This window comes from Ixodes scapularis, unplaced genomic scaffold (assembly GCF_016920785.2).
Source record: "Ixodes scapularis isolate PalLabHiFi unplaced genomic scaffold, ASM1692078v2 PGA_scaffold5__190_contigs__length_132052651, whole genome shotgun sequence".
Lineage (NCBI taxonomy): Eukaryota > Metazoa > Arthropoda > Arachnida > Ixodida > Ixodidae > Ixodes > Ixodes scapularis.
The window spans coordinates 7,557,804-7,701,982 of record NW_024609880.1 but is presented as its reverse complement, the minus strand read 5'-3'; the positions used below and the strand labels follow the sequence as shown (position 1 = coordinate 7,701,982).

The 144,179-nt window shown below is 46.2% G+C and overlaps 1 protein-coding gene across 1 annotated transcript; it reads right to left on the bottom strand.

The window, feature by feature from the left end:
* Positions 1-56,723: 56,723 nt before the first annotated feature.
* LOC115333126 (retinol dehydrogenase 11) lies at positions 56,724-130,018 on the bottom strand. Its single transcript, XM_040217355.1, has 7 exons — positions 129,814-130,018; positions 114,287-114,523; positions 92,614-92,706; positions 89,390-89,572; positions 65,291-65,400; positions 60,230-60,300; positions 56,724-56,859 (listed from the first exon to the last, which is right to left on the bottom strand). Exons 1-7 carry the CDS (start codon positions 130,016-130,018, stop codon positions 56,724-56,726), a joined length of 1,035 nt encoding a protein of 344 aa, XP_040073289.1.
* Between the last annotated feature and the right edge of the window lie 14,161 nt (positions 130,019-144,179).

Sequence of the window (144,179 nt, the reverse complement as noted above, 5' to 3'; positions counted from 1 at the left end):
GTTCAACGCTATTTCAGAGACTGGCAGAGCACAATACCTTGAAGCTTTATGTGGGCTGGAAATGCGCCCGCGAGTCTCTCCAGCAAATGGCAGCGTTTCATCTTCGAGAACACAAACACCCGCCTCCATTTTGCGCACATGTCACTTGGTGGATTGAATAGGATTGGATAGGATTGAAGAATGGATTCTACCAACCCCGGCGGACACTTCGAGCGTTTTCCAGTTAGCTTTTTCAGCGCCATCTCTTATCCGTTGGTATTCTATTAAGTCTTTTCGGTTTACGCCGGGAAGTTTATTTAATAGGATGAGATACATATTATTGTTGCTACTTACAAATTTCAAAAATTATCCTGGTAAGATGAAACAAATATCTTGGTTAGCTAACGGTTGTTTTTTGTATTTTGACTGCTGAGAACAGTTGCGCGTCGGCTGCCGCGCTCGCGGATGCGAGAGTCAGTGACAAATGCGCCTCGTGCGCGTACAACTTTGACTCTTTTTCCTATCCACAATTTCATTTTCAACGCTTACTACTACTAATAATAATAATAATAATAATTTTTATTTGCACGAGAAAGTTTGCCCACTCAGCGGCGTGCAAGGCTAGACAGAAAGGTTTGTACCGCATGTGCGCCTGCTAGCCCGCCGCTGAGTAGGTGTAAACATAAACAGTAGTCGTAAATACAAGATAACCTATATACATGTATAAAAACAACGAATAATCATAACCCAGAGGGGAAGATATGAAACCTCGCTGTGCCCCACCCCACCCCCACGCAGACCACGGCAGACCACTACTACTCGCGGATGCGTCGGCTGCTCGGCGGCGCCTGTGCCAGCTGTGCTGGTTTTCGTTTGCAGCAGCGGGCAGTGGCGTTGACCTATTGGTTATCGGTCTATTTCTGCTACCAGTACACAGAGCAAACGAAACCTTGTTCATTGCTCGACTCAGTGGTGCTCTAATTCCAGTGGCAACAGCTCTGCCAAGTTCTTTGGGTTCCCGATCGAGTGACGATAGGTAAAGACGGGCTGCTATACTTTTGGTTATACAGTTTCGGATTGCCGAAAACTTGCTGGTGCATGTTTCTTTATGGAAGAGTTATTGTAAAAGGTCACAAGGGACAGCGCATGTATCTTTAAATGAGCGGTGTGGGCGGTATCGGTGTTAGAGCACCGCAGCTCGGTAGCTCGTGCGTGGAGCAGCTCGCTGCAGAAGGAACCTGCGAGAAACCCCGGCGATCGAATCACTGTCGCTAACTACCGCAAAGTTAAATGTGTGATTGCAGGTCTGTGAATACTTGAATAGTAGTTTCGTGTAGATTTTGTTACTTTGTTGTGCTGTGCAGTGAACTTTTTTTTTTTTTTTTTTTTTTTCTTTGTATAACGAGCGTGCCTAATAAAAAGAGAACTTGCAAAAGATGTTTGGACTTGTGCTCAGACTGGCGATGTGCGCCCATCTTAAGCCGCTGAACAGCAGCGGCTGGGCGTGCTTTGCATTCATTCATTGACGATTTTATGAGAACTGGCTGTCACTGAACATGCACTGTTGCTAAGCCGATCTCAATCGAGCGAAGCAAAGTTAAGTGCAATTGTTTCGGAAGCTTCGGACATTCGCAAAAAAAGGTAAACACACTTTTTTTGTTCTAAAAAAGATTACATTGTATTGTAGAAGAACGAGACGGCGGCAAAGGGAGCAGTTCCCTCTTCTCTCAACAACAGCGACAATAAGATGCAAATTCGTTCGGAGTTCGGAGGCTGCTCCGAACTCCGAACGAACTCGCATCTTTTTTAATAGGTGGGAACAGCGCAGGAAAAACCGACGAAGGACGAGTAGAAGAAGTGCACAGACACAGCGCTGACTAACAACTGAATGTTTATTTTCAAGCGAACCAGAAAGTAAACACTGGGTGTGGAGAGGAAAAAAATACAGAAGCCAAAAAAAGGAGGGAACCCGATAAAACAAGACACTACCACGCCATATCATTATCACACACGTCTGCCACAGTTCTTGATAAAAAACACTTCGTCAGCCCCCAAGTTAACCGACGGAGCACTGACGCATTCTTCCTCCCCCCTTGATAAAATATAAAAGGCCTCATCAATCTCCCGGGCAGTCTTGTTTTTGTTGCGCGCCAAGATCGTCAACTCATTGAACAGGCCGGGACGCAGCCGCACCTACTACAATGTACCGCAAGGTGGCCAGAGGGTGAAGAACGGAGAGCAAGGGAATGCTCCCTCGCCCTCACGTTCACACACCTCCCTGTCTGTCCAATGTAAACCCGACCACACGTGAAGGGGATCTGGTATACAGCCCCTACTGCGCATGAGACAAACGGATCGCGGTGGTTAACATCACAGTGGTTATCCCTGTTCAACCCTCGGTTAACGGCGGAGCATAGTCGAGATAACTTCCGGGGCGCCGAAAACACCACAGGCACCTTATACTTGTTGGCCACGCGCTTGACTTGATGTGAGAGGGCGTGAATGTAGGGCACCACCACTGGTCTGGTTGTCGGTTTTTGCCTCGCCTTAGGACTGGTTCTACCTCCGAACACCTTAATAAGGGACTCAGCCACTCCCACAATCATCGCCACCGGGTATCCCGCAGAGGTCAGCCTAGACACCTGTGAAAGCAGGCTGTCCTCACACCTATGGTGGCATGAGTTGAGCAAAGGGGCGCGCATATAAGAAGAGGCTTTTGCCATACGGCTCCGCGCACTCAAAGCTTGTGAAGCGTGCGATCACTACGTCGGGTATGCGCGCCCCTTTGCTCAAGTCATGCCACCATAGGTGTGAGGACAGCCTGCTTTCACAGGTGTCTAGGCTGACCTCTGCGGGATACCCGGTGGCGATGATTGTGGGAGTGGCTAAGTTCCTTATTAAGGTGTTCGGAGGTAGAACCAGTCCTAAGGCGAGGCAAAAACCGACAACCAGACCAGTGGTGGTGCCCTACATTCACGCCCTCTCACATCAAGTCAAGCGCGTGGCCAACAAGTATAAGGTTAACCATTTTGTTCTTAGCCCGAGACTGAGGCAGGAAAAGAGGAAAGTTTCGAAGTAGAAGAAAAATGAACAGTCGAGGACACGTCTCTAACACAGCTAAAGACAAGTTTATTTGGTCACCTTCTTATATACACTCCACAAACTTCACCACAGCACCTTCCCGATCTCGAAAGCCAAAAGATAACAAAGGTCTCACATCTTTCCACCACAATTGTCAAACGACCTTGACGTTTTCCACAAAGCAATGAACAATAGCTCCCCTCATCCGGAAGACACTTGTGAATCCTTCGCGTACACAGTACACTCTCTCCCTCTACTCTCCGACCCATAATCACAAAGCATCCCGGTAACAGAAGATATCAATCCACGTGACTGTGTACGTGAATCCTTCGCGTACACAGTGTACTGTGTACGCGAAGGATTCACAAGTGTCTTCCGGATGAGGGGAGCTATTGTTCATTGCTTTGTGGAAAACGTCAAGGTCGTTTGACAATTGTGGTGGAAAGATGTGAGACCTTTGTTATCTTTTGGCTTTCGAGATCGGGAAGGTGCTGTGGTGAAGTTTGTGGAGTGTATATAAGAAGGTGACCAAATAAACTTGTCTTTAGCTGTGTTAGAGACGTGTCCTCGACTGTTCATTTTTCTTCTACTTCGAAACTTTCCTCTTTTCCTGCCTCAGTCTCGGGCTAAGAACAAAATGGTTAACATCCACCAGCTCGCCTGCGCAATCACTACATTATCAAGTATAAGGTGCCTGTGGTGTTTTCGGCGCCCCGGAAGTTGGAGTCCCAAGAGTCCGCCGGTTGATTCTACACCTTTTCGACGAACGGTGGTGCGCCGGTCGTTTTCGACAGACGGCGACAGCAGCGACAGTCGGCGTCGTGACGAGACGCCGGATATTCGTACGCGGCGCGGCGCCGGATTTTCCTCGTCGATGGCAGCGGCGACCAACATATTCGCGACTCCAACTAACTATAGGTGGCGCCACTCATTTTCCAAGATGGCGGGTTTAGTGAGGGTCAGAGATGCGTGCCGCTGTTGAGCCTGTCTAGTGTGCTGGCTTCACTGAGCGACATAAATTATTTCTGGTAATACGAGGAAGCTAATGTTTTATGAGCGCAGGTCACCTCTTTAACCTGAAAACAAGAACGGTGTTTAGCGTATTAATTACGGAAGGATGCGTGTTTTAATTCTGGAGCGAAACCGAAACTTACCTCTATTTTGGATTTAATTTCTCGACAGAGGTCTTAATTTCGGATTCTTTCATGACTCAAGATGTGTCTCACATCGTAATTATTTACTTAGAAAAGTTGTTCGCGGAAACTTCATTTTGTGACATACTGTTCGATCCAGGCTGATATTCGTCGTTGTTGAAAAAATCATTGCTGACATCTGTGCGTTCTTGCTGCCTTTTTCTCGCTCAGATAATTGTCATGGGAAATAATGACAATTATTCCAGTACAAGAATAAGAGAATAATTCCAATTTTTACAGTATGTCCACGAAACGCATAAACTAATAAACGATGCTTTCACTGCAACAACCCAAGACGGAATCCGAGTCAGACAGCTGAAGTGTTTGTGTGTGTGTTTTATAGCACCGGCGTGACGCGTAGGACTTCATATTACATCCAGTGTTTAACTGTTTGTCTATCTTGATAACAATGTCAGAGTTTTTTATATGCTAAAAAGAAAACAGAATTATACTTTTCTGGAAAGACTATTATGGTTAAATAGAGTATTCTCGTGATCTTGGCGTTAATTAGAGGCCTACATTGCCGCGATTTGTATTAATAATAATAATATTAAAATTCACAAATTTGAATAAGTTATTCTTCAAGCTCTAATATAATTTGTTGCTTATGATCTAATTTTAAAGGCGCGTAGAAATATGACAACGAAAACTGTGCTAATTATCATCACTGGTTCAAATTGCTGCATTTTAATTACAAATAAAATAAACATAGTCTAAAATCAATTAAAACATTCTAGCTAATGTGAGAAATCTATGTAAAATTACATTAATTGTGGGTAAAGTATATTGTGCTATCAAAGTCGGGACTTTTGACAATTGCCGAAACGTCCAAAGTCGCCGCCAATATACTTCCAGACCAAATGCCCAAAAGTTAAAATAAAAAAGCTTTTTTTTAATTACTACTTTTTTCATAACATTTATTCACTTTTGTATTTGCTCGCCGTCGTTTTGCCAATCTCAGCCTTTCCAGTTCGAAGGAACTCCGACTTGCTTGCACGTCTGCTCACTGCAGCACGTTTCATTCGCGTTGGAAGCCGGTGAAACAGTAGTGAGTTTTAATATTGCATATACGAGCGAACTCAAGCCCTGTGTGTTTGCGTTAGCTTTGCGCGTTCCACACTGCGCGTGCGCGGAGCCCGAAATGGCGGTCTTGGATGGCGCATGGCGATGAGGCGCACGCACAACGTGGGGCACGCAACTCTAACGCAAACGCACACAGCTTGCGTTTGCTTCTATGCGCAATACTAAAACTCTCCAGTAAGGTACAATTCCATACGTGCTGCAGCACTACGTTGGGACAGTGAAGAGTGTTGTTTGCATTCGGAAACGACATTTCGCGAGCCATGATCGCGAGCAGTTCCGCTATGCCCGCTGAGCAGGAGAATCGGGGGACCCTCACTAGAGCGCTTCCCGTTTCCGCCGCGGGAGGGCGAGCGTCGAGCTGGAGACGCGATATATACACCAACTCATGTTTACAAACAAACCGGAGCGCCCCTAGCGGACGCCACCGGCGCCGCGCATGAGCGGTGGACGGTGGGCAAGAAGCCCGCCGTCGCCCATAAACAAACCATTGAACTGCGTTGTTTTCGGCGTCGGTGGGAGTCCCCGTGATCTTTTTCGCGTTGGAATTGTTGATTTTTTGTCCTCCTGACAATGTCTGACTACTTGAGCGGCTTCAGCAAAATTAACGAGGCCAAACTTTGCGTGAATAATGTGACTTGCGGCGATTCATTTCACGTGGATGCCGCAGAATGGGCGCTAAAGCCTGACTCCCACGATGAGATTCTGCTCGCTATTTTCAGTCGCGACGTCGCTCCGGCTGCAAAAGCGTGGACCCTAGCTGAGATGGTGGACGTCGATACTGAAAACCGCAAGTAGAATCGGGCATTACAAATCGGTGATGGCCACTGGTAACAATGATCGACATCCTGTATCTACTGTTTACACTTAGCCTACTTACCCCAACCAACCTTCAACAAAAGTGTTTTGAGGCCTGCACTTAGTTCTTATCGCAATTACCGGGTCAGCGTTTGGTTTACGGGCCGCTGTTGTTTGAACGCGCTGACGACAAAAAGCAGACAAGTTTGAAAGAGCAGACGACAGTTCGAACGAGTGCGAAATGGAGTGCGGGCAAGAAGCACCGCGTTCCGCGTCCACAAACCTTTGGAATGTCACGTTGCCGGCGTCTGTGTCAGTCTGCATACTCTTTTTCGCGTTGGAATTGTCAAATATACGTCCCCATAGCAATGTCTTACCACTTTAATCGCCTGAGCGAAACTATCAAGGCTCGTTACACCGCTAAACGTTCCGTGAATAATTTGATGTGCGGCGATTCATTCGCGTAAACGCCATAGAATGGACGCCAAAACCACGATGAGAATCTTCTAGATATTTTCGGTCGCGACGTCGCTCGTGCTGCAAAAGTGTAGAAGGTAGCGGCGATGATCGACGTCGATACTGAAATGCGGAAGCGGGAACAGAACAAGCGTAACAAGTCGGTGTTGCCCACCGGTACCAATGATCAACATCTTGCATGTACTGCTTACACCGAGCCTACTTAAGTCGTTTGAGGCCTGCAATTATTCCTTATTGCAATCACCGGGTCAAAGTTTGGTCTACGGGCCGCTTTTGTTTGAACGAGCAGACGACAAAAAGCAGACAAGTTCGAAAGAGCAGACGAAAGTTCGAACGATCAGGCGGCCGTGTGAATTTGAAGACGCACTGAACCCGCGGGAGGCCCGGACAACTTGGCGGTTTTCTCTCGTTCATGTTGGAACAAAACAAATACATTTGGCGACCACAAAGTGTTGCCCGCACAAGCAATCGTAGTTCGACAGCGTCTGGTTTACCCTTTTCATGGCTACTATCCACGTACTCGGACGAACGGAGCGGGCAGAAACACATGAAAACTGATCTCAAACCTTTCCAGACTCTTTGGCACAGCCCACGTCGCAGCATTTTGACGAGAACGCAGGTATTTTGTCTGGTTTCTCCGAAAAGAACACAAGAATGCATTTCTCGCACGGCGACTTTTGCCCACCGCCCCAGACCGGAAGTGCGTCCGACGCGCCACCACCGCGGCGTGACGTAGGAGAGTTGAGTTGGTGTATACACTCCGTGCGACGCGACTGGCGCGCCGCCGCGCGGCCGGTGCCGAAGGTAGGCAGTGAGAACCCCAGAGAAAACGAAACCGAAACCACGCCGCGTACGTTGGTACGCGTTGAAGTCGGATCGGTGTGGTTGCGCTGGGTTCACAGCATGAAGTGCTGCCTGTGCTGCGTCATTAAGTGCTTCAATAGTTATGCGTCGTATCTCGTGGAGACAAAGTTTCACAGTTTTTCAGCTTGCCGATGTTTTGTGGGACAGCGACAACGATGGAGCCGTGCCGTACGACGCGAGAAATTTGGTCTCTCGATCATGCCTGCCACTGTGTCGGCACGGCTGACATATTCTACACTGCCGCTTGGCGCTCTGCGTTTGTTTTCGTAGCAGTAGCGCCTACATGCGTCAGCGCCGATGGGACGAACTGAAATGCCATCCCACACTCGCGGGTATGCAGTGCCAATTTCGTTGGAGGAATGCCCTCCAAAAAAGTTTCGTCCCCATCGTACGTGTCGATGATATTTCCGGACAAGTATGGCACGCAATCTGTACTTCATGAAGAAAGATTCGAACGGTAAAAAAGTGACAAATATAAGTCTAAAGAAAACAACAATAAAACTCGAAATCACTGGAGAATCGACGTTTGAGTATGGAAGTTTATGTGGTGTGCTTTCTTTCTTGATCAGCCTCCTTTTGGATGATGAAACGCTGACAGCCCGAGTTCTGTAGGCAACAATTTTTTTTTCTCGGCTTTAGAGCCAACTATCGCAAAGTGGTTCGAACTGGGAGTACCGTCCACTGGTACCTTCCTACCTGTAAAGTGTGCACCTCCCACGATGAGTGATATTATCTGACAGCCTTTGACGGTCAAAGCCAGTTCCCATTTAGTTACGCCGCCACAGGTTTCGCTATGCCAACTCTTTTTGTTATAATAAGTGTTGTGCAAAGTTACGGTCATGTCCAAGTACCTGTGCGCCGAAAATCAGCACCTCGCACTACAGGTTATTACACAACAGCTGACCGCAAAAGCCCTTGGCGGCCAAACAGTCTGTTGGCCGACAACTTTGTTTTCTCCGCTTTGGAACCACCTTTCGTAAAGTTGCTTTAATTGGGAGTACAGTGCACTAGTCCCTTCCTACCGGTAAAGTCTCCACCTCCCACGACGAGTGGTATTCTCTTGACAGCCCTTTCATGGTCAAAACCGGTTGCCATTGAGTTACGCCGCCCAAACCAAATTTCCTCCTGGGTTCCCTCTGCCACCTCTTTTTGGTATAATAAGTGCTGTATCATGTTACTGTCAAGTCCAAGCACCTGTGTGCCCAAATCTGCACTTCGCAGAGCCCGGTTATAACACAACATTTTGGGTCCAATATTGGATATCCCGTACAGCTTTATTTCTTTATTTGTTAGAAACATAACTTTCACACTTGCTGTTTTAATGAAACTTGGCACACTTCTTGCACAAACTTAGTAAACATCTCACTCGCCTCCAATATTATTGTTCCAACAGTCCTACGTTTACAGCGACGAGCGAAATAAATTTCTCACTCAGAGCAATTATGGTGGCGCCGTCTTGCTTTTCGAGAAATTGCTCCAACTCCTTTTTCGGCCGCAACTTGAGAAATTACCCCTAATAACGACTCAAACTCAATATATAAGAAGTGGAGAACAGCTAAATGCCCTTCTGCTTCAGCACTCATGCAACGTCACCCTCAACCTATCGACTCAAAAAGCAAAAGTTTCGTCCGTGTGCGCTTCCGCCGCCACAGCTAGGCATGCGAAAAGGCGCTGCCGGCGCTGCAGGCTGTTGAACGCGCCTCACTGTCGAACGCCAGCTCCTCCGCTAGCGGCGCTGCGCGCGTTTTTCAAAGCGCCCCCTATAGTTCCCGCACGGAGTGTATACGACGGTGTGCGGTCGGAGCGGGCTTTTCAACGAGTGGATGGAATATTGAGACTGTCAGATTTCCTGTGTCGGGGTACCCGCAAAAGCTGTGAAATGAGCGACTACTCAGTCCAAGCTCCCAGACAGAACTCGTATTTATCACCTCGTTCCTTTTCACGCGTGCCCATCAGTGGTGCCCACGCGTCTCGCGGGAACCGCACATTTCGGTACCGGACGATTTGGTGCGGACGTTTCGGTACGCGGTCATTTAGGTACACGGTTCTTTCTGTACGTGGTGATTTCAGTACCGGTCATTTCAGTACAGGTCTAGTCGAGGGCACCGCTGACCCTGACCAACACCACCTAGAGGTGGTGTTGGCAAAGCCCGCCCGCTCCTTGGGAGATTCATAGTAAAAATAGCGCAAAAGAGACGGGACAAAAAGACGAAGAAGCACACAGGACAAACGATTTCCCTTTCTCGCACTCCTTGGGAGTGCGAGAAAGGGAAATCGTGGGGGAAGGAGAGGAGGTGGAGGAAGTTGCCAAACGAGGAAGGGAGAGGAGGAAAGGGGGCTCGAAGACTGGAGGACTGGATGTGCGGGATAACGGAATGAAAGGAGAGGCCGCTTCGCGACTCCAGCAAAACGGACGCCACCAAGCGGGAAAACCGGGAACCAGCCGGTCCAGGCCGCTCCGCGCCCCTCCGCGTCTCTTGTGGCTTTCGCGGACACGTGTTGTCGGCGCGGTGGCGAACAACGTAATTTGACGAAGGTCCGAAAATTTCTCAAGTTTTCCTAAGTGTTCATTAGTGCGGTGAAGCCTCAGTACATTGTTTTCTTCCATCACGTGTTTGAGAGCCCGTTCATTCCACAACACACGGTCGCGTGCTTTCGATTTCTTGGATGGGGAGGAATCGCGGAAAAACGTTTTGATTTCTTGTCTGTCTCGAATCACACCTTTGTAAGGATGTAGAACAGTGGGAGGACTACAGACGAGGCCTTTCACTGGAGGGAACACCAATGTTGCAGTCAAGTGAATGGGAAGGTTCGAGAGCCGCTTTTCTTGAGTTTGGTTGTGTTCGATTAGCTTCAAGTTTGAGCCACCCACGCCGGTCGGTGCGTTGGCTATTCATCTTGACTGCTTTTCGTCGAAAAAGCCTCTGGACCACTCTGAAGGAGTTGGGCGCTTATTTCGTCATTACTTGATTCAGGAAAACCTGCTCGCTGCAAATGATGAATGACGGAAATTTTCTGTTTTCAAAAGGTGGGTTCAACGTTAGAAGCTGTTACGGCATTTTGATCTATCAATCCTCCAATATAAATATTATACCCCCGTCGAAGCCAACAGCAATATATGTCTACATTGCTCAGGTTGACCGGCCACAAAAAATACTTATTTTCTCCGTTCAGGATCCGAAGCAAAGTTCAATGCGGAGAGGTTCTGCGTGAACTCCAGTGAAGACTCTCTTCATTTTGTCTCCGTGCTGTCGGTTAGAACTATTTGACTAAGTTTAAGTAGTATCTCTCTGTCTGTCAAATATACTTTTATTCAGCAGTTCACCTAATAGCTAGTCAACTAAGCTCATAATTCAACCCGAAGAATATACTAATACCGCTTCAGTGGTACCCCCATAGTACGTAATATAATACATACCCGCTCGTCAAAATGACTTCTCGATTGCTACAAAACCTGGATTGAAATACGAGTATCAGCGGCTTAGTGGGGTGCCGACGGGTTAACATGATCCTTGGCTCAAGAAGCGCTTGCTTAATTTTCGTAATTTTCGTGCAGCCCGAGTTGTTGACCGAGCAGACGACTGGGAGCTGTTTCTTAAACGCGGATACGCACAAAAGCTCGATTTCGCGGACAGATTAGTCGGATGGTCGAGGCATGTGAATTGGCTGAAAATTACTGTCGGCGGAAGAATTCTGCGGCCATTGCCGCTTTTCTTAGAAGATCAAAACTGACTAGTATATTACCAACTCTCCAGAGCCATATAGTTTCGGTTTTGAACGAAATCTCCGAGCGGCAGTTTGGCATGAAAAGAACAAAAAACACCGGGGAAACAAAACTATGCTCTGCGAGTTTATGTGCACCGGCTACACATAACCGTCTCAGTTCAAATAGCTATAAAATTGGGCATTAAACAAAAGAAAATCTGCCACCTGTTCAGGCGGCCCGGCCGAGCCGACGCGACCTGGACTCAGCCGCCATGTTTGTTCGGTGGTGGCGCCCCCTATAGGTCGCTGGAGTCGCGAAAAAAACAACGATCGGCTTCCATTGTGGGCTTAAGAAAGATAATCTCCTTTCTTGAGAGCGAAATGGAAGGGGTGCTTATGGTATTCGGGCTTGTCGCCATCCTATAGGCTCCTTGCATTGACGTCAGATCGTATACTTTTGAACACCAAGTAAAAGGAGGAGAGGGAAGCTGCTTTTGTAAGAATTTTGAGTGACAGGTTAATCTTCTATTATCTTCTGGGGGGAGAATAGCGACGCCTGTACAAATCCGGGAGGTACAAAGGAGGATCCTGATAAGAGGGGAACTCCTTCTTCCCCTTTTCTCTGGAGGGCATCGGAAATGACGTCATGTGCAAGGGGCCTATATACCTTTTTCGCAAGGGCGCCGCCATCTTGAATTGTCACTTCCAGTATGGGCGAAAACATTGCTTTGCCGTCGCCACGCCAATAGAAGACATTTAGGACATAAACGTAACCGTCACACATTCTCGTTTTGCCTCCCCTCTATTTTTTTTACTATTAGCAGGTTGAAACGTTTTGATATTTTTTCGTCGCCCATACCGGATATGCCTACTTGGTGGTCGGGGGCGAGAGTAAGCGGAAAAGGTCTATACACCGTTCCAAGCTGGGCTTCCTAGCCGGCGCCATTTTAATGAATGTAGCGCCGCCTACCCTCATCCGCGCATTTGGGAGAATCTGAACCCGCCCGAATGACCGACCGCCATTACTGGACTGTTACCCTGCTCACCGAGTCATACCGATCGCAGCTGCTTTTGCCGGCACGGCTGCCGTATTCGGCGTCCTCGGCTCATCGTCTTCGTCCATGGAGGAAAGCACTATCCTAATTTGTATGTCAGGCATGAGGAAAAGTGCATCCTGCTTTCCTGGCATCTTTTTGTGGGTAATATTTAGCGCGGTTATGGGGCAGTCGTCGCTCCCAAACCGAACTCGGCGTTTTGATCGCTAGCGAAATCGGGGATCGCTAGCGAAATTGAGGATCGCTAGTGAAATTGAGGATTGAACGAAGCCAGGATGGCACAAAAACGGCATGTGAATTTGAGCTAAACTCGCGTTGTCGCAGCTTGGGGGTGCCGGGAACATTTGAACTAACTGCGCGGTTAGCAGCTCACACCAGCGCTGCCACGTCTGCTTTATTTAAAATAGTAGAAGCCTCAAATTTAAATATGAATCGATATATAAATACCGAGTACAGATAGCAAGTGCGACGGTCCGTTTTTTTCTGATTTGGAATCCACTGTCACAATTTTGGCACATTATGTGCCTCTTTGTAATCGCCTCGCGTGAGGATTATTTGTGCACAAACTGTGTCGCGACGTGTACTATTAAATCAGTAGACCAGTAGTCACGCAACTGTTTTCTTTTTTTAATGTCTAAGCCGCCCTACACTTACCTTTTGGTCGTAGCCCAGGCGAAGGAACGGCACGGGGTTCTCTGCAGTTCGCCGGCCGCCCAAGAAATGGTCGGAGCACACGCGTTTATTTTACCGTTTGTTTTGGTTATTTGTACAACCAATTACAGCACAGTGCTGCCCGGTGTATTCTTTTCTTGCATAGGCCATGTCACGCGCGAAAACACGCTTTAATATCAAAGCGGCGCCTAACATTGTCGAAACAACTTGCCTCCGTACACCGCGCACGTGCTTTCTAGCAGTCCACTCCGTGGAGCAGACGAGCTTTCGAGGGAAAGGGTAAGCGGAGCGTTGGCGCATCGCTCTGGTTCGAGAGTGTTTTTCCCTTTCTGCATCGACCTACTTGGAACGGTGTTTCTCTCCCGACTCGCTCGCTGTGGCCTCCCATGGCTGTCGTGCCGGCGAAATTAGGAGCGCAGCCGGGACATTTTCTCCCGTGAATGCCAATCGGGTGCTTATGGTGTATTCGCACGACGGAGTTTCTTCCCGAGGAGAAAGATAAACGTCATCGAGTTTTGAGGTCACGTGCTCCGCGTCACGAATGTTCGCTAATCCCCCGAGCTCGCGGCGTGCTCGCGGGGTCCCGAGGAGAATCTGTGACAGGCCTACAGAATCTCCGCCGCTCCGTCGGTATACACCAACTCATGTTTACAAACAAACCGGAGCGCCCCTAGCGGACGTCACCGGCGCCGCGCATGCGCCGTGGATGGTGGGCAAGAAGCCCGCCGTCGCCCGTAAACAGACCATTGAATTGCGTTGTTGTCGGCGTTGGTGGGAGTCCCCGTGCTCTTTTTCGCGTTGGAATTGTTGATTCTACGTCCTCCTAACAATGTCTGACTACTTGAGCGGCTTCAGCAAAACTATCGAGGCAAAACTTTGCGTGAATAATGTGACGTGCGGCGATTCATTTCACGTGGACGCCGCAGAATGGGCGCTAAAGCCTGACTTCCACGTCGAGATTCTGCTCGCTATTTTCAGTCGCGACGTCGCTCGGACTGCAAAAGCGTGGACCGTAGCTGAGATGGTGGACATCGATACTGAAAACCTCAAGTAGAATCGGGCAATACAAGTCGGTGATGGCCACTGGTAACAATGATCAACAACTTCTTGTATCTGTTTACGCTTAGCCGACTTACCCCAACCAACCTTCAAAACTGTTTTGAGGCCTGCACTTAGTTCTTATCGCAATTACCGGGTCAACGTTTGGTTTACGAGCCGCTGTCGTTTGAACGAACTAACGACAAAAAGCAGCCAAGTTTGAAAGAGCAGACGACAGTTCGAACGCACGCGCAATGGAGTACGGGCAAGAAGCACCGCGTCCCGCGTCAACAAACCATTCGAATGTCACGTTGTCGGCGTCTGTGTGAGTCCGCATACTCTTTTTCGCGTTGGAGTTGTCGATTCTACGTCCTCATCGCAATGTCTTACCACTTCAATCGCCAGAGCGAAATTATCGAGGCTCGTCACGCCGCTAAACTTTCCGTAAATAATTGACGTGCGGCGATTCATTCGCATGAACGCTGCAGAATGGACGCCAAAACCATGATGAGATTCTTGTACCTATTTTCGGTCGCGACGTCGCTCGTACTGCAAAAGTGTAAAAGGTAGCGGCGATGATCGACATCGATACTGAAAATCGGAAGCGGGAACAGACAAAGCGTAACAAGTAGGTGATGGCCACCGGTGCCAATAATTAACATCTTGTATCTACTGTTTACACCGAGCCTACTTAAGTCTTTTGAGGCCTGCAATTACTTCTTATTGCAATCACCGGGTCAAACTTTGGTCAACGGGCCGCTTTTGTTTGAACGAGCAGACGAAAAAAAGCAGACAACTTTGAAAGAGCAGACGAAAGTTCGAACGATCAGGCGGCCGTGTGAATTTGAAGACGCACTGAATCCGTGGGTGGTCCGGACAACTTGGGGGTTTTCTCTCGGTCATGTTGGAACAAAGCAAATACATCTGGCGACTACAAATTGTGGCCCGCACACGCAATCGTAGTTCGACAGCGTCAGGTTTGCCCTTTTCTACGGCTGCTATCCACGTTCTCGGGCGAACGGAGGGTGCAAAAACACATGAAAACTGATCTTCAAACCTTCCCAGACTCTCTTGGTAAAGCCCCCATCACAGCATTTTGACGAGAAGGCAGGTTTTTTGTCTTGTTTCTTCCAAAGGAACACAGGAATCCATGTCTGGCACGGCCACTTCTGCCCACCGCCCGAGACCGGAAGTGCGTCCGGCGCGCCACCACCGCGGCGTGACGTAGGAGAGTTGAGTTTTGTCCCCCTGCTTTTGGGGAGGGGTAATGACGAACAGCTTTGAAGTGGGGTGCCTTTTCTTTATTATTTTTTTGCCTGCCTTTTTGTTTGATGAGCCCCCGAAAGTCGCCAGCAGGCTTGAAGTGTGGGGTGTCTTTTGTTTATTATTCTTTCCCTGCTTTTTGTTCAATGAGCCCCCGAAAATCGCCAACAGGTTTGCGAAAAGAAAGACTCCTGCGACCCAACTATATGCGACTAGGGATGCCGCGAACTTTTTTCGAATCGAAGTTTCGATGATCGAATCAAGCGGTTCGAAAGGTTCGAAAGATTTCGATTTTTCGAATTGTCTATATCGTAAAATTCGACGGAGGTCCAATTTTCGAACTTGTTAAGCTAAGAAGTTCGACGCTTTTCGAACCGTCGAACTTATTACGCTGAAAGTTCGATCTTTTTCGAACTTTCGAACTTATTGCGCTGCAAGGTTCGATGCTTGTCGAACTTTCAAACTTGACTGACCAAAAAATTCGATAAATTTCGAACTTTCGAACTTATTTATCAAGAAAATTCGAAAAGTTTCGAACTTTCGAATTCTGAAAAGTCAGAAGTTCGACGAACTTCGACCTTATAGGGTAAAAGTTCGACGTTCGTCGAACTTCGAAAGACCGGCGGACGGTTTCATTTGATTTCAAGTAGTGGGGTACATTCGTAATTTTTTTTCTCGAACTTTTACACGCGGTGCTGCGTTCCTTACGAAAGACAATGTCATTTATTTCAATGTTCTGGCATGCTTAGGTTTAAAGAAATAAATCCCCGAAGGGGCGAGGACGGACGACGGGTTTTTGGCGATTATCGTTTGTGCCAGATTTGAAGCAAGCTGCAGCCGGAGCTATTTATGGTAGATATGTTATACTTTTTTTTTAAGAATGATCTATGTATAGCGTAGGTAAGTGCCGTCTTAAGATGTGATTATTGTTATTCAACGTGAGTTTCGAAGAAATGTCCAAACATGTATCTGCATGCAATTATGACCTAAACTTGATATTTATTTTCGTGTAAGTTGTTTGAGGTATCGCATTTAAATTAACACCACAGACAGTACATATCATTGCCATCTGCAGAATACAAAATAATATATTTATTGTTTTTTCACGTTAAGGAATAAATTAACTCATGGCAGAAGATTTCTAGTAGTGTTCAAGTTCAGCACGTCATTAAAAGAAAACTTTTTTTTTTTTCGCTTCACGTTCCTGGGACGTGTTTCTTTTAGCATGTACACATTTTGGTAAAAGAAACTTGTTTCGAAGTTCTGAACCTCTGAATATGCAAGAATAGAACACTTCCGACGAATTCTTGATAGTTTTTTTTTCTCCTGCTTTTTATTCCCGCATTTATTCTTTTTTTTTTCTTTTGTTACTATCGGCACAGGTGTTTAGGTCGAAAAGACAGCTTTGAACTTCCGAACCACTAAGCATGTGACGAGCAGTGCCTTCTGACAACGAGTTTCTAACAATGACCATCTACGCAACCTTTTATGCAGTGAAGAGCGACAGTAGCTATACATATGCATAAATAATTTCAGATTAAAATAAGCTCGACCACGCCCTCTTTCCCCGTATTGTTTTCTTTAACAGTCCGAAATACCTGCAAGGGGGAGAAAAAGGCTGAAGCCCCCCCCCCCCCCCCCCCCCCCCCCCCCCGCTACCCTCTTTCCCCCCGTTTTTCCTCTTCCGACGCCACTTGAGTGGTAGAACGCTCCTCCACTTCGAGTTCTGTCGGCTTTTGTGCTTTTTGCGACGCGATTCCTCCGTCCCAGAAAATAAACCTCCAGTACAATTATAAACTTCACCGGATCGGACGACTACCAGCGTGCAAGGGGTGGCGAGCTAGTTTGCCAGGTCGCTTCAAGGTTTCTCTGAGCCTCAACCTCCTGCTCGCCCCTGGCCGTTTCGAACTGGATGAGTCTCGTAAAACAGTGTGTTCGTGCAATCACTACTGCGTAATAAAGACCCCCCCCCCCCCCCCCCCCCCCCCCCCACCGGGGGCTGGCGGTCACAATTCTGAACTGGCAAATATTCTAGCACGTCCGGGACACTCGTCGTCTCATTTAATTGCCTTACCAACTTCGCAGAATCTAGATATCACACCCTAACTTTTCTAAACTTGATTTTGTGAAAACAAGTGAGTCGTGAAAACGTTATTTGAAACTGAAACTGCAGAAAAACTTGAAAATCGGACTTCAAACTTTGAAAACTTGGATTAAAAAAAATTCAAAATATTCAAAGTTTTTTTTTTTGAATTTAGCGTTAAAAGAGAATCGAAACTTTCGAACTTTTCGAACTTTATGCCGAAAGAAATTCGAAATCTTCGAATTGTTCGAACTTCATGTCTATAAAAATTCGAAGCGTTCGAAGTTTTCGAATTTTTTTTACAAAGAATTTCGAAATCTTCGAATTTATCGAACCTGAAGTAAAAAAATATTCGAAATATTCGAATTCGAAATTTTAGAAACCGTGAAAGCGTCGAAATTTTCGAATTCGAAACTCCGCTGTGGACAAAAGTTGCGAATTTTTCGAAATCGAACCTCGGTCGGTACGAAAATATCGAAATTTTTCGAAATCGAACCTCAGTTCGCTTCGCAAATATCGAAACCTTTCGAAATCGAACCTAGGGTGGTTCGCGACATCCCTATATGCGACTCCGTCGTGCGAATGCTCGCTTGGATTTTCTCCACTTCCTCCTCCTCCTTGTGCCGTTTCCTTCTCTCAGCTCTATGACGTACTCGGCTTTCTCCGGGGATAAAGACCTGTCGTGCGAATACACCATTAGAATCCGAGGCAGCTCTCTCGGCGTCTATTTGATGTTCTCGGAGTCGGTAGTTGAGGCATCGCCCCGTCTGCCCGATGTACATGGCCCCGCAGGACAGGGGGATCGCGTACACTTTCTCTGTCATGCAGGCGGTGAATTTGCTTGCGTGCTTTTTGGTGCAGCTGGGTTGTGGGGGTCCCTCTCTGTTGGCGGCCCTACACATGTCGCCGAGTCTTGATTTGCACGTGAAGAGCACTTTTGTGTCGTATTTTGAGGCGATAGCTTTTAGGCGGTGAGATGTTGTGTGGATGTAGGGAATGCAGGCTGGTCTTCTGGTGACGGGTGTGGTCTCGGCGGTTGGCTTGGTCCGGGGGTTTGTGGTCAATTTTTGGGAGGTAGCCGAAATCAAATCTGCAGGGTAGCCTGCCCTCCGAAGTCGTGCGCACTGTTGGCTTAGGCTGGCCTCCCGTTGGTGAGCGCAGGACTTTGTGCACGCCGCGAAAAGCAGACACCTGACTATGCCGGATTTCATTCACGTTTTTTGAGTGTGCGCTTGAGAATGGAAGCACCGGCTTGCTTGTACGCTGTTGGAAAGACCAGCACACTCCTTTTTCGGAAGGTTGGAGGCGAACCTCCAGGAACTGCAGTTCTGCTTCTGTAGGGTCTTCCCTCTTGAATGTTAAGTTTCCAGGCGAAGCGCTGAATGCCTCGAGGATAGCCTCCAGCGTTGCGTGGTTATGGTGAATGATTAGATAATCATCGACATACCTGAACACTTCGCAGCCCAGGGATTTGGTTTGCAGATGTCGCTGGATGCCTCGGTCCACCACGGAGAGATAGATCTCGCTGAGACTCGGGGCCTGACACGATCCGATGCAGACTCCAGCTTTTTGGATGAACACGTCCCCGTTGTGCTCGACCAGTGTTGATCGGAGGTAAAGCTGGAGAAGTTCCAGGAACGCCTGCGATGATTGATACACCACAGTTGTTTTGGAAGGCGGGAAGCCCGTGCACCTCGATGGCGTCGGCAACACACTGCACAAGGAATGGGACGTTCAGACTATAATACATGTCCTCCACGTCCATGGAGAACATCGAGATAGCCTGCGTCGTCTCGGGGAGGCGGCTGATCGCGGAGACCAGCGCCTGTGAGTTTTGAATCCTGAATGGCTGAGGAGGTGTGAGGATCGAGAGGTAATTCTGGAGGTACCTGGCGAGATGCTTCTGCCAGCACCCATTTTCCGAAACTATGGATCTTAGGGGGATTTCCGGCTTGTGGGTTTTTGCTAAGAAGAATACTGAAAGGTACTGTTTGGAAGGGGAGCCCACGGATCTCTTTAGCTTCTGCAGGTTATGTTTCTCACAAAGTTCTTTCACCTTGGCTCGGAGCCCACCTGATGGTCGTCTTCCCAGTTTGACGAAATTCTTGTTTAGGGCAGTGGAGACTTTTTCCTGGAACAACAATCCCGGATCCGGCGCCACTCGGTCCGCCGTGAAGGAATTGAGAGAAAAGAACCTCACTCTACTGCAGGCAGACAAGACAGGGGAGTTTGTTGTTCTCGAACAGGGAACCTTCAAGGAAAAAGTCTCCATGCCCTAAACAAGAATGGGAGAATAGTACCCTTACAAATTTTCCGCCCCCCCCCCCCCCCCCAGAAAAAAAAAAGGAGTTCTGGATCCGGCCCTGGTTTTAAGGCGTCAAATGTGGGGATGCAGCCGTTGTACACCTGGGACTTCACAAACTCCCAAACGAAAAAAGTCGCATATAGTGAAATCTGGCGATGTTCGGCGATTCCCGGCCGATCCAGCGTCCTGGGAAGGTGTTGTCCAGCCAATGCCTTACACTCGTCGACCAGTGTGGTGGCGCACCATCCTGCATAAAAATGGGTACGTTCCGTTGCATGTGCAGCGCATCCATCTCGGGAAGGAATTCATCCTGCATCATCAACTGGTAGGTGCTTCCAGTTACGTTGTCGTTGATGAAAAGGTGGCCAACGACGCCCTCTCTCCAGATTCCGCACCAGACTCTTACCTTCGGTAACTGCAAAGCTTTCTCGAGCGTCCAGTGCGGATTTGTCGAACTCCAATAGCGGCAGTTCTTTATGTTAACCTGCCCGTCCAGGTGAAATGTCGCCTCTTCACTAAACAACAGAAACTGCACATGTGATATGAATCTTGCGCAATCCTGAGGAACTCGTCTCGGCAAAAGTCGAGCCGCTTCTCGCAGACTCGCCGTCTCCGGGCACGAACTGCATGAATCAGGCCAAGCTTGTACGGGCGCATCTCGCCGATAGCTTTGCGCACGGTGTGATTGGATACTCCGAACAAACGCCCGGCTCTTCGAAGATACAAGTGGGGATCTGCCCCGAAAGTCCCGACGATGGCGAAGCGGAGCTCGTCCTTTTGAGGAGGAACGTGGAAGACGCGCGTTTTGTTCTTGACGCTACATCTTCTGCGACGCGCCGGGTCCACATCCAGATCCCCGACTTCAAAGGTGGGCCGTACTCCGAAAAACACTTGAGCTTTGCTGTTGTGTCCTGTTCGTTCCGTTGATGGAGAGCAGGGCAATGAACTTTATGCGAGCAGGTTTCCAGTAGTGATTTAATGTTGCAGCCGCGCAAAAGGCGGCAGCAGGAAAAGCTTCAGTAGCAACAAACAAACAACATGGCGCGCATCCTGCTCTCGAACAGCTAGGGGGTCGCTCCGAGAGCGGCACTCCCTGGTGGGTACACAACATTTACCTTTTAAAGCTCGTCAGTTCGGTTTGCCAAAGTACGACCTCACTTGGTTGCTTGCGCGTTAACTGCCGCATAAGGAACATACTTGGGTAGTAAATCAAGTACAGAATTAGATTATCGTGATTTAATTACTTTTGGATAAAATGAATTGTAATTGTAATTTAATTACTTTATAGCGTCAGTAATTGCGAAATTTCAGGCACAATTGCCTTTACTTCTGCAAGACGTCACGGCGCCAACAAAAACTCTCAGTTTTTTTGTTTTTTTTACATTGCGAATTGAGACAATTTTTTTTTAGCCTAACTCAACGGCGCCGTGTAGCGCAGTCTGCGACGCGAGCAGAAAACAATGACGTAAGCATGCCAAAGTATTGAGAGAAAACAATTGAGCTCCATCTTTCAGCGGAGGTTGGGAACTTTAATTGTCTATGAAGTTATTTTTCTTTTATTTTTTTTACAGTTTTTTACGTCCCTCTATTGGTACTGTCTCATATTTGTATCTTTATATTATTAGTAAGTTTATTTCCCATTGGTTTTATTTGGAATATTATTTGCATTGGCATTTTGGAGACTGACCTCGCACCTGTGAATATTGTTACCGTTGATTCGGCAGCCCCAATTCGGTTTTTATATTGTTCCGAGCAATTATAATGTCAACTCAATGTAAATAACTTACAATAACATGATGTTTGTATGCAAATGTGGTCGTATTTGCGCGTGCAGATTTTAGTTTCATATTAACACTCATAAAATATTAATAGATATGACTAATTGTCGAAATTTTATTTGCCTGGCTAACAAAAATCTGTCAACCCAATTTTCTCTTTAGCGACGTCTTCCAGCATATGAACTAATTCATTATTATTTATTAAAAATATAAGAACGTAGCACTTCATTGTCCCAAACTGTCAAGTTCTATCATGAATTTAACCAATTCATAAAAGGAAAGTACAGTACGCGACACTTATGAGCGATGTGTAAGCTTCCTCAAACAATGGACCTTTTCCACATACCGACGGCACCAGGCGGTGGCTGCACGAACTAAAAATCGAGGAAGTGACCTCCTGCGCTACCAATCGATAATGAAAGCTACGGTACCAGTTTCTTTGCTCTCTGAGCGGCAGCGCGTGCCGAACGCGACTTTAAAGAGGGGCATCCGTGGCGTCCAGCCAAACGCCGTGTTTTTTCTTTCCGTCCACTTTCTTTTCTTGTGTAACACAATTATATATATGCTGCAATTACGTGTTCTACTCGCTGATCCACAGCTTCCTTCTGAATTTCCTCGATTTCTCGTGCCGACTTCCGCCGCTTGGCATCGGGCGCTCGCGCGTGCGCGGAACGCTTCTCGGAAAAGGTCCATTGGGTTAAGGAATGAACAAATGTAATTGTCAAATAATTGCATTGCTTTTTAAAAGTAATTTGTAATTGTAATTATAATGCAAATAAATGCAAAGGTGCAAGCGAGCTAGACAAGAATGACGAAAATAATCTTGGAGAGGTCCCGGGTTCGATACCCGGACCAGGCGGATTTTTTCGGTCGCGCACCTGTCACCTAGCTGTGTTTGGAAATTTGTGTTTGTCCTTGGTCCCTCTTGTTCCCCTTCTCCGGGGATTATTTTCGTCATTTTAATTGTGATTAATTACTTTCACGCAGTAATTGTACTGAAACTACTTTTGAAGCAAAGTTTTGGGCTTCAAAATATAATTGTAGTTAAATTACATTTTGGAAGTAATTTGCCCATATATAATAAGGAATACCAGTTGGTAATAAAATAAAACTATATATGAACAATCAATGCAGGAGCGCGTAGATGACTGTCGGCAATCGTGAAGGCAGAAGCAGCTAGAAGACGTCTGCTTCGCTATTTATCGGGACTTTTCATAAAAAAACCACAGAGTTACTACAATTTCAGATGTTTTATTTAGTTTTGTTTCCTTCCGTTAATAACCGACAAGATTGGGGGCAAGGAAACAATAATTTTGACAGGTATTTTATCTTTCCCGCCAGTCATTCGGATTAGACAAAGGAGGGAGCGCGGGAAGCCTCGAAAAGAGGTGGCGCCGTCTGTGAGATGCGGTAACAAACAGAGGCATTTTGTCCGCTACTTCTCACGAACGGCGCCCTCTCATAGGCGGAAACAGTTTCTTTACCTTTTAGAGCGCAGCTCTTAGGGGCCCGTTTCCGGCTTGAGCGGCGTCGCCGTCGGCGTCGGCGTCGGCGTCGCCGTCGCCGTCGCCGTCGGCGTCGGCGTAACCGCGCGGTGCATCATGGGAAATGCCCCATAATGCACCGCGCGAGCCCCCCACCAAGGTCACGTGACCTCGTGGGGGGTCACGTGACCCCCCGAAGTCACGTGGCCCCCTCCTCGAGGTCACGTGACCCCCGCCGATGTCGCGTGACCCCCGATGACGTCATCGTCACTGATGACGTCACCGGCATCCACATCGTCATCGTCATCATCACTGATGACGTCACCGGCATCCACATCGTCATCGTCATCATCACTGATGACGTCACCGGCATCCACATCGTCATCGTCATCACTGATGACGTCACCGGCATCCGCATCGTCATCGTCATCATCACTGATGACGTCACCGGCATCCACATCGTCATCGTCATCATCACTGATGACGTCACCGGCATCCACATCGTCATCGTCATCATCACTGATGACGTCACCGGCATCCGCATCGTCATCGTCATCATCACTGATGACGTCATCAGTGACGTCACTGATGTCGTCACCGGCATCCGCATCGTCATCGTCATCATCACTGATGACGTCATCAGCGACGTCACTGATGACGTCACCGACATTCGCATCGTCATCGTCATCATCACTGGTGAAGTCATCAGTGACGTCACTAATGACGTCATCGGTACCCGCATCGTCATCGTCACTGATGACGTCATCAGTGACGTCAGTGATGACATCATCGGCATTGGGGGTCACGTGACCCCCAAGGTAACGGACCCCCCCCCCTGGTTAGTTTAACCCCCCCCCCCCAGTGCCCTTCCCTCCTCCTCCTCAAGAGCTGCGCTCTAATTCGGCGTTGCAGGGAGTTGTAAGCGGCTTTCATTTTTTTTAATTCCGGCAATGGTAAGAGTTGACATTTTTGGCAACTTGCTGGAACGACAGGGGCTACGTTTTGACGGAGTTGGAGCTCCCCGCAATGTCTAATTTATTTTTGCACTGCGAAAAGCCGGGTTCTTTCACAAACCCGGCGTCCTGTTTTGGGCGTCATCTTCTGGCACAAAAGCAGGTTTTCATATGAATGTTCTGTTGATACTTTCGTAGTAAAGAGTGAACTTTCCTTTTAGAGCGCAGCTCTTAGGGGCCCGTTCCCGGCTTGAGCAGCGTCGGCGTCGCCGTCGGCGTAACCAAGGTCATCCCAAGGTCACTTGACTCCCAAGGTCATCCCAAGGTCACCCCAAGGTCACGTGACCCCTTCCCACGGGTCACGTGACCCCAAGGTCACGTGACACCCAAGGTCACGTGACTCCTCCCCCAGGGTCACGTGACCCCCAAAGTCACGTGGCTCCCCAAGTCACGTGACTCCCGGGGTCACGTGACCCCCGATGACGTCATCAGTGACGCCACTGATGACGTCACCGGCATCCGCATCGTCAGCGTCATCATCAATGATGACGTCATCAGTGACGTCACTGATGACGTCACCGGCATCCGCATCGTCATCGTCATCATCACTGATGACGTCACCGGCATCCATATCGTCATTGTCATCATCACTGATGACGTCATCAGTGACGTCACTGATGACGTCACCGGCATCCGCATCGTCATCGTCATCATCACCATCCGCATCGTCATCGTCATCATCGCTGAGGACGTCATCAGTGACGTCACTGATGACGTCACCGGCATCCGCATCGTCAGCGTCATTATCACTGATGACGTCACCGGCATCCGCATCGTCATTGTCATCATCACTGATGACGTCATCAGTGACGTTACTGATGACGTCACCGGCATCCGCATCGTCATCGTCATCATCGCTGATGACGTCGCCGGCATCGTCATTGTCATCATCACTGATGACGTCATCAGTGACGTCACTGATGACGTCATCGGTATCCGCATCGTCATTGTTACTGATGACGTCATCGGCATCGTCATCGTCACGTGACCCCCCTAGGTCACGTGACCCCCACCCAAGGTCACTTGACCCCCCCCCCCCAGTACCCTTCCCTCCTCCTCCTCAAGAGCTGCGCTCTAATTCGGCATTACAGGGAGTTGTAAACGGCTTTCACTTTTTTTTTTTGGTTTTGGCTTATTTTTACTTCTTCGTAAGGAGGAAACCTCCTCGCCTTTCCAGAGTTTTGTCTGCTACCTGCTCCCTAGCCTTCCTTTCCCTCGAGAACTTTTCTTAACCTATAACTGACTATACATGACTGCAGTTCACTATAGGTGGCGCCGCTCGTTTTGCAAAATGGCGGTTGTAGTGAGGGTCGGAAATGCGGACCGGTATTAGCGTCGAGATGTTTTAGCGCCCTCGTAATGTTCCCTCTCGTGACGCCATTACCTTGCAAACAACAAGTTCGATTGTGTTTGTGATTACCATGGTGAAAACTTGAAATCATTGCGCTTGCAAAATAACTCTGCCAGCACCGTCAAAATTCAAGTTATTACATTATTCTTATTCAGGGATGAGCAGTATTTGAAATACAAGTATTTGAAATACGTATTTCAAATACCTTGTGTATTTTGCATTTGTATTTAATTACGAATTGGGTAATGTATTTGACGTGTGTATTTAAATACTAAAACGTGGGTATTTCAAATACAATTGTAATTAAATACAATTTTGTGGGCGAAAATACATCCTGAAATTTATTGTCACTCTCCAGAGCAGAAAGAAAACTGCGTTCTGCACCGAATGCAGTGTCTCTCAATCAAGCACAAGCGTTTAGTGACTTTGTGATTACGGTGCTAGTCCAGGGCAAGAATAGTGACGAAATCGACGTTAACAGGCAGACTGGCTAAATAAGTGCCTGCGACAACTTGTGATGCTTTCCAGCCTGATTTCCATCCATATTTTTGCATGGAACATTCTAAATGCGTGGGTCGTCCAAATTTTTGTAACTGGTGTGAGTTGCAACAATAAAAACAAATTTCTATCTTGTGCTGCGCGTCTTGGTCGTCTCGCTTCTTTTTTGGTCTATACCAAAATGTAATCCACAAAAAAGCTGCTTGATGCTCTGTGCTTTTTCACCTATTACGTCCAAGCTGAAAAAAATGTTTTGTGATTATATTTTTATTACGTTACGAGGGCCTCGCACACTAACTGCCGAGTGTGCGATGCAAAATTAAAATGAGATAGCCAGAAACCCGTTGCAGGCGCCCTGAAGTCGCTGACGCAAATTTTGAGGAATGTATTTGGAAAGGTATTTGGAGAAGGTTAAATACATTTGGTTGTATTTGTATCTTGTACTTAAATACTGTTTTGGAAATGTAATTAGATTTGTAATTAAATACATTTTTGACGAAGTATTTTGTATTTGTATTTCGATACATATTTGCATGTATTTTGCCCATTCCTGTTCTTATTTATGTCGATGAGAAATTCTTTGCTGACGTCCCCCATAGGCAGCATTCGGCCCATAAGGGCAGGCCGACCACAGCGACGATTTCAATCGCACACGCCGCCAATACAAGATGTTGAGCCTATGTGCTGGCTTCACTGAGCGACACAAAGTATTCCTGCAATAATACTTAAAAAACAAGCGAGCTGGTGATGATTCAGGGTAATAAAACCCGAGACTCAGGAACACAGAAGGGGAGGAACACAACACAACGTCTCAATGTCAACACTTACCATTGCCGGAACTAAAAAAAGGAAAAGAAACTGTTTTCGCCTATGAGAGGGCGCCGTTCGTGAGAAGTAGCGGACGAAATGCCTCTGTTTGTTACCGCATCTGAGACGTGTTGTGTTCGTCCCCTTCTGTGTTCCTGAGTCTCGGTTTTATTACCATGAAGTATTCCTGCTTATACACCTTTCTAAAAAACGCTCCTAGGCCGCCGCCAAGTTGCTGATGTTGATGCGGCTGGTTCGACTCTCGCGCCCTCTATCAGCCAGAAAGTTTCTCCCATCATCTTGGACCGTGAAAACCCGCTCAGCGCGTTGCTCTACCTACGTTTTTGCGGCTCTCCATTCGACGTTTTCTGGCCCCCTTGAAAGTTTCCAGTTACTTTTTCTGATGCATGCTGCGTACCCTTTCTGTGTTATCTTCCACTGCGAGAAAGAGGGCTGGTAAGTGCCTGCTATTCAAGCTTTTTTCCTCGATATTCACGGGAAACAAAAGAGGGAAAGGACGTCGAACGGCTTTCGACGCTATTTTGCGAACAATGACAGTCCCTCCCCCCAGGGATAATCCACGTAGAATCCTCAGCCGTCTCCAAAAATAGTTGTCCGGGTTGGTGGGGGAAACGGGTCAGTCGCGTTCGTTCCTTTGCCTTGGTGCTGTTGTGAAAAGAGGAAGCGCTCCCCAAAACGAGTCAACTTGGATTTCGTCCGTTCGTCAAGATGTGACTGTCGTCGACTCTGATTGTGTTATTGGAGATCTTTCTCAAATAAATTCTTTTCGGATAACGCTGCATCGTGTGGTACGTACCATATATTGTTCGAATGCTAACACTCGCTAAATTGTATGTCCGTGTCCTGTCCATCGGTAAACACGTCATTTGTGAGCGTGAAAAATGCACGCCTTTCGACTACCTTTTGTCGTAAATTATTTTCGACAGCTGAGCGCTTTGTCGTTTGACACGCGGCTAATCGGGGGGCGCCGCCAGAACTTATTGCAAAAAAAACGACAACTAACGTTTTAGTCGCATTCGCTCTGTCGCACGCGTACCCAACAAAAATAGTTTCCAGTTTTTTTTTTTTTGCTTTATTTTGTTTTTTCAAACGTAATACGTTTTCTCAATGTCCTCGGGAAAACACATGCGCCATGAAACACAAAATACAGCGGGAAAAGACGAGAATTTAGCCGCCAGCAGTGTTTGAAACTGCGCCTACGCAAGCTGCGTCTATCGAAATCACACACAGTCCACTCGGTTAGGGTGAGCAGGGACGCCGGTGAGAGTCTAGCCTCAAACCCATTGGGCGCGTTCAGTAGCGGCTCCAGGAGTCAAGGAGTCAGCGCTCCTTCCACTAAACGGCAACAACCGATTCCCGTTGCACGTTACTCCGAGTTTTCGGAGTCAGGCTCTCGTGCACCATGTCCGGAGACGGTGGGTGAGGAGTAAAAAGAGCGCAGCATGACGTCATTCCGGATCGCTGACGAAAGGGACCTTTTGTAGAAACATCGGTTCGAGAGTAAATGGTTCTATACTTCGTTTCAGCTTCCGTCCGAGCGCAGCCAAAGGCTGAGGGACGGTTCGCAACTTCGAGAAGAGCATTCCTACGCACCACAAAGTAGTTCACAAAAGTAATTTCTTTTAAAATAACTGCTTTGTGCGTAAAAACTGCACAATGTTCCAGATGTGTACTGCTGAGAATGATTTGCAACTAAAGGAATCAAATCTTTGAAGTTTATATTTCTATTAATATACGTAAATGCATGTGGTTTGGTGAAAACATGTATATCCGCTGGCAATACGGCTGCAGCGCTCGGTTTTTCTGTGTGATTTCGTTCCCGTAATAGCCGAATCATGTGCTTCGCTGCTTTCCTCACCGAGTCGCTTCAAAACGTCCTTTCGCAAAGGCACCTTTGGGCGTCAGGCGCGAGAAGTCGTGATGAATGTCTACTTTCAAATTCGGCAGGAGACTCCGGCCGCGTCGGTACGACGCGTTGTAAACAAGCAAAACGTCAGGGCCATTGCAATTCGGATACGCGGCGAAATCAGGGAACCCCTTTACCTGCCGATCACATTGAACGCCGAGAAGCTGGTGGAAAGGACTGCGCCTCGAGCCCTGGTATATCCAAACAATACAAGGAAACATCAACGGCCGGGTCATCGGGGATCTTGCAACGTGTACTTACAACTCGAAACTACGCCGAACAGGTGGAAAGCTCGGACACAGATGCCAGCGGCCAGCCTACGTACTGACATCCCCTGTGACTAAGTTTCAGAACGTGAAAAGGCACTTTTTAGTCCTGTAGCAGACGATATCGTTGATACACCCGTAGCAGACGAAATACTCGGCGAGCGCGGGCGGCGCGGCCGACCGGCGGCGCAGCGGAGTGATACAAAAGTGCAGGCGAGATCGCGTGACCTATTGCCGGCATGTGATTGGCTCCGGCCGCACGTAGCTTTGGCTGCGCTCGGACGGAAGCTGAAACGCCCCGAGAGCGAACACAAGCGTCGCTGCGGTCGCCGCGCCCTGATTGGGTGAGGTGTACCGTGACGTCAGGGAGATGACTCCGCTACGCGATCACGCATCAGCTCGCTTCCCAGCACCGGTTTCCTGGCTTGGCGTTGTGTGCCGCAAGCTCTTCGAGGAGCTGTACTTCGTTTAGCTGGTGTACAAGACGTCGAGTTAGGCCGATGTTGACGTGCTTCCGTACATTTTATAAGCCTGCTTGTCCCTTTTACCTTTAAAACTGGGTTACAAATCCCGAAAGCAATCGGCGGAGGCAATTCCGCCGATGAACCTCCCCGTCCGTCCACACGACACAGGGCGATCTTGTGAGGGGTCGGTGAAGCGGCGGCGTAAGTGTTTCAGACGCTGGAATTATGTTCCCTGCATGTTCATGATTCAGGAGAATATTGCATCCCGCTTTCTAGGCATTTGTAGTGGCATTTATATCATGGGTCTTTGGGTGGTCGGCAAATTAGCTCGCGACCCCGACTTTGCAGTAGAGTCGATTGTTGGGCTAGTTGGTTTTGGAATTTGGAATACATTTTCCATTTATGAGGGGGAGTACACCCCCTCATACTAACCCAGGAACTACCAGTAGAGGGTGTGCTGCAGTTCCTTGATATCAGACTAACCTTTTCTGAAAGACATGTGTGTTGGATGTACCACCCTAGAGCCCAGAAACCCCTGTTGCCGTACAATTCAGTTCATTCAAAACTGGTAAAAAGGAGTATTGCCAATATGTGCGTATTGAACGCCCTCAAAAAATCATGCCACCATGCGATGTCAGAGGGCCTGGTTGTTGGCAGCTGGCTTCCCGAAAAATGTAGTGGTCTCACTAGCAGAGATCGTATTAAAAAGATTGCGTAGTGAAGATCGCCCTTGCCCAATGGTTCTCAGAGATAAACAAAAGGTCGCGGTGATACCGTACATTCACAAAACGGCGCATGGCTTGAAAAAGGTGGCCAATAGATCAAACGTGAAAGTAGTGTTTTCCGCACCAATCAAACTTAGTAGATTATGTAGGATGACAGATCCTTTTTGTAAGGCCCCTTCTGGCTGCGCGGTAAAACACAGGGATCCCTTCGTTGAATGTGCGGAGGGAGTAGTATATCAGATCCCCTTATCATGCGGAAACAAGTATATAGGTCAGACAGGTAGGTGTGTTAATGATACGCTGAGGGAGCACAAACTTAAAGTAGGAAATTATCGGGACGGTCATCTGTCTGATCATTGTGAAAGGTGCATGTGTATGCCGTTGTTTTCCGAGAGCAAGATTCTGGCACGGCACAAGGAAAAAACTGTGAGGGAGATAATCGAGGCAGATGAGATTAGGAAGGGTGGTGCAGCATGTGTCAGCGTGGCCTCAGTTGATTTACTGGACAAGGAGCGTGCGATCGTCAATGACGCGGCCTGGCACCGGGTTGGCTAGTGGTGGAGCAAAATCAGAAACTCGGATGGTATAAAAGTGTCGTTTCACGTAATAAAATCAGTTGTTAGTAGCGCACTGTGCTGTCTGTTTCTCGCCTCTTCGTCCCTGTATTTTGAGCGCTAAAATGTATACCCGACTTTGCGCTGCCACTCTGCATGCGCTGGTTCGCGGATGTTTTAAAGGCCCTGTGTCTGATTATCTTTGAAGTGCTAGTGGAACAGGGTTGTTTAACATAAATGTAGCTTCTTCGTGAATTAATTATATAGTTTATACACTTATGCAGGCATATTTCTTAGTAGATGCACAATTACTAGAAATTAGTTTGTATGGTAGCACCAGGAACGTCCGAATTGCCCCCAGTTGCCTGTATGATATGAATTGAAGTGCCCAAAATATGCGCAGCAATAGTGCCGTAATTTGGAATGTATATCCTTTTCCTGGCATTTTTATTCCAGCCGTGGGTATTCGGAAAATACACCGTTTAGTCCGAAATGTCATTTCCAATTAAAAGAGATACTCCTGCAAGTCTCCAAAAGCTTCCTCAGCCTCCAAACTCCCTACAGCTGGACTCTCTGAAAACAGAGGAAAACAGGAGCAAAAAAAAAAAAAAAAACATTCGAACGTCTATCCAGTGGTAGATGCAGCACTAGTAACAGAAAATGTGGAACCTGTGAAGGGCGACAGTCTGCGTGAGAAAAGCTTCTGGTATTTTAGCTTCAGGACACTTCAATTGAAGTAAAATCTCAATTTTAGGGCTTAAGTGACTAATAACGGGCTAGACACCTTTGCTTACGTTTGTTATGCATTGCTTGAGGGTTGATATAAACAAGTCCACAGATACCACCCGTGTAGTCCATTGAAATGCTATCCGAATCCAGCAAAGGTCAAATGTGAGCAATGTATATAATAAATGTTCCTTGTTTTTTTGTTTTTTTTTTTACTTTGTTTCTGCACTTGGGTTTTCTTGTGATTCTCTCCTCATGGCCCAGACTGTATTTAGCATGTTGCTCGAGCAGCCTGCAGCTTTTCTGCTTCGGCAATCTTGTTTAAAAACAGATAAAAAAAATAACATACATAACCTGCCAATTCATTCAAACCATCAGCATCATTTATTGTGCGAGATGTAAATCTAAAGTGATGCTCCTGCAATTGTGGCCATATTTCTTTATTTTCATATACCAGCTGCGATTCACGCGTTGTCTGCCCTGTCAACCATGCTTAAAATGTTGGTTGAAGTTTCACCTGTAGCTACAGGCCATACCCCAATAGTGCCACATATAAAAAGTTACACTTCCGACGAAAAACACGCCAAAAAAAATTAAATAGAAACGAGCGTGGCGACAGCTGGCGTCGTCCCAGCCTCCACAGGGCGAGCGGAGCGAGTCGGAAAAATTCTCTCCTCGCCGTGACGTCACCCCGGTTTGCCGTAAGGGGGCGCCACGCGAACTTCTCGGGGCTATATTAGCCCCGAGAGCGAACACAAGCGACGCTACGGTCGCCGCGCCCTGATTGGGTGAGGTGTACCGTGACGTCAGGGGGAAGACTCCGCTCTGCGATCTCGCATCGGCCCGCTTCCCAGCACCGGTTTCCTGGTTTGGCGTTGTGTGTGGCAAGCTCTTCGAGGAGCTGGACTTCGTTTACGCGGTGTGCATTCGTTGAGTTAGGCCGATATTGACGTGCTTCCGTACATTTTATAAGCCTGCTGGTCCGTTTTACCTTTAAAATTGGGTTATAAATCCCGAAAGCTATCGGCGGAGGCAGTTCTGTCGATAACGTTCGGGACTTTTTTCCTCGGGCAGAAAAGAAGACAGAGAAGTTAACCTGGGTTACTTAAGAACATACTAAAGTAATCTCGGGCTTTAGTTTGCGCCGTCTCGTTCCACCATAAAATAAGATAGGAAAAAAAAAAACTGCTTCCGAATTTGAGATATTTCCGCCAAATATCTAATGTTTGGCCTTTTGCAACAAAGGAAATTGGCATTTTATTTAAAAATGCTCTCAATCCGACGAACCGAAGATCGCAGCTAATTCAACGCTGAAACAACTTGCAATCCGCGTCTTTAAAGGGGTACGGAAAGGAAATTTCAGCGCCGATCTTTTTGCATAAATATGGGCTAGGGACAGGCACCACCTCGGAAATATAAATATCGCGCTGTAAAACACAGGAGAACTAATGTTAAACTTAATTAAACGATTTCAAATTCGAATCTGGTGGATGGTGGGAAGTTCTCGTAACATCACTTGTGGCATAGCAGCAGCGCCGTTCTGCGGCAATACGGCGTTCCGGCAGAATTAGCCTAGGCCTGAACGCTTTTGCAAAGCCTTGGCGGAGAAAGCCAAAGCGTAGTTGGCCACAGTGAGCTCGTTCTCGTTGCGGCTCTTTGCACGACATGACCCGAGCGTGCTTCTGGCACGGCCGGTATTAGTTGCTGCGAGTTGCGAGACAACGTTAAAAAATATATGTTTGAACTACGAGAGTGTCAGCAAGAGCCACGCAAATACCTGTCCGCACTCGGAGCGGACACGCGAGTTTGATCGAAGTGCTGGATTCGCTCTGCTAGACCGCGTTTCGGTAAGCGCTTCTGGACCGATCTTTTACGATTGCAACTCGATACTGACGTAACACTCGGCAAAGAAAGGTTGGACCGACAATCGCGTAGCTCCCACGAACTGCTATAGCTCGACAGTGACGTAGGGTCGTGTCATAATAATAATGGCATACTTACTAATAACAAAGTGTACGTACCGTGTTGCGAAGGTAATCAGGATGGCGTTTATTTGAGCTCTACATCACATAAAACAAGGAGATAGAATCAATGAGAGTCCCTTTTCGACGACAGCGTTCGTCACCGCTGTCTTGGAAATCAAGGAGATCCAGATGCAAAAATGTTCCAAAAGCCGGGATTCATGACTAAAAACAAATACCTCCGACTTGCATAACAATACCAACATTTATCAGACGTTTCGTCTCCTATACGGGAGACATCATCAGTGCGGCCTGGGAACACCCGACTAGCTACCAGAAATCCAACGCTTCTTCTTCCTTCTCTTCATCCGTAGCGCTGGTTCTGCCTACACTCTAAGAAAAAATGGAGGAAAAAAGTAGCAACGGCGCGCCTTCCTCCCTTCTACCGACGCGCCCCCAAGCGGACACGAGAAAAGGGGAGGAACGAAATGTTTTTCTCCTTCTCCAGGCAGACGGGAGAAAGCTTTCGCCCTCCCGACTCATCTTCTTTCGGTTTCGTTTTTCGAGCACATCGCACACGTTGTTTAATAAATTGATGTCGAGTTGATTGAGCTTCAGCAGCAGCGAAGGCCGCCTGTAATTTCGTCTTCCAGTTTAAACGTCCAGAACATTTCGGTTGCATTGACATTTTTATCACTAATTTTATCAAACGAGCAAACGAAGCCGCTAGAAACAGCGAAGTTCCGGAGCAGTGCCAGCAGCGCCACGTACACTGGGGTATGGCCGTCTCCGGATTGCGTGACTCGCGCGGCACGGAACTACAGTCACTGCAGGCTGCAGCACTACAGACTACAGTAGCGAAAGCACGCGGAACTGTGTCGACGTTTTCGACGTTATGGAAACCGCAGGAACTGCGTCCAAGACAGGCAGGTTTTGCTGCCGGCTGCCTGGGTGCCTTCCCCCCTGAGTTCGGTTCTGTTTTCCGATGCCGAGTGCAACCGGCGTTCAACGTGGTTTTGTGTTTGTGCCTGTCAGCAACATAGCTGCAACATCGTGATGACAGTGTTGGGTTGTGAACAGAAGACTGGAATTATCGCCGATGTGACCCTGTGTTCGCGTATCAGTGGTGTAACAAGAAGATGAGATCGTAAACGGTTGGGCATTGATGCCGCTGGTCGGGCTGTGATCGGAGGGTGCGGGGTGTCGCAGGCTGACATTCCGCTTTACATTAAAAAGTTTAATACCACTTGAGGGATTACGTGCAATCGATCAACGTGCGGATAGTCATGTTGGAACGCTGGTCTGAACAGTAGAAGCTTCTATCGTACAGTGGCCAATGTGACTGTCGGAATGGTCTCGTCCCCGACAGCGATTGCGCTCTGGGGCAAGGACTGAACAGTACGAAATCGTGACGTAAAGTACGTATATTTACAGTATGGAATTTCGGCATTAAAAACAATAGTAGGTAAAATCGAAAAAAAAAGCTGCCCTTTATTTTGCTGTTTAATTATACTACGGTTGCTGGAGAAACTGCCCTCCGTGGCGCGCTGGGATGAGCGCTAGAAGTTTTCGGGCTCGCCACGGCGTAGTTCCGTACACTTAAACCTGCCGCAAGTCGCGGCTTTGACTATATTCAAGTTGATCGAAAAGCAATTTCTCAGTCCGTGAAGCATCACTTCCAGCTGACTGAATATCCGCTCTGCAGAGATTAATTCAAACGGCAATTGCAGCTTTGCGCGAACAGCACAAATAGAAAAACAAATAGAAATACAAGCTACGACGTGCCGTGTGGGGAAACAAACTCATGGCTTCGAACCGCATTGGAGCGGCTTGATTTATTGGCTTTCAAATAATTACGGCATGATTGAGCGTTTACTTTTTAATAAGAGATTCAACCCCTGAGCCATTCAAAATACTTTCAGAGGTATGACACTGCAGGGAAAAAATCAACATGCTGGGAATATTTTTTATTGCTTAGGGAGTCACCGAAAAGTTCCGCACGTTCAAAACGACCAGTATAAAAGACGGAAACGCAGAGCACGGATGTAGTGTTCGGGTTAGTGTGGTGTTCCGTTGTATTGATATTTGTGTGTGCAGTGCATGTGCTTAATGTATGTTCACCTGATGCTTGTAATAAGTGTATGGGTGTCAAGTGTATATAGTAGAGGGTCCTCAAGCGCAGTAGTGGACTAAGAAAAGCAAATAATTTTTGTAGAACATGAATTGGGCGGTACCTAGCGCCACCTAGCCTAGCTACTTGCAATTACTCTGCTTGACCCCGCCATCTGGTGGCTAGCGATTTAACCTTCTTTCACGCTACGCGATAAACAGCGGCTTCGAGTTCGTTCTTCCGAGAGCGGCTTTTGGTTTCGCGGATTGAGTTTGCCCTTCCTTGTGATGTGTGGTTGACGAAGGAATTGTGACTCGAGGAACACCAAAGGTAAGACGCGAAGTGCGCGAAGTAACTGGGTATCGGTTGTCTCCGTTTAACATCGCAGTGCTGTCGACGAGCAGACTGAGTAACTGCTTTCGAAACGCAAGTTTCTGTACCTGTGGTGGGAATCTGGCTTCGGAAATAAACACAGTTTGCGGAAAACTCGTGTAACGCTTTTATTTGCTGCTGCTCTCGTCCCGTACAAGAGACGTAGCGTCCTCGCTAAGCCTTAGTGGGCTCGATTTGCTCGATTCGGGGCCGCCATATTGAGATGCAAGCGACGGAGGAGCTTTGCTCCCCTGCTTCAGGGACGAAGGTTTCTCCCTTTCTAAAGGAACATAGGTTACAAGACCGTTCCTCCCGTAAGGGAGGACTATACGTACCCTTTTTTCTAAGAGTGTAGAGTCACTTTAGTTCTGCCGACTTCTTCGTCGATGGCATACGGGAGACATTATCATCGTCTGCACTCGCTTCAACTTCTTTTTACGTCTGTCCTGGATGGGAAGTCAAATGACAAGTTATTTCAGGATGTCGGTGTATACGTCGGGGATTGGGCCGCGGTTAGAATTGCAGGCAGATGGGTCACTGCGAATACACCATGATTCCAGAAATCTTCTGGGGCCCCACCGTTGTTCGCGTGCCAGGGTCACAGCGTTCGCAAGGTCAATAGTGTGACCAGTCGTCCAACAATGGTCCACCAGTTCAGTTTTTGATCTTGTGGCATGTGTTGCCTTCTCCACGTCTCTTTTGTGCTCTTTGAGGCAGGTACTCCGTTTGCGGCCAGTTTCTCCGATGTAACACTTGTCACAGTCCTGACAGCTCACTTTGTATACAATACCACTTTGAGATTCAGGAGGGGTTGGATCTTTTGGCTTCGAAATGAGGTCACGTAATTTTATATGGGGTTTGAAAGTTGTTCGTATACCTAGTGGCAGGAGGGACCGGCGAATAGATTCTGAGACGCCTTTTACATAAGGGATAGTCACCACGCCTGCTTTGTAATTATTAGTCACTTTTGTTCTTCCCTGCTGCATCTGTTTACGTGTGTTTTCAATAAAACCTTGTGAATACCCGCGCGTCAAAAGGGATCCGATAACAGTCTGAACTTCTGATGCTCGTAAATCTGAATTTGAAGGCAAATGTTCTGAACGGCTAATTAAAGTTTTTACAACAGCTCGCTTATGTTCCACAGGGTGGTGAGTTGGCCACAGCCATCTCAAAGATCCACCCCGTCGAATCTAAATAAGCACTAACAAGCGGCACTACGGGACCTTAAATCCGACCAATCAATCCTTGTCCTTTCTGCAGATAAAGGAAAGGGCACTGTTGTCATTGACAAAGAGGTTTATTTTCAAAAAATGGATGCCATCCTCCAGGACACTGCGCATTTTGTGAAGTTAGCACAGGATCCGAGTAAAAAATCTGAAAGGGCTCTGGTTGACCACCAACGTGATCTAAAAAAGAAGAATCGCTTAAATGACACAATTTACCGCCGCCTTTTTTCTTCCGATGGTTGTACTCCAAAACTTTACGGCCTCCCCAAAATTCACAAACCCGATTGTCCTCTACGACCGATTGTGTCGTTTGTTGGTTCCCCCACGTACAACCTATCAAAGTATCTAGTAGAGCTGCTTTCTCCCATAACAGGTGATAACAACTTTACAGTTATAAACTCTCTAGAATTTGTTGACCTATTTCGAGTTCATGTTCTGGACAAGGGAGATATAATGGTCTCGTTTGATGTCATATCTTTGTTCACTAATGTTCCTACCACTCTTGCAGTGGAAGTTGCCGAAACACGCCTATGTAATGACTCCACACTTTCGTCACGGACATCTCTTACAGTTGAGGATATTATTATTCTTTTGCGTTTTTGTCTAAATCAGTCGCATTTCACCTTCCGTGGACAATTCTATCGTCAGATTGAGGGTTGCCCAATAGGTAGTCCGGTATCTGTGACCTTGGCTAATCTGGTAATGGAACACATAGAGCAAACCGCGTTTATTTATTTATTTATTGAAAGTACACTCAGGGCCCGAAGGCATTACAGAGGGGGAGAGCACATACATGAAACAAAGATAGTAATATAGTAACAAGTCAACAATATTAAATATACAACAAACAAAGAATAATAATATAATAGGTCATGGGTCACTGCTAAAATGGCTAATGATGGAATTTCTAAACAAGTTAGTATCAGTTATAGTAGCAATCAAACCGGGGAGGGGGTTCCATTCTTCGGCTGTGCGGGGTAAAAAAGAAGATTGAAATGTTGTGGTAAACGAACTTGGAACTCCAACTTTATGCTCATGGTCAAGACGGGATGAAATGTAAAAGGGGGGAGTAATCATCCGATTGCGTAGGAGAGGGTTATGAAAATACATTTTATGAAATAGACATAGGCGTGAAATTTTACGTCGCAAGAAGAGAAGTGGTAAACATAAACTATTTTTCATTGATGTGACACTAGCAGTACGATGGTAGTTGGAACGAATGAAACGGGCTGACCTATTCTGAATGGATTCCAATGCAGTGATTAGAGTATCGTGACCGGGATCCCTGATGGAGGCTGCATATTCTAATTTAGGCCTGATTAATGTTTTGTAGAGGATCAATTTTAGTGAAATAGGTGCCAATGAAAAGTTGTGTTTTAAGTAGCCCAACATGCAGTTAGCACGGGTAGTAACATACTGAATGTGGGGTTTCCATGAAAGGTTATTTGTTAAGTGAACACCAAGGTACTTGTACGTTGCCACTTGCTCCAAAAGGTTGCCATCTAGATGGTAACAGGGACTGTTGTTAGGCTTGCGGGACACTCTCATCTGTTTACATTTACTAGTGTTTAGTTTCATTAGCCATAATTCACACCAACGAGAGACAAAGTTAATATCAGACTGAAGTGTAGACAGGTCAAAATCGTGACAGATTTCACGGTAAATTACACAGTCATCGGCAAAGAGACCAACGGATGAAGACACATTAATGGGAAGATCGTTAATATAGATTAAAAATAGTAGTGGGCCTAAAACCGACCCTTGAGGAACTCCAGAATTCACAGACACAGGAGGAGAATATTCGTTGTTAATTGTTACAAATTGTGAACGGTTATTTAGAAAAGACCGAATCCATGCGAGAACGTTAGGGTCAATGTTAAGTTTGGAAAGTTTTAACAGTAATAGCTCGTGACACATCTTATCTAATGCCTTGGCGAAATCTAAGAAAATGCAGTCCACCTGGGAGCCTCGGTCAAGAATAGAATGAATGTCATGAGTGAAGGATAGGAGCTGAGTATCACAAGATAATGATTTACGAAATCCGTGCTGTGCTTCGGTGAAAAAATTATTCGACTCTAGGAAATGTACGAGTTGGGAAAAGACAACGTGTTCCAGAAGTTTACATGGTATGCTGGTTAATGAAATGGGACGATAATTGTTAGGGGAATACTTATCGCCACCTTTCGGAATTGGAACCACCTTCCCCACTCGCCAATCACAAGGTAAAATACAATCTTGCAGCGACTGTTCAAACAATTTTGAGAGAATTAGAGATGAGTATAGTTTAGTGTTTTTTAAAAACTTGGAATTAATTCCGTCCACTCCTGATAAGGATGATAACTTCAGTTTATCTATAATTTTTGCAATACCAGCAGGATCAACAAAGATAGAATCCATTGGCAGATAACAGGAACAGCTCATCGAAGGGTAAGTTATGTTGCGAATATCGGAGAAAGATTCCATAAATATACTATTTAAGACATTAGCACATTCGTCACTGGGCACGCTGTCACCACTAGAAGTTGTAAGAGAAATTGAAAAACGGTCCTTTTTGTTAACAGACATGTTAACCAACATGTCTGGAAGACTATGTGTGAAAAAGTGAGATTTAGCGCCTTCAATCTTTTTTTTGTACACTTCTACAGAATTGCGATATGCGGCCCAGCGACGCTCACACTGGGAAAACTTGGCTGCACGGTACAAGCGCTTTTTTTTTTTATTTGACAGTCTCTTCAGGGCTTTCGTGAACCAAGGTGACTGATTATTTTCAAGTATATTTCGGAGCGGCACGTATTTGTTGATAAGGGAGATTACCTTATCTTTATACAAATTCCAGTTTTCGTCAACAGAGCGCCCCGAAAAGTCTGTCAAATACTGGTCAAAGAAAACCGCAAGATCATTGTTGATCTGATCAAAATTCGCTCTACTGTAATCGCGTATTTTCTTTCGTTGGTCAGTCGGCCTAGATACCGACGTTTTGAAATGAAAATGTAACAGAGTGATCACTGATCCCTGGAAGATAAGTTATGTCACTTGCATGTTCAGGGTGAGTAGAGAATATTAGATCTAAAACACTTGGTGTCGTCGGAGACACTGTGGTGGGATGAAGAACTAATTGCGACAGGTTAAAATCGAGACACAAGTTAATGAACGAATTACACTCTGTAGTGTGTACATTCATACAATGAACGTCATCTGACCATGATATAGCGGGAAAATTGAAGTCACCCAGAAGGAAGATGGGTGCGCTGGGATACCGCATCACTATTTTGTTAATGGCGTTATGCAAAGTCTCAACAAATGACGACGAAGATGAGGGTGGCCGATAACACACTCCCATGATCCACTTCTTATGGTTCAAAACAAGGCCGACCCAGGTTAGTTCTATATCGCACGCAATGTTTAATGAAAAAGATTTAATATGGTCAGCAATTGCAATCAGGACGCCACCGCCACACCTGTCCTGTCTATCGTTCCGATACACATTGAACTTTGTTGAACCATCAAACAGGTCACTGTTCCGTATCCTCCCAGAAAGCCATGTTTCGGTTAGAACAGCAACATCAGCATCGGTAGTATCAATGATGGAACACAATTCATCACGTTTTTTTATTACACTCCTTATGTTAGTAAACAAAACAGAGACGTCGGAAAACTGTGACAGCCCAGCTCTACCCCTCGACAAAATACGTTGACGAGCGCGCCTCAGCGGAATCTTGAGTAATAGATGACTGTGTCTGGGGAATTGTCGGCTGTGCGGGAGAGACAATAGGCAAACTAGAAGGACCTAGCTCGTAGACTTCGCCATTTGTCGAGTTGAAAGCGGAACACTGGTTGTTAATGTGCAGCTTGTTGTGCCTAAGCTTAAACGTTCCTCCGTTAGATTTACCAAATTCTAACAGTCTTTTTCTCGCATTACGCGTAGCAAGCGAAAAGTCTTCGCTAACCGTAATACGGTGCGTTTTTAATGCTTGTCTTGCCATCAGGATCTGGTCCCGCAGTTTAAATGACGAAAAGTTTATAATTATAGGTCGGCATTTATCGTGATAGAATCTTCCGAGACGATGAGCCCGAACAATATAGTCGCCCGTAACTGGCATGCCAAGGGACGTTCGAAAAACGCTCAACAGTCTTTCTTCCGTCTGGGCCCAAGTTTCTGATATGGTGTCAGTAACCCCAAAAAATATCAGATTGTCTCGACGGGACTGATCTTCCGCCTCGTCAAGACGTGCTCGCAACGCAATATTTTCGCCTTGTAAACCATCAGCAACATTGCTGGCGTCGATTACTGCTGTTTGAAGTTCTGCTACAACAGAGGCGCTGGATTCGACTGCAAGGAGCCTCGAGTTGATGTCTGAGATGTTGGCCCTCATTGTTTCTTGGTTCTGTTTAATCTCGTTAATAGATGTTAGGATTTCTCATTGTGACGATTGAATCTTTATTGATCACGCGTTAACGTCAACAAGCATTTGATGCATTTCATTAAACTGTTTCAACTGCTCGGTGTTCATCTGAGCAGGATTGGTTTCCACATCGCCTGAGGTGAGAGGCAGGAGGCTAAAGACGTCAACACATTCGCACATGGTTTCAGATGGCACTTGTGAGCACGGGAACACAAATAAGAAGACATTGCTAGTTCTTTTAGCGTATAATGAGGGGGATGAACCAACCTGTACGAACAAGAATAGGGCTGCGTAAGTCGACTGCATGTTACAGGTGCTCCCGTGCTCACTCAAGGCGGCGAGGCGTCGGCTGGCGTTTATATCGGCTCTGGATGGTGGTGGCGATGTCGATGTGACTGTTGACGTTGTCGATACGGTGAAACTGTCGTCGAGGATCATGTGGCGACGTGGCCACAGATGCGCAGCACTTTCTTGAAGCGGAAATCCACTGTCACGGTGATCCACGCAGTTTGGCACGCGCTCTCGAAGAATGAACTCCCTTGAATCCTGGACCGTCATCGGCCCGAAAGCCGGCAACGGGAAGCAGACCATGACCTGTACGAACAAGAAGATGGCTGCGTAAGTCGACTGCATGTTACAGGTGCTCCCGTGCTCACTCCTTAGAAGTAAAAGCATGCCCTGTCAAATTCTATTGACGTTACGTAGATGACACTTTCGTTATTTTAAATGAGGATCACGTCGATAACTTCCATGCAACCCTAAACAGCATTGAACCTTCCATACAGTTCACGCGAGAAGTTGAACAAAATAGCACGATACCTTTTCTGGACGTAACTGTTTGCCGAAGTGACACCGGTCAGATTGAAACCACCGTGTATCGTAAACCTTGTGATACCGGTAATTTTTTTAGTTTTAATTCTCACCACCCTGTGGAACATGAGCGAGCTGTTGTAAAAGCTTTAATTAGCCGTTCAGAACATTTGCCTTCAAATCCAGATTTACGAGCATCGGAAGTTCAGACTGTTATCGGATCCCCTTTGAGGCGCGGGTATTCACAAGGTTTTATTGAAAACACACGTAAACAGATGCAGCAGGGAAGAACAAAAGCGACTAATAATTACAAAGCAGGCGTGGTGACTATCCCTTATGTAAAAGGCGTCTCAGAATCTATTCGCCGGTCCCTCCTGCCACTAGGTATACGAACAACTTTCAAACGCCATATAAAATTACGTGACCTCATTTCGAAGCCAAAAGGTCCAACCCCTCCTGAATCTTAAAGTGGTGTTGTACACAAAGTGAACTGTCAGGACTGTGACAAGTGTTACATCGGAGAAACTGGCCGCAAACGGAGTACCCGCCTCAAAGAGCACAAAAGAGACGTGGAAAAGGCAACACATGCCACAAGATCAAAAACTGAACTGGTGGACCATTGTTGGACGACTGGTCACACTTTTGACCTTGCGAACGCTGTGACCCTGGCACGCGAACAACGGTGGGGCCCCAGAAGATTTCTGGAATCATGGTGTATTCGCAGTGAGTGACCCATCTGCCTGCGATTCTAACCGCGGCCCCCTCCCCGACGTATACACCGACATCCTGAAATAACTTGTCATTTAACTTCCCATCCAGGAAGGACGTAAAAAGAAGTTGAAGCGATTGCAGACGATGATAATGTCTCCCGTATGCCATCGACGAAGAAGTCGGCAGAACCAGCGCTACGGATGAAGAGAAGGAAGAAGAAGCGTTGGATTTCTGGTAGTTAGTCGGGTGTTCCCAAGCCGCACTGATAATGTCTCCCGTATAGGAGACGAAACGTCTGATAAATGTTGGTATTGTTATGCAAGTCGGAGGTACTTGTTTTTAAGGAGATCCAGATGACAAGGGGAAAAGATTGACCTCCGAAATTTAGTTCAGGGATAAAACTATTTATCCGGGAAGGATCCACAAGGGTCACGCGGGCATATTCCATTCATCAGGCCATCCGGTCATGGGCAGACGGTCTTGGCCAAGGACCGCCGGAGCAACGGTGCGCCGAGTCGGTGTTGCTGCTAGGCCTACTATATTCTGCCGAGCTCGCTTGGTCGGTAGAATCGTGGCCGTTGTAGCTCTTCTCGGGTGTTTGTGGATCCTGCGTTCTTGATCGTCGTGGTCTGTTTTAAGTACGCCTTCCTTTTTTCTTGCTGGTTGAAGTCGGGACGCACGAGAAGTGCACGTAGAAAAATAAATGTCCGTTGGTCGTCGCTACCAAGTAACTGAGCGACGCTGCCGGCCATGTTGATTAGATCGTAAAAAGTGCGTAAGACACCTGCGAAGCTGTCGTAGGATTCTGTCGTAACCTGCGCAAAAGTTACGACAATGTCGTTTCGAGAATACAGGTTTTCTCTCAAAATTGTCGTACGTCCTTTTTTCGTCGTAAGTTCGCTTTGAGAATCCGGCCTCAGAGCTGGTTTTGTCAGTGGTGACGTGGTTGCCGACTTGCCGTGGTGCAGCGTGCGTGCAGCCCTTGCACATCTCAAACGGCCACGTTGTCACAGGTCGAAAATCGTCGACGCGCCACCAAATGGCAACGCTCGTAACCACAACAGCCACTCCGTAGCACATGAATGTAAACCTGAGACTGGGGCAGAAAAGAAAACACAACGGAAGGTAGCAAAAGAGGGGGCAACGTCTCAAACTCAGCTGCAAAGTTTATTTTGAACACGCTTTATATACCCCATCTCCAACGCCATCTCTACAAAAAAAAATATATATATATACTTCCGTTTCAGTCCAACTGGAACTGAAACGGAAGTAATTCACAAAGAACGCAATGATATGAAACGTGTAGTCTAAGAAACGATTCGTATAAAAACGTCTGGCAACTGTATAAGTCAGGCGTCATTGCAGTTTGGGAACGAATGTAAACAATTTCTACGCTTGTAAAGTTTTCTCCTTTTTTTTTACTATAGTACTAGTATTATTTATATGTGTATCCTTGGACTTGTTCGAGAAAGTCGCAGTGTTATCCATTTGTGGTTCGTGGTAGGAGGGCAATGTCGTTCTCATTTTTGGAGATGGCCCCAGTTCCGGCTGTAAGCAGTGTATAGTATTGTTTCTTTGGACTGAGTGATTTGTTTGAGGAAACGCACCTTTGAAGGTCAAACCCTTTCTTTGTGTTCAGTAGTGATTTCACCTACGTTCGCCGGGTGGCGGTGGTTATGTAGATTGTGACCCTTTGTGTGAGTGTCCCACAACCGAGGTCAAGGGAGATAAGAGAAGGTTTACCCAAGTGTCATTGTCCTCTTGTCATGTGTGTAATTGTTTTTTTTTTTTGTAGAGACGGCTTTCGAGATGGGGTATATAAAGCGTGTTCGAAATAAACTTTGCAGCTGAGTTTGAGACGTTGCCTCCTCTTTTACTACCTTCTGTTGTGTTCTCTTTTCTGCCCCAGTCTCAGGTTTACAATCATGTTCAACTTACACCAGCTCGCCTGCACTCTGACTATTTTTTCACTCTTAGCCTTTCCCGTCTGGCACAAGTGACGTCACGAATGCGCCCAATATCCCAAGACGCATCGCGCTCTCCGATGGCTGATTTTTGAGCGCGCGCCCAATAGGGCCCCTCAGGGTGAAAAATATAGCCATCCGTTCAAAATACAAACGCGCGATTATGATTTACGGATATCATTGATCATATTAAACCTATTTCTGACCATAATAGGTGTATTTCAAGTTTCGCTTCAGTATCCCTTTAAGGGGCAACTCCGGCCAAAACTCAAAGTGAAATAAATTACTGGTATCGCTGTTGTGGCACGAAATACGACCCAAGCCAAAATATTACGTCTGTGGGACGCCGCATTCTCAACTAAAGCCGATAATAAAAATGCGACCCGCCGCGAGCCGCTGCTCCTTAGCAACATTGGCCGTGACGTCAGTAGCGTTCTCTTTTTTTCCTCCGGTCCGGGCGTTGCGCGGAGTGCGCTTCTTTGAGCCGCTAGCACCGCTACTTCGGATTGTGATTGGTGTGTTTAGCCGTTGCTTTTATCTTTAACCCGTGTAGCTTCGGTATAGCCTTTTGTTTATTTGCTTCTGGGGACTCCAAGACTCGTTTTAGCGAGCAACTCGGTGCGCCCAAGACTGCCCAGCTGTTCCTGGAAATATGCCGAGTACAACTTATAGCGCTGTGGGCTGCTCAAAGAACCCGCCGCGCAACACGGAGGTGCTTTTTCACAAGTTTCCAACGCACCGGAAATTAAAGAAGGTTTGAGGGAACGCTGTTCGACGAGTGGACTTTGGACTTCGGCTTCTACGTGCCCGAAGAAACAAGAACGAAAAAACAAAACAAAAAACAGACGTGTACAGCCCAGCACACGTGTGTTCGGGCGCCGGGGCCTGCGCCGGAGAGCCTCAAAGCTTCGTGTCTGGGACTGCATGACCCGCAGCGCGAAAGCGAGAGGGCCCCCAGTACTATAATAAAGTAGAAAGTTGGGCTAGTTGGTTTTGGTTGTACATAATGAAAAATACACTGCGCGAAAGGACATAAAGGGAAGAGACACACCGGATAGAACAGCGCGCTGACTGTTAAAATATCTAGTTGCGAGTCGCTCTGTTCTATCCGGTGTGTCTCTTCCCTTTATGTGTTTTCGCGCTGTGTATATTTTATTATGTGCCCCCAGCACTGTACGGCACTGGCAGCGCGGCGTAGAGCAACGCCGCTCCATCCACGGAGCCTTGATGACAATTTAGGCCTAGCGACGAGTACGGAACACCGAACACACGGCGACAGCCGCCGAGTAGTGCACCGAACGAGTTCACTTGTTTTACAGTTGCTAGCTTTTGGGTATACAAGCGACGAGTACGGCATAGCGTACGCACGGCGGCGGCCGCCGAGTACGGCACCGTACGAGTTCACGGGTTTTCCAATCGCTAGGTGTTGGGTATACGTGCACTAACTCTTGCTACATATGCTGAATAACTGCCACGTATACAGAATTAAAACAAAATCAGCTTACCTCCTATCTTTAGCCGGCTGGCGCAACAGAGGTAGGTGCCGCTCGGCCTGCGTACTCGTTGAACGAGAACGATCCTGACGTCACGTTGACATAGCGACTGATTTCCATTGTTGCCGGGGCCTCGAGCGGCTAGTTTCGGTTTTGTTGGTCACGCCCTAAACAAAACTTTGAGGCGTCGATATCTTTAAAAATACGCACAATAACGAGAAACAAATTGCACCTTGCAATTCAGGGACGCTTACTGCACTAAAAACAGTCATAATCGCAAAATCGAAAGTATGGACCGGAGTTGCCCTTTAAGCGTCTGCGCCCTGCTTTGCCACCGGTTGAGAGCTCCAGCCAGATGGGATAGTGGTCTGACCCCATAGGGTCCGGTCCGCACCGCCAGTCGGCCACCAGTCGGGAGTCCACCCAGGTCAGGTCCGGGGCGGTGTCTCGCTGTCCCTTGTGCAGTCCGTGGCGGGTTGGGTAGTCGAGGTCGTTGGCCAGAGTGAGGTACGCCAACTCCGCTGCCTTCTTTAGCCGCGCGCCCCTGGCGTTAGCAGTCGGGTACCCCCAGTCCGAGTGGTGCGCGTTAAAATCGCCCGCCACGAGCAGGCGGTCACGGGGGTAGCGCTGCCGGAGGTCCATCGGCCATTGAAAGCCGGCTTGGCCAGCGTGGCCGCGCCTGGAACAGCTTGACTCAGATCTCGCGTAGTAGGAGGTTAAGATGACCCGGTGACGTCCAACCGTGCAGCGAACCACCACCATTTCCTGGAACGGGTTACAGTAGGCCGTCGTATCCATTTTTGCCTGTGGGAGGCCCTTGCGCACGAACACCGCAGCTTGTGCTTCAATGGTCTGAGATGTGTCACTTGGTCCGCCTCTTAGTCCGTGTTCAATCGTTGTTTGGAAGTATATGTTGAAGCCCGAGATACCCGGACTGATTCCCGTGTCTCCTGCAGCAGAAGCGCCGCCGGCCTTCCGGTTAAGCGGAAGAGCTCGACGAGCTCCGTAGCGCTCTGCCGTAGCGAGCGGCAGTTCCACTGCAGGAGGTCGAGAGGACGCTCAGGCGGTGGGTGCGCCGAGCTGCTGTTCGGTGGAGATTCGTTGCGGCTGGTGCAGGCTGGGTCCATGTTGGCTAAGTATGGGGGAGAACATCTGAGCGACCTGTTGTGCGACCATTTGAGTACCCTGTTGGAGGAACTGCTGCGTTTGTTTTTGTTGCATTTGTATTTGCTGCTGCATCTGCTGTATTTGTTTCATATGTTGTGCTTGCTGCTGTATGAGTTGTTGTATCCATACCGGCGGCTCGTTAGAGTTCTGGCTTGCTGCCTGGTGCTGGGGTGCAGATGCTTGGGATTGCTTTCTTGCCTGCTGTCGTGTGAATGAAGTATTTCCAGATGGTGTGCGATACCGCCCAGGTGAAAGGGACTGGCTTCGCATGCTTCTCTCAAAAAACTTGGTCCCCCCCCCCCCCCGCCCAACCTTTCTTCTTCCTCAATTTCAAGGTGCAGCGCCCGCAGCCGACCTGCTCGTGATTTCTGTTGTTGATTGTGTGTTTGTGTGTGCACTTGACTTGTTCCATTGTACGCTGAATTTCTCCCAGTTGTTGTTTCAGCCGTTTCATGGTGCTATCGAAATCGGCTTGATCGCGGTCTTGCTCGACCTGGAGTGTCTCAAGCATCTGGCGTGCATTTGGGCTGCGACCGACTTTCAGACCTCTCGCAGTTATTTTGGTGTAGGAGTGGAGCGGATCTTGGATCTGAACCTTGCTCGACCCGCGCAGCTGGTAGGTACACTGTTAGCAAGTCCCGTGTATTTGGCGAATATTTGGGGTGAAAAACACGCTATTTACACAAATTATCATAAATTTACACGATGAGTAACGGATAATTCGTTCAGAAATCATGCGAGGTTGTAAAAAACGTGTTTTGGTTCGGTCCTACACGCATAACCGTGTAGCCGACCTCGATAACACGCATCGCCCCCGGCGACGACCGCGGCATTGCCGGCTATCGAAGCACCGGAATGCTTGGGGACACACTTAGAAAGGACCGTCGAGACAAATGCCGCGGAAAGAAACATGTCTCGGAGACAGATATGCACCAAAAGCAATTGCGCCATGTCGCAGGACGTTGGCGAAACCCGCGCTTACTGTGCTCGCCGCCATCTTCTGGTCGATGGCAATGCGGCTTCTCTCATGTCGCCCATGTTTGTATTTAGTTTAGGGGTCCTGATAACAGTTTCTTAGAAACCACAAATAAAGTCATGGGTCTAATTATTCGTTCCAAACAGTTAAAATGGATATAAAAAGCGTGTACTCGACGTGAACACGTGACATTGCAGTTGGTTTCGTTTTTGCTTCAACCTTCAACTGCAAGCTATCTGGCCACGGCGCAAGCGCAACGCCGATGTACGCTGGAAGCAAGCGCCGGTTGGCTTTCGTTGTTTTTGTTTGACCGGAGAAAATCTGGCAAGCACGCATGGCGCCGCTACTGTTTTGGTTTGACGGGACGCGAGAAGCTTCGCATAGAGCATCGGAGTTTGCGAGCACATGGTGAAGACGTGACCGGAGAAGTGCCCCTGTGATGTTTCTGGAAGACGGAAAGTAGCATTCGTAATCGTCGTGTGTGCTTTGAAAGCGAAGGGAGTCACAGGGTCCACGAGTTCGCAACCACAAGCCAAGGTTCACGACAGCGCGGCGTTAACTCCGGCGATCTCGTTCTGTTTGGTGCAACCCGGCGATGCGAAAAAGAGCTGAAACATTCGTCGTGTGTGGTGCGGTGCTTTGTATTCCGGGTCTGTTTGAACCACGCTTTTAACACGGAGCGCAAATTGTTTGTTGCGTGGTGGAGGTTCAACGGGTACAGTCCCGTCGTCGTCAGCTGATCCGGTCCAGCTGGTCCGGGAGGACGCAGCGAGCGGTTTTAAAAGTAAATCTTCCTTCGTTCCGTTTCAAACTGTGGAAGTATCCTGACACATACCGTGAGTAAGAAGCAGTGGGCGTTTTCAACAAAATTACGTTGTTTTAATTGAATAATGGACTCCGGATTGTTGTCTTAAATCTGCCGTTTTTTATGCTTCGTGTTGGACTGCGTTTGCATAGCGACGCACACCGCTCGAGTAGATGATTCGGTCCTGCAACGAGTTTGTTGCGCCAATCATGCGGCGTGAATAAATTAGGGCAAGGTTTCCTACCTGCCCAGAGATGCATGTACTGAGACCATTTTTTATGTTGTGAACGTAGTGCTCTTTCTTTATTTTGGAAGACGCGTTGGTGCATTTATTATGGTACAATCACTTGAGAGTTGAGAAATTGGAGAGCGAGCAAGCTTTCTCAACTTTGTCTCTTTCTCTCTGGCACTGCCCTGTTTCAGTTTCAGTAGGCATATCTACTACACTCTAAAAAAAGCCCGTGCGTCTGCTCTCCCGCGCAACACTCGGAGAACTAATCACCGCAACTTACGGAGGCAGCTCAGCGAATGACGATGGCGAAACATATGTTTCGACCAAAAAACGCAGTCTGAGTTGTGACATTAAGCAATGCAAAACGTCACGCTTGCATTGCTTAATGTCACAACTCAGACTGCGTTTTTTAGTCTAAAAATATGTTTCGGCATCATCATTCGCTGTGCTGCCTCTGTAAGTTGCGGTGATTAGTTCTCCGAGTGATGTGCAGGAAAGTGAACGCACGGGCTTTTTTTACAGTGTAGCAGGTACAAACTGCTCTAAAACAGGTAAAAAACGGGAAGCTTAGGACGGTGCGGACTCCGTGTTTCGCGCTTTTCGCAAGGTGACAAGGTAAATGCTTCTGTGAGATATGCGGAATATGCAAGCGATTTTGTTATGCCCGTCGTTTGCGTATCTCCAGCAAAACGAATAAGATGATCTACTACAAAGGCGCAATCACAAGCCAAGATTCAAGATAGCAGTCGTTTGCTTCGGTGATCCGTGTAGCTGTATTTTACCCTGCTCTCTGCAACACCGTGTCATGACGAAGAGCTGGAACGGTCACGGTTTGTGCTGGCCTCCCGGTTGACAGAAACCCGCGTCGCCCGCATCGGTACCGAGTGCGCTTGGGCTGTTGATGCTCAAGCCTTTCATCCGCGGCTTGTCGCCAGCTCATCTTGCTGCTCAACGGTGAGGAAGCGGCGAGAGTAACCTCGGAAGTGAATGTAAATCCTCGTTCATTCAGTTATCCGGTGTCAAAGTGTGGAAGATGTCCAACGTGTACTGAGGGCGGGAACTACGAGCGTTTTGCCTTGCTTTTATAACCGAAACCAGACCAACGAGATAACTGCCTTGCGTACTCTAAAATGACGGAAGCAATAAGTTTCAACAGGTCGAGTACGTCACCGGGGATGTAGGCGAGGCGGTGCACACTGTTTAAACGCTTGCAGTATCCACGAGTGGTACCAGGAAAGCGACGTCAACAGAGAAGGAGCTCGCGATTCAGCATAATGCACTGCTACGGGCCCGTGTATCTTCAAAGTTCGGGGTGGTGGCAGTATAAAAAAAGACGCATCAGCGCCCCACACCAGTGTTCACGAATAACACCGGTCACAAACTCCCAAGCCCCACCGCTCTTCTCGACACCGACACGACATACGACAACAAACTGCATCAAAACGCCCCAAAAGTGAAGGCGTCTCCTCCAGTACTGCAACTGCTGCAACTAGCGGAAGTGAAGTGTTGGGCGGATGTCCGGATGCCCTTCACAAAAATATATAAAAAATGCTTTGCGCAAGGATCATTTTCATTTATTATTGTATACGTAATGACAAAATCCCAATAATTTGTTTTCCTATGTGATTCAAGCTAGTCGGACTGCTCACAACACTGGTCAAGCAAGAAAATAACAAAAATTTGAACTTTTTCATGACCGGTTTAAGATTTATTGTTAACATATCGTTATTTACTGCAACGGACTAACATTATAGATTTTGCCTCCATACTTTTTAAATGCAAACAATTCTAACACACGGCTGTCCATTGCGCCGTGTTTTGTGTATTCTTCTATAAATCTGTAATGGTCAGCGACCAAAGAGCTCACCCGCACATGTCAAGCTTATATGCGCCGCGGAGAGAAATTAATATCGAGTAGGAAGTGTCGGGCGTAGTGTCGGTTGTTGTGTTTGTGTACATGTCGGTGCTGTGTAGCTGTGGGCTGTGTTGCCTGCGTTGTATATAGGGTTGCTGTGTAGTCGTGGTCGTTCGCAGTGTTAACAGACTCGTCTTTTTTTAAAAACAGGCTGCTAGAAATCTCGATAGGTGGCGCAAGTTACCGCCCGATTCTAAGTAGTTTGCTCAAGTTATTTATCCATGTGAGTTCGGCATTCGTTTTTTTTTTGTTTTGTTTTTTTTGTTTAGCGGCTCGTTGAAGCTACCGACGCCGCTGACCGCCGACTACACACGTACGTACCTTTGCAAGTAGCTACGTCCGCCGCTTGGAGACTTTACTGTGTATAAAAGACATCGAACGAGAACTAACGCGCCCTGTGTGCTTTCAATTCGGCTGAAAGGCGCGCGGCTCGCTGGGCTCGTCTCTCGCCTGTTCTCGGCCGCTGGCCGCCATGTTTCATAAGGAACACGCTCGAAACGGTTTTGCGGAAGGCAGACACGGTGTAGCGTGTTAAGTTTACACAGCACCTCATGTGTAGACGAAAAACACAGATGGCCTCGTGTAAAACGAACACGTTTCGACGTGTCCGCTATGGGACAACGGTTTACACGTCCGGGCGTGTTATTTTTGCTAACAGTGTAGTACCCTTGGAACCGGGACGTGAGTTAGTGGTGCCAGAGGGTTGCTTGGATCGCTGCCTGCGCTTGCGCGAGCGGCTCCGCGCCATTCTTTCTTGTTTGGCTCCTTCCCTTTGTTTCGCGCGCTGAGCGAATTGAGCTCGAGCTGGACAAGAGGGATCGGTAGCCACGTGTCCATCGTGTTTACAATGACCGCAGTACTTGGCCTCGCCATTCGGGCAGGCTTTCGGGGGTTACTCGTGTTGTTTTCCGCAGTTTCTGCACTCCGGCTGGTTAATCGGGCAGCTGGTGGCTTTATGTCCCGGGCGGTGACAGCGCGGGCACACGAGAGATCGCTGTTCGTAGCATTCCACCCTTCTCGGGAAGCTCCAATACATAACTTCGCATGGCGGATGCGGGGATTCAAAATGAATGAGGACTGTGCCTTTGGAGCCTATAGGCCGGGCCGTCAGGACATCCACTTTGTCGGCGTACAGCGCCTCCAGAAGCTTAGCCGTGGGTTCGTTGGGTTCGCAGCCATGGATTACTCCCCGGGAGATGCCGTCCGTGGGAACCTGGTACGTACGCACCGGGAGTGGTGGTCTCGATCGCAAAGGTAACACACCCATACGGAGGAGATGCGTGGCCTGCGTGGAGTCGCACGTAGTAACGACGATGGCATTAGAGAGTTTGCTCACCCTCAGTATCTGATGTTTGAGTAACTTGGGGTCACCGGCGAAGGAGCTGATAACGGTCTTCAGTTCTTCCGGGTCTAAGCTCAATACGTCGCATCTTTCTGTGGGCTGTATCTTGATTACATGGGTGCCGAGAGTTACACGTTCCTTGCGGCTTGTGGTGGGTAGGGGTTGGCCCGATGCCTTGAGTTGCGCTCGGCGCTGGGTTCTCATTGTAGCCTTTTCCCAAAGTCCCTCCAAGTCAGTGGCATCCGGCTCTCGCAAAGCCCATGAAGCGTGGAGACAATTGTGTCTGCGTCTTTAAGACTATCGTCGGACGAACGAAAACGTTTTGCATTATTGGACGGGCCGAAGTCCTCCGCGTCCTCGCCCATCTCTTGCGAGGGAGGGGAAGAGGTTTCGTACGAAGTGACAGCGGCATGATCCTGAGTAGCCTACAGCAACTGCACCGCGGTGGCGCAACCAGAGGCGTCGCCATGTCCGAGAGTTAAAACTGCGTCACGGCGGCGTGGGTCCGATGGGCCGGCGGCGCTACCGTCACCGTGCCCTATTCCTTGCCGCGCTGGGCCAGTAGGCTTAGCGCGGGGGGTTCAACGAAAGGCTCATAGAAGGTGAAAAAGGGCTCGAAATTGAGGGAAAAGTTGCTCACGGATGCGAGTAGAGCTCTCGAACCGCTGATGAAATCAAAGAAGAGAAGAGATGAGACCAATTACATTCCAGTACAGTCAGGACAAGGCCGCAGGAATGCCAGGAAACGATTCGAACCAGTCTTCAAAGTCTATCATAAAAAGATTTTATCTCCCGCTGAGGGGGGACAACTGCACGGAAGCGAAATCCGTGCAAAGGTGGACAATGCTACTCGGCTGGTTGTGACTATAGTTGTGACCTAGCCACGTCGGGCTCCACTGTGATCAAATTCAATAAAAGGGACGACAGGGATGTTTTTAAGTAAATTCTGCTTTATCGGCAGAAATAAGAACGATATCAGACTATCAACTTTGACGGTGTTGATTTTAGAATGCAATCACCCAAGCCTCCGCTGTGCTTTTTAGAGACCATCAAGGTCGCAGCTGATAATCTTCATCGTGAAATTAAACGTATAGGGAGTATTCACTAGACGCCATATTTGTGGGTGCTGTTTTGAGCGCATGCTCAGAACGAGCTCACATCAGTAGGCTGCTAAGACCGGCACTTTCGATGGTGGGGAACGCACGTTGCAAAAGAACTGTGGAAGCACGCCATCAGCACGCGCTCAGCATTCGCGCACACAGCTATGACCGCCAGTGAATACTCCCTATACGAACCACGTTCGTCTCCGCTTGCTTTCTCGTGCTGCTCTAGCTCGGCGCCTAGGGAGTAGTAAGGATTTTTCGCCTTTTCAATGAAAAAAGTACCGAAGATATACGGATCGGCGGGTTTGTGAGAAAAGAAAACTTCGCTGCAATCTTTCGACTCCTCCCCCCGCTATGTCATAACTAGGGCTCCGTGTTTTCGGAGTTTAGTTTTCGTGAAATTGGCAGGGTGCTTTTCGGAGTTCATTTTTTATTAAAAATTTGGTGATTATCGGAGTTTATTTTTCGTAAATCCCCAATTCTTTAAAATGCGGGGATTAATTTTGCAGCGTTTCCTATTAAAAATAATAAATAATAACCGGATGCAAACGTATGTTAGGTAAAAAACAAAAAGCGCTTTTGTGAATTCAGATTTCTTCAGTTGAATTTGGCGTTGGTGTCATTGGCAATACTACTAATTTGTCCCAAGACAAAAGTTGCACAAAAGTGTGGCTTCGATTAACGTCGATACCTTAAGATCAATAAACTGCCGAAGGTAGCCCCAAGGAAGCTAGTAGTGATCCGATCAATCTATCCAGCGGCCGCTTGAGGTGGAGTGGATAAGGATGTAATGGAGAAGTTTCAACTGCCCATCTTCTCTATTTTATACAACCTCTATGGTTCATAGCTTTCACTGTTACGCCCAGAAACATACCCTCACCTTTCTCTAAATCCCAAATCCCATGGCCCAAACTGGAAACCAAAAGAGTGGCTTTTGTCGTGACACAAATGGTACGATGACCTGTTTCCTTGAACCAACCTTGACGAGAAAAGCCGTACGACCCCCTTTTGACAACGGTCTGAGGCATGAAAGATAATTATGCTGTCATTTTTCCAGGGCCATTGATCTCGCGCTGCTCAACTTGTAAAAAAATTATTATTTTTTGTTGTTGTCGAGGGCGGGGGGGGGGGGGGGGGGGGGGTGGCATGGGCACATAACAATTCGGAGTTTATCGGATCAATCCCAATTGACAAAAAGTTTACCGGCGAGTGTTTTTCGGAGTTTTTCGAACCGCCTTCCTTTCGTCACGTGACTTGGCGCTTTGCGAGAAAAGTAGGGCTGCGATAGCGAAAGCCAGGCATGACTGGTCCTACGAGCTCCTCTAATTGCCACCCCACTGTCGGTTTGGGCGGGCAAAAATGTTCCCGAAACCGTCCCCGGCTTCTGGAACATTCTAAGTCATTATAGTGAAGCAAGCTACACCGAGTTTACGTAACAAATACAACAATTTCATCGGACGTTGCGTCTCTCATACCGAAGACGTCACCAGTGAAGCCAAATTGGCAGGAATAGGAGAAACACCAACCAGAAATCCTGTTATTTCTGGTTTTCTCGATTTCTGGTTGGTGTTTTTCTCATTCTTGCGAAGTTCACTTCACTGATGACGTCTCCTGTACGGGAGACGAAACGTCCGATTAAATCGTTCTATTTGTTCCGTAAAGTCTATGTATTTTTTTTTTCATCAGCTTGGGGGTGAACGGAGTATAAATGTGAAGTAGCCCACTCGTGTCCCACTCACAAGCTTGCCAAGTTGGGACACTTGTGTCACCAAATTGCGAGGAAGAAGAAAAAGAGCGAAGGGTTGCGAGCGGACATACGGATATAATTTATTTTCTGTCACCGCCCTAGGTATGCCTACAAGGTGAGCATGCACTCGCTCGGTCAACACGATTATGATAGACACAATTCGATGACCGTAATTTTTGATGACGAGCTTCATTGCGAGCGTGGTACTGTCACCGTTACATCATAAAACTCTTTAATTGTTTCCAAAAACTGAGTCTAGCGTGCGATGAAAACAAGCCAGCGGAGCAAGCTGGCCACCTCGCAAAGCCAAAGAAAAAGTGCGTACGCACCAAAAAAAAAAAAAAAAAAGTACATCCAGCATGGCAGCTGCCAGGATAAGAAAAAAAATATTTTGCGGAATGGTGTATACAGGCGGTCAGTAACGTAATCACACTCTTCCACGTGCTCTTTGAAGGACGAATCGACGCAACGCCTCCTGGATAACAAAGCCTTGGTGCCGGCGGCGTTATCTAGATGAAGGCCAAACGCAGACTGCGCACGACCACTGCGGGGGATTTCAAGTGGGACTTGGGTTTCCACTGACGGAGCACGAGACCCAGTCAAATATTGAGTTAGTAGTTTTTTCTCAATCTGAGCACCACATCGGCCTTCATTTAGGTGACACCAAAAATTCAGCACTGCGGCCTTGTTATCAAGTCTGCTGCAGGTTTAGTATAGGAGGACAAGCGTTTTCCAGAAAGCCACCCCACTCTTTCAACTTTTGCACAGCGAACGCTGGAGAGGAGGAACTACTAACCAAGGAGATTGGTGAGCTTGGTTAGAGGGCTTATCTAATTCTGCTTAACCTGCAACAGAATACACCTTTCCAACGCTTATTGCCAGTGCAAAAAATTAAAAAAAGAAGAAAGATTTGGAATCACTGAGTCACATTTACGTATCCGCGGCGTCTGCTTTTTCGCAGAAGAGAGCTATTCTCGGCGTCAACTTTTCTTGGCAATGCAGTGGTGGAGCGTACAGGCCCGCGTTCCCTCTCCCATTTTGAGCGCTGAATAAAGCTGTGCGCGGGATCTCCTCCTCTCCCCTGCATTGCCAAGAAAAGCTGTCGTCGAGCACAGTGCGCATGATAAGAACCGGTTCCACGGCCCAGTAAGCATCGAGCAGAAGGCGATGATTGAAACACTCTATATAGGCGGTGTAGCATCAGCAGGCGGGCAGCGAAGAAGGAGGTTGGCCCGTGAGTCCCAGCATTTCTTCCGAGACATCCCAGAGGCGCTTTGCGCTCACAGGGTCGAGGGCCCAACGGGGCGCCACGGAAGGTCTGCAGTCGGCGAAGTACCTGGAACGACGGAAGCGTGGGTTTACCTTCCCGAGAAGGAAGGCAAGCGATTTGGGTTCAACCAACACCGCCTGGAATAATCGAAGCACCGGAATGTTGACGCCATCACAGTAAGATCCAGCGAAGACACAGTGGCGAGTCTGCGTTCACCCCTAAGCTGACACTGCGATGGGATTTAGGCTTTCGCCGGTCCGATCAACCGCGTTCCTTTCATCATCTAAGTCAGCTCTCCGCGCGAGAATGTGGGGGAGAGCGTGATCACGTGGCGAAGGATCTACGTATGACTGGTTCAACGTGCTCGTAGCTTCCACCGCAGTCTCAACTTAGCGTTCGGCTAAGCCTCGTGCCCAAACAACGCGTCGAGGGACTCTCGGCGCCGGGCATGGGTTCAATTGCTGAGTTGGCGTCGTCCTACCGGGATGGCATTTCATGGAGGAAGAGGAGGATGTGCGCAGGTTTTATTATTGTCGGTGGTTGGGTAGGAGCAAAGCTAGCTGCCTTTTCTAACGCGAAAGCATTAACTCTCCCACGGAGCGAAGCCGGCGTTATCTGATGTCTGTAGCAGCGAAAAACGGCACCTAAATACGCATCGGCTGAGCGAAACGGCACGTGAATTCCCATTGGCTGGGCGAAAAGGCCAATAGATGCCCAATGGCTGCAAAGCGGACGCGCTTCAGAAATAAAACGCAAAGAAAAGCGCAGCAACGCAGATGCCTGGTCACGGAAGCCGTCGTGAAGCGGTTCGCATGCTCCTGCGCAGTGGGGGAGTCTGATGTAACCGCCGGAGCGCCGTGTGTGATAGGTAGACCTGGCTATCTGCTTGTAGCAATGAGCTTTGTCTAGGAACACTTTCGCATTGCTACACGTAAGCAGTCTTAAGTGTCTCTGCCCTATTTTTTTTTTTCTATTCACTCTTCGAACGCGTTGAAACAGCAAGTCGAGACAGACATCTAGCTTTTTGAATGGCATTTCCAGTGACAGAGCTGGGCGCTCTGGCGACCTGTCCCTGAGTTTGTACCCGTGGAGTGCCATCGATGAACTGTAGTTTTCGGCAACGTCTCAGGGTCTTCGAGCCCACCAGCTAAGCTGCGTCAGCCTTTCTCAGGGTCGACCTAAACCGCGGTTTATTTACCTGGATGTCCCGTGACAAATATTCCGTACAAATTTCTGTGTTTTGCAACCTTATGGGCAATTAATGCACGGTACGATTACATAAATTATACTTTTAGTCAAATCGCCCGGAAATAGCTAAAAATTCTAGTGTGTTTTTAAGCTCTTTAGCAAGGCATGTTTTTTTCTTGCATATACGAGCCAGAACAGCATAACACCGGTTGTATAACGTAGAAGAACTTGTAGTTGGGCAGTTGGTGATTGTTATGAAGCATGATGTAAGGCGCAAAAAAACAACAGACAGAAGGAAAAAGACACACCCGTTGTTTTTTGCGCCTTACTCCATGCTTCATAACAGTTATGTAACATTCGTAGCTATTGACCGATTGTTTTCGCGTGCCATGGTTTGTAAAGGTTAATCCGACTGTGAAGTAAAATTGTCTTAGGTAGCCAGTGGTTGGGTTTGTAAACAAGCCGTAATGAAGTTAAATATTTATAAGCTATTTCTTTTAAAACAAATGGTCCGTGATAGTCCAAGTTACCTACATTTCTTCTTGTATAGTTTGAGATACTTGACCAGTTTCGTAAGCAATGGCAAAATATGGGCAAAGACATTTTCGGATCCTTGGCGTGTCCCACAATTGAACTGCGGCGACAGCCGAGACACTGCGCACTGCTGCAGATAGTTATAAACTGGAGCGTTTAAAATTTCCGCTAAATATAGCGGACGGTATTCATCTGACACTTTAACGTCACGTAACCGGATGACGTCACGTTACCCCATGACGTCACGCGACACTGTGACGTTGCATCCCGACACTGTGATTCACTGCTACATTTAGCGTAGAAAAAGTTCCGCTAATTTTATCGGGCCACAACATACACCGAACATGCGCGAGATAGGCGCTGCGAAACGGCGTGAACTAATGGCTCTTGCCGTAATTAACATCAAAATAAGAATTGGATGCACGTGACCCTTCGAGTTCCCGTCTATAAAACTGTTAAATGGGGATATTTTCAAAAGGAAGTTTGCATCAATCGAGAAATTTAGATACCTTATATGTGCAGCGTGTCCACCCCCCCCCCCCTCCCCCCACAAGTAAATAAATAAATAAATAAATAAAAAAATAAATAAATAAACGACACGTTACCGAACTTACATCCCTCGCTCTAACGTAGCGCTAGGGGTTCGAACCGGACGCCAAAGTTTTAAAACTAACCGTTATCTTATGCGAAATTTGTGGGTAATTTTCTGAAAATTTAAATGAAATATGATGTCCGCGCATGGTAAATGGAGCCACTCAACTCCATATATTTAAGGGCTCCATCGGCCGCCATTTTCCTATTGAAATTTTAGAAAATCAGTCATGACTTATGAACAAAAGAACGGTTTGTTTTAGAACTTTGGCATCTGCTTCTAACCACTAGCGCTTCAATTGGGCGGAGAATAAACGTTTAACAATGCGTGGTTTTTCTTTTTGTTCTGTTCTTTTTTTTGTGTGTGTGTGGGGGGGGGGGGGGGGGGAGTGTACATTTTTTCTTATTTTTTTAACTTTGTTTTGACGATTTCAATTGAAGCTATCTAGCGAGATTCGGTGTCAAGCTAATTCCCGCCTCTCTATCTAATGCAACAAAATCTACGATAGTCCCTTGCAACTCAAGAAGGTAGGGCGAGGGAAAGGAAGGTCGGGGAGGAGGAAGCTGACGGAACGCTGGAGAAAAGGAGGTTCCTACTCTCCTTTCCTACTTTCCTTCTGCTTTCTCCTCCCCGGCCTTCCTTTCCCTCGTCCTACCTTCCTGAGTTGAAAGGGACTACAATGTATTGTTCCAACTTAAAAAAAAAAAAAAAAGGAAACGGTTACAAAACAACGAAAAAAAAAAAGAAAAAAAAAGACTGTTTCGTTTTGATTCAACGGAGATTTTAATTTTAGAGAGGCCATTTTCACACTTTAAACTATACAACGGCCCTCTCATCAGCTGAAACTTGTTTAGCTTGTTTGGTGCTCTTAATTTACTCGCTGAGTGGAATTCGAAGCAACTAGCTCGTTTTGCCAGGAATCTAACGCCTCTTGGCTGTTCTCAGCGGACTCTCGATGGAGAGTGTGGACCACTAGGACGTCCACTGAAGGCTCTCTCGCATCTTTCGCACGAGAGATATCAGATGATGGCACTCAATCATTTCAACGGCACGTCTCACATCCCATGGCTGTCGTTCGCGTCCCACTCTCCCCATTGGGAACCGCAAGAGCGCCAGACGCACCTTCCAGTGACGTGCTCCACGTCCTCGGACACAGCCAGGTGAACCGTCGTCTGCGCACCTTCCTCGGGGCTCTGAAAAGAAAAGAAAAACAAAAAAAGAAGCACTGACATCAAGTTTTAGCTTACCTATATGTGTGGGATGCTAAAACCATATACATCGTCCGCGTTTGACGTTATGACGTACTGCGACAGACTCTACGAGCAATATGCCATTAGTGAAACTGAATAGTGTGTCAGAGTATTGTATCTTCATTCTTTAGTGCTTTGCCGACAACAGACTCACTCTAGCTGAGTTTGTTTTGATTTGTTGCAGCTTCAGTGGACGGTACAAGTCACCTGACAGATGTGCGGTCTCTGCTATCATCTTTGTTTCGAGTCGTCGACATGAGCGGCAATTTTGTGGACTGCCAGGTTCTGCTGCAACACTTCGGGTCGCTTCTTCTCAGCCGCTTAGTGGCGGCTTGCTGTGCCTTCGGGTGCAGAAACAGGTCAGAGAACGGCAAAAGACCCTTCCGCTCTTCGTCAGGCAACAACGTAACTGCACATGGTTGAAAAAAACCCGACGCTGCGGGGTAAACGACACAACACTAAAAAGTCTCTAAAGTCTCTGCAAAGGGGAGAAGTACTTGGTTTGCTATCATAAATGCAGGACGCAAGCTTTGTGAAGTGAGCATATATTTCAGTGTTGTTCTTCGCAAGATTGGTTCGGGATGAACGATGTTTTGAAAAACGATTCCTTCTGAAGAAGATTTCGATTGCAGCGCTTCCTATCCAAAAAGCTTCGCTTTGTATGAAGCGTATGGACCAATGTGAGGAGTAGCTTTGCATACGAAATTGGAAGCATAAATATCCGAATGACCCATAAAAAAAAACACAAAAAAAAAACGTTCTTGTGTGAATTGGCCCTTAGGTGGTTGTCATCTAAGTTTTCTTGTTCTGGCATACCTATCCAAGACCGTCCTGCCGACGGTCTTGGTTAGGTATGTCACTTGACGCTCGGAGTGAACGAGATGCATATTCGGCGCCATCTTTTTCAAGGTGGCACCGAGGAAGGTTGCGTGCGGAACGTGCTCCACTCCCGTAGTTGGCAAGCAACAATTTCTGGCTTGTGCTGGCCGCTGCAGGAGCAAATTCCATTGTAACTGCATAAACGTTGGCCTTGAAGAATACAACGTGTTCATGGCTTCCGGTTCCAGCACATTAAAAAACGACTGCATCCGGCGAAACCGTAGCGCGCCCGACAAGAAAGTCAGCTCGTCGAATGCGTCCGAAGCCTTCGATTCCGAGAACGAATCCTGTAGTCACCACTGGAAAACGACGTCAATGAATCCATCGTCATCCCTCCTGCCGAGGCAAGTGTTTTGGATAAGTTTGGTGCCAAGTTAGACATCTTAGCTGCCGAGGTGAAATGTTTAAGGGCAGACAACAACAGTCTTTGTTCCGACTTGACAGCAAACGAAACACCGTTAAGTACAAAACGAGCGTGTTGGTAACAGTAATTAAACATCAGGAAGATACATAGAAAGGGGGGACGGACAACGAAGACTTCCAACTAGCAACAACATTTATTGACCCGTAGTTTGCATATATAGGTGAAGGAGGGGACGGTGAAAGAGGCTACACTGAAAAGTGGGAAGGCGATGGGAGAGGGTGTAGAGCCAGGGAAGTGAAGGACGATTCCGTGGGGTTGACATTTAATCGCTTGGAGCCGCGGAAACGAGGGATGTCAGCTCTGGCCCCAGGAAGGTTATCTCCCTCCTGGATAAGCCTATAGACGGGGACCCGAAGTTGTTGTGACTGCGGTGCATGGCGAAGGCCGCCTTCGTTGTCCGTCCCCCCTTCCTATGTATCTTCTTCATGTTTAAGAAACACCAGTGGCTCCACAAGCAAGCGTAAAGCACCCTCAAGTCACCACTAGCTCTCCAGCTTCGCGCAGGTCCAGACGGACCAGAAAACCTCTGCATCGTTAATGTCCCTGCACTGTAAAAAAATGTGTATTCTAACACCCTTTGTCCCATATAATACACCCCAAAACTTCAGTTCGACGTACAGCGCCCTATAGTCGAACAGACGGCACTAACTTTCACGTGAGGCATAGCTGTGTGGTACAACTTATTAAAAAAAAAAATTGGGTTGTGTGTGTGTTTATACAGCCTAGAACTTGGTCTGCCTCACAGGGGCGACGAGTCTCCCAGCTGTAGATGAGAAATTTAGCCAGTGCGGTACAGCCGCTAGCCTGGGGTCTTTAACGTGCGTCACGCAGTAGTGATGCACGACCGCACGCCGGTACGATGCTCATCCAGATCGAAACGGGCAGGGGTGGGGCTCGAACCCAGGATCCCTGGGTTCTGCAGCGCGAGCTTTCGCTCCACGTACTCCGAGCTGGTGTGCGCTAGACCACTCGGCCACCGATCCCCCCTACAACTTATTAAAACAGCTAATGTGCGTGTTACTGACAAAAATAAAATAATCGGTGTTTTTTGGCCTTACTGCATAACCTCAGTGTTTTCTTTCTGCGGTATTTGAAACGTATTTTAGCTATTTAATAAGTTATATGGCACGGTTATCAAGCCCCTCGTAAAATTCGGGGCCGTCTGTTCGGCCATAGTGCGCTGTACGTCGAATTGAAGTGGTGGGGTGCATTATATAGGACAGAAGGGTGTAAGGTGATACCCTTTTTTTAGAGTGTAAGATAACAATCGGGGAGAAGGACCGTGCGCCAGGAACGATATTAGACGTGTCTCTTGACGCGGTTTTCTGGTTACATCATAAGAAGATTCATATGTGAATATATAGACCAACCTCATAACCGACAGTCGCGACCGCAGCTCCACTTTTACTTGATGGTAAAGCGCCAACTTTATGAGCGCCTAACGTAGTATAACTTAACCTATAGGGAGAGAGCGAGCCGCCGGCGTCGCTTCCGTCGCCCATTGTTCGCCGCCACCTCGGTAAACGAAGCATAAGGATAGCATAAGATCATATCACCCAATAACAACATCTTCGGTCCTTTACAGACTAGGTGGTAGTAAAAAGAAGAATGGAACAATGGGCAGCAAACATTTTAGGTGGGCTGCAGAACCAGTTATGAAGACATAGAAGATACGATAACTTATTCATCATCACTTGATGTATGGAGGTGGGAAAAATTAGTAAAAAAAAATCTTTATAGATAGCATTCCTAGACATTAAAAGGGCGTAGGACAATGCGCGTCAGGAAAAACTCTGGGTACAGCTGAGAGAGTATGATTTAGATGCGCATTTTATTAGGCTTTTACAACAGGTATACACAAATAATTAGGTTGTTATAACATTCCCATGTTATAACAACCTTATTATTTGTGTATACCTGTTGTAAAAGTCTAATCTAGTGTGCATCTACAGAACCGGCAGAAAAAAAAAGACGACTCAGGCAGGGTTGTTTTTTACTTCTACTCTTCATGTTATTTCTGAGTGGAATGAAAGAGAAATTAGAAGAGTGCAATCTATGTTTGGATATGTCATATACGAAGAGAGGGGGAAATGTAAATCAGGTTATACCAGAAATGTACTACGCAGACGACATTGTGCTGCCAGCAGAAAGCCTGGAGATGTTATAGGAGCTGAATAAGATCTGTTGAGGGGAAGGAGACCCTCTGGGCCTGCAATTCAGCAGCGGCAAGTCGGGAATAATGGTTTATATTGATGAGAAGAGGTGGGGGGGGGGGGGGGGCGGGGGCGCTGTATTGTCAAAACTTTTAATAGAACACATAGATAGGTATATATATATACCAAGGAGTATGGCTGAATTACGGAAAACATTACTTAGAACAGGAACAAGGTTTAATAAAGAATGGAAAAAGGAACGCAGAAACAATGAAGCATATCGCACTGTGGAAAAACCATATATGAAGTCGTTAGGGAAATATGAAAAGCGGTCATGGTGCCGGGATTGTCTTTTGGCAATGCGGTATTATGCATGAAATCTGTGCCCCAGTCGAGCTTAGAGACCCGGCAGAGGAGCTTGAGCAGACGGGCACTTGGGGCGCATCGGAATCCATTAAATGAGGGAGTGCACAGAGACATGGTCTGGGCATCTTTCGAGGTTAGAGAGGCACTCAGTAGATTGTCATGCTGCCTCTATACTATGACTGATGATAAATAATATATCATCATAAATCTTCTATACCTTCGGAACCCGTTCTGTAGCTCACCTAAAATTTTTTCTGCGCATTCTTCTATTATTCTTTTTACTACCTCCATTGCTAGACTATGAAGGACCGAGGTTGCTGTTACTGGGCGGAATGATGTTATGCTATCCTTATTTCCCTTACTTTTATATATTTATCTCATTCTGCTTAGTCTTCAATCACTGAGTACCTCACCTTCGTTATTATTTGATCAGTTGAATGTTTTAACTTTTAATTTTTTTTTGTTCCTAGTGGCTTGACTAGTCTTACTCCTATGCCACCTTGTCCGGTCGCCGTTCCAGTAGATGCTTTACTAACCGCTCTTTACCATTTCCCTGTGGTCGTCTCAGTTATCTCGCTAGTTCACTCGTCTTGTGCCGCGTTGCTGCTCGTGTTCTGTTCAATATCGTGCGGTCCAAGTTCCGCGACTGCCTTTCGGCTTAACATCATTGTGGCCAAAAATCTTAAGCTCTATCTGAAATCGCAGGAAACACTCTCACGTTCTCCGAAACTGTTTAGACGTTCCGTGATCGAGAGAAAAATGACACCGTCTGTAATTTCTGGCAAGGTATATGAAGTTTAGGAAATCGAATATTTTTAATCGTAACTATCGCCAAATGACTACGTAAGCACCGAAATGGCGGCGCTAATGCGAACACTTGCGAATAGGGTGTTGATACTGTATGCGCAGCCGTGGCTAAAAGCTGGCCAGATAAAGCTGGCTTTAGGCCCAGCTTTATCTGGTTAGGATTTTCAGTTGCTCCGGTTATCTTCGCTGGCTTTGCGAATATGTCCGACACGCAAATACAACACTTTTTTTTTTGTTGCTCAAGCAAAAGCAAAAAAGAAATGCCAACGACATTGTCGACCTGGTCAGCCACTAGCTTCCTTACCTTGCCGAAGTTCTGGATGAGGATATCCGTGAATTTTGTGTGAAGGTCGGAGCTGTGGCTGGCAAGCTCCGTCTTTACGAATCCGGGGTGGCAACAGTTTGCTGTCACACCTGCGTCGCAAAGGAGGAATGCTATTGACCCTACCTTCGATGTCAAACGCGGAATCTGGTTTCGTTGCCTCCTCCCGAGGCCCCATGGCGAACAAGCCGAACAAGGCAGGCCGCCAGTGGAAACGATAAATAGCAGTCAAGGGAGTGGACGTGTCTCACTAAAAAGACAGTATGGAAAGTACGCGTTTGTTTTGCGAGAGATTTACAAAATGGGCGAACAAGTTGGTTCATTTATAGAAGGGTTTCATGCTGTTCCCATAGTCGTTGGATTAAGTATATGAAACTAAGTATATTCAATACTCGAGTTCGCACAGGCAAGTTTGCAGCTGAGGCAGGCGCGGAGTCATAGAAAGGGTCATCTTCGTCATTTTGTGTTCCGTATTCCCTTTCTTTCTTCGAGATCAAGCAATTGGTATTAGGGAAACACCAGTGCGTTTCTATGCGACCGGGTGCACAAAGCGTTCGATTCAGATCTTCCGGAGAGAGAACAAGAAATGTACATTCCTCCCTTTATGTAAAAAACGTGTCTTTGACTTGGGGAATTTTTCTCATTTGATCTTTAACGGACTCTTACGGTACTCAATACAAGTAATCAAATTGTTTATAATATATTCCTGTCGGAGTAATTTTGCAATTATTTGATTACCTTTGTCAGGTAGCAGACTTGTACGTAACGAGTTACAAGTAACTGTATACTTGTAATCAATTACATTTTATTGCAACTTTTTAACTCTTAATTGCCTTTTCCTGCGGTATTGTTTGCTGTAATTCAATCACTATTTTGATGTAATCAGTTACAAGTAATAAATTATATGTTTCCGAAAGAGATCAAATTATTGAGTTGAGTTTTTTCACGTAAACATCGCTGTGTCTGCCTTTGCGTCACTCATCTATGTTCCACCAACGTTGGACACTTTTCTTTGAGCCCGGCACCACTTGAAAAAAAAAAAAAAAAAAAAAAAAAAAAACACCAAGACACCACAAGGATTAGAATGTCAAGGCGCTCAACGTTGACATTCTTTAGGAGTGTCAACGCCGAACGCTTCCGAGTACCCTCAGAAAGCCCCTAGCTTCTCAGAGGACACGAAAGCGTGCTTCGAAACACTGCGCAACCACGAACTGGTACGCAGAGGGTCTGTGCGCTACAACATCGCTCTTCCCTCAAGCTCACACGTCGAGGGGGTCTTCAGCGTCGCGGCCGATGTGTTCACCGGGAGACGTGGGAAGATGACTGACGAGAACTTTGAACGACAACCGCGGTTGAAACTCAACAAGGTGCGAACGACAAAAAGAAACCAAATGTTACCACTTTGAACATATGTATGCCTTTTTGATTTCGCAATAAAAAGCTAAAAAAAAGTAATGTGAAAAGTAATAAATTACTTTCTGGGAATTTTTCAATTGCTTTTATGATGCAGTAATTGATACCTGCACTCAGTCACATTTTTCAACGAAGTAAGTGAATTGTAGTCGGTTACTTTTTCAGTAACGCATACACGCCTGTTAGGTTGTAACAACAAGAGTAATATTGTGACTTTTAAAAATATTAAAATTAATTGTGCCTTTTAATTTTCGAGGATACAAGGCATTGGAGTAGTCATCGGGGTCGTGATTCAGGTCTCGTCCTTTTTTTCGCTCGTTAAAAAATCCGTCAAGGATGTCTAGGACACCCTATTTGATGTTCTTCACAAGCACCCTAACGTAGCAACCAGTGCTTTAACACACTTAGGGTGTTCTCTCGGGGCCAAGCTGGTTCACACGCTGAGGGGAAGCAAATCAATTAATCGTGTATAGTTCTAAAATAATCTGATGGGCTAGTTGGTTGTACATAGTTTAAACTGCACAAAGGACAAGTGATAGACGTCGATATGAGAAGCGCTCAAATCACAACTGACGTTTAATAAGAAGGTTGTGGAAGAGCTAAAAAGATGTGAAGGGTTTTTAAATTTCGAATTAATGAAATGAATGTTGAATTAACTGCATAATTAGTCGCTGATTCTTTTGTTAATTTCAAAACTGACAACTGTTAATAACTTGTTCTCATGAGAATAGTGATTAAACGAAGTTACAGGCGACATTCAAAATTTATGTGTAAAAGAAGATGATGTGACTTAGGGAGGTCATTTACACGTAAAAGAAAAAAAAGTAAATCGTGGACACCAATCTAAAAAGAAAAAATCGAGCTCTTTTGCCGGCAGGACATTTAATACTGAAGCTATGCAAGCTTGCCCCTTTTTCTTAATCACTTTCATCTCAGACTTATTTGTACCTCTGGTCATGAAACTGCTTGAGTACTTTCCTGATGATTTAAGAGATAAAGCAGAAATGCTCACACACGAATAATCAGAAAAGCCTACCCTGCAATTCCTTCAACTGAGAATAGAATTCCATGACAGAAAGTGTGCTAAATGTATTCCTCATGTTCGAAGAAAAGTCTACTTGGATCTGAATCAGCATACACCATGCTCTTCAAAAGAGGAATTATTGTCGCTGCCTTCGGTGCAACACTGAAAAAGTCGTGCGAACATACAGCAGGAGAAAGTTTCAAGAACCAAGAGCAGATACTCTAAGCTTCAGGATACTCGATAAGCGTTTTGTCCAACGTCGTCGAGAGCATGTTGAAACAATCTAAAAGAGAAATTAGAAGCCAGAGAACGATCCGACCTGTTGTCATAGGTTGGCATTTTAAGCTGTCCTCACTCAAACTCACGATCACTATTTTTTCCTCAATCAGGACTCACGCCCACTCACGATCACGATTTATTCAAAATAGGGTCATCACCCGGACTCACCCTCACGGTTCAACACAAAACCAAAACTCACTCGCCGTCATCATCGCCGTCGTCACGCTCACATATCATCGCGGTCATCACGCTCACAGGTCATCACAAATCATCAGACTCACAGGCCATCAGACTCACAGGTCATCACACTGACAGGTCCTCACGGTCCTCACACTCACAGGTCATCACGGTCCTCGCACTCACAGGTCCTCACACTCACAGCTCTACACGGTCCTCACACTCACAGGTCCTCACGGTTCTCACACTCACACAGGTCCTCACGGCCCTCACACTCACAGGCCATCACGGTCTTCGCACTCACAGGTCCTCACACTCAGAGCTCCTCACGGTCCTCGCACTCGCACAGGTCCTCACGGTCCTCGCACTCGCACAGGTCTTCACGGTCCTCACACTCACAGGTCATCACGGTCCTCGCACTCACAGGTCCTCACACTCACAGCTCCTCATGGTCCTCACAGGTCCTCACGGTCCTCACACTCACACAGATCTTTACGCTCACCTTACCCACAGGTCCTCACACTCACAGGTCATCACGCTTACAGGTTGCTTTCTTTGTTTTTCTTTTGTTCCTCGCAAGCCGTTGGTCTGTCTCCGCGTGAGTCGTGCGACGGGGAAACTACCCTAAAACAGTGAACTTCTGAACCGTTTATCCAATTTGAAAGAAATGTACTATGTTTATGTTTATGCTCCGCACATTTCTACCAAATCTCGTTCACCCTGATTAGTTACGAAAATAACTAAATTCAAGCTGACGAAATTGGGTGTGTTGAACTTTCGCCTGCTGACAAGGGGCAGCAAAAAAACACAAACGCGCCTTCCGACAGGTTACACAGACAACGTCGCAGTGATTAGAGCATCGCCTCGCTGTGCATACCTCGCTCATTTGTACACAAATGAACGATTAATACATATATCATCCCCGTTTCTTTTTTCGTGTGCCACCCACACGTAATTCTACGGAACTTTATGCAGCATATATATAATAAACATATGCACTGACCAAATTTTTTTCTCTCTTTTTTTTTTCTTTGGGGGGGGGGGGGGGTATTGTTAGGTAGGGTGACGTCCGTCTGGTTTGAAATCTCACCATAATCCCTGTTGGATGTGTTGGGTCAGGGGTTCCGCAGTTCTGTGGTGTCCGTCAGTCGTATGCTGTTCTATGAGCAGAGACCGTTGGAGGCCGAGTTTTCCTTCTCACTCGAGCTACTTCTGCTTTTGTTGATCGACCGTGCTTGCCGCACTAGGCTGCGATTTAAGGAATCATCAGCCGACATTGTTTTTCAGTCATCTCGGCCTTTATAAAATACTGTCAGCATTTATTATCTTGATACGTGCAGCCGCCCTTGGATTGGTTTCATTTGGGTTGGTTTGGCATGGCTTTGCTTAATTTGGTTTAGAGTGGATCGGGGGTTTGGGGTCGTCTCCGTGTGTCTCTTTGTCGCGCTCTCGATGACGTAGGGTGCGCCACTTTTTATGTGGCAAGCCGCGCCATTCTTGGCGCGCAGTTCATCGAACAAGTTTTTATAGACAGATCGTTTCATTGACACTGCGATGTCTCACCGGCAGACCGTTTCTTCGACATTCGATGCTTGACAGAGTTTGCTACATTTCGTCGACACCTCTTTTTTTTTTCTTTTTACTCGGACGTCTAGAAGACATTTCTCTTTCTCTCTCTTTCATCGACGCGGCTTCTTGGCGTCTCGCGTTCTTCGCATGTTCGCAGCGCACTACGGTGGTGTCCGCTACGGGCAGGGCGCAGGTGGCGCAAGCGCAAGTGCTCCTCACTCTTTGTACGCAGTGCGCTGTGCGCTTACGTTGCTGGAGTGGTGCGTGCGGCGAGGCGTTCTTTTGGATACGTTTGGCTGTACGGGCGCGTGCTCGGCCTGTCTAGCGGCTATTTGTTTACGTAAGGAGCGTGCCCTATGAAGCTGAGGCTCGGCACTCGACAGCCAGACGGCCGGACGTAATTGTTGCTTTCTGTCGTGCTCTTGGCTGCGTGCACACTCGAAGCTCGCGAGATGCATAATCGTTCCAAACTTTTTCTAAAGGCCCTGTCACACTGAGGCAACAGTTGGACAACTCTATCCGGCAACACGGGGAAGTCGTGTTGCCGGCGACCCTGTCACATCGAGGCAACAACAACAGTCGGGCAACATGCTGCTGCCGCCCGGCAACCGTGTTGCCCGATTTGTTGTCCGACAACCCTGTCACACCGCGCTGACGGCGAGGACAACAGGGGGAACACTCCGCCATCTTGGTTGTTTACCTTCGTTCGTGTGCGGCGCGGAATCGCTGGAAATGTGACTCTACAAAGTGCTAGTGCGTTCGAAGGGCCGGGAATTGCCACGGTACGACATCAACTAGTGACTGTGATGAGAAAACTTGACACAGGGAGTATTTTTCGCTCTTTATTTTATCGAAATGTTCTTCATTTGCTGACAAAGCAGATAGCCCTAACCGAGGAAAGGGACATCGCTGATGTATGTTCGGGATTTACGCCACCGTATGAAGTGATTCTGTCCGGTTCTTTCATGCAATTTCTATTTCTACTGTAAAATTGCGTTAGCACCGGCAGTACCCCAAAGCGTCTTTTATAGCGTGGTGTTGAGCTGAACTGACAGTGCTTCAAAACTGCGACACCGACACCATCGGCCTTCATAACAATCGGTGAAATAAATATTTTTCAACGCTGTCTACTGGCCTACCGCTGCTACGTGATCGCTTCATTCGCCCAAAACGTCCTGAATATTTTTAAAACAAATCAGGTGTCTGGTAGCGGCTGTTTCCAAGTTCCAAGCATCAACAATCATGATCAGAGTGGTCGTTTTATGCTTCGACTTTTTAATCTTAGGTTTTCTGGATTATTTTTTATTATACTTTATTAGTGGGTGAATAGGCATGCCATTTTATTTCACTATCCGTAATGTGCGCTGGACTCTCGGGAGATCTAATTTCAAAACCAGTCTGAACGTTCACGACCGTAGCTGTGACCATTTGGAAAATCACTTTCCGTAACTGCGCAGCAAAAAACATTAATCGAAAATATTTTAGCTGCACGCCAGCCCTTATTATTGTTAAGTAACGTTTTCCAAGCCTTTGTTTGAGTAAGACTTTATTGATAGGGGACTAGCTCTACCATCGAAGCTATCTATGTTGTCGTGTTGCCGGCCCGAAATTCGCTCAGCCAACGATCAGGGCAACACTCGTTGTCCAACACAAGTTGCTGCTGTTTTTGTTGCCGAAAGCTGTCATACCGAGGCAACATTTTAGTTGTCGTCCATGTTGTCATGCTGTTGCCGCGGTGTGACAGCTTTGTCGGACAACACGGGGAGCGAGCAACAAGTTGCCCGACTGTTGGACAACGTGTTGTGTTGCTGTTGCCGTCGTGTTGCCTCAGTGTGACAGGGCCTTAAAGGAGTGTTTCTCGACGCGGTGGTGGCCTCGTATACCGCTCTTTTTTCTTTTTTTTCTTTTTGTAGAATTATGTAAGACTTATTTTGTGCCCAGCAATACACGCAAAATACCAAAACTGATGTTTTGCATTCTCGTCTTGCAAGTTTTCCGAAAAAGGTAGTGACGTAGAGGTTAACCTGTCGGTTTCGGTAGTCTTTAAAGGCCCTGTCACACTGAGGCAACAGTTGGACAACTCTATCCGGCAACACGGGGAAGTCATGTTGCCGCCGACCCTGTCACATCGAGGCAACAACAACAGTCGGGCAACATGCTGCTGCCGCCCGGCAACCGTGTTGCCCGATTTGTTGTCCGACAACCCTGTCACACCGCGCTGACGGCGAGGACAACAGGGGGAACACTCCGCCATCTTGGTTGTTTACCTTCGTTCGTGTGCGGCGCGGAATCGCTGGAAATGTGACTCTACAAAGTGCTAGTGCGTTCGAAGGGCCGGGAATTGCCACGGTACGACATCAACTAGTGACTGTGATTAGAAAACTTGACACAGGGAGTATTTTTCGCTCTTTATTTTATCGAAATGTTCTTCATTTGCTGACAAAGCAGATAGCCCTAACCGAGGAAAGGGACATCGCTGATGTATGTTCGGGATTTACGCCACTGTATGAAGTGATTCTGTCCGGTTCTTTCATGCAATTTCTATTTCTACTGTAAAATTGCGTTAGCACCGGCAGTACCCCAAAGCGTCTTTTATAGCGTGGTGTTGAGCTGAACTGACAGTGCTTCAAAACTGCGACACCGACACCATCGGCCTTCATAACAATCGGTGAAATAAATATTTTTCAACGCTGTCTACTGGCCTACCGCTGCTACGTGATCGCTTCATTCGCCCAAAACGTCCTGAATATTTTTAAAACAAATCAGGTGTCTGGTAGCGGCTGTTTCCAAGTTCCAAGCATCAACAATCATGATCAGAGTGGTCGTTTTATGCTTCGACTTTTTAATCTTAGGTTTTCTGGATTATTTTTTATTATACTTTATTAGTGGGTGAATAGGCATGCCATTTTATTTCACTATCCGTAATGTGCGCTGGACTCTCGGGAGATCTAATTTCAAAACCAGTCTGAACGTTCACGACCGTAGCTGTGACCATTTGGAAAATCACTTTCCGTAACTGCGCAGCAAAAAACATTAATCGAAAATATTTTAGCTGCACGCCAGCCCTTATTATTGTTAAGTAACGTTTTCCAAGCCTTTGTTTGAGTAAGACTTTATTGATAGGGGACTAGCTCTACCATCGAAGCTATCTATGTTGTCGTGTTGCCGGCCCGAAATTCGCTCAGCCAACGATCAGGGCAACACTCGTTGTCCAACACAAGTTGCTGCTGTTTTTGTTGCCGAAAGCTGTCATACCGAGGCAACATTTTAGCTGTCGTCCATGTTGTCGTGCTGTTGCCGCGGTGTGACAGCTTTGTCGGACAACACGGGGAGCGAGCAACAAGTTGCCCGACTGTTGGACAACGTGTTGTGTTGCTGTTGCCGTCGTGTTGCCTCAGTGTGACAGGGCCTTAAAGGAGTGTTTCTCGACGCGGTGGTGGCCTCGTATACCGCTCTTTTTTCTTTTTTTTCTTTTTGTAGAATTATGTAAGACTTATTTTGTGCCCAGCAATACACGCAAAATACCAAAACTGATGTTTTGCATTCTCGTCTTGCAAGTTTTCCGAAAAAGGTAGTGACGTAGAGGTTAACCTGTCGGTTTCGGTAGTCTTTAAAGGCCCTGTCACACTGAGGCAACAGTTGGACAACTCTATCCGGCAACACGGGGAAGTCATGTTGCCGCCGACCCTGTCACATCGAGGCAACAACAACAGTCGGGCAACATGCTGCTGCCGCCCGGCAACCGTGTTGCCCGATTTGTTGTCCCACAACCCTGTCACACCGCGCTGACGGCGAGGACAACACGGGGAACACTCCGCCATCTTGATTGTTTACCTTCGTTCGTGTGCGGCGCGGAATCGCTGGAAATGTGACTCTACAAAGTGCTAGTGCGTTCGAAGGGCCGGGAATTACCACGGTACGACATCGACTAGTGACTGTGATTAGAAAACTTGACACAGGGAGTATTTTTCGCTCTTTATTTTATCGAAATGTTCTTCATTTGCTGACAAAGCAGATAGCCCTAACCGAGGAAAGGGACATCGCTGATGTATGTTCGGGATTTACGCCACCGTATGAAGTGATTCTGTCCGGTTCTTTCATGCAATTTCTATTTCTACTGTAAAATTGCGTTAGCACCGGCAGTACCCCAAAGCGTCTTTTGTAGCGTGGTGTTGAGCTGAACTGACAGTGCTTGAAAACTGCGACACCGACACCATCGGCCTTCATAACAATCGGTGAAATAAATATTTTTCAACGCCGTCTACTGGCCTACAGCTGCTACGTGATCGCTTCATTCGCCCAAAACGTCCTGGGTATTTTTAAAACAAGTGTCTGGTAGCGGCTGTTTCCAAGTTCCAAGCATCAACGATCATGATCAGAGTGGTCGTTTTATGCTTCGACTTTTTAATCTTACGTTTTCTGGATTATTTTTATTATACTTTATTAGTGAGTGAGTAGGCATGCCATTTTATTTCACTATCCGTAATGTGCGCTGGACTCTCGGGAGATCTAATTTCAAAACCTGTCTGAACGTTCACGACCGTAGCTGTGACCATTTCGAAAATCGCTTTCCGTAACTGCGCAGCAAAAAACATTAATCGAAAATATTTTAGCTGCACGCCAGCTCTAATTATTGTTAAATAACGTTTTCCAAGTCTTTGTTTGAGTAAGACTTTATTGATAGGGGACTAGTTCTACTATCGAAGCTATCTATGTTGTCGTGTTGCCGGCCCGAAATTCGCTCAGCCAGCAATCAGGGCAACACTCGTTGTCCAACACAAGTTGCTGCTGTTTTTGTTGCCGAAAGCTGTCATACCGAGGCAACATTTTAGTTGTCGTCCATGTTGTCGTGCTGTTGCCGCGGTGTGACAGCTTCGTCGGACAACACGGGGAGCGAGCAACAAGTTGCCCGACTGTTGGACAACGTGTTGTGTTGCTGTTGCCGTCGTGTCGCCTCAGTGTGACAGGGCCTTAAGAGTCGATGAACAAGGTATTTACATTGTTGTAGTGTGTAGAGTCGGAGCTGGTGGAGATCTATCGCCTACGTCGTCTTCTTTGCCATTGGGCAGCTGACCGATTCTACGTGCTGGAGCTCTCGCTGGAAGCGTAATCCTATTTATATAGTGCTCAACAGTGCTCATCCGTGTGTACTGTAGTGAACATTTCAGGCCGACATATCAATAGTTTCTTTTTATCAACCAGGAAAACGGAATATCTGTAAACACCTCCTGACAAAAAATGAAAACCAGAGCTCGCCGTTCGCTTTGACCAATAGACCGATCTCACACACCCTCACGGCTACCACAATGACAATTGTGGTAGCCGTGAAACGCAAACTTAATAGCGCCGCCGCTTCGCGGCGACGCGACAGACCTGTGTGACTCATATGAGTCCTGAAAGAGACACAACTACCAGCTAGATTGCGCGCGTCGCTGTTTCCCATGAGCTATGATCTGCCCAACGCTCTACATTTCCTCTCCAACTTTTTCCTCACATACGTTGATTGATTGGCACCCTTCCGCATATTTGCGGCCAACTATTTTTACCAAACCCCTCTCTCATCTTTCTTTCCCCCTTCCTGGAGGATAACAATCTCCATAGGCATTAAACCCCTTTCCCGTTTTATGCAACCCCCTCCCCCCTCACCAGCCGTCTGGAGCGTGCGTGACGCAGCCATATATATAGTTGTACTTCACAGGAGGCAGTGGTAGTGCACGAGACGGCTCGTGATCGACACTCGCAAGCCTACAGCGGCGTTGACCCTCGTGCGGAAAGGCTACTCCTCCCGCAATGCATTGCGCCGGAGGAGGCGTAGCGAAACTGGCGGTGGGTCGGTCTATTACCTCAAGCCCGGTTCACACATCTGCGTTCCAAGCGACAGAAACAACACGAACGACATCACACCGGGACGATTCTGTTCGTATAACAGAACGTGACAGAGATGGCAAAGAGCAGCTTTATCAAGCGATAATGTGTCACGGTGGTCCCGGTGTCATGTCGTTCGTGTCGTTTCTGTCGTTCCTCTAGATCGGAACGCAGATGTGTGAACCGGCCTTTACGAGCCTACTCTGATGTTACGCTTGAACGTCACGGAAAATAGGTCCTCCCGCCTTTTCGAGGCGTCGCCACGGGTACGAATACTAGCGGGGTCTATTTAAGTGATTTCTTCGGCACACAAGCGTCGGTACAGGTTATGAGTTATGACTAGGGATGCCGCGAACTTCTTTCGAACCGAAGTTTCGATGATCGATTCAAGCGGTTCGAAATATTTTAAACTTTTGAACTTTACATATCGAGAAATTCGACGGAAATCGAATTTTCGAACTTGTTAAACTAAGAAGTTCGACGCTTTTAGAAATTTCAAACTTTACACGTTCAGAAACGCAATGTTTTTCGAACCTTCGAACTTTTTACGCTAAAAAGTTCTTTCCTTCTCGAACTTATTACGCTGTGAAATTGGATGCTTGTCAAACTTTCGAACTTGATAGACTAAAAAATCAATGATTTTCGAACTTTCGAATTTCTTCCACTAAAAGGGTTGAAGCTTTTCGAACTTTTGAACTCCCTACGCTAAGAAATTCGATCATTTTCGAACTTTCGAACTTGACGGTGACAGCGCGGGGAAAACCAATCTCAAACCAGACACTCAGGAAGACAAGCATACGCGCTTGTCTTCCTGAGTGTCTGGTGTGAGGTTGGTTTTCAATGCACTGTCACCGTCAAGTATGGTTCACCAACTCGCCCAAGCATCCATCCTATCAAAGAACTTTCAAATTTATTTATCTAAAGAATTCGAAAATTATCGAACTTTCGATTCCTGAAAAGTCAAAACTTCGGAGAACTTCGAACTTTTAGGGTAAAAGTTTCAAGTTCGTCGAACTTCGAAAGACGGGCGGGCGGTTTCATTTGGATTCAAGCCGTACGATGTACATTCGTAATTTCTCTTCTCAAATTTCGACATGCGGTGCCACATTCCTGCGAAAGACAATGCCGTTTATTTCAATCATGTGGCATGCTTGGTTTTAAAGAAATAAATTCCCGAAGGAGCAAGCAAGGGCGACCGGTTTTTGACAATTGTCGTTCGTTCCATATTTGAAGCACGTTATAGCCGAAGCTCTGTATGGTACAGACGTTAAACTTTTTAAGACTTATCTATGTATAGCCTAGGTAAGTGTCGTCTTTAGGCAAGAATATTGCTGTTCAAGATGAGTTTCGAAGAAATGTCCAAACATGTATCTACGGGCGATTATGCCGAGTTTAGGGCGATTATGCCCTAAACTCGGTAATTGTTTTCGTCTCGCGTTTAAATTAACACCACAGACAGTACATATTATTGCCATCTGCAGAATACAAAATGATGTATTTATTGTTTTTTCACGTTGAGGAATAAATTAACTCATGGGGGAAGGTTTGTAATACTGTTCAAGTTCAGCACGTCATTAAAAAAAAAAAAAAATTTTAGTTTTTTTTTTTTTTTTAGTTTTACGTTTTTGGAACGTGTTTCTTTTAGCCTGTACACATTTTGGTAGGAGAAACTTGTTTCGTAGTTCTGGGCCTCTGAATCTGGAAGAATACAACACTTCCGGCGGATTCTTGATAGTTTCTTTTTTTCTCGCCAGATTTTTATTCCCGCATTTATTGTTATGTTTCGTTTTATTATTATTATTATTATTGGCATAGTTATATAGGTTGCAAAGACATAGCTTTGAACTTCCGAACCACTGAGCATGTGACGAGTAGTGACGAGTTTCTAACGACGACCATCTACGCGATCTTTTATGCAGTGGAGGGCGGCAGTAGCTATACATATGCATAAATAATTTCAGATTCAAATAAGCTCGACCACACCGTCTTTCCCCGTATTGTTTTCTTTAACAATCCAAAATTCCCCCCTCTTTTTTTTTTTCTTTGTCCCCAGTTTTTACTTTTCTGACGTCACTGGTATGGTAGAACGCTCCTCGACCTCGAGTTGTGTCGGCTTCTGTGCGTTTTGCTCGGCGTTTCTTCCGTCCCGGAAAATAAGCATCTAGAGCAATTACAAACTGAAAAATTGCCAAGGTGCAGGCGAGCTGGTGTATGTTGATCGTGATGCAAAATCCTGAGACTGGATATGAAATTTGAAAGAAAAAGTGTAAGAAGACAGAAATAAGGGGACAGGACAACGTCTCAAACTCGACGTTGTCCTGAGCTAGCTGAGTTTGAGACGTTCTCCTCTCGTTTTTCTTTCTTCGTACAATTTTTCTTTCAAAGTTCATTCCATCATGGTTTTGCATCATGTACAAACTAATATTACTATATGCCAGCGTCACTCGGGCGGCGTTCGATCGGATTACTATCAGCGTGCAAGGGGATAGGGAGGCAGTTTGCCAGATCGCTTCAAGCTTTTCTGAGCCTCAATCGTTTGCCTTCCCCTGGCCGTTTCATACTGAATGAGTATCGACTGTATCGTTAAGCATTTCGTTCATGTGATCACTACTGCGTGATGCACGTTAATTACCCCCCCCCCCCCCCCCCCCCCCGGGCTGGCGGTCACAATCACTGTTCTATGGTCACACGTCGCTCTGCACTGGCAAATATTCCAGTACATCCGGGACACTCGACGTCTCATTTAATTGCCTGACCAACTTCGCACAGTCTAAATATCACACCCGAACTTTTCTAAACCTGATTTCATGAAAACTACTGAGGCGTGAAAACAATATTTGAAACTGAAACTGTGGAGGAACATGAAAACCGGACTTCGAACTTTGCGCACTTGGACTTTAAAGAAATTCGAAACCTTCTAAGTTATTTTCGAGTTTAGCCTTAAAAAAAATTGAAACCTTCGAACTTTAGAACTTTGTACAGAAATAAATTCGAAATCTTCAATTTTATCGAACTTTATGTCTATAAAAATTTGAAACGTTCGAATTTTTTTGAAATTCAGATCCAAAGAAATTCGGAATCTTCAAATTTTCGAAATTCAGATTCAAAGAAATTCGAAATGTTCGCAGTTTTCTAACTTTAGAACCTAAGAAGTTTTAAATTTTCGAATCTCTCGAATTTCAAGTTAGGAAAGTTGGAAATCTTCGAATTTCTCAATTAACAATTAAAGAAATATTCAAAACAATCGAATCCGAATTTTAAGAAACCGTAAAAGCTTCGAACTTTTTGATTGCGAAACTCCACGATGTTTGAAAGTTGCGAACTTTTCGATTTCGAACCTCGGTACTGTTGAAAATGTCGAAATATTTCGATTTCGAACCTCAATTCGGTTCAAAAATATCGAAACCTTTCGAATTCGAACCTAGGGTGGTTCGCGGCATTCCTAGTTATGACTTTGTCAACATTGCCTGAAGCCTATTCCCATCGTAAAATAAAATATCGAAGGTGTCTTCATGGTCCTTTTAAGTGCGCGTGCTTGCACGACATGAAGTGTCACAGCTTTGCGACCACAACAGCTTACGCGGGCACACTCAAAATTGAACTGGTCGGTGTTCTTAAACACAATGGGCGCGTTAAGTTAACGCGCTCGAGCGCGCTCCAGCGGTCAGAGTGCACTCGAGCTAAACTAAACGACATCGTCTCACTTCCGGTGCACGCTGGCGGAGCGCGCTCCGCGAGCTCCGTCTTCGGAGATGGTGCGCGAGAGCTCGAACAGGTTGGTTTCCGGTGTGATGACGACGTTTCCGCTCTCGCGGCCAGTCTCGCGGTTACTTGAAGTGGTTTTCACGCGGTGGTCCCGCTCGAGACGGAAGAAACATCAAAACCCCAAGCGTTTTGGGCTCGGGGCCGGGCCGCCGGAACACTCTGGACCAGAGGCGTCGGTGTGCGCAATCCCTGGCGAGCGAGTTTGCTTCCGAACGCTCCGAGGGTGCCATCGCCCTCGCCGACCGCGACCGCACCAACTGAACCCCGCGGCCGAAAGGCTCCGGCCTAGCCAGTAACGGCACCGAGGTAGGCCCGGTCGTGGGTAGGAGCTGCTCGTTCTGCGCTACCATGCAGTGCTCGGAGCTCTCGGAGTCGTTCGTGCTTGCGCCGAAGCCTTTTTTCCCTCGGACGCGCAAGTCGCGCCTGCTTGGATGCGTGGATACGTCGACGGCGATCGCTTGGCAGCTCGTGCAATCGTTCCGTCATCGTGGAAAATACCAAAATAAAGAAATAAAAAATAAAAAAACATGGTGCTGGTGTAGAAAGGTACGCATACATCCTTCAAATGCTTGTCGAAGTTCTTCATGTACCTTACCGCAACTTCAAGATCAGGCGAGCCAATGAATTCGGCCATTCAGCCGTCATTCTTTAAGGCTTGGGAATTCAGGGGGCGTTCAGCGTACCTTTAATCGCCGCACCAACAGCGTGCAGCACAAGTACAAGCTCTTGCTGTTGCCGCCGTCTCTGCGCACTTATTTCATCGAACTCGTCGTCGAAGAAACACTTTTTCGACGTTTCGATATTGAGGAGTTTCAGCGAATATAGGGGGCGTTTCGATCGATCCAACATGGCGGACAAGAGGGGGATAGATTTGCGACGCCCGTAGACCGGTAGCGTATAAATAAAACAAAGCGTGTAGTTCTCTGTTTGTTGCCGTGTGCGAGACGATCATCGTTTCAACCAAGACCTACCGTGATGCTACAGATGAAGTCTTCAAGCCAGTTGAAGGCAAGAAATCTTGCCAGAGTCAAGATATGTGTGCAAGTGTTCCACGTGAGCTCTCACTTCTGGTGCAGCTGTCATCAAGTTGAACCGAATGTGCGCGGGTCCAAAGAAAGGTACATATCAACAATGTTCGCCCGTTGAAACTATGACGCGTACTTTATCTAAGACTAAACTTATCGGTCTGCGGCTACAAACATTTTCGTTGACGTTGCTTAGATGATGTAACCATTCAGGCCTCGCATTAAAAGGTGTCGCGAACTCTTCGGTTGTTCTAGTTAATTGAGCAAAAAAGCGGTTGGATAGAAAGTATGACAACTGCAGCATACAAGGGACGATTGAGGTCTTTATCCTGCGTATCGAAACATCGGTATCCTTGGTGTTATCTTGCGATCAGCTGGTCGCCGGTTGTCCTGTTTTTACGCGTGATGTAAACAATCCCCGGAAGTGCCAATCTCATTTCTATGTGCTTTTCGTTTTGGCTCTTGTGGAAAGCTTTATTGTAATAGCAATAGTCTCATCGGTCATTCGAGTTGTATGTGCCACGGTGATATCTGCTGACAAACAAGTCTGTATTAAATGCAAGAAGGAGAACGAAGGTAAAGCTTTTTTAACTGTTTTATTTTTACAGAACAGGGCAAAGCTTCTAAAACAAGACCAAACTAAGCTGATATTTGAGTGTGCTCAAGAATGAATGCCAAAGGTGCTAAGTGGTAGATGTATGCAGTTGATTTTCTGTTTGCCTCTGCATTGTAAATTGGAAGATATGTATCAGCAGAAGACACATGTCCTTTTGGAAATGTCTTTTATTAGGGCAAAAATAGGTTTTCATACACAACCGAAGAGTCGCAACACCATTTAATGCGAGGCCTGAATGATTACATCATCTAAGCAACGTCAACGAAAATGTTTGTAGCCGCAGACCGATAAATTTAGGTTTAGATAAGTATGCGTCATAGTTTCAGCCTCAAACACGCAACATTGTTGATATGCACCTTTCTTGATGACAACAGCACCAACGTGAGAGAGCCCACGTCGTCGAACACTTGCACACATATCTTGACTATGGTATGGCAAGATTTCTTGCTTGAAGTGAAGATCATCTCGCTACGACTAGCTACGACCACCCACCGCAGCGATGCAGGCGTCGAAGGGGCGCAACGCAGTCAGTCGCCGTCACCCGACGCAGCTCGTTTGGCATTCACAGCTTTCCGCCCAGGTGCTTCGTTTGTACTTGGCACCGAGTGTTATTTTCTGTGCTTGTGTGTGCTCCGTGGCTAGATATGGGCCTCAAAAGCAGTTCTTCAGGCTCAATAGCGTTCACCGAAGAACTTCTGAAGAAAATGCAACCCAGGAAAAAAATCACGAAGACACAACGCACCAGCTTGGCGGACTATGCACTGGGCGCGGAAATCGGGCCGTGCGGATTATACAACAAATGCAAACTATCTAAACAAAACAGAAACATTTTTAGGCTCAAACTGATTACTGCGGACTATACGCCTGGACACTGGTGCCTGTTATTATGCATTGTATATTCACTGCTGTTTGTTGTGGCTTGAGACTGCCTTCCTGTAATGATGCAGAGGGGTCCACTGAACCTTGAAATAAAGATATTTGAGCACATCTAGATGCAATGCCCCTTGAAGCCAGATGGTCAAGGAAAAAGTGTGCCATTATCTAATTTGCCAACAGCACACCAATGGTCAGAATCAAAACTCACCGAGTCAATGGGCAGTTTTTCACCACAACATTTATTGCCGTGTAATCACCAACCGTCGTGTCGAGATACAACCTTCCCTCACCACGCCCGGATCCAACCTAAACCAGCTTTTTCCCGCTCTTTATCAGCCTGTTCCATCCGCTATCAACCTCACCCTCGTGACCACTTGAGCTCGCTTCTGATAACCACTGATAGCACACCTACCAGTCATGCACACCTAAGCGTGGCATGACAGTCCATTAAAAACCTTGAGGCCGTAGCCTATAGCACATCTATTCTGGATCTGCAAAGCTTATGCTGTAGACATGCATCATCACATGAGCATGTTTCTTATCAATCTTAAACGTAAAACGCTATTTATGCAACGAAATTCCCATATCATCACATTTTTAGCAAATTGAATGGTCCCACCTGTCACACTGTTAGCTTTGGAAGTAAACCAATTCACAATACCACCAGTGGCAAACATCGTGCCAAGCATTAGTGCCGCATGTAGCACAAAAATGTCCTAACTAGGGAAGCAAACTTAATCGATCGTGTTGATTAAAGCACTTAAGTACGGGAGAAATTATCAATCAGAAGGTCACTCGAAAGGGAAGTTTTCTTGCTGAACGAATATGACTTTTTATTGGGCGTTCCGCAATGTAAGGCCGAAGACATTCACTCCGTGATCGGTACAGAAGCATTTGCTTAGCAGTCGGTCGTGCGTGCTAAAAACAACAAAAACAAAGGTGGATTAGAAACGCGATAGATTCGCCTTTGCACGGAGTACTTACACTTAAAATCGTGTCAACATAGAGCGACTATGGCCCACCTTGCTAGCACCAATCTTAAAATTTATCCGTGTAGTCGTCGCAGCCGTGCACCAACCGAAAGCGTTGCCGCAAGCCCTTCCGCCGTCAACTTTGAGTCGCTGTTGAGTCTGAAGAACTGCTCTATGAGGTCCATATCCAGCCACTGAGCACATACACAAGCACAGGGAATAATACTCGGTTCCAAGTACAAGCGAAGAACCCGGGGCGGAAAGCCCTGAATGCCGAACGATCTGCGTCGGGCGACGGCTGCTGACTGCGTATAGTACACAGGTTGCGCTCCTTCGACGCCTGCATCGCTGCGGCGGGTGGTCGTAGCTGGTCGTAGCAGATCGTGTCACCTCTGTTGCTCGTACCGAAACACTAGAGCCGCGTAATATTCTTGCTGCCGAAGTTTATAAGCCTACGTTCGCGGCCAACGCATATACACAAAGCCACCGCCCAGCGAACCTATCCCCTTCGTTCTCTTTCGGCGACCGGCGCCAGGGCGGTGACACCGTCGCTGAAACTCCTCAATACTGTAGTTTCGACGAGACGGTAGCCATGTTTACGCGCGCCAGAAACCCGGAACCGGAAACGTTAAAAAAATAGGCGTCAGATGGCGCCTCGGTACTGAAGTGCGCCGTTAAGCTACGCTCCGAACCCGCGCGCTCGAGCGCAGATGTCCGGAGTCTGGAGCTCACTAACTTAACGCGCCCAATATTTAACATTATTTCGCGCATTTAGTTCCCGGAAATTAGCAGCACATTCGGGAAGTTGAAGTTGAGTGGCATTCTTTTTTTCATAACTGGCAGAAATTATTACAAACGGTTTTTCTAGTCATTTGGTTGCACATTCACAAGAAATATTATAATTTATGTTACATAATTGTCAAACCTGCGTCGTTTCTGTAGCCATCGGTTCAAGACAGGTTTTATGTCGCTCGGTTGACAAGTATTCATTCAACGCAGTAGCGTACTTCAAGTCTTCAACGACCCGCTGATCAATCTTGCCCTGTACTACACCATTGTAAAATTTCGTTACGGGCTTGAATCATCGCGATATGTGTCATAGGCCTTCGAGCGGTAAGAAGTGTTTTAGAATTTAATCAATTTAATTGTAAAAAGTTGATTCTCAAATATATTATTTTTGTTTTACAAGAAGTTCTTACCACCCTCTGAGTACCCATGCATTCAACCATAATAACGAAAAAACGCAGTATGAGTAAACGACGGGCAAGGGGAGCACAGCGTCATGCACGAAGCCCGAGAAGCCCGGGCAATTGGCGCCTCGCAGTCGCGCCCAGCCGGAGCGCCGGCAACCCGGCCGTGGCCGTGGGGCAGGCGCCGCGACGTTGCGGCGCCGCGCGCCGCCGTCCTCTACTTCTCAGTCTAAGCACGGCACACGGCGAATTCTATGCATCCCGTGGAGCCAGTAAATTCATTGAAGTGAGACAGGTGGGCGACCCGGGTCGCAGGGGGCTGCGGGGACTGCGGGCGGGCGCGTTTAGGAACCGCGTGTGAACGTGGCATTTCGGATCGGCGTGAGCCTTTTTGGAACCGGTTTTCGTAAAAGTAAGTCTCAACTTCACGTCTCCATGACCTCACCGGGTTCCTGTGACATTTCGCCTACTCGTGGAGTTTCCCCAAAATATAAACGTCGTTATTGCTGCGTGAAAGACTGCCACAGTCGCGGAGGTGACTCAAGCGTCAAACTTTGCCGCTTCCCTTCAAGATTTTGGGAAGCGACGCGGCGACAGTAGTGGATTACTGCAGTGCGACGCATCAAGTAAGTGAATTTTACATTAATTGTTGAATTGAACGAAAATACATGTGCAGGTTTGGAAAGTGGTCTGGCAAACTCGTTTTGCAGACTACTCGGCAAAATAACATATTAAACAAGTTGTTTTACGAGTCTCTGAGACAGCCACATAGAGAAATACGGTGGGAAAAATCGGGCCGATTGTTCGCTGTGTCATCGAGGATCAGGTCTTCAGGCGAGATGGCCGTTGCCCCGTTCCGGTACTCGTAGTTCTAAGCGTGCATCTGGTTGCGACCGCGCGAGCCGTTCGGCACGCGCAGTCGCAACCAAAACCTTCCAAACCTGCAAGTTTTTAAATAGTAAATTTTCGTAGAAAAAATGTTTTCTTTGTTTCGGCTACAAAATTTAATCCTGAGTCTGGTAAAAAATGTGACGGCGTGCAAAAAATAGGACGCAAAAGGTTTTCTTTTGAAAAAGCTCATGCGAAACGTAAATATCCTTCTCACGTGCACTTTGCTGCCTGTCGCCTTTTTACACCAGGCTTGTGTACTGTTCTCTAGCATGCAGAGTTCGGTTCTAATTATCCACATTTTATTCTTGTCATGGGGGCGTCGGGAGAAGAAGAGGACGGCCGAGCGAGGCGCGAGCGGGGGCCAGCCGGCGAGGAAAGAGAAAGAGCGTGCTGCACGAGGCTGGGGCCGAGCAGGAACGATAGGGCCGTTCTGGCTGGTCCGGGCCATGTCGATCCCCGGAGCATTCGACCAGCGAGGTTCGGATCAGGACTGGCGGAAATGGCGAGCCCTTCGTCCTACAGGCCATGACGGTCCAGGAGTGGTTCTGCAGCGAGACTCTGACTGTGATAGCCCGGAACAGCTAGCCAAAGCAGCGCTGGCGTGGGAAGGACGATCCGCAGGCCTGGACACGGACTCTGACTGCGAGCTATGAACGACGGGCAACAACTATGGTCGGCGGGTCCGACTGCCGGCTCTCGAAGACGGGCAACCGGGAAGTGCAGTAAACCCATTCGCTGCCTTCTCGCTGCCTTCTCAGACCGATCGGGCGGCGATTATTATAGAGCGACCCCACAAGTGATGAAGACCACTCAAACTGGTGTTCAAATGACAACTCTAGAATATGCTCCAAACATAAAATAAACAGGGACATGGCGCGCACGTGCACACAGGAACTGCTGAAATTAGGGTCGCCGCCGCTCGCCACGGCCTGACGGGCAGACTGGCCGCCCCATTTACCTCCGCTTGTGGAGCTGAATGGAGCACTCTCGTGGCTCCGCCTGGTCATTGCTGGCTGGATATCATGCGCTGTGCTATCTTGCCCCGAACGACACATAAAAGCACGATATCGCACAATGTAAAACATCTCACTCGAAGCTTTGATCTATCATGACACCGCCTTCGTTGCACTTTTTGAGTGTTAACTCATATGCGAAAAGTACGGTGAGGTGTGCGGAAAGATAAAATTGTTTGTTCGATTGGATGATGATGAGGATCATGCGAGTCACTTAATTTTGTCGCAGCCGTGCGAACGGTAAAATTGTTTGTTCGATTGGGTGATGATGAGGATCATGCGAGTCACTTAATTTTGTCGCAGCCGTGCGAACGGTATAGTTGACGCAATCATAAAATTCAATGCGCACCGGCACCAACTTGGCAACGGGAGCCGAAATCCACACGAGCCTTTCTATGCCACAGAGAGAGGAAGGCTAACCGTTTGGAACGCTTCCCCAACTCCGACGCTAGCGCACCGCCACGAGGCGCCGTCAGTCCGTTGGCGTCTTGCCGTCTGCCGGGAAGCGGAGAGCGAACGCCGAGGAGAGACGAAAGCGACCCCCCCCCCCCTCCCCCATACTCCCTCTGCCCTCCACAGCTGGTTGAGACATTGCAGAGGACGCTGGCAAGGAGGAGCCTGCAAGAGCAAGCACCCCCTCCTTTCCTCCACCCTCCACAGGACCCAGCGCGCTTACATGGCGGAGGAGCAGGCGAGCGACACCCAAACCAACCCTGAGCCCCACACAGTAGTTGCGAAGCGGGAGTCTCCTCGCACACTAAGATGGCCCGGCAGCTCTCACGTCATCAGGCAGACTAATGCAACCACCGGACTCATATTTGCCCTAACCGCTCATTCACACTGAAAGCGGATATCCGTTCGCAAAGCGGTTGCGAACGCGGTTGTATAAAGATCCAGTACAACTGCACGCGCACTCGATGGCATCAAGTGCGCGTGCAATTTTACTGGATCTTTATACTACAACCGCGTTCGCAACCGCTCCGCGAACGCGGATCCGCTTCCAGTGTGAATGAGCGGTAAGACTCACGTCTTGATCCAGGCTCATGCTCATGAGCCTTGAAACTCACAATCACACTCAAGAGATCGCAAAACTCCCGCTCATGAGTACTTCACTTAGGACTCAAGCTCACACTCACACTCATGAGTCCTTAGAACTCACGCTCATCAGTTTTCAGAACTCACACTCAAACTCATCAGTTCTCTGGACTCAAACTCACATTCAATGGTTTTCAGAACTCACGATCACACTCACGATCAAACTCACGATCAAACTCGCGCTCATGTGTTCGCAGGACTCGCACTCACACTCACACTCATGAGTTCTCAGTACTCACGATCACACTCACAATCAGACTCACGCTCATGAGCTCTCAGGACTCACACTCACAGTCACACTCATGAGTTCACATAACTTACGATCACACTCACACTCACACTCATGAATTCACATAACTCACGATCCCACTCACACTCACGCTCACAATTTTCCGAGACTCGCGGCCTCACTCACGATCATCTCAAATCTGACGGTGAGCGTGAGTGATCGTGAGTGATCGCACTCATGAGTGAGAATGCCGAGGTATGCCTGTTGTATTGCCCAACGTTCGCCGTGTGTCCTACTACCTGAAACGAGTAGCTGCGTGGTGTGAGGACCCAATCCTCTTTACGGCACCTGACAAACTTATACGGCTGTGTCCAAAGATCAACAAGCATCAAGACTACCATGGAAGTTTATTGTCTCGTAGCAACATCATTTACGAAATCCCATCATACTGTGAAAAAGTGTATCTGGGACAGTCAGGGAGGTGTGTCAACGTGATACTCCGGGAGCATGCTCTATTCCTTAAATCATCACCGGCTATTTCTTAAATCATCACCGGCGGGCCATCTAGCCGTGCATGTGAGGGACTGTGGTTGCACCTTAATTTTTTTCTGACATGAAAGTACTCGAGCAGCTTCATGACCAAAGGACTAAAGAAGTTTACTAGACGCAAGTGATTACGTCCAAGGGGAAAGCTTGCATAAGTTTGACATCGATAGCCCTGTTGGCGAAACAGCTAGATTTTGAAATTGGTGTCTCTTATCCTCCTTTTTTTGTTTTACGTGTAAACGTCCCTGAGCTACCATCATCTTTTTTTTTTGCATGCAAATTTTGATTGCCTCCTGTAACTTCGGTTAATCAGTAATCGAATTAGATTAAGTAATTAATATTATTTATCAGTTTTAAAATGGAAAACACGATCAGAGACTAACTCTGATCGTGTTTTCAACATTTATTTTATAACACTGAAATTAAAAGTACCCTTCACATCTTTCTTCTCATTGACAGCCTTTTCATTAAACGTCAGTTGTGAGATCAGCACTTGTCCTGTCTACATGTTTCACTTGTCCTTGTCCTTTGTGCTGCAGTGTGTATTGTGTGTAGTTCATATTGCCGCGCGCGGAGCTGGCCAACTGGGCAGCGCGCGCGTGACCTAACGTTTATTGTACCTGTCTTCCACGCGAAAAGCCAGGGTTCGATTCCTGGGAGCGGCGCACCTTTTTGTTTATTCATGCAGACTAGTATTCTGGTAAATTCAAGAATCCTTTTAGCTTCTTCGAGGTCCGAACGTGCTACGCGTCGAACTTTCTACGCCGATTATTCCAGAACCACGCATGTATACATAAAGGGCTCTGCGTGGCGAGCCACAGTCAGTTTCGCCCCAGCGTTCGACTCTGCTCTTTCGCCGACTTCGACGCCCGCGACGCTCTGCTGTTATCTTCTGTTTTCTTTTTATTTTTGGGCACAAGTTCGCCCCCATTAAACGTTTAGTTTCTTCAGTTATTATCGCCTCATCACTTATCATTCGTGACAATATAAAAATATTTTTTTTTGTTTTATTTTATACCTTAATACAAGAAATGCCATGTTATTAAACCTTAAAGCCGTATAACCACCACTGGCGTCATATTCGCTCTAAGCCTCAGCTTTCTGCGATGTGTTGTTGAGTCTTACTGGTCAAAGAGATGGTTACCTCATTTTTCTATCGTGCCCTGTGGAAATTGTATAACCAATGAATATATTTGTGAGTTCAATGTACTTATATAAAGTAGACAGATAGGCTAGTTGTTTCAGTCTTAAAAGTACAGCGCTGTTGTTTGCCAGTTTACTTCTACTATGTTCATGTCGTTCCTTAATACCAATAAACTATCGCGGATAATATGTGCGGAAACAGTTCTCCATAGTTTTTCATATTCCTGCCGGTTCATTTAGAGCTGTGGACCGACCTAGGTACGCAATATGAAGTTGATATCTCATACTTCTGACTTTCTGACAAATTGAGACATAGTAAAGCTTGTGGCGATAGCAGACGCATAATAAGGCTGAATTGGGTGTTTCAGCTCCTATTTTACTAGGTGGTACTTACCGGTGTTGGCTAGTCGCCGTGCGAGTTCCACGGTATAGAGCGTGTTGTAGAGTTTGGTGTTACAGTAGATGCGTTCTTGCTTGTAATGCCGAAAGTCCAAGTTGTCCCAGTCGACGCTACCGAACCATTGGCCCACCGAGGTCAGCATGACGACTCGGCTGGGTGCGCTGCGTTTCAGGAGGTCTGCGGAACGACGAAAAAATGATCTCAGGGAATAAATTTTGCTTAGGCAACTCATGCGGACGTGAATCCGTAGAGACAAACACACGTCTTGACGGACGTCACGTTACGTCAGGTCAGATGTGTGCCTCCTGATATCACGTGATCAGGTCACATGAAGTCAACGTGTCACGTGACAGCGTCACTCCTGTGACGTGATCATATGACGTTAACATGTCACACTTACGCCATGTCGCTGTCTCACCTGACCATATACCCCACGTCCGTGAGGTTACTTTTTGATCAAGATCAACTTGTCCCCCAAACCAGAGCTCCGTATGAAGCATTACCAGCCAAATTTAGCAGGAAAAGATTGAAGGGTGGCTTCATTTTTTTATAATTATGTGGTAGCTCTTCTCCAAAGAACGAAACTCTAGCAGAAAGTTAAATGTGTTAAAACGGAATTATTTTTTCCTCAACTTTGGACGTCGTGTCAATACCGCTGGTTTCACTCAAACAGCTAATATACAGGCTTTTTTTTTAAGCTAACAGATTTGTTAAAAAAAAATCTGTGAAAGTTACACTTATGCCGCTTGTGGAGGTGAGTTATACGGCCAGGGGGACACAATATAGGAGGCTAATCGTAACGATCAGTCGGCTAATTAATTAAAATTCGTTAGGATACGATTCCTACAAAGGTCGTACGGCGGTCCGCTTCCATCCGTTTTTATTTATTTATTATTTTCTTTTCTTTTTTTTTTTTTTTGCCGGGGAAAAATTTTGTTTAGTCAAATTTTACCCCTGCCTTCCACGGCGACCTTGAGCATGCTCATCACGTGGGTTCGGACAGCCACTCACTAGCTCTGTTGGCTTCGGTCAATTGCGCAAGGCCTCCGCTGCTCTTTAGGTCCCAAAAACGGGAAAGAGAAGGGCTTGTGTTCGAAATCTTATTTAAATAGATCCGAGCTACTCCGGCGGGTTGTGTCTCGTGATAATACGGATAGAGCGACGCTGGACGCGGGCAAGTTTTCGAACGCAAAGATTCAACACCCTTACCCTAGAGTAAGATCGAGTCAAGTTTGGAACACGTCCAAGGCTACGAGGACCTGGCAGAACAGATGTACAGCATTGGCAGCTGGCGTGTGACGTCAAGTCAGAAGAGCACCGAGGTCCCCGAAAAGTGGAGGAAGCGAGGAGGAAAATCGTTAATAGGCTCAGTGGTGTTCGAACAGCCATCGGACTGCCGGACCGCCGGACGCTTCAACTTTTTACTATTTTTGCCAGATTCGACTGCTGTTTGGACAGGCCTTTATTTCTACAGAATCATCTCTCCACAGTGACTATCATTCAGCCTTTCTGGATTTCTAACTCCGCACAACTTATCTCCCACCTCACCTCCCTATACTCTACCACCCAGCCACACTCCATGTTTTCGTTAGATATAGAAGAACTATACTACAGTCTTGACCTCAAATTCTTTTGAATTTCGTCTCGGACGCAATGCATGAACATGGTCCTTGTAAATTCCCCAAAACCTCAAGGATCGTCGTTAAGAAGTTCACAAATGTCCATGCATTATACTTCAGTCCAAACTCGATAAATAAAACGGCAAAATATTAAGGCAAAATGAAGGTGTTTGTACATGCTCCTGCCTGGCCCCGGTGCTCAGTGAAGTTTTCCTCATCTACGTAGTAGACCGATCAGTGAAGTTCCGACTTGATGTTTTTGCTCCTGGAAGCCGAGTGTATCCATACGTAGAGTCAAAAAGCAAATGAAAAAATCCATTTCCATTTTGTCGGGACATGTAATGTGAACTGAATGCTAGTTTTACACATTTCACGACATTTATTCATCTCTGACGGCATTTTATTTCCCTATGGCCACGGCGGGAGCCTGCGGAGTTTCACATTTGCTAAGCCTTCCGGGTTGCGACAAACCGGTACGCAACTGGGCCTATAGCTTTGACGTTTGTTGTTTTGCAACAGCTGATGGCAATGTGAGGAGTAAAAAACCCAATACTCTCGAATGAATACCCTCAAAGTATGCACGAACGGACCCACGAGCAAGGTGGCCTGGAAAGGGGCCTTTCAGGTGTTGCAAATATTTAGAGACAGATGGCGCGACCCGTCCCACCAAACTGGACTGCCCTGAGGCCATAATTAATAAACTAATTATACCGAGCGTTATCAGTTTTTATTCAAATTGGTCTTTTAGCACCGAACAATGTGACATTAATCTTTTTTCTTTACATACTTTTCGCAGGGGCGATTTGGCCCGCCTTTCGAGAAACATCCCGAATAACACACGAGGTCCAAAGATTCAAGAACCTTTCTGCTCGCCATAGATGATTTTAAAATCTACATTTCGCAAACGCAGAGCAAAAAACATTTCCCATCTCACACCCAACGCGTTGGACTCATTTCGGGACCGCCAATGAGAAGTGGCGAAAGGAACAGGAAGGCGATACCTGGCTCCGTCATTTGGTTAGTTATACTATTTGCTGCTAGTCAGAGCGGCTTGTGGGTCAAAAGGGCAACAACATCGCGTAGGCCACGCCACACAACTTCGCTGGGGAAAAGAAGCAGGGAAAAATGCTTTTTAGTGTTGTTTTTTTCTTTTTTGTATGATCCCCGAAAAGTTATCCTGGTGATATCCCACGCTGCGTGGTGATAGGGCGAGAAAATTGGCTTAGAAGGGCGGGAGGAATCATATGTTTGTCTCTTTAGACTGAGGCTAGGTGGCGCAGGCTACCGCCCGTTACGAAGGGTAGAGCCGTTTACATTCATCCATCCATCCATCGGATCGATTGGACACGAGCGCTACGTCACCGTTCGGCAGTGCACACAGACGCTGGAGCTCGCGGAACCGTCTAGAGCGACGACAGTTGCGCGCAAGATGGCGCTACCTGTCGAATAAACTTTCACTGCCCGGCCTGTAATGCGGTCAGGGCAGCGACGACCCTGACCTACCTGACCGCTCCCGCTCGTCGTGCCCTCTCCGCGCGTGCGACGGAGGCACGTGTCGGGGCTTCCGTCTCGGGCACGTGATCTCGACCACTCACTCACCGAGGAGGAGGTGGGTGAGGAGGAAGGGGCCGAGGTGGTTGGCCTGGAAGGTGCTCTCGAAGCCGTCCTCGGTCTCAACGCGCTGAACGGGCGCTGCGGAAGAGAGGGGACACAACTCTTACAGAAAGCGGCCAAGGTTCGCGCAAGGTCGCTTGCCGTTCGCCCTTTTCCTCCACGTTGCGCGAGTGTGGATGTCTGTGAATGCCACCGCGGCTGCTGCTTTTATCGGGCAAGAGCTAGTCGCATACCGAGAAGGCGGGCCATTTTGCGAAAAAGTCATCCGATGGCGGTGCTCGAGTCATAGATATCCACGATATCCTCGATTTTGAAATGCGTTTCTTTGGGCTGCCCCTCCCCTTATTTTCCCAAAAATACTCACCTCTAACGTGCAACCAAAACTATACCAGGGAGAGTTCATTCCGCTCCGTAAACTTGTACTAGACAGCGCCTACAGCGCCAAACCCTCTCGTGGCAGTGTGGGTCGTGCGCGTTTGAAAGAACGTACGCACAGCGCACTGTTTCCTACTGTCATTCAGTCGTGCAGCACTGGGGGAGAGGGCTGCGTCCGGCGCTCCCGCGCACCGAGATAGCGGGATCGCCGAGGTGGCAGAGACGACCGTCTCGACTAGCGTTCGAGTGTCCGCGACGATAGATGGCGGTAGCTACCTCTCAATTGGCGAAACTCAGAGTGAGCTGCGCATCCAGCCGTTCCAACTGCAACTGCACGAAGCTCGTTCCCGCCAAGACCCTTCGATTTTTACCGAATGACGTGTATTGCCTTTGTAAGGTGTTTGACAAAACGATTTGGACTGTCCTCCATCTCCTTAAGAGGGCGCGGTACCTCTATTTATTCGTCCGTTTCAGCCACCAGATGGCGCGCGGCTCGAAACGTGGTGATATAGTGCTAATGGCCGACAACAAAGAAGATTTGCAGAAATTAATGGATATCTGTGGTACAGAGGGAGATAAACTAGGTCTTAAATTTAGTCAAGAAAAATCGGCAGTGATGATTTTTAATGATAAAGATGGTGGCAAGCATAGGATACAAGAGGTCATGTTGGAGGCAGTGGATAAGTACAGGTATCTTGGTGTATGGATAAATAATGGTGTTGAGTATCTAACGGAGCATGAAAAACATGTAGCGATGAAAGGTAGCAGGAATGCAGCCGTCATGAAACATAGGGCTCTGTGGAATTACAGTAGGTATGAAGTGGTGAGGGGGATTTGGAAAGGGGTCATGGTTCCCGGCCTGACCTTCGGCAATGCGGTCCTGTGCATGAGACCAGATATTCAAGCAAAGTTAGAAATTAAACAGCGGGGCGTAGGTAGGCTTGCTTTGGGAGCTCATGGAAATACGCCGAATCAGGGGGTACAAGGCGACATGGGATGGACGTCATTCGAGGGCAGGGAAGCTAGCAGCAAGATAGAATTTGAGGAGCGTTTGAGGGAAATGGAGGAAGAGCAGTGGGCTAGGAAAGTTTTCAGTTATTTGTACATGAGGAATGTAGATACCAAATGGAGAAAGCGAACTAGAAAATTATCAAGCAAATATTTGGGCGGCAGTGGGGGCGCCAACCAGGAATTACGGGTTAAGAAAAGGATAAAAGAAACAGAGAAGGGTCTGTGGGAAACGGGTATGCAGACAAAACCAGCACTGGAGACGTACAGAATGTTCAAACAGGAAATTTGCAAAGAAAATATCTACGATAATTCTAGGGGAAGCTCTTTGTTGTTTGAGGCCAGGACAGGAGTATTGCGGACTAAGACGTACCGGGTTAAGTACCAGGAGATGGACACTTTATGTAGTGTGTGTGGGGAGCAGGAGGAAACGGCTGAACACTTAATACTTTTCTGTAAAGGGCTTCACCCAACAGTTAACAGTGACCGGGCGGATTTAATCAAAGCATTGGGTTTTAAAGACAGTGAAGGAAAAATAGACTTTACACGGGTAGAAATAACCAAGCGGAGGTTATCAGACTGGTGGCTAAAATCGAGGCAGGGGTGAGATTTAATCTTGGAATTCAAAACATATTAGATTTATAATGTTGGCTAGGTGGCGCAAGCCACCGCCCGATTCACAGGGTTTAGCCAGATCCATCCATCCATCCATCCATCCGGTTGAACGCGCAACTTCTAGATGGCGCCAGTATCGAGGTGTGAAAAGGCCCGCGTTATCCGCTGCGTGAAATAGATAACGAAATCTGCCGTGTTCTCCCGGCGGAGGAAGTTTCTGCATCCCTCGCGCGCGCTTGGTATGTACGCGCGGTGACCGAGTCCGGCCTCTGCGCTGTGTGATGCAGTGGGTGGCGCTCGTTTCTGTTCGGAGGTAGGAATAAAAATGCCGGTCCCCTTTCTACGACGCTCGTTTCTATAGCTTGTTTTTCTTTTCTTTTTTTTATCTCAAGTGACCTACAGTACCGCCTGTTCGAAATCGTCCTTTGCGGTGAGCGATTGAGAGTCAGGTTAGCATTTTATTTGGGTCAGCACTACACGTTTAATGGAGACCTCGGGCGGCGATGTAAATATGCATTGCTTCCCAAAGTGTGTCCAAGGTGCGCAATGACAATTGGAAAGGGTATTGAAGGCGCGCGACCGTCGGTTGGTAAAATACGTGCGTTAGATTCACTTATTCAGTCTAATCATTTTTGCCAACGTCTTTTATCTGTTTCGACAAATGACATGGTCGAGTCTATTGATAACCTTAGCTAGATTGGACGTACGGAGTGTCCGGGCTTTAAATAAATTTGCTTCGTTTATGTGAATGAATAACTGTTTTCTCTTTTCCGTGCTCGGTGCTATGCAAAAATCGCTGAGATGTTATGGTAGCTCAGTGTGGCGGCGTTTTGCACGCTGACTCGCTATTGCATTCGCTGTGCACAATATGTGTTCAGATGGAATGTGCCAAATCGTATTTCCGATCGATATGATAGATTTACTTTGCTACAGTGTTAATTATATTTTCCTGATTTAAACTGGTTCGTCCCTGATCTGAGCCTAAGTTTAAATTCGAAGGGCAGACAGACTTAGCGTCGTAACAGCCGTAATGCGCAGAAAGAAATTAGTACCATGAAAGAAAAACAAAAGGATACGAGGTGGCTCAGTGTTATAGAAGTAATGAGTGTGCAAAGGATGGGATACGGTCCATTCGTCACATGCACATTCGTCACAGGACGATTGGTCACAGGACGATTCGTCACACAGGAACATTCGTCATAGGATGACTCGTCACGCGGCCAACCGGTCTCACAATAGTTCGTCCCCCCAAAAATGTATTGTTCAATTTGGTTCGGGCGGACAAAGGCGAAGAATTTGTAAGGAACGTTTTAGCTTCTGATTCGGTCCCGAACATTGAATGTTGGTTGGGCCTCAGAAAGTCGGTCACCTCTTATCTTAGCATGTCTTTCGCTTCTCGAGGTCAAAGAATTTGTAACAGACGTTCTAGCTATCTGGGTCCGTCCTGAACGGTGAATGCGGAGGCCATAGAAGAGCGACTATTTTTGAACTACATTCAAAAGGATGGAGGTGATCGCAACAGAGAGAGCCATGATGCTGCACGAGGGGTACTCGTACACATTCGGCAGAAGGAATTCCGATACTTGTTGGTTTTGTCGAATAGGTGTATGCAAGGCAAAACTAAAAACTAATTTGGCTGCCAGTCGGATTATTGCTCGTTCAAGCCTGCAACTGAGATCAACCTGCTGAAGACCCGTAATATAATGAAAGGAAAAGCGGATGAGTATTGTAATATTAGTTTATATAACCATTGGTTTACGTGACAGTGGAAAATTGTGAAACTCCTCATCAGGGTATGTGGGCAGATGTTGAAATTTACAATTTACTATCGTCCCCTGCTCGATCAATGAGACCAGTTGCCCGCATGACGAGTCATCCTGTGACAAATGTTCCTATGTGACGAATCATCCTGTGACCATTCGTCCTCTGACGAATGCGCATGTGACGAATCGTCCTCATCCCGCAAAGGATGCCATCGTACGTGTTTTTTTTTTTCTTTTTTGTTTTTTTAACTCTCCGCATTGCTGGGAAACGCTCAAGGTACCAGCAAAGACAGCGAGCTGGCGTGAAATTTCCATCGAGCGGAAAACGAGTGTGACTTTTATTTCATCATGCGCTTTCATTTTGATATGGCTCAAAATGGGCGCGAAATAGTAACAGGTAAGGCAACAAAATTTAGATGTTAGGTCTGGAGCACCGCCATACTCAGCCGTGTTGGGGGCATCTCTCGCGAGTCAATACGGCAAAGGTATTGCGCGTCGAACTGTACGTGAGAGTTATCCATTTCAGCGAAACCTTGATTTCGCAAAACTATTGTGGCTCGAGTCGTGGCTTCCAGTACTTGAAAGCCACGAGCGAGAAATAAATGACAGTTGATTTTGAAGGACAATCGCGACGCGGAAACCCATAAAAGAGAGTTCCAATAAGACGAGAGCTTCCCCTTCTCTTCAAGTGCGTGGGTTACGCTCTCAATCCTGCACCTGTGGTAACACCGCAGGCTCCTAAAATGGCTTTGAAAACGTTCCTGATCGCAAAAACTTTTTTTTTTTTTTTGTCGAGGCGCTATTTCATTTTTTTTACTTTTTGTCTACCTCGATACCCCATCAGCGCAAAAACTACCATAAACTAAAAAAAAAAATAGTGGGCATACAACGACAACGCACCCACTGGGACCCGAGTCAAGGCAAGAACAACTAACTACTAAAAGGGGAAAAAAATCATGTTCGCATACACAGACAGAACGCCTCCATCGAAAGAAATGAATCATGCGCTTGTTCTGCCAGTCTCGTTGTGCGTCTGTCAAAAGCCACAAAGGAGGAAGACAATCAGCGCCTACACCACTCCCCTCCACTCCCCCCCCCCCCCCCCCCACCACCCCTAAAAAGAAGAAAAGAAAGGTTTCTTGGGCGCGCGCGCGGTCGCCCAAGCGATGACCTTGGAAGGGTATGCGATTGTAGCACGTTTGTCCCCCGGTTGTGCCCCTGTCTCAAATGCCACGGTCCGTTTCTCCCAAGTGCCCGTCTTATCTTCCCGAGTATCAACTCCGCAGTGATTCTGAATCATTCCGATGCTTTCCAACATTGCAAAACTGTTAGACGAATATTTGCACAGAAGTATACTCTGTTCGCAGAACTATCTACGGCGCTAAAATTCAAAAGCGCCGAGTTGGATTGGGGAACTCGTGTAGGTTTAGCTCATCGTTGGAACATTCTTATTCGCTCGATGAACTGCACAAAACGTGTAAATATTAGAATGAACTTTCCAGAGAACGATAGTTGTTGTCGGGGTTCCAGGCGACCGGACAGGTCGCAATTATTGGCTGATCAAAAATTTTATTTCATAATCACAATCGTATCATCAAGGGCACGCCATTTCCTCATCACTTCTTCTACGAAAAGAGTTGCTGTATTCGTAGCACACACAGACGGAAACGGTTGAGACTGCCCAAATAGGTTCCCGGACATTTCATCGAACGCCGTTTCGTCGAACACCGTTTCATCGAAAAAATGGACGTTTCATCGAACGCCGTTTCATCGAATCGCTGACGGCCGTTTCATCGAATGTCTTTTATATAAAAAAAAAGTGTGAAAGATGCTCTTTTATGCATGGATCGAGTGCATTTTCGTGTCATTCCCCCATTTCATCGTCAGGTTTTTTAATGTCCAAACTTGTAGCTGTTACAATTTATTTTGATGCAAGTAACCCATGAGGATATTTGTACCGATCTTTATGTTTGTTTTGAACATTGTGCTTATCTGTTCACCCCCTCTGTATTATCCGATGGGCCTTGAGGCTATTGTAACAAATAAATAAAAAGTCGCACTCCCGGTAATAGCGCACTCCAACTAATGGAGGCCAGAAGGCGACTTAGGTTTTGCGCAGGCGCAACAACTTTAGCCATGTGAGCCTCCTATAGCCTCTCATGTCTTTCTATTGATACTTTTTTTACTGCCCGAAGCTTGCAGTAGCTAAAGCTGAAGTGCTATTTATGGAACTACAACGAAACATTGTATTTTTAGTTCTAAGACTCAATGAAGTCAAAAGTAAGTACGTCACTTCAAATTTTATTTGAAAACTTTCGGGGGTTCATGTGTTCGTGCGACAGCTATTCATCGTTTGTAATGATGAGCAATTGCTCTCAAAAAGTCCTCCACAGCCACGCTCCGTCGGTTCTCATAAAAAAGGCGGGCCTTTTCATTTCTTGCCGCTATGGCCTTCTTCTGGCGAGGAGGCGCTTGGGAACAAAGCATCGCCTCCAGCTTGTCTTCCGTCAGTTGATGTTCTGCGGCGATGCAAGTCAAAAACTTCCAGAACTCGGGATGGGCACCTCCGACCAGCTTTAGGAAGCGGGAATGCAACCCTGGCGTTCGATAAGACGGCGTTCGATAAAACGGCGTTCGATGAAACGGCTTCGATGAAACGGTGTTCGATGAAACGGCGTTCGATGAAACGGCATTCGTTGAAACGGCTTCGATGAAACGGCGTTCGACGAAACGGCGTTCGATGAAATGTCCGGTCCCAGCCCAAATAATATCTTCTTTTGGCAGGTACTGCGCAGCGATTACACACAACGCCTCTAACATAAACATGCTGCTCCACATGTCTATTCACAAGATGCAATACATCGTTTTCCCAACTTTGTTGAAATGGGCATGAAAGCGCGTAACCGTCACTTTTTTGAAGTTCTACTTAGAGGTGAAGTGTTTACCGTAAAAAGTCGTTAATTATTTATTTTTTTCCGTTTACTACAAAGCTCGATTCCCTTAAATTTTTGTTTTTATATCGTCTCTACAGCGCTTTTACGTCGGTACTTTCGTGTTAGAGGACATCACATAATGTGCGAAAAAAACAACAAAAAAACGGTAGGATCGATGCTGCATAGCCTTTTTTTTTTTGTGGACATCAAGAAAAAAAAGAAAAGATAGTAGTTGTCTTCACTTCGCACTGCATGTTTTGGCACGGAAGTTCCTATTTGGTTATGATGTCTTTACTTTCTTAAAAATTATATACAGTAATTTAAATTACCGAATTACAAAAACGTCGAAATTGTATAATTGCTTTTCGTTGGGACGCCATGACGACAGCGACACTCGTGTTCCCTCGTGGTTTTCGCCAGCATTTCTACGATGAATTGCCAGGATCGCGAGATGCAAACAGCGTGACACTCCGTCTTCTGTGACGTCATTTGTTGCACTTCGGGACCACTTTTGATGTATGGCCAGCATAAGACGCTAACCACACCAGTCGGAGACGCGCTGCAGGTGCCATAGTACTGCTCGTAAAAGTAGCTGTCACGTGCTTTGCTCCGCGACTGAGGGTTGCCAAATTACGGTGAAACGGAGTATAGACAAAACAGACTGGACGACATTTACCGGGCATCTTTAGAGCTGCGAAGCTCAAAATCACGCGTACTCATAAGATTTTTTTTTCTCGCGTGTTTGTGATTTTTATGATGTCCTGCAAGCAAGAAAAAAATATATATGGTGAAGTCACTCCGAGGGGGTACCGATAACTGCGAGCCACGAACATGAAGGATTCGCTAACATCCGTCAGGAGTGTGAACGGTAAATCGTCACGCAAACATATTCTCACAAGCTGCAAATATTTATTTGGCTTAGCAAGTAGAATACTAGTATACTAACGACATGTGATTATTGTACACAAGATATCATTTCTCGGTTCTTCAAAACCATTTCCCAAGTCTGAACGGTCGCGCTACGGGCCGCGGCTAGCCGTGCCCTCGATAGGCTACGGAGCTGCGTTGTGTCGTCTGCTACTGTACCGCCAACAGGAGAGCGATAGCTCTGTGTGTTCCACAGATGCGTGTTGCGGTATAACTCTGTACGTCTGTCCTAGAGGAAGACAAAGAGATAGGCTCTGTGACCCCCTCCTAAGCTAACAAAAACAAACAGAAGTATACTCGTTTGGACTGAAAGGTTTACAAAATGGTGACCAGACATTGGAAAAGCATATGTCACAGAACTTGGTTTATGAAATGGCATCATTGTTTCGAGCAAGAAATCACCTGCTCACCACTGGGACGATGAAATCGTCACTATTTATTGCGTCAGGTATATTTGCGCTCATGAAGAAAAATCTGAACACATCCTTCTCCCAAAGTCCTATGTCGAATAATAAACACTTTTTTAAACATCTATGCACAAATAACTCATTTTTTTCTACACTTGTATATGCACGTTAATTGACGTCAAACCGCATTTTTGATTAGATCTTGATGTCTACACCAACTACATTCATATTTTTTAGGGCTTTATTGAACGATAACTTCAACTATAGTTAATGGAACACGATGGCTCGATCTCGACAAAAACCTCAACGTGCGAAGCTTCCACAGACGGTCGCTAGCGAGTATTCTCAATGTGAGACTTCAGAAGCTTTCGCTTGCCATAGGGAGCTTGCTTTCGACTACAGCACTGCACGGGCCCGGAAAGCGCTGCTGTGGGGAGAGGTTGACTTACAAGATGACGTGTTACGTGGTCACGTAAGATGGCGTCATTTCGTGCAGCGTGATCACGTAAGATGACGTCATTTCGTGTAACGAGATCATGTAAGATGACGTGTTTGTGTCACGTCATCACGTAAGATGACGTCAGTTCGTATGAACTGACGTCATCTTACGACAACGCCAACAACATTAGTGCCGTCCGGAACCATTGACCTTAGAAACGCGCTTCTTTGCTTGAAGAGCTGATATGCGTTGATTGTTATTTGTTTCTTTTGCCTACTACAGACCATTCAAGAACTCGCCTTCTGGGTGCCACCAACTTCGTCTACTGGGCTGTGAAGCGCGTTCGAGCGTGCGCAATACCTCTCTAGGCCGAAAGATTGTACACTGAGTATGCGTTCACAGCTCAATGACTTTGGCATTTTTCGTCAGGATAGATGCTCCCACGAGAAGAGCGTAATGGATATGTGAATAGAATTGGAAATTTGAAATGTTCTTGTCCAACGCATTTTTCTTTGGTTATCAACGCTTTTTAGCGTCATCACAAGACGTTCAACCCATAACACACTGGTGATTAAAAAATAAGCACCGAAAAACATGCACCGATTTTCGCTCAAAAATAAACACCGGAAAAAACATACCGTAATCATTACCCATGTCACCTTTTTGGGTGATATGTGAATTTCCAGAAGAACAGCGAGTTATCACCCTCCCCTAGGAATACCCTGACTACAGAGCAGGCGACCCGTTTTTCCCCGCGTTAGATTGTGGTGACCACGAACCGTACGGAGGTCACAGGACGTCCGTGAAAAATAAAAAGGAGGAAAACAACGATCTACTCTGTGCACGCTTCATCCCCAATTTCCACGACCCCAAGGCCGAAGGACGTTTGTGTGAAGGATAACGATAAAATAAAACTTTGCGTCAAAAAAAAAAAGCCCGTTTTTAAAAGAAAAAAAAAGTAGAAACAAGCACAACGCGTTGAGGGACCGCGAGGTTGTGGAACACCTCGCGGTCCGCTTGCCACAGGACGGTTGTCTTCGACCCTTACCTCCAAGGTGAATTTGCCACTTGCGAAAACACGGAGACCTACCCAGCGAGAACCAGGAAAGCAAGACACGCACACTGACGCCTCGGCGTGCAGAATGAAACAGGATACGGGCGCGGAATACGGCCGCGGAAGAACACCTCGCACAGTGCCGATCCGGCCGATCTCCGAACGGACGATTTCGCATTTCGTGGACAGCGAGCGCCACCGCACGGGAGAGAGGGGTACCTTAAAAATGACGAAAACAAGCACCGACACCTTGGTTCTTTATATTTGCTGTAGTTACGGAACAAATCGACTTACATGAATAATTTGAATATTATTCGATTCCGTAATAAATTTAGAAGACATTAAGCGCAATTCTTCTTATGTTTGAATTTAGATAATTTTGTAAATTCGCTCCGAACGCAAGAGTGCCGAATTAGCCGATTTTGACCATTTTCATGATTTTTTAAAGAATATAATTAAATTTATGACGAAACATCTGTTGCGTTTAGTGTCTCGATAATGACTCAATGTCTTTAAAGCCGAAATTTTCAAGAAGATCCGCGCAGCCGTTATTATGTGAGAATTTTTTTAATTTGGTGAAAAACCTCATGTATTCTCTATGGGGCTCTGAGGTGCGCCCCCTCTTAACCTCCTTTCTTCCATCGCACCCCCCCCCCCCCCCATTTCTTTTCTCGCTACGCGCATGCGCAGGTGTGTCGCACTTGGCTCTGCTTCTTTCTTCCTCTCGTTCTCGGTCGCGTGCGCGGGCCATGGGTTGCTCCGCGAGTGCGCCATCGGACGAATGGTGGCGTGATACGCAAAACTGTATTGCAGATCTACGAAACAATTCAAATAGTGAATGTTATTTTTTTAAGGCCGTAAGATGTCAAGAAAATATTTCTCCCGAATATTATTCCTCTCCCGTCGAGGCAATATTTTTGTAAATATGCAAAAACCACGTACGTACGTACTGGAACTACTAAATAAGTTGTGCTTTAGAGCGACGCCACTTTCGCCATGTTGTTTCGCGCTGTATCAGTCTTTCCGGTCGTCACCACCCCCTTTCGATGCGCCTGGTGTAAAATGCAAGTGCTTTGCTTCGTTCTCCTTGCTAGAACAGTTTACAAGAGTCAAAACGATACCGCTCCATAACCATGACTGTTGCACATGGCGCCCGCGGGGCTCAAAGCGCGAAAATGATGTCCCCCATGAACCGCTGGCACGTAGACCTGTACTGAGCGACACGTTTAATGACCCTTTTGGCAACTTCGGACAATGAAGAAAAAAAAAGTGTCGATACTCAAAGCCTAGCTTTCTTCTTGCAGTTCTAGTACGTGCGTGTGTAGAAGGGAAAGTATTTGTGGAAGTGAAATAGAAGCGAAGTGAAAACGAGAGTCACAATCGTTAATAACTTCTAACGTAGTGTTTTTAAGTAAACTTGGTAACATTTAAAGCGATAAGCGTTGAAGCGTGAGCTGGATATATATTGTATTGCTTTCTGTGTTTTGTTATCACCTTTCGTCACTTTGCTATAAGTTTTACATACCGTATCTAATTGACTACAGTCCGGGTTTACTTGTTGGTGCATGTTTTGTTTTGTTTTCTTTTTCTTTTCGCCGTTTAATTATAATATTTGTTTGCATTATTCGGATTGAATCCCCCTCATGTAACAAATGTTTGAAATACCGTTGAGACGAATAAATTGAAATGAAATTCCTCGTCTACATCTGTATCTAATACCGTATGTTCTTGATCCGATGTAAATACCGCAAGGGCAACTTTCCGTCGTAAAAGAAAGGTTTTTCCTTTGCGCACCTGGTGTAGAATGCAAGTAAAAAGTTTGTCACAGATAGCACACCTTGTCAAATGACCGTTTTGTTATCTTACAGAGAAGCTTGCATTGTACACATATTCTCACTAACATACTTTGTCATTCACGAAATACATCACGTATAATCACAATTTACGATCGGGAAAAAAATACATTTTTGGATTGTTCGCAGCTGTTGACAGTGCGCACTGCGTTACAAATCCAACTTCTAAACATCCCCGAGCTATAGTCCAGAAATTAGAATGCTTGAATCGGTTTATGCAACAAAGTGGCTGTCCAAACAGAACACAGCAACTGCCGCGTTTTGTTTGGACAGCGATTTGACATTCCGCCAAATGCAATGAAAATAATCTAGCACTTGACGGAGGGGTTGATTGGATAGGGCTTGCTTGTGTAATCGCACTTTAGGAGGGATTGTAAGCGGTGTGCCAAGTATTTGAGAGCGCTGACGCCCCCCCCCCCCCCCCCCTCCTTCTTCCCCTTTTCTTTCCTACGGTACGACCAACCAATAACACCAAGAGACAAGGCCGAAGGGCCACCACCACCTAGAGCAAAGGTCACAGCGCTCGGCGTTGTGACGTCACAGATTCATGACGAGTGGGCCGACCTGACAGGAAATCTTCTCCGCAACACATGCTCTCTTTTTCCCAAAGACGGCAAGCGGCGCATGCTCCGGACTTTTTGTTTTTGTTTTTAGCTTTCTCCGAGCTCTAACCGTGTCTTTTGGCTATTCTGTTTGGTGTGCATGGCGGTTTACGCGTGGTAACTGGTTCTCAAGGTACAGGCGGCTTTTGAGCTAGCCATGTCTCATAAATGCTGTGTCCCTGGGTGCCATGTGAACTATATGAAACGCCGTCGAAGAAATTATTTGTGTTTCAGTTTCCGGAGGATGAAGAACTGTGAAAAGTATGGGTGCGGGAGATTCCTCAAAAAAACCTGGTTCTATCGACGTATACCACCAGGGTAAGAACTCTCATTTCTTTTCACATTGTTTTTTTTTTTTTTTTTAATTATTGAATTTATTTCGTTGAATTTTACGCTGACGTGGCAGCGAAGACGACAAGCACAAGCTAGCTCTCGCTTTTAATTTTAGAAACGTATCTTTGTAGCGCAAGCTCCCGTTTTTAAAACCACGGTCAGGAGCCTTTAGCCTTCTCTCTATGTCCCCCTCTTGTTCCTACATCTGTGGCGCGTATTATTAAAGGACTCAATAAAATCGTCGAGGTCTCGAAATCTGAAGGAAATTTTAATATGGACGCCGAACAAAGGAACGCGACTCAGAGACGACTTTCAAGAACCAGTGACTTCTGCAGAGGACGATTCCAACGTGCATTTTTTTGTGAAGTTTTTTGACTGGCTGGATGCCTGGCTTGACGTATGGGAGAGCGAGAACCTTACCACTGGCACGATAACCAAGGAGACTCACGGAGCACTCCGTCAACAAACCCGTGCACTTGTAGAGATCAACGAATACTGCTGCATTGAACTCGGGCTGAACTATGTCCTGCTGGGAAAGATTCAGACTGATAGCTTGGAAGGCCGTTTCGGGAAGTGCAGGCAGCTGGCTGGCTCGCAATATCCCATATCTGTAAGGCAGCTTTATGAACGGGAAAATAAGCTGCAACTGCTGAGTACGTTGCCGACAATCCCGTGTGAAGAAGAGCGATGGGAGGAGCTTAGAAAAAACAAGTAGACACGCCACGGCCCAGCTGCAACGTAGTATAGTTACTGAAGAGGCAGTGTCACAAGCGATAAATTAGACCGTGCCAGTCGTAGTCTCCGTGACAGGGTATACGATTTATGCCACTTTGAAAAAGCCGAAATGTCAAAAATGCAGGGCGGCGCTTAGCGAAGAAGATAAGACGGCAAAAGTTTCACTTGCGCAGGAGAACTACTCTCTTGTCGAGCAATTGGATCGACGGGGGCTCCTTTACCCAACTATGTTCGCCGTTGATGCCATGACACACAATTACGTTGTTGCTCAAGAACTCTCCAAGCAGGCAGAGTTTCTGAAGGTTCCGATCCAGCATCAGTTCGTCACCGAGCTTACAATGGAACTGCTGTCTACCAACGAGACTTCTGACTTCGACGCATGTGAAGAAGACACACAAGTGAGCTCGTGCTGAAGAATTTGTTCTGGTGCAGCACGAACATTGTGCAGCACGAAAAGCTTATGAGGCTAATTCCCAAAAAAGTGAAATCTTCAAATTTAAATAATTATTTTATATTCAGTGCTACTGTTGTCATAGCATTATTATTGCGAAGCGGCATTAAAGTCTACATGCCGTACACGTGCTGTGTCTTAGTATCGCGAAAGATACAGACCGGCATCTAAGTTGCTTGTGTTTGCATTGTCACGATGGATACAAGAAGGAAGTATGGATGCACAAGTATATACAATTTGAAGCTTTCAAAGGTAAGATAACTTATATTCGCAGCATCTTTTCGTAGTGTGAATGAACGCGGGCAGATGTGTGCATGAATCTCCCACAGCTGCATGTGTCCCTTACTGAAAATTATGCTTTAAGTTTGCCAAGTTTGCCTGCACGCGGTTAAATCATAACTTGTGCACTTCTATCTAGGCGGTGTCTTTCCCTCTTTTTTGTGTATTTTTTTGCGTTTAATTTTTCGTCTTCGTGTCTTAGTCTCGGATTGATTACTTTATGCAAAACATTCCCCAGTTCGCCTGCAGTTTTATTTTTATTATCATATGTTTACTTCTGGTAAAACATACATTTGAACACATTACTTTTTTGCGTGCTCCAAAAGTCCACATCTTTTAAATAATATTTTCATTAGCTTCACATACGAATTCAGTAACTACATATGTCATCACCAACTTGATTGTTGCTGTTATGCATTTTAGCGTGTCCCATCACTTACAATAACGTTTCAGGGCATTTATTTTTTGTTTGTTTGTGTCTTAACACTCCTCGAGATAATTAAAGCACCCGAGATTTGAATGCCTAAAACGAAAACCCATCTCTCTCAAAACGTCGTTAACCTTCTTCTTTCATATCATACCAATAATGGTACGTCCTAATATGCTGCCCGTGTAACAAATTATGTTTCCCAGTCAAAGAGATACTTATAAATCCTGTTTGATCAATTAACAAACGTTTGGGTCAATAAAAATGCCATCTACGTCGGTAAATCTATGCGCGACGCCTTCAGTGCAGCACTTTTCCACGGCGCTCGCCAGCCGACTCGTGTGACGTCACCGGAGGAGCGCTGCGGCCTTCAGCTTTAGGTGGTGTTGGAAGGGCCCGGAGGCTAGACGTCACCAACGTCAGAAGAAAAAGGCAATCCTGGAAGTTGCGCTTCTCCTGCAGCTACGCTTTTTGCTTTTTTGCTCTATTTTGTTTCCGGACGGCCGGCCATTTGCACGTCGTAATGCCGCATTCAAAATAGTACGAAATACTATTTTAGATTCATCGGTCTGTATATTTCAGCATTAAAAAAACATTTTACAGGGTGTTTTAAGGCCTTACAGCCCGAGTCTGAAACTCATATGAGCGTGGGGGCCTGGTAGCCCACCACCGAAAGGTCGAGGGCCAACGTAAGATGGGAGAAAGGGGGGGGGGGGGGGGGGGGGGAGAGGAGATTTTATAGAGGTTTTCTACTTGTGAAAATTTAGGTTTGATTTGTTTGCCCTATACACAGGTCAAAGTTCAGGCCCTTACCTGATAACAATAACTAAAATAACATTGCCTCGCCACCGTGCTGGCATTTTCTTTATAGAACAAGACAGCAAACACACTATATCACGTTGCGCAATTGACTCGGGAATTAATCAAATTCAGCATGCCTTGAAAAAAAATCATAGGACAGTATTGTTGATAATGTATTAAATAGTATGCTAAAATTCATGTATTTTAATGGTGATATTTTCTACAGGCCAGAATCCCGAGCTCATAACTTTATCTTTGCCAGATAATTGATGAGCGAAAGTTGGTGCAGCTGAGGTGTCGAAAGCTACGAAGCACACATTAAAACGAAACTTAAGGCAAATTAAAACAGAATAGTATTAGCTATGTGGATACCGTGAGGAGAGCTACGCTTTGAGCGGAAACGAATAGGTGGCATGAGATTATTATGGCATATGCCATTTTCCATTGCTCGAGCCCAGACATGTACAAATTACTCGAAAAAGGTAGTTAAGCTAAGTTACTGAGTATCGATGCCAAAAGTAGTTGGAGTAGAGTGGAAATTACGCATTTCTAATAGTAATTGAATAAACTACTAACTACTGTAAAAAAGTAGCAAGTTCCTTTGAAGTTACTTTTGAAGTTACTTTTTATATTTTTGTGGCAGCAAAATGAACAGCAGTTTTGATCAGTGAAAAACCCTGCGAGCCTGAAGTAAATGCAGTCATTTTATGACTTCCAAAATAGTTTATCCGCTCGCAGAAGCAATTGTCTTTCAAAGTTGTTATCGGAAAGTTTTCCCCTTTTCCTTCTAATGACGTCCTCAGTCAAGCTAAAAAGACGTTCCACCGTGGCGCTGGATGCAAAGGCAGTGTTCAATATCAGAAACAGGCTGTGCAGTGTCGGGTAAGCGAGTGTCGGCATCTTTGGTGTCCATCAGGGAACATGTGAGGTTTGCCTCGGCCCTAGAGGGTCTTTTATTACAAACTCTCCTCTTTTTTTTCTTTTTTCTTCGGCAAGATGAGATTTTTATGACGTTCGAAGATTTCGCCAACCGAGTGCACCTGACAGTCAAGGGATCAAGTCTCGCGCCACGACGATGAGATCATCCGGACGACTGCGCGTCTCGCTGCAATGTTAAAACTACGCCACTAAAAAAAAAAAAAAAAATTGTGTTTGGCCGTTGACGTTGGGTCCAACAAAAGGATCTCCCAAAAGTGACTCAAAATCCTCCCCGGTGACTACGGTATCCTGACGCGCCTGACAAGTAAAACGTTTTCAACAAAGAAGAGGTCTCCCTGGCGCGTAAGGTCGGAAGGACGCGAAGGATTACGTGAACAAGCATCGGCGCTCGTACAGTTGCAGCTGGAAGAGGGAACGTGGTCCCATGAATGGATTATCCGTGTCTGCGTTTGTGCGCGGAGGAGTCCGGCTTTGCAAGGGAGTGCGCGCTGACGACGAGGCGACCATGGGAAAATTCACTCAGGTGCAAGGTCATTCCAGTGGCGTCTCCAGTGGAACCTACACTTGAGTCAGAACTCACTAAAGGCACACATGAAAACAACAACAACCCTTGGAGTGTCCCCGTCTTTCACGGTTGCAGGTGTAGGAGCGGCGCCCGTGTGCATTACCCGATTAGGTCAATACCCGACCAAGGCTCGTTAAGCATCTCTGCGTTCGTCCGCGCCGGTGTTATGTTTTGGCTGCTCTCGCCGCCTTGACCCAAGGACGCCTGTGATGCAGTTTCTACGGCTGCCAAATATAAGTGGGTGGGAACTGAATGTGAGGGGGCCCCTTGTTCGTGAATATCACTTGATCTGTCAGCGTCTTATTTATTTCTGCGCTCAAACTTTTGTGATGAAAAAAAAATAGGATTAGATTTCGAAAGTAGTTAGTAATTTGAGTAGAAGTTACCTGAAAAACGTAGTTAAATTAAACTACTAATTACCCAAATAAAGTTGTAATTGAAAGTTACCAAGTTACTCGGAAATGTAGTTGAACTACAGTAGTTTGAGTAGAGTAGTTGAACTGCGTCCAACTCTGCTCGAGCCCAGTGTTGCGAAATGGGCACCCCCATTCCATTCCCATTCCATTCCGGGAATTAGAGTTTTCGATAATTCAATTCCTTTCAACTCCTAGGAATGGAGACATTGGGCCCATTCCCACTCCTGGAATGGATGAATTGTTCCATTCCATTCCTCTAATTCCTAAACGTAAAAAGTGGCACTTGACAGCTACATTGTGAATGTTGCCGGCATAAACAGCATAAAGCTGACATTATCAAACGCATAGACAAATGCAAAAAATGCTAAATGCCACAAAAAAACACTGATTTTACTAAGCTGATGGTGCTGGATTGCCTGGGGTGATTCGTAAAGGCCGCAGCGGCCAATCGCAACGTGAAACAAGGTATGCAGAGACTAAATTTAAAGGAAATGAGCGGGCATCCGCTAGCTTGCTTGTAACCCTAACCCAGTTTAATGTAAAACATATAACACAGAAAACAAGCATCAGAACAAAGACCAAGTAGAAGGCGGACTTACACGTAAAAATACAGTATATAAAAAAAAAAAAGACAAGCGTCGGAGCGAAGCGCAAGAGAAGAAAGAAGCGAATCTCGCTTTGTTTTAATGCCGAAGCAAACCCAGATTTTGCACTTCAAAGAAGTGCGCGCGGATGAACGTGGAAGGCAGCAGGGTTTGCCACCTGCTAAACAACGCTCCTCGAACTATAAGAAAACAACAACTGATCACCTTTCGGCGGCGTGCGAGTCAACGAGTTATCAGAGCTTTGCGACTGAGATGTGGGAGCAGTTGACACTGCTCCCACATCTCAGTCTGCGCGCGCGCGTGCAATCCCAATGCCGTCAAAAAAAAAAGGTAAGTAAAGAAGGACGATGAGGGGCCGTGCATGGCGGTTTTTTACTTTGCCGCTCCCTTCGTTTCTTTTACTTGGTGCTCGGTTTCTTGTTTCGCTCTCATGTAACGCCATTGAAGCCCGTCGCCTGCACTTCCATGGAAGGCGCCACCGCCACCCCCTCCCGCTCGCTCTTTGTTTGACGCTTGTTTTTTGTGTTGCATTTTTTGCGTATAAAGCGCGAAACACATGTGCGACGAAAACCTTCCGATCCGACGTGCGGACTGCCGGAATGACCTTGGGGGGAGAGGGTGTTCGTAGCATCGGAGAGCGTTGAAAACCCTCGCCTCCGACCGTCGTATTGCGCGGTCGGACGTCAGATCGAACAGTTTCGTCGTACACGTGTTTCGCGCTTAAGTCTGTTAGGGCTCCACGCGGGCTAGCAGTTTCCCGCTCATTTTACTTCTAAGTAACTGACTCGCTGACTGGCTCAGTCTAAATGCACGTAACGTAGCCCCCCCCCCCCCCCCCCTCCCACACACATACACAAAATAATAAAACAAAAATTAATAATGAACCTCGCCCATTCCATTCCGGGCCAAAGGCATCTAATTCTATTCCCATTCCATTCTCCTCAACGTTGCCGTCATTCCATTCCCATTCCATTCCGGGGTCGCGGAAATGCGGAATGATTCCAGAATCATTCCAATTCCGGAGTGGCAACTCCGCAACACTGCCGAGGCATGGGAAAAAAAGGCTCGCAGCCGGCTGCTTGCGGGGCGCGCCCCATCGAGTTGCCGGCCGCGTGCGGTCCGCAGGCCGCATGTTTGAGGTCAATGCCTTACAAAATTTAAAAAAAAAGAAGCCCATGACGTTTCTTTGCTCAATGCATTAACGATATACACGCAAATCTGAGGAACGTGGCCTCACGTCACGTCAGCGTGTCAAGTCGTGGTGCCAGAGGACATTGCGCGACGTGGTCACGCGACGGGATGCCACGCTACACCACGACTTGGCACTTGACATTACTAGGTCTTATCACGTTGTTAACACCGTGGGTTACGCGACAGCATGACATGACATATCTAGATGTCACGTGACAGAAATACGTGACACCTAGACATCACGTGAGACGGCGCACGTCATGGGACAAGGTGACTCATACAGAGGCGTCACGCTACATTTAGCGGGATGTTAGCCCGCCAAAAACTATAGACGGTAACAGGGTAAGAGTAAAGTGGAAGCTCGACCTACCTCTTTCCAGTTTAGCAGAGTGAACTTGATCTGGAGAGGAGGCGACCTCCTCTCGAGCATTCGCTTTGCTAATGTGGGAAAAGGTGGCAGGAGTATCCACTTTACTCTTAACCTGTCAACGACTTTGATAACTGGGAACAGTACGTATAAGGGCGACGGCTACGCGATTCCCAGGTTCGCTTCTGTGAAAGTACTGCTCCTGCAACTCGTCTTTGACTAAAGTTAGCGTCCTGTTCCTCCCCCCCCTCCCCCCCCCCCTCCTCTTCCTGCATCGAAAGTGTTCACGAGGGGGCAACGAACTGCGGCACAGGAGCCGGCACGTCATGCTAACGGATGTCGCAATCCCGGACAATTCGTCACAAAAATGCTGGCGAAAAAGGCGAACGGACGAAAAGGATGCGTTTGTCGAGGCATCCCATCTCGTGTCTGTCTTGCTGCGGAGCGACGTACAACAGAAAAGGCGTCTGGTGTCTGCGCCATGGCCAGGATCGTGACAGGCTACAGCATGGCACTTTTATGACGTTGTCAGGCGCGAGGGAACACATTGGAGAACGCGGAAAACGTCGGAGACGCGCTCCAGCGGTTCGATTTTGGTCAAAGTGAGAGCATATTTGGCTGCTGATTGGACGATGGAGCCGCACCTTGCACGAAATCAATCAGTGAGAGATTTTTCGACCCACTCGAGGGTTCAGAGTCGGGCGACAATTTGGTGAGAACGTGTCACCAACACTCGCGAGAAAGGGTCTCGCGGCTTCTCGGGTGCTTGTCCTTAACCCACCTGCGAATGTCAACTGGTTAACGAATGCAGAGCTACTTGAGATTCGGGAACGATGAGCGAGTTGTCAATAGCTTTGAACACAAAATAGGAGATGATCACAATTTCAATTTGCGTCCGATCTCACTTCCCCGCGACACTCGATCTGTAGCAGACGATCAACGTTTTTCTGGTCTGTTTCCACTCGACGAACAGTGTTTTCTTAACTATATTAGTCGCTGCAGGAGGGAGACAAAGCTGACAAAGGACAAACACATATCTCCAAACATTGCTCAGCGAATATGCCTCCTGCGCTAAAGCTTTGAACAAATTGAGACGCACTCATTTGGATTGTACTGGCTCACCTTATTTGGCCTTACACTAATTTTGGTGCCTTCGCTGAGCCTATTTCTTTCCGTGTACTGCTGAATAACTAAAAACCACCTCTTAAGTTCCGAAATCGTCTAAATTCAACGCTCCAAGACAATCGACAGCACCAAGATCGTGCCACCACACCCTAAGGAAAGGGTGTATATGTTACACCTTTCGTAACATATAAGACACCCCTATATTTCAGTTCGACGTAAAGCGCACTGACGTCAAATCTACGCCCCCAACTTTTACTAGAGGCTTGATGACGGTACAATATAACTAAGGTGACCAGATGTCACGTTTTGGCCGGGACAGTCCCGTTTTTGAGGTCCGCTTCTGCCGTCCCGTCTTTTTGTCCCAATAAAGAATCATATCCCGTTTTTCTCAAAAGTGCATAGTTACAAAATTTGCACCAAGCGAGTTATAGCAAACCGAAACTCGCTTTGAAACGAAATGAGTGCATGCAACTGAACAGCGAGTGTAATTGTTACATAGACCATATAGGGCTTAGTGTGTTATGGCAACGTTTTGAAAACGGAGCAGCTGTTGCATGAAATGGTTTCCCCCCAAACTCAATCTTTGCTACGCCCCCCCCCCCCCCCCCCCCCTCCTTTCCGCTGAATGTCCCGTTTTCCGCCTTGAGGATTATGGTCACCCTGGATATAACATTAAGCAGCTAAAGTACGTATCAAAGACTACAGAAAAAAACAAAAACACTGAGGTTTTGCAGTAGGGCCAAGGAAACACTGATTACTTTTTTTACAGTCAGTCACACGCACAAAAGTTATTTTAATAAGTTGTACAGCTCCGCAATCAATCCGCTCGTGAAAGTTGGTACCGTCGGTTCAATGTCAGTGCGCTGTCGAACTGAAGTTTTGGGGTGTATTGTATATATGGGACAAGGGGTGTAAGAATATACCTTTTTTTGTGTGTGTTCGCCGCTAGAGTACGAGTCTCTCAAATCTGGGTGGAGACGCCAAAATATTTGGCGCCCGACACTTTTAAACTTTGCCTTTTTACTTAGGAACGTGTGAAACGGCGCCTCTTGGCCACCGTGCTCTTGGCTGATGCTTTTTATGGAATAGCTTTGACTTGTGCTTCGACGGCGTTCGAATGATTTTGTTTTTGTATTTTCCTCATGATCGCGCTTTGCACCACCGCAGGCACGCCTCTTCAGTCTGACAGTTTGAGACGCTGAAGTTTGTATACTACCTAAAACGAGTCCTAACAAGTCCCTTTTCGCTGCGCCCTCTGGGCAGCGCAGGAGGTCTGTGGCGCTTTGTAGGAGACGAACCGCATTCTTCGCTCGCGTTAGCAAACAAACGCTTTCTCCACCCGCTCCACGAAAAGCATATAAATCTGGCTTACGCCCTTGCGCTGACCAAAATCGGACCCCACGCACTTTGCACTACCAAGAAGAGGTCCGCATGACGTGCCAGCTTACGCATTATGCCTGCATTGTTGATCAGCACGTCCAGTCGGTCCTCGCGCTCGAGGATGTCTTTGGCGAAACGTCTGACGGACTTGAGGGAGCACAAATCAAGTTGCATGCAGACAACCTGCTTGCCCGTGTCGCTTAGAATGTCCCGGGCGGCAAGCCTGGCCTTGTCCTGGTTCCTGCACGCCAAGATGACTCTCGCGTTCCTGCGTGCCAGGTCCTTGGCAGTCTCCTTGCCGATGCCTGCGGAAGAAAAACGCGCACTTTGTCAGAAGCATAGATTGTTTGGAGCAATACACGAAACTCGGACTACTTTCAATCTATCCGAGTCAAAAGCACTCAACTGTACGTATGGTAGCAGTAGCACAAAACTACCAAACCGCAACCTGTCTTTCGATTTAAAACACGTTCCATTTCTCTTTCTGGGGAAGTGCTCGTGTGACCGGGAAGGAAGCGGGGAGTTGAGGGGGCGGGGGGGGGAGGGGGGGGGGGGGGGAGGGGAGGGGATAGAGCCGCGAGCCGCACTTTAACACGCGAAGAGCCGTATACGGCTCTTGAGCCGCAGCTTGGCCACCCCTGGAATAGAAGTTCTTTTCTTCCCCATTTTTTTAACAATCAGCAAAAAATGTTGCTAACCAAAGCACGTCAAATTCGGTAACATACAAATCTCCCGCACACTTTTCTGTTAATAAAATTTATTAGCAGATGCGTGTTTCATAATATGTTTATCTTTATAACATTACGTCTGCAACAAGTAAACATTATTTTGGTTTTCTTCCATTCGCTTAGTACTAATTTCGCAACTACTACATAGGCTCCGCCGAAGACGGGACACGAGCCTTCGTTAGACCAAAAAAAACGGGACGTCAGAATGAGCCTCTAAAATGGGACTGTCCCGGCCAATAGGGGACGTCTGGTCCTTCGGACACTTAGCGGACACGTGCCAACAGGTCGAACTTGGTGGGTTTAGTTGTTTAGTTCCGCAGCATTTTGTTTTGTCTTTTGCCTCTAAGTAGAGCGTGGCGTTCAAATATTAGCGGTAAGCAAATACTTCCTATGATGATGCCTAAAGCTCGGGAGCCCAGTGATTGAAGGAGCGCCATTACAATATTTCTTTAATTGGCGACGCTAGAAATAGCTACGCTCTAAAGCCCCTTTTTAGCTGTGTTCAACCGCATAAACGCTACGCTTTGACCAACAAAATCTACCATTTTAGAAATACTTGACGCCGACAGGCGCAAAAAGGGGTTCAGGGGTCTTCAGGATGAAACAATGAGCTCATAGGAAATAGGGAAGAAGCGTCTTAGAACTAAAGCTTGAGAAATTACTTTAATTTAGTTATTAAACTACATTACTAATTAATTCGCCGAATACAAATAAAATACAATTAAATTACGTTACAACTTACCACGGCCTAAAATTAATTACTTACAATTACAAATGAAGATAAAATTTTGTGAAATGTCATCCTGGATCTCTTGAACGGTACATTATAAACAGTAAAGGCAATGCGGATATTGTTCGTAGTATCCCAAACCCGGTCCAGTATCCAGCATTACTAAAGTGTCTTCGATTCTCTGCACGCAGCCAATAGTACCATCTTCTTTTATTGTGTCAATCTCTGCATTCTATAGGGTGATACAAGGAGACGCCAGTCTCTTTAAATCGACCGAAAATTCGGTTTCTTAACCTATCGCGCTACGACTTTGTGCAGCGTTGCCCACAGATGGTGCATTTTTTTTTTTGTAAAATTTGCAAGGAGCGAACTTACCTGAGGAAAACGTAAAGAAAGAAAAAAGGCTTAGTTAGCTCCTATGGAAACGCAGCGACGCCAACGGTCTTCAAAGAGCACGGCGCCGTTTTGCGTGGGAGACAAGAGATGGGCGCAACGAACGCCGCCAACGAACGAGCATATGGCGCCGAGAGCCAGTGTCTTTAGCAGACAATCTTTTCGACTCAAAAGTGGCGCGCGTTGCGCAGGCGGCGACAGTCGCAGAAACAAAAACAGGCGCGGTAACAACAAAGGAACTGCAGTTCCTTGTCTGCTAAATACGCCTGCACTCGGCGTCGTCTGCTCATTCGTTGGCGGCAGTTGGCGTCGCGACCGCTTGCGCCATCTCGTCTCGCATGCGAAACGGCGCCGTGTTGTTTGAAGAGCGGTAACGTCGCTGCGTTTCCATAGGAGCTAAGCCTTTTTCTTGCTTTACTTTTTCCTCAGGTAAAGTCGCTCTTTGCAAATTTTACAAAAAAAAACAACAACAACAAAAACTGCACCATCTGTGGGCAACTTTGCACAAAGTCGTATCATGATAGGTTAAGAAACCAAATTTTCCGGTCGATTTAAAAAGCCTGGCGTCTCCTTGTATGACCCTGTAGATTCTTGGCTAGTTCTTAACTTGTTATCAACGGACAATGACAAAACCCATTCCAGAATGCCCCTGATCAAAAACAAAACAAAATTGTTTAATGATTTGGAGAAAAAAAAAGTCGGTCTCTGCAGCTTCCCTCCTGTATCAATTTCTTCTCTGCTCCTTTTTTGTAACAGTAGAGTATTACTGGTCGTGTGTGTGAGTGCTCGTCCTCTAGCTATTCGCGTCTCCAGCTCGTTGCGCGCCCTCCCGCGGTGCAAACGGGAAGAGCTCTAGTGAGGGTCCCCCGATTCTCCTGCTCAGCGGGCACGGCGGAACTGCACGCGATCATGGCCCGCCAAATGCCATTTCCAATCGTAATCAACACTATTCACTCTTCCAACGTAGTAGTGCTGCAGCCGGCATGCGATTGCACCTTATTGGAGAGTTTTAAGATTGCAAATAGAAGATTGCATTAGAGTTGTGCACGCGCGTCATCGTCAATGCGCCAATCCAAGACTGCAATTCTGGCCTCCGCGCACGCCCAGTGTGGAACGAGCAAAGCTAACGCAAACACACAGCGCTTGCGTTCGCTCGTATACGCAATACTGAAACTCACTACTGTTTCACCGGCTTCCAAAGCCGACGAAACGTGCTGCAGTGAGCAGACGTGCAAGAAGGTAGCGGTTTCTTCGAACTGGAAAGACTGAGTCTGGCAAAACGACGGCGCGTAAAAATGAAAGTAATTAAAAATTAGAAAAAAAAAACAAAACAAAAAAAACCGGTAATTTATAAAAAAATCTTTTTTTTTTTTTAATTTTATTTTTGGGCATTTGGTTTGGACGGATATTGACGGCGACTTTGGAAGTTTCGCCGATTGTCAAATGTCGCGATTTTGATAAAAAAATGTGCTTTACCCACAATTAATGTAATTTTACATAAATTTCTCACATCTATCAAGAATGTTTTCACTGGTTTTAGACTATTTTTATTTTATAACTTGATTGAAAATCACTGGTGCCAATTGCAGCATAAAAATGCTGCAATTGGCACCTGTGATGATAATTAGCACACTTTTGATTTTCATATTTGTTCGCGCGTTTGCAATTAGATCGTAAGCAACAAATTATATTAGAGCTTAAAAGATACGCCTTAAAATATCTAAATTTGATAATTATTATTATTATTAATACTAATCACGGCAATGTATGCCCCCAATTAACCGCACGATCACAAAAATACGCCATTTAACCAAGATAGTCTTTTCAGAAAGGTATCATTTTGTTTTATTTTTAGTATATGAGAAACTCTGGTATCGTTATCAAGATAGACATTCAAACACTGGATGCAATATAAAGTCCTATGCGTCACACGTTGCTCTAAAACACACGCACACTTCAGCTGTCTGACTCGGATCTTGTCTTTGGGTTATTGTAGTGAGAACAGCGTTTATTAATTGATATGTTTTGTGGACCTAATATAAAAATTGGATGTATTCTGATATTGTTGTGCTGGGAGTAATGTTAAAGCAATCAATGACCCTAATGCCAAAAACCTGTTAAAATTCTTTCTTTACCCCAGTCTCAGGTTGATTCAAGATGATTAATATTCACCAGCTCGCCTGCACCCTTACAATTTTTTTTTTACGTTCATTATTTCAGATGGCAATTATCTGAGCGAGAAAGTGCAGCCAGAACGTACAAGTTTAAGCACTGCTTTTTTCAACAACTACAATATACTATATTACCTCTAAGGTGTATGAAAGACCGTGTCTTTAAAGGGACACTGTAATCTCCAAAGTATTTTGAAGTGCCTGAATCGAACATGCATGTCACAAAATAAAGTTTCAGTGAACAACTTCTTTAACGGAATAATTATGTTGTGAGACACATCTTGAGTTATGAAAGAATCCGTAATTAAGACCTACACTGAGAAATTGAATTCAAAATAGAGGTTAGTTTCGGTTTTGCTCCAGATTTATAATGTGCCTCATGGCGTAAATCTACGCTAAACACCGTTTTTGTTTTCAGGATAAAGAGGTGAGCTAGCTATCTTATTACCAGAAATAATTTGTGTCGCTCAGTGAAGCCAGCTCACTGGACAGGCTCACCAGCGGCAACCGTCTCCAACCCTCACTTTAACCGCCATTTTGAAAAACGAGTGGCGCCACCTATAGCGAGTTGGATTCGCGAATTGTATACGCTTCCAACAACCTACATTATGCGTTGTGTTCAAGATGTGTCTCTCAATGACTAAGGGCCGGTTGCACCAACGTCGCTTAGCGCAAAGCGGAGCTTAGCCGGGAACTTAAGCTTAGCTTCGGTTTCGTTCGGTTGCACCAAACTCGCTTATCGCTAAACCTAGCACTAAACTACGCTTAACTTAAGCGCCCAACATTGGGCGCTTTGCTTCTGGTTGTTTCTTAATCCTGGATTAAAAACATGGCGGCTGGTTTGTCACGGTCGACGCGGTGGACGAAATTGGTTGTGCAAAGTGTTTTAGGCTACATCAGCGTGAAAGTCTCGACAAAATGACTTTCGATTGTGACAAGGATGCAAAATATTGTCGCGTGAAGTGTTGATCGACCCCTGTTTTTTTTATGTTGGCTCCCCACTTTCAGGGCGTGTTAGCCCTAACCGAGAAACGTACGGAGCTGTGGGGCTCACATCTGTATTCCCGTTGGTTCTTCTGTCAACGAGCTTATTCGTATGTACTTACTAATTTTCGCATAGCTGTAACGTATTGTTATTTACCACCTTGTTTATTTACACTTGCAGCGCGTATCCTTCAATCTGATCAGCGCGTTGAATAGTGGCAGTACATGATCTCGGCGATCAGCTGATTGTCGACACCTCTGCCATTTGCATTAGATTGCGGCGCTTTTAAGTAATAAAACAGCGAAAATTCAATTTCTTTCGTTTTCTGAGTTTTGAGACAATCTTCAGTGAATTTTCCTTATCTCGCGAGTAGAATCTTGGCTTCAGAAAACTGTATCGTTCCATAACTGTAACTTTTTTGGTGATCGCATTTTTTTTTATATACTTTGCTTTATATCTTTCATTCGTTTCCCGAGAACGAGATACTGTTGTTTCCGAGTTGTGCTCTGTGATGGTGTTTTCCGTTTAATTTTGTCGTTTGTTGTCATTGTGACTATGGTTGAGACTATATACCGGAACACGTTTTCAATAAAATTCAGTTGAAAGTTGCGCCTTGTTGTGTCCTCCGTAACTTTTTTGGTGATCGCGATTTTTTAGGAATATTTTGCTTTATATCTTTCATTCGTGGCGACGACCAATCGTAACGACTACTATGTTAGATTCGGTCATTGCTGTATCGGGGCAGGCTGGGGCAGGTGATGCGAAGAGACGACCGTTCTTATCGGCGCGATGTGATGTACTAGTGGGAGTTTTTTTTTTTTTTTTTTTCTGAACTCGACAGTGTGAAACTGAAGTCCGTTTGAGGCTGCAGCGGATGTTCAACGACGGTACAGTGCAGTTCTGTCACCTTGCTGATAGCAACGAGTACCGTCGATGCAAGGTCTCGTGACCTGACCTCTCGACGACTTCTATTCGACGATTTCCGGGCATTTTTGCAGCTGCCGTGGCGAGTTCGTCACTGTTTTGAACTTCATCGGTCTCAGGCTTGACTTGGTTTTAGTAGTCATCTTACCTGCCTACTTATATCCATGATGTTTTGTTTTCAGCGATGTAGTGAGTAGAGTGTCCTTCTCGCGTTCGGTGAGTTTTGGGGCCCCCGATGGCTCCTTCGCCTCAAAATGTGAGCACGAAAACTACTACCACTGTCAAAATATCCTGTTATCAACCGATATTAAACACACAATCACAGATGTAAAGAGCATTCGTGTTTATTTGAAGCTTTGACTTCTGTTATTGCAAGTTAAACGAAAAAATGATTGAATTTGGAGACCTTTAATTTGTTACTCACCGAAGAAATACAGCCAAAAGCAGACGCCGACGACGACTACTACGGCAGTTTTTCTTCTTTTTTTTTTTTTGTTTACATCACGTGATTCCTCTCCGCCAATCGTATTCGTCGCTCTGAGCGTTCCCTAGTTTGCTCTGTTTGTCCCTAGATTCCCTACGCAAATCCAGCGTTTAGCTAGGGGCGCGTCTGTAAAGCCGGCTTAACCTTGGTGCAACCGGAATTTAAACCCGTGCTTACCTAAGCTCGGTTTAGGGCGCTAAGCCGGCTTAGGAAAGCGCCGCTTTGGGTTAAGATAAGCGACGTTGGTGCAACCGGCCCTAAGAGTCGAGTCACGTAATCCATTTTTGTTTCGCTTTTCGTTCGCCCGCTGCAATTTTCTAGACGCTGTATTAGAAAAATGCGGTAATTTCAGCAGGGGCAGAAATCAATTAAAAATATTTGGACAATATAAAAATTGAGCATAAAACTGTCTCTAAAAAGCTCAAAATTGTAATTTCATAATGAGTTTGCAGCATAAATGTGAGTTTTAAAGAGGGACATTATCTATGGTAGAACAATAAAAGATTATCGAATATTTACGTTTAATAATTTTAATCTTTATAAACGATCAATACAGAAAGTGTGAAGAAAAAATATCCAAACGGGTTTTTGAAAAAATGAATCTCACCAATCTCTACAAACACCGCATTCCTGTGGTTTGTTGATGGGAGACGGTGCGCTACTTGCCCACATCCCATCACGCATGCGCGGCGCGGGTAACGTCCGCTAGGGGCGCTGCGCTTCGCCTGGAAACTTGAGTTGGTGTATGCGTGTAGAAATTGAGGAAGTGAAGGAAAGGAATGCCCACGGGGGCGACAAAACGCCTAGGTGTGGTTGGAATGATTAGTAGGTTTAACCCAACCATAGCCTCCTCTCTAGTCACGAAGCCTGGCAGTTCGACGACAGAGCCATAGAGTGCCCGGTCGCAGATTTGCAGCGCGAGGATCTGGTAGCACGGAGCATCAAAGAGCCATTTCTCGAGAAACCTGGACGTCAGCGCACAGCTTTTGCAGCGGCGAGGACCCGAAACACGCTTGTTCGCTCGGGAGAAGTGTGTTTCGGCGTCTTCCCGCAGTCACTTGGCTCTCATCTCATCCGTTGTCTGCCGCTCCACCTTTTACATTTCGGCGGCCGCTTCTGGTGGCGATCTGCGAGCCCTTGTCAATATATAGGAGGCTATGACCCAACGCTAGCTGCTTTTGTCTCTACTCGCTCTTCGAACATGATCGAACGCCGAACGCCGGCGTCCGGCTTTTGGCTTTAACGTGTTTGAACTTTGAAGACAAAGAGCAACTAGCTGCGTAATCATTCCAACCGGAGCTCGGCGTTCCGACGTCCCCGCCCGCTCCCAGCTTTGTATTTTAACTTTGTACTGGGCCACTAAACTCGTCAAACACAAAGTTGCGGCCGAAGTTGACGGAGCGCACCAATTGGCTTATCACGAGGATGAATTGGCGCTTTTTTCGCCGACGTCAATTGGCGCACTACGAGTACTTTGAGCTTCAACTTTGTGTTTGACGAGTTTAGGATCCCAGGTTATAAAGTTGGCCTGTAAGGTTCAATTCATACAGAAAAGAGGGTGACGTAAAAGTGACTGCCGAGCAGCTGTCAGTTCTCAAGCATTTAGAAGCAACGTGTCCTGGTGGAGACACGCGGCCATTGAGGCTTAATAACTTCCCGCTCTCCAAACATATACGATATACCCCCACCATGCAATTATTCTCTCTAATGCAGACCTGGCGTGATACGCACCCTGCAGGAAGAGACAGTGATCCTGTAAAGGTCAATTTATCGCTTCCGACTAGTGACTTTTCTGGCATTATTATGGCCTTTCATTACCACAATGTTTACCATTGATGGCATGCGATCAGTTAACATGTTCAAAACTAACCACACGTCTAATCTCTCTCTCTCTATATATATATATATATATATATATATATATATATATATATATATATATATATATATATATGTATGAAAGGGGTGGAGATTAATAATTTTTATTTTCGAGGCTTGGACTGGGTGATGTCCTTTTGTCGCATTCCAGATTAGGCAGGAAAAGTGTGGTGTACTAGGAAATTGTGTGACGATTCAGCCATAAGACAAACAAAAGCACAGTAAGGCACATTGCACCATAGCGGTAGGTATTTTAAGAATAAAATGAGTAAATCAAACAGCTAATGCGCTATATAGGTGGCGACTTATTTTAAATAGTGCGTCGCCAAAGGGATTTACAGAGGCTCTCTTTGGCTAGGGCCAATGCTACTGTACCTTCCACCCGCCGGTGTCATCGGCATTGGACTGATATCTCTACTATTTTCGGAATAACTGGCCTTTACCCTTTCCGTTACCTTATTTAGTGTCGCGAGATTCGGGATAGTTATTGGGAAATTGGTAAGGGAAAATGATGCCAAAACCTATATTCAAGCACACCCGCGCTTTTCATTGCCGTGACGTCAGGGGAAGACAGGCTTGCCGTTCTTGCGGGTAGTCTAAAAATGGACCATGCTGGCCTTTTGTTTCGTTCTTCTGCGCAGGTGCTGAAGTGAGATTCAAAATAATTTATTTGACACCATGTAAGTGTCTGTAATCAGTTGGGTACAAAGTCTACAGTCCAAAGAGTGAATGCCTGCCTTCCGCCCACATGCACGTTTTCATTGTCGCCAGTAGGGACTTTCACTTTGAAAAACACGGTGAGTGCCAAAATTGTGGATTCCATAACTTCGCGAAAAAAAAATGTTTGGCCCAATTTTTGGATTACTATTTCAGAAATGTTCGTTGGTGTGTTTAGCAAATTTTCAGGCAAATCGGGGACCACTAAGAATACACCGGAGCCTCAGTTCCACTGATGCCTTATTTCGGCACCAAGATTAAATTATCTGGACGTTCTATTTCAAACTTGTTATCCTTTCGTCTGGAATTGTCAGCTTGATTGAGCGTTTTAGGTGGGCTTAGTAAAGGTTATTTTCGATGTTCTTTGACGATGGATGTTTCGTCACTGGGAGCTTTTCGTTGATGAGCCTCCTGACGTCCAGCAATTATGCTTGTACTCGTGACTTCACTGGGAGACCACCAAACCACTAAGACGTTCGTAAAGAATAACAATGATTTAATAAAATAATACAAAAATGTTTAACTAGGCAAGGCTACAAATTAATAAAATAGTGCAAGATATCGGCGCACACGCTGCCGGAGCGTGGTTAGGAGGGTGCTGCTGGGAATTCGTCTCCGTCCACCACCACACTCAGACTAACGAATTCTTGCACGCAACAACCAGAGCAGGCAGAAAGACACTTCCTAGAAGTGCGCAAACAAAGTCCCGGTTCAAAACGTTGAGGGTTCGTGACTGGTTGCGGGGTTGTCGCTGTAAATCGAGACGAGCCCTACGCTCCGCTCGAAAACACTGTATACGACCGGCTCCAGATGGCCCTCCACCCTGCGGGAGGTTGCGGGGTCTGTAGCGGGTTCCTTTCACGGAGACTCACTCTCGTTATCTGGCGTCGTCCTGCTGTTTACTATAAAACTGTACTTGTGAATTGAAAAGAAATGGGGTTCGCCTCCGCAACCCTTGATTTTCAGTTTGGCTGGAAGTTTGATCAGTTTGGCTTAGACATCTAAATGCGGGCGAATGACTGATGAAGTCTTTTGCTGCTCAGTCGAGCCGCGAGTTTCAGCTAGATAAGTCATCTATTCATCCTTTATTCCCCACACTGTTTTACTTCAGCAGCTCGAGTCGGAGCAGTGCCTCCTATATAAGTTACACTATGCCTGTCAGCTTCTCTCCAAGACGTCTCCAGGCTCGATGCTTCACCTCACAAAACGCATGTACAGCTAGGTAGCGCCGCCTGGCGGACGTTCGTTTTACCTAGTTTTCTAGCATGTTGTATTTACCTTATTATTGAAGATATATCATATATATGTTATTTTAACAACATGCCGAACACTGTTCTGGATGTGACCGCCCTGATTGAAAGGAGTTTCGCCGAGAACAAATACAAAACTACGAAACAAGCGCGGCCAGGCTTCGCTTTTGCAGCGCGAACGCGGGGAACACTTGGCCGCGTGAACGTCTGCTTCTACGGCAGTTTGGGGCTTTGGCGGTCACCTTGCATCGCGCGCATAGAAATAGTTGGCGCCGGGTAGTGTGCGAGTGAAAAGGTAGGAAAATAAGAAGTAATATTCCGTTGAAAACGGCGAGCTGGTTCCGAGCTGCCAGTCAAAAACATTTAGATTTCTTGCTGTCGGTGCTGCTGGGGCGACATCATTGAACCTCCTACGGAAGAGATTGTTGGCTTCACTACATGGGAGGTTTGTATGCCTAGGTGGCCCCACCACACGGCGACCACACGTACTATTTGCCCTCTCCCTTCCGCCTGCCAGTGCTCGGAGCTGACAGGCATAGTGTAACTTATATAGGAGGCACTGGTCGGAGTTTCAAAGCTCGTGCACCTTATATAGATAGCTCCACGGCCCATGAAAGTTATATTTGTCTGAGGCATATTAAGTTCAGCGTTGGTGTTGCTTGTCTCGTCGAGCTACTTGCCAACCACAACTCAATTCTGCAAAATTAAAGGGAACTAGTTAACCAAAGGCAATCAGTCGCAAGCAATTGTGACTACTGTGTGACTAGGAGTCTAAACTATGCGATCTTACTGATTTAAAACTAAGTAACCAAAGCAAACTGCCATAAGGTAAATTCGGCAAATTAAACTTTGTGGGCACCCCCAGGGCACCACAGTCCAGTCGCCGCAGTAACCAGCCACCAGGTTGCGCGCCGGGAGGAGCAACGCTAGCGCGACGCCTGTGCCATTCAGGGGGGTGGGGGGGGGGGGGGGGGGGTGTTGTTCCGGACCGCGGATGCAAAAGGACACCACCAGGAGTCCCCAGGAGTCTTGCGGGCCGAGGCCGGCCATGGACAGCGGCAGTTCAACTCTTTCGTGTTACATTATTCGTTCGTTATTATAACATTAAATGTAGTTCCTTGTTTTGGAAACCATGGCTCCGCGTCGTTCCTTTAGGTTAGATATGCAGCAACGCACTTTTCCACAGCTTTGAATGTATAGCTGAAATTCTCAGCTAAAAAGAGCAGTTGAAGGTTCTCTTGCCCATTTCACTCGCATTAGAATGCATACAGCTAACTAAAATTTGCATCAAAACTGAAATTAAGCCTATTCGGAAAGTTAAAAGTAAGAATTGACTCAAATTAGCACCTCCAGCCGTCTTGAAACTCCTAGCCGAATCGAGGATGCAGAAAATGAAGACTTTAACTGCGTACGCATATGAACCAGAGTATCGCACAAAGAATAGGCAAATTACTTTTAAAAATGTATTTATATACAAATACAAAATACCTTACCAAAATATATTTTGCGAATATACAATTACGTACTGTACTTCAGTCGTGAGAACGCTGAAAGATAGTATGTAATATTATTCATTTCCCAGCCTGCTCTCTCGTTTCGTTTCTTGCCCAGAAAAAAACGAATGTGTTGTGCATTGGGTAGCGAAGCACAAAGCACTAAATGCATTTTAAACACGCTTTCAGTACATTCTTGCAATATGTGATAATGGACAGTCACTTTATATATATATATATATGGGTGATTTCATCTCAAGTAAGGCACGGATTTTGGGTCGAATTTTTAATTTTGTCAAAAAGATATATGATTTGGGGCAATTCCTATAATAAAAGAAGACACAAACGGCAATTTTGTCGGAGTTTTTATTCTTAAGTTATGGACCGTTGAAGCGGCCAAGGTGGAAACTGACGTTTTTCCAGCTTATCGGAGGCGCCATATTTCACTCCATCCCTTTTTCCTACTTTTTACGCTAAATTAATATAACTTATTGGGAACACTCTAGACATAGGATTTTTCATGCTAATTAAGCCTCTAGGTCATAGCGTTTTTAATGATTCTTTCTATTTGTCAAACCGGCCCTCTGCGGCGATATTTGACGAAGTTCAGTGAGCCGTGCTGTGTGACCTAATCAACATATTTTTATGATTTTTATATCAACGTAAAGCTCAAATTAAGCTCTTTCTTTTGAATATAATTGCAATATATTGAGGTAAGTATATAATGCGCTACATGGTGCCTGAAAAACGAAAATTTCGAAAAACTGGCATGTTTGAAGTCAATTTTCTAAAAAAAGACACTTTTATTTCTTTTATTTTTATTCACAGTTAGTTAATATAGCAGTTTATCAAAAACTACCAACAGAAATTGTAATATATTGTTTGTACGGCCGCTATTAAGACTCGAATCTCATGCTATATGAGCGTTTTGAATGGGACTTTGCACAGGCGTTCTGCAGAGCAGAATTCTGGCCTACGTAAAGGTTTTTTTATTTATCGTTAGCAGTTACCTCAATATCCGACCATAAACATTAATAAAATTTGGAGTAGTGTACTTAAAAAAATTTACTTCAAAGTCCGTATCCATAAGTGCGGGCGTAGCGCTTACTTCCTCCCAATACGGGGAAATGCAGATGGTTAGAGAATTCCTCTAAGGCATTTTGCTTTTGGCTTTGAGTTTGAAATACCGGACTTGACATGTAATTGTCATATTTTCTTATGTCAAACAGATATGCAGTGCATATACATATGTACGATTTAGTATCTGACGCTTAGGAAGTATGGTTTATTTTGTGCGCGTACGGACTCTCGTAAAATTACAAGCATTTCGTGGCGTGTAAGGCTTCAAACGTGTTAGTCATGTGTTTAGGTTTCATTTCTATTTTCTGTGATTCATGCCGGGTTACTTAGACTTTTCCCTCTTGACTTAAGTTTGTCCGAGAGTCTAGATGTTACCTATCTTCTCCGTCAATACATAGGGTGAAGCTCACACACCTTGCAAATCACGCCAGTGCCAAGTAAATATATATTCTTAGGATAAATATTGTTGCTCCACTGGCTTTTACGGTCAAATATTGAGGTAAGTACTAACATTAAATGGAAAACCTTACATAGGTCTAAATTCTGCTCAGCTGAGCGTCTATGCGAAGTCCCGTTCAAACCTCACACAGCACGAGATTCGAGTACGAATAGCGGCCATACAAACAATATATTACAATTTACGTTGGTAGGTCCCGGCAGACTACTATATTACCTAACTGTAAGTAACAAAATGAAAGCAATAAAATGTTGGTTTTTTCAGAAAATCGACATCAAACTTGCAAGTTTTTCTAAAGAGAGACTTGCTAGTTCTAAGTCGATTTTCTATAAAAAATTTACCTTATATTTATTTCATTTTTTATTTACAGTTCGGTAGTATAGTGGTTTGCCGGGACCTACCAACAGAAGTTATAATAGAGTGTTTGTATGGCCGCTATTGGGACTCGAATCTCGTGCTGTGAGAGTTTTGAACGGGACTTCGCACAGACGCTCATCTGAGCAGAATTCTGACCTATGTAATGTTTTCTATTTAATGTTAGAACTTACCTCAATATCTGAGCTTAAAAGCCAGTGAAGCAACACAATATTTATCCTAAGAATATTTATTTACTTGCACTGACGTGATTTGCACGGTGTGTGCAGCTTCGCCCTATGTATTGACGGAGAAGAAACGTAACATCTAAACTCTCGGACAAACTTAAGTCAAGAGGAAAAAGTCTAAGTAACCCGGCATGAATCACTGAAAATAGAAATGAAACCTAAACACATGTCTAACACGTTTGAAGCCTTACACGCTACGAAATGCTTGTTATTTTACGAAAGAACCCGTACGCGCAAAAAATAGCGAGTTCTAGAATAGGGGCCCCAAACCTTTGGGTGCCCCAAGCAGGTCAGGACATCGCAATGGGCATGCGCAGAAGTTCTGCGCATAAGCAGTGGGACGCCCCAAGCTGTTTGGGGCACCCAAAACTGTGGGGCCCCCTATTCTAAAACTCGCTAAAAAAACGTACTTCCTATGCGTCAGATACTAAATCGTACATATGTATATGCACTGCAAATCTGTTTAAAATAAGAAAATATGACAATTACATGTCAAGTTCGGTATTTCAAACTCAAAGCCGGAAGCAAAAGGCCTTAAGGAATTCTCTTACGATCTGCATTCCCCCATATTGGGAGGAAGTAAGCGCTACACCCGCACTTGTGGATACGAACTTCGAAGCAAATTTTTTTTTTTAATAACACTACTCCAAATTTTATTAATGTTTATGGTCGGATGTTGAGGTAACTGCCAACGATAAAGCGAAAACCTTACATAAGCCAAAATTCTGCTCAGCAGAGCGCCTGTACGAAGTCCCGTTCAAAACGCTCATAGCACGAGGTTCGAGTCATAATAGCGGCCATACAAACAATATATTACTATTTCTGTTTGTAGTTTCTGATAGACTGTTATATTAACTAACTGTGAATAAAAAATGAAAGAAATAAAAAGTGGGTGTTTTTAGAAAATCGATTCCAAACTTGCCAGTTTTTCGAAATTTTCGTTTTCCAGGCACATGCACGCATTATATATTTATTGCAAAATATTGAAATTATACTCAAAGGGAAGAGCTTAATTGGAGCTTTACGGTGATATAAAGATCATAAAAATATGTTGATTAGATCACACAGCACAGTTTGCTGAACTTCGTCAAATATCGTCGCAGAGAGCCGGTTTGACAAATAAAAAAAATCATTAAAAATGCTATGACCTAGACGCTTAATTAGCATGAAAAGGCCTGTGTCTAGAGTGTTCCCAAAAGTTATATTGATGTAGCGTAAAAAGTAGGGGAAAGGGATGGAGTGAAATATGGCACCTCCGATAAGCTGGAAAAACGTCAGTTTCCACCTTGGCCGCTTCAACGGTCTATAACTTTGAGAACAAAAAATCCGATGACATTGCCGTTTGCGTCTTCTATTATAGGAATCGCCCGAAAACACATATTTTTTACGTCAAAATTAAAAATTTGACCCGAAATCCGTGCCTGAGTTGAGATGAAATCACCCATATATAAATTATTTCCTTATATTTGGCTGGTGCCTATCGGGATCACCTGCCAGTCGTTAAAGACGCTCTGGCTGCATGATGCTGAGTTAGTGTTCGAAGTTTAGGTTCCAAACTCCGACAAATCGAAAGCAGATGGAAATTGTGAATACCACAGTCACAGCATTAAAGCAGAAGGAGAGTTTTCTTCGCTCATATTGTTCAATACTGCAATATAACTTCAAATGCCCTTCCTCCCCGACACAGGAGGAGACGTTCTCACCTGCATTGGCCCCGGTGATGACTACAGTCTTGCCGGACATGTCCCTCGTGGAGGTGCATCGTCCGACCGTAGCCAGTACGTAGACCTTCAATAGGAACAATGCGATGCCCGCGGCTGGCACAAGGCACGCCAGAAGCCACAGGCCATAGCCGTTGTTCCAGGAGACCGGGTTTCCAGGATCGACCAGATCCTCCGCGCGCGTCATCGCTGCACAGCACTCTTTCCGAGAGCAAAGCCGGCTCCGAAAAGGGAACGCGATGACCGCCGTGCCCCCTCTACGACAGGAGGTCACGCCGAAGACACGGACCGCAACTCGTCCCGTTCTCTGGGCTGATCCAAGGTAATCCTGTGACGTTTTGTTGCTTATTGCCGTGCGTCGTCGTTGTTTGGTGTTTTCCGCTTACGGAAGAAAACCTTCAAGGGCTGCCCTCAATCGGTTTTCGTTGTGTGTTTATACAGCTTAGACAATAATTGTATACGGTATCTATGTCTTCGATTGACTTTTGCAGCACGCCGCCTCTCTCGGGGTTTACGTGGGCCTGAGCAAGACCATCTAGACTGACTCAAGGCCCCGTCCAGTGACTCCGTGACGTCACGCTATTTGTCCCGTCTGCGGGTTGTCGCGCTGTTAAATATTTACTTTTAATTTTATTTCGTAATGGTGCATTATTTTGGATTCTTCATTTGTTTGACTGCGGTGGGCCAACGTTTGTTAATCACGTTTTTTCTTCTGGGGTATCGAAAACGGACTTCTACAAGTTACTTTTTGTTTTTGCCGAGTACTTTGGTTTTCTTTTTGCGTTTTACTTTTACTCGAGTTTTCAGTTCACATAACCAAAAGGGAAGCCTTTTCTATACACCGACACGCGGGCTTGACGTCACGGAGCTGCGGCGGCGCTGCGATCGCGCCGGAGCCGGGGGGTGTGGGCAAAAGCGCGCACGTTTCGCATGGGCGTCATAGCATTTCAGCATGCCGCGAAGCTGCGTTGCCGTTAATTGCACCGAAATGTACAAGAAAAGCAGTGGAGTGAGTTTCGACAAGTTCCCGGCAGACTCTGAAACGCATAGAAGGTGGATAATATCTGTGGATCGAAAAGAATGGTCGCCTCGCACGAACGACTGTTTGTGCGGCAAACACTTTCTTGGAGGCAAGTGCGGCTTCCATTTCAATCTCCGTCCCGAGGCTTGCCTATGTGCAGGGAAACCGTTGTCTGATCGAGACCACCCGGATTTTGTTTCCACGGTGTTCGCGCACAGCGCACCCGGGCACCCCCCAAGCGCTCGTCGGAGGCTCGCTACGCCCGTGCTACCGTGCAGAAGGGGATCGACGACAGAACGGCAGTGTTGTAGGCGTTACAAAAAAAAAAAAAAGTAACGAAATACGTTACTCGTTACTTGCAAATAAAAGGTACGCGTTACTGAGCTACGTTATCTAAAAATAAAAGAACGCGTTGCCGCTACCGATAAACAGTAAGGCACGTTACTTCTGCGTTACTTTTCTAAATTATGATGTAACACATTTTACGGTTTTGACGATACAGGTCATATATCAAGAAACATTATGTTCATGCAGAAACTGAACATAATTACTTTAGCTCTTTTCACGGTTTCACTTAAATACTTACGAGAAAAAACGCAAAGAAAAACATGGCTTGACGCCTAAAACACGGAAACAATTGAAGTGTAATTTCTTTAAGACTTGGGAAGTAGTAAAGACTAACGTAATACTTGAAATAGTAACATAAGTACGTTACCCGTTACTGTGCCGAAAACGTAACGAGTAGGGTACTACGTTACTGAAAGAAGTAACGCGTTCCTGGTAACGCCGTTACTTGTAACCTGTTACCGTCAAGAGTGCAGAACGGACAGACCTTTATTGGTTGTAATGCCTTGTGGTCATGAGGGTATGAAAAATATCATACCTTGACTTGAAGACGCTCTGTGTATTTAATCAATTAATGAATACACACACTTCCGCAGACCCACAGTCTGCTGATCCCGCCGGCAGTGCGGAAACCGACTCGATGTAATCGTAGACCTCGAGAGACTTGTACGCCTGCACCGTGTCGGCCGTGAACTGGCTTGGCGAAAAAACTAAATAAACGACGACCTGAGCCGTTGACGTCCGTGGCAGCAACTTTACGTCGGAAGTCCAGCAGGTCTTGTTTACGGCGTACGGATCCTCGTAGGCAACGCCGTCCACGCACAGTTTGCTCCGATACCGCTACCGTTCAGGCTCGGGCAACGAGCTCAAATAGTCGGGCATAGCATACGACATACGTTATGAGGAAATACGACGGACAAATAAAGATACAAGCGTCCCTACAACGTCAACAACGAGCGCACGCCATAGAGCGCAATGGCGAAAACACGGACAGCCGGGCTGCTTTTGCCCACATAGCTACCGCGCATGCGCGGCCTTCCGGCCGTGTTGGTAAACAGAGCCGCTCCGCGTGTCGGTCTATATCTTGATTTGCTCTCCATTACTGTTACTCTTAGAGGAATGCTTCAATCACCATAATATCAGTATTTGAGTGGTTCAGTAGTTTGTTTTTCGAAGAAAATATCGTCAGGCGTTTGAAAGGACCATAACCCCTAATTAATAAATCCTGAGCGTCGATTAATTTAGATTTTCTAAAAAATGTGGTCCCGAAAAAAAAACCTGTAGCATATAATGAACTACTGTATTTGCTGGAGCAGTATTCTGTATTCATTCAAACAACTGGAGGACTGGACTTAAACAAGCGACGGAGTCATAATGCACACGCGTTTTTATTGCAGGCAGGGCTCCCAAGTACCAACTTGCATGCTTAATTTCTTTTAGCGTCAGCGCCTTTCTTGCAGCAGCCTTTTATTTTTAGTTTTCTCTTGAATATGATTGGTTCTTTAATTTAGAAAATTTACTCATCACTACCTGCGTTTACATTAATCCACGGTAGCGCATCGAATTAAGAGGGAGCCAATCCGACCTGTCTCGAAGCCGTCCCATGAGTTTATGGCTTCTTCGTGGCTGTCAACCCACCGAAGGGAAGTATCCTTGAGGGCAAACACGACATTGGCGAGCTTAAATGAGTCATCCCACCCGTTGTGCTGGCTTACCCGTTCATAGCCACTCCTCCACGTCTGAGTCAGGACATCCCGTGAACATCAGAGGGGCCCGCTGGCGGTGTTTGATGATCACAGTGGTGATCATCAAATCGCGTTTCTTTGTTCATCGGGCATGGCGAGTGGACGGGCAATGCGTTCGCTACGAATTTCTCTCCAGGTCTTGACGGCGATTGCGAGAGGTAAGGAGCCGCAGACCTCGACCAATCTGTCAGGCTCTTGGTGAATTGATGAGTTTACTACAAGGAAGAGAGATTGACGATGATGGTGTCGCCAGTACAATCGTTGGAGGAATCGTCCGAGCACACCTCGAACGTTTCCGCTGCTGCCTGAGATGCGCGGGGCTTTTTGGTTGAGCCCCACTTCTTCTCTCTTCCTAATATATATATATATATATAACGGGCGTGGTGGCGGGAGGCCGATGGCGTGGGTATATAAATGAGAGAAAATCGTCCGTTACTGCAGTTTTCCAATTGAGGAAAACAGCAACAACGGACGATTTATTCTTCGACGTTTCGGCCGAAGTCCTGCCTTCGTCAGGACTCCAGCCAAAACGTCCAAGAATAAATCGTCCTCTGTTGCTGTTTCCACAAAGGGTTCTTTCTTCTCAGTTATATATATATATATATATATATATATATATATATATATATATATATAGAGAGAGAGAGAGAGAGAGAGAGAGAGGAGAGAGAGAGAGAAAGACAGAGAGAGAAAAACGTAGCGCGGGATGACGAAAAGTATATACGGAAGAAAACGCACCTGAGACGGTTGGAGTTTTTAAAACATATTATTCGTAAAGTTGGTCGACGTTTCGACCTGAGCCAGGCCTTCTGCAAGACTGGCTGCCAAAATCGGTCACAGATCTATTTTCGCTTTCCACGCCCGGGTCGCGTCACGTGTCAAATCACGTGTAAAAATGCCCAAATAAAATTTAAAAAAAAACAACAAAAACGCACGCAAGTTTGACACTATTAATTACAGTCCCAGATGATTTAAAAAGGAGCAACAGGTGGAAAGTGCCTGTTGAAGGTCATGACCCGTTGACTCATCCACAGGTAATGCGGAAAGGTACAGGGAAAAATTCGAGGGTTGTACTAATAGCATTGAATTAGCTGGAGTCACTCCGTTACATGACGGGCGCTTTTTCAGCATCGTACCTGATCTTCGAGGAGGAAATAAACGAACATATGCAGATGAATGAACCGTACTTAATCCAATGAATCAGTGTTACGAACCTGCCGAAAGCCAAAATAAACGGCGGAGCCAGGATGCTGGCTCCGCCGTTAATTTCGGCTTTCGGCGGGTTCGTAAAAAATTTGATTTTTTTTTATTCGTTGGATTAAGTTATTGCATATGTTCGTTTATATATATAGGTGTTCGAGACATGATTTTTTTTTCTGCCCCGATTTAAACCGAAATTTCCCATATTAAAGCAAGCGCTGTGCCTTAGTGTTAGCGTTAAGCCTAGCCCACATGGTGCGTTTTTCAGTGCGTCTAGACGCGCGTCTCGGCTTGGCGCGCGCGCTAAGCGGGACGCGTGCGCCCAATCAAACCACACGCAGCGCTACCGGGCAGCGCTTCGCGTCTGCGTTTCCGAAGCGTCTGTCCAACGTAGCCAGACGCGCTTAAGCTACAAAATCAAATTTTAAATAGAAATCGCGCGGTAAGTGATGGCTACATGCCGTAATATTTAGTTTTAGTAATAGTAAGCACTCAATTTTATTACAGCAATCGCAATGAAGTTCAGTTTAACTAATTTTACCCTTTTCAGTGCGTACGCTTCATCCGCGTTTCGATACGCCATTGGCATCACCATCGCCCGCGCCAAAACATTAACAGCTGGCCGCTGGCCGCTACAGAGGTTACGTTGTTACGGTTGTTGCCGGTAGTATTAATTTTGTACCTTTGTCTCTCGGTGTCCTTGTATTCTTTACATTTGGCCTGCCAGAGTGCAGGACGCTTTTGTACTTCGCTAGGTCCTCTCTGTTCCGCTGAAGCAGCGTCAGCCTCTCCCGCGGAGCAGGGAGGATTCCCTGGACCTGTGTAAGGTATGGTAAACTGATATCCGCGGGCGGAAGGACGTAACTACCCATGTTCGCCCTGCTGCTAGCGTTGGCGGGGCCTAAAAGCCGTTCTTATTTAAGGCCGCGAGCGTGAAAATTTTGTAAACTCCGCGCGCGCGGGTGTGCGTGTGTGCGTGCGCGCGTGCACTCTGCCTTGGAATGGCACATGGCTGGTACCCGTTTTTGTATGTGTATCTTCCTGTTTTGAGTGTTTTTATTTATTTTCCTCTCCCGTATCCCTTTCCCTACTTGGCGGCGTGCTAGCAGGTCCACCTGCGTAAGGGTCTCAACCTTTCTGCCTAGCTTCGCACGCTGCCGAGTGGGTATCGCAATATGTGCAAATAAAAAGTATTATTATTATTATTATTATTATTATTATCGCCTTTGTCGCGAGGTCCGTGGCGAAAACTACAGTCGTACAGTGGCGAAAACAGTGGAGACAATTCAAACGCTCCTTGCAACTAGTGGACACGGCCGTTCATTGGTGGTTGCCTTCTGGACGCAGCGCGAGACGCGACGCCTGGACGCAAAATATCTGGCTCCTCCAGATACGCCGGAATGCGCCAAAAAACGCTGCGTTTCGTCCCGGCGCCGGAAGTGACGTCAAAGCGCAGGCGCAGAGGCGGAGAAAAACGCGCCATGTGGGCTAGCCTTTACGCGCTTCATGCTGCGCATCCGCGTCGTCGCCATGCCACAACCTAAGACCGTAGTCCGGGCTTCGCACATGCGCAGTGTAGAACACGCAAGGCCAGCCCAAACGGACAGTGGTCGCGTTCGCTCGTATGCACAATACTAAAACTTTACTATTATCAATTGGATTAGTGTCGTGATGTAGGCGAGTTGGTTCATGGTAACGGAAATAAACAGCGCGCAAAAAATACACAGGACGAAAGGAAGGTGTGAACGACACAAGCGCTGAACTCACAACTAAACATTTATTGAAGAAACACCAACGAAATAAACCGCACTATCGCTTCAGCACGTGTCAAGATAGGTAATTTCTTTTTTGTGAAGAAAAACCGATGTTTGGCTGACGCATGCATCTTGCCCCCCTTTTGTTATTGCATAGGCTTCCAATAATTCCCTGGTAGTTTTATCTCTGCCCCTCCCGATGATGGTGATGTTATTGAATCGGGGCTGGCATTTACAGGCAGCACAATGCAGAGGCAAGTGACCCCCAGCGGTCGACCGGAGTGTCCAGTCATGCTCACGTGCCCTGTCATTAATGCATCGGCCAGTTTGGCCGATGTACACTCTTCCGAAGCTTAGTGGTATCTTGTAAACCACCCCCACCACACAATCAACATACTTATTCCTGTGCTTTACGGCACATTGGCTCCTGCCCCTAGCCTTATCCGCAATTCTAGGGCAGAGTTGCGCCAACTTTCGTGGCGCCGAAAACACAACAGGGACGTCAAACCGCCCGGCTACCTTTTTCAAATTGTGCGAGAGTTTGTGCATGTAGGGAGCCGCATTTAAGGCCACATGAACTGCTGGCCTTGGTACGGAGGGTGTCAGAAAAGACTGATAAGGAAGAAAGAGAAAGGTGTGTTTCGGAGGGGGTTGATTGTCTGTCACGAAGCACTCCAAAAAGGTCAACATCGCGTGTGGGGGGAACTCTGAGAAAAATTGTGTCGTTTTTTCAGGAAGGTGACCTTGGTTTGCTCCAAGCAGACAAAGAGGGGGGATTTGTCGTTGTACCTCAGGACATGCTAAGGAGTAAATCTAGAACGGCGGTGTGTAAGAACTTTAAACCGACCTCACTCGACCCAAAAAAAGTCAAGAGTGCAGCACTGAAGTTGTGCAATACTCTTGACTTGACCAAATTAGGAAAAGATATAAAGAATAGTAAGGAAGACCATCTAAAAGTTTTCTTTTCCGTTAAAACGCACAAGGTGGACACGCCCTTCCGGGCCATTGTAACGGAAAGGGGGGCGTGGCAGAAACAGGTTAGCCAGTTTCTCCTGTGTCATCTTAGTACCCTAGAGCTCCGGGACCCGTTTCTAGTCCGAAATTCGCAGGCGATTGTGGAATATCTTAGTGCAGGCGAACATCCAGATGCAGCGGCATTCTCTATAGATGTGGAAGACCTCTTCTACTCTGTGCCTCACGAGGGGCTTTTTATGTCGGTGCGGGAATGTATTGATGAAAACGGTGTCATCAGGTTTCAAAATAAGTGTGGTGTAGGAGTCGACAGTTTTATGGAACTACTGAAGTTTTATTTGCAGTTGACATTAATCATGTATGACGATGGCTACTATGTGCAAAAAGAAGAAATTTGCATTGGCTCTCGTGTAGCGCCGGTACTTTGTGACATTTTCCTGGCTAAATGTGATCGGGCAATCAATGAAAACTTAGGCGAGGAGTGTGTTAAAAAAGTTTTTAGATATGTTGACGATTATCTAGTAGTTACAAGAAGGTCTCGAGGTGCCCCTGAGGACAGGACTGTAAAAGCAGTGTTGGATGTGTTCGCTCAGCATTCTGAGGGGCTAAGGTTTACCCATGAACTACAGGATGGGACACAACTCCAATTTTTAGACCTCAGACTAGATTTTGAAGAAAGTCACGTGTGTTGGCTTTACCAACCACGCTCTAAGAAGGGACTTCTTTCTTATGATTCCGCCCACTCTAAACTAGTAAAAAGGAGCATTGCGTCCTCTTGCCTCCAGACTGCCTTGGAAAAATCCTGCTACCATTCAATGTCAGAAAGTTTTAAGATGCAGGTACAGCGGCTGACGGATGCCGGCTTCCCAGAGTCAGTTATTCTGGCAGTGGCGCAGACGCTGCTAAAAAAGATTAAGGGAGGGTCAAGTCAGAAAAAAGAGAAACCCGCAACCAGACCCCAGGTACTCCCCTACATGCACAAACTCTCGCACAATTTGAAAAAGGTAGCCGGGCGGTTTGACGTCCCTGTTGTGTTTTCGGCGCCACGAAAGTTAGCGCAACACTGCCCTAGAATTGCGGATAAGGCTAGGGGCAGGAGCCAATGTGCCGTAAAGCACAGGAACAAGTATGTTGATTGTGTGGTGGGGGTGGTTTACAAGATACCACTAAGCTGCGGAAGAGTGTACATCGACCAAACTGGCCGATGCATTAATGACAGGGCACGTGAGCATGGCTGGACACTCCGGTCGACCGCTGGGGGTCACTTGCCTCTGCATTGTGCTGCCTGTAAATGCCAGCCCCAATTCAATAACATCACCATCATCGGGAGGGGCACAAATAAAACTACCAGGGAATTATTGGAAGCGTATGCAATAACAAAAGAGGGGCAAAATGCATGCGTCAGCCAAACATCGGTTTTTCTTCACAAAAAAGAAATTACCTATCTTGACACGTGCTGAAGCGATAGTGCGGTTTATTTCGTTGGTGTTTTTTCAATAAATGTTTAGTTGTGAGTTCAGCGCTTGTGTCGTTCACACCTTCTTTTCGTCCTGTGTATTTTTTGCGCGCTGTTTATTTCCGTTTACTATTATCTTTTATACCCGTTTTCACCTCAAGAAAGAAACAAGTTTTGCTCAATGTGCGTACGGCACGCAAAGTACAGTTCTTACAAGATTTGGTTGTCGGAGGCAGAAGCGATACCTTTTGGCGTTTGAAACGTGTACGTCTCAATAAGGTAACATATATATAATCTAAAATGCACCTATATAATCTCAATTTTCAGCATAAAAAGGAAAATTACTATTGTTCCGCGAGATCCCGTTCTCCTTATTACCACGGTCCTTTAGGTGAAAACGAGTATAGGTAGTATTGCAACCCCCCCCCCCCCCCCCTATAGCCCCTCTGTCGGCGCGTAGAGTAGCGTCGTAATTTAGCTTCTGGAAGGCGTCTCGAAGTGGGATCTCAAATCTCCCCAAAAGGCCCATAAAATCTCGCTCACGTTTCTGGTCGCGCAGCGCCTTGGAAACTCTGGGACGTTTTCCTTGTCCCCCTCCCAGACAAAGTTCCATTGTCCCCGCGAAAATTGCTTGATACGCGCAAAGAGGCAAGCATTCTTGACTACGTCCTTATGTGATGACGTGATGCCTTCGCGCCCTTGAATAGAAAACGAAGAGGAGTCTTTTTGTTCTAACGTCGTACAATGAAGTGTTGCGCCTTTCGGCTGCTCTGGGCGGCGGGCAGCTTGATCTAATCTTGCGTCCCGCCTGAGTGAACGGGAAGCACAAGAAGAAACGGCGTGTCTCGAGAAACGACGGCTAGAGGGTCGTGGGTGACGCCGCCAAAACAGTCACAAAAGACAGGCCGAAGCAACTCGAATAACGGAAATTTACAAAATTCAAGTCTCCAGTCGGTGAGTGTGTCCTTTCAACTGTAAAACCTAAAACGTTAGATTTGAGAGTGTTATCAGTAGATCTGGCGGACGAGTTCTTCTTTTGAGCAACTGAAGGGCTAAGCACGTATTATTGGCCACGTGACGTAGGCTAGCCCTTCATTCGCAACTTTGTGAGTACGAAGCTGAGCTTGGGATGTCGGGACGCACAACAGAATAACCATAGGATGATACGGTAAAACAGGACACTTTTACAAGTTTGAAAGTTTAGAAGCGCACGTTCATTGCTTCCATTAACTTCCAAATAGTCGGAGTTTACGTTCTATAAAGTAAATGCCTCGTCCAGGTAGGGGGCATTCATATAGAAGCTTACAGGTCGCGACACGTAATGGGTAGCCGCAGAGATAGTTTAATATTATTTGAAGGAATTGTTTTAACGCTAACTTAATATTTCTCACATAGAAAAAGTAAAAAACAAAGCCACTGGCTTTTCAGAATTTAGACTTACATAGTAGATCTCCACCGTTTCCACTAACCCTTACAAGTCTGTTATTAAGTTGATTTCTTTCTGTGTGTATGTGTTAGCCTGCATTATCCTATAAATTATCTGTTCCTTCATTTTCTCGCCGCTTGCTTTGCTCGCCTGCATAAAAAAAAAAAAAAAAAAAAAAAAAAAAAAAAAAAAAAAAAAAAAACTAAAAGTTGTTCGCAGCCAAATAATGCCAAAATTTTTTCCGGTGGCCCTATATGAAAAAGCTAGAGCATGTATCAGCGTAAACATCGTGTATAGTAAAAAATATTTTTTTTATCACAATTGCTTTTTTTTTTTCAGCTGGTAAGAAGTACCGAGAACCCTAGATGCGATGTTTTTGGGGAGGGTACCCCAAAGCTTGATCCACGTCATAATAGCTAGCTTAATCTACGCGGTGAATAAATTGATAAGTAGTTAGAATAGTTATTTACATGCTGTGTACATTAAAACAATTTGTACCTATCTTTCTCAGTTCACCGTAAGTAAGAAAAAGAAGCAAATGACCCTCGTAGGTACTTTTGTTTTGTTATACCTTTCAAAATGAATGAAATGAAGCCATTGCAATTTTCCCGCTCATCAGATACTGTCAAAATAACCGCAGAAACACTTGTACTTTTGAAAAATGCACTTTGTTCATTAAAGGCGCATCTTTCGTGATCAGGGCAACGATCTTTTTCACCGAAGGGGCGAAACACTGGCCTCTGTAAGGATACCGGAGCAGGCTCTTTGTTGTATTGACCCGAAGTACAAACGCCTCTTCTTGGTCACAGGCAAAACGTTAGTAAAACTGTTATTGATTCGCGAAACATAGGAGTAGTCATTTTTGAATATGCTCTCTGTCAAAGTTCCACAAAAAATGGCCTTCCAGACTGGAACCATAGCAAACCAAACCCTCAAGTATTTACGCTAATGCCTCCTGTGTGGCGCTAGTAGTACGGAGTGCCCCAAAATATTGTGGCGGGCTAGTGTGTTAAACGCCTGTCCTGTCGACTTCTTCGCCTGTTATTGTCTTAGCGCTATTTGTAATTTAGCACAGACTGCCCTCCGCTCCGGCTTTTGGTCACGTGCCACAGCTCACAAAGTGCAACATAGTCTCGTGCAGTAACTAGTGAATAGTTTTACTTTAGGGTTCGTGTGGTTTTACCTAAAAAGAGAGATACTTAAATTCCTGACAATATTGCAGTCTTAACAACCGTTCGGAGGAAGAGGGTACCACTGAAGACACAGAACGTGTCCGTTAACTATACTGGTCAGCTGACAACGTAACAGTCAAAATAATTTCTCTATGAAAAACAAGACTGGACGCGGTAAAGCTTAATCAGTTTGCAAGTTAAATGTCCATAAACAGCGTAAGATGGCTGTAGTACGGTATGGCGACGCCAGTTCAAGCTGTCAATAATAAAAAAAAAAGATAGGCAGCGTAGTTTACTGTGAGACTGAGATCTCTTCCGTGCATCACTCAGTATTGATGACGCAAACCTTCTGTCTAAAACTTAAGCTTAAAATATTAATCGTTACATGTCCACACGCAAAAAAAAGACAGACAGGACTTACATTTTTTTGTTTACAAACCATAAAATATTCCAGGAGGTTAAGCAACACGTGATACATGCATTTCAGGACGTGACTTATCGACGCCGAAAGAAATCGTTCGTGCGATCTATTCGTATATTTCAGGCGTGCCATTCAAGGATAGGGACAGAAAACTTGGAAAGCAGAAACTCCTAGTTATGAACATATTCGGGAAATACAGGAGTTCGCGATTCCCTGTGAATATCTTAGAAGAGAACATTGTTATGAGGTTCGTTTGAGTACTAATTAAGTTAGATGAAAACGAACAAGACAAAGCTAAATCTCAGCAATCTGCAATAAGAAACATAATGAAGCAAAGAAAAATATAGATCAAAATAGCAAATGTTAGCAGAGAGGATACGTTGTTCTACTTTGTTCAGTCCACTAAAAGTGACCTTGCTGCCTACGTCGGTCGTGGAGCGAAGCTTAGAGGCTCACCATCAGATGTGCGGGTCCAGCTCTTCTGGCTTGCCTTTCCAACTTCGACGCGAAAGAAGCTTTAATAGGCAGACTGTCTCGGCGACTCTCTGGCTTTTCTCGAAAGGAGGTCGCGCTGTTCCGCTGCCTTGGGGAACTCGTCCGGAGGGTTCCTGGTTGTCCGCTACTTGCAGCCCAGTCTTGGGTCGTTTTCTCAAGCTCACAGGCCTGGCTGTCGGTCACTAGTTGTTCCTAGCAGATTTTTCCGCAATCCGTTATTTTTTTTCGTGTTCCTTCAACGAACGCTTTTCGTTTCATAGTATCCACATCATCAGAAATATCGATATTAACTCCACATTTAAATTGAAAGGCGCGCACTGATGTCCGTAGCACAGTTTGGCATATAGATGTTTAGGCCCCGAAATAAGGTGGCTCTTGAGAGCGGCAAAATAAAAACTAAAAGAGAAATATAATTAGGCACAATATATGATTAACAAGCTCTGCAGTGCTAAATGTCCTCGGCATTTTTCGGTACATGGTACTTTATTATGTGCGCGGCTGAATTTCTAACAGAACCAGAAAGTAAAAAAGTGGACAGGTATAGCGTTTTGTAGAATACTCACCTTTTCACATGAACATGTATGAACCAAGGAGCTCAACAGGAACCTGTAACCCATTTCGGAGCGATTGTAGTTTCTCACACTGTTCACGAAGTGAAGCGCAATTCACTTGTCACGGCAAGCTCCATGTTGGCATGTGACGCTCATAACAGTCGCCACGTGTCGTCCATCCCCTTCTGCATCAGGAGGCACGAAGGAGAGAAGGAGAGATAGGAAGAATAACACATGAGGTAGAACTAAAAATTGTATACTCTTACGAAACCCGTAAGGTGGAGTACAGCGAGAGCTGAGCTCTTACCTTGAAACCGTTAAGGTGTCATTTCGGAGCAGATGGTCTGAATCAACGGCAAACGGTTCGAGCGCGCACCATAGAGTACGCAGAGGCGTATTGTGTTACACCGAGTAACACACCGGATGAAAACTCAATTGCGTTTTGGAACCGAGATTCCGAGTCAGAACATCCAACGCGTCAGTACATCCATCGAGTCAAAACATCCATTCGTGGATGTTTTGTCTCAGTGGATGTTCCGACTCGATGGATGTTTTGACTCGGATGGATGTTCTGACTCAATGGATGTTTTGACCCCATGGATGTTTAGGCTCGGATGGATGTTCTGACTCGATGGATGTTTTGAGTCGATGGATGTTTTGACTCGGATGGCTCTCATGAATATTTTGACGAGTTGAATGTTCTATCGTTTTTTGCCGGAAGGGAGGGAGCTGTTGTGTAAACGACTTTTGACGTTCTGTTAAGCAAAGACCGTTTGCATACGCTCCTAGATAAAATTTATTAATTTATGAAGGACAAAATTGAGTTTGGTGTTTGACGGAAGTGGATAGGATATGTTCTTATTTCTTTACTATTATTTGAGCTGTGAACTGCCTTTACGATTTTATTGTCTTATTGAGACCTTGTCAGTTACTTAGGCTATTATAAAAAACGTGGGTTTTTATATGTATTTTGTGATTCCGATTTCTTCAATTTTTCTCTACCAGTGCTAGTTACTTTTTTTGTTTATTTTTTTTTTCGCAATATGATTGCTGTTGTTTTTCTTGGTCCCTTCTTGAACCACTCATGGTCTGTTGTTTTCATTAATAAATAAATAAACAAAATATTAAAGTTAATATCGTCAGAGGCATGTAAACGGGCCTAAATAATTTTTCTTTTGTTTTATCACGTATTAGGGGTTGTACGCTCGTCAGTGGCCCCGTGCCTTTCTTGTAGCATAACGGAGCGTAAAATAACAAAGTGTTTTGGTGGTCCACTCCGTAATAAAATCAGATAGGACACGACGGCGCAGTGGCAATGGCTCTCGAAAGAGGCGATCGGTAATGTTACGTGATCACGCGACGTGGTTTAGGATTGTAATTTACTTGCATTACCGGTAAAATACGCTGCTTTGCCGTCTTGGTGGCGTTTTTATTTGCTGTCGTTTGACCCGTGCAGCTCGAGAGCACGCTACTCTGCGATTCGTGGCACCTACGTGACCCACAGACAATGGACACGGCCTTTTGAATCCATATAAAAATGATAGGTATTTAGATCGCCTTTGAAGAAACCAGTGTGACAGCCATTCTTTAATTTTAGCTTGGTGTATGTCAATGCGTTCCTAAGAGGTTCGGAAAGAAAAGTGTATTTTTTCCAGGCAATGTGGGGTAACAAATTTAAACAATTTATTCAAAAGCAACGTGATAAAAATGATCCAAATGAAAGGAACGATATTATTATTCACATGAAAAGTTAGAGCACTCTCAAGCTTGTGATGGTGAAACATTTCTCA

Bases quoted from the DNA above. Each gene is read 5' to 3' on its own strand.
- LOC115333126 (XM_040217355.1), bottom strand. From the start codon at position 130,018: ATGACGCGCGCGGAGGATCTGGTCGATCCTGGAAACCCGGTCTCCTGG. The intron at 60,301-65,290 runs GTAAGGAAGCTA...TTTTCTTTTCAG, and splicing joins TCATCCAGAACTTCGGCAAG to AGCCCCGAGGAAGGTGCGCA. The intron at 56,860-60,229 runs GTGCGTCTGGCG...CCGTCGTTCCAG, and splicing joins GTGGAGCACGTCACTGGAAG to GTACTTCGCCGACTGCAGAC.